General features: G+C 35.9%; 2 protein-coding genes across 2 annotated transcripts; one reads left to right on the forward strand and one right to left on the reverse strand.

Moving 5' to 3' along the window:
- The first annotated feature begins 5,152 nt into the window (after positions 1-5,152).
- Positions 5,153-112,553, forward strand: LOC126765595 (nitric oxide synthase-like). The gene is made up of 6 exons (XM_050483204.1): positions 5,153-5,187; positions 25,051-25,792; positions 34,744-34,880; positions 38,919-39,081; positions 105,253-105,344; positions 112,490-112,553. Exons 2-6 carry the CDS (start codon positions 25,136-25,138, stop codon positions 112,551-112,553), a joined length of 1,113 nt encoding a protein of 370 aa, XP_050339161.1. The 5' UTR covers positions 5,153-5,187; positions 25,051-25,135.
- Positions 112,554-134,215: 21,662 nt separating this feature from the next.
- LOC126765350 (uncharacterized) lies at positions 134,216-142,211 on the reverse strand. Its single transcript, XM_050483076.1, has 2 exons — positions 142,096-142,211; positions 134,216-135,004 (listed from the first exon to the last, which is right to left on the reverse strand). The coding sequence occupies exons 1-2, from the start codon at positions 142,108-142,110 to the stop codon at positions 134,387-134,389; spliced, it is 633 nt and encodes a 210-aa protein (XP_050339033.1). The 5' UTR covers positions 142,111-142,211; the 3' UTR covers positions 134,216-134,386.
- Positions 142,212-144,179: the final 1,968 nt, after the last annotated feature.

The following is a 144,179-nucleotide window of genomic DNA, read 5'->3' on the forward strand; positions in this document are numbered from 1 at the left end:
GAGATAGCCGTTTACGTTTGAGCACAATCCATCGATTTCAGTGCCCGATGTCGTTATCGTGGAAGATATGTTCATTTTGAGAGAAAGAACAATGGCGAAAGTACAAAATTTAAAGACAGAAAATAAAAAAACTTGACGCCGACAATCAAGAGAAAATGAAGAGAGAAGAGGGTAGTTTAAAATTTAATCCTAATTCTAAAATGTAGCAAAAATAATAACACGAAAAACGTGTAGGTTTTTTAAAACTTGTTTTGTTTTAATTCTAATAAATAAATGTACATATGTTGTTGAAAGACGTAACTAAATTTTTGGTTGCTTTATTTCTTTGGTATATTATCATTTTGCTTCCCCCAAACTTGGGGAATGTCAACAATACGTTTGGGGATTTTACCGATAATATAAAAAATTTACCTAAAAGTTGTAAAAGAACACTAGTGTAGTTGATTTCGAAAAAAATTTTGTCAAGGAAATGAAAACAGGGAAATAAAGTAATCTAGTTTCCAATATTTTCTGTCTGATAAATCGGGCAAATAATAACCTCAGCCCCATATACCTAATTGATAAATGAGGAATGCACCGCGACCTTAGGTCTATTGTGCCCTCTCCTAAATCACATGGACTTACTTAGCCCCAGCATATTTATAAAGTCCAATATTCTGCCGGGTGCTAGTGAGGCAATGCGATCCCTATCCGGAAACATGGATCCTAGGGCCTTAAACCTGCGTCTACAGACTGCTGTGCACTTGATTAGCAGGTGTCCAGGTGTTTCAGGCTCCCTGTCGCAGAACCGGAAGTTAGGGCAAGAGGATAGGGCCATGTTATAAAATATACCTAATAGTCACTTTATAGTTGTTCGTAATAATATACATTTGTATATAATTCTATAACATTTAAATTACAACTCAATATCAATCTTTACCGTTTTAACATTTTGATAAATATTTCCTGCAGCTTCACTACTATAATATTACAAAATGTAATATCTATAGACAAGCTAGCCTGTACACATTTAACATGTGTGTAGTATATCTAATTAAATGTCTATTTCCTCATCAGTTTTACTCCTGCCTACCTATTACTGTATATGGGGAAAAGTTATATCTATCAACTGAGTCCTTTTAAATCTTAACTTTCATCCAAAATTTCGAAGTAGATTAAGTATGATGCTATAGAAAAAATTAATAACGGAATATTCTTAGGATAACGTTTTTGAAATTAGTTGAAACCTGGGCTGGTAGGCCTCAGAGTACATTCTCCTCCCGCCTCTCCTCCAACCGTTTGTGTGCTGATCGGTTCTTAACGTACTGATCCCACTCTCGCCTGGGACCATGAAAGGCCACTACCTTTCCGCAAGGTGGATAGCGGCTTTGAGTGGGGAGAATGCTGGACAAAGATTACAAAGGTAAGTGCTGATATTCCCAAATAAGGCATCCTCAATTCTCGTAGCGACACTAAAATACCCATACCCTCTGGTTTCGAGAGGGTGGTTTGTCGGATCCACTCAAAAGATGCCAGAGGGGATACAGTCTCCAAGGGTGATAAGGAAGAACTGACGGACGCAAACTTGAGGAATTCGTTTTGGAGACATCAGACATAAATGTGAGTGACTTTTTTGTGTTATTTGTAGCGAAGTTCGATTTATTTCTGTGATTAAGAGCAGGGAGGACTGAGGAGCCACTCCTCGGAAATAGGTATATTAGCTTTAGTGCGAAGTGCGTCCAGCTGGTTAATCTTAAGGGGTTACATAGTTTTACGGGTTTCAAAAAATCGATTTTTTTTATTGTTTTATTAAATTCTACAACACCTCTTAATATTGTCCTAAATTTTCAAGTTGATCCGAGAAATAGTCTCGGAGATACAGCCTTGAGAACTTGTGCGCTCGAGGCTAGCTAGGCTAAGTGCGCCGTCTTTAAACGCGTTTTTCTCGAAGCTACTTTTCCCGGCACGGTCTGCATGATAACTCATACAGTTTTTAACATTTTTTGATGCGATTTTTTTTTTAAATATTCGAAAATGTTTTCTCTATAGTCTGTCGAGCCGGATTTTCGATATTTTTATTAAAAAATTTTATAAACATAATTAGATTGTGACATTTATGACGTAAAACGCATACTTTTTTTCGAAATTAAAAAATTCATTACATTTTTACCAAGAAAGGAATTTCGAATCCGCTCTAATTTAGGAGATGTGTCAAAAACAGGGTAACCAGAAAGCACTTAAAACTGCATTACATCAGACTGCAGCAAGGAAATATTTTATAATGATCGAAAGTAACCGATTGATTTGAAGTTTGTAATTAACGCTATTAAAAGAAGGCCGATTAAGAAAGTCAACAGCATTCTAGAAGACAAGATAAGAGACATAAATGCTATGCATATGGTACCGCATATATGACTAATCGGGACAAACAGGCTTGGGTGGAGGGCAGTGTGGCGAACACTAATGTCAGAACTTAATCGACGAATTACGTAACTACCCTGCAAGAGGGAGGTAACAGATTGCCAAATACATTGAAGGATATCCAGCTGTTCACCAACACTTACATTTTGTTCAATTTTCGATTGAATGGGAGAAAGCGTAAAGGCCTAACTATAGTATGCATACGCTGTCGTATGTTCTTTTTCTTCTTTATTGGCGTAGACACCGCTTACGCGATTATAGCCGAGTTAGCAACAGCGCGCCAGTCGTTTCTTCTTTTCGCTGGCGCCAATTGGATATTCCAAGCGAAGCCAGGTCCTTCTCCACTTGGTCCTTCCAACGGAGTGTTTTCGTCCATTCGGACAACATGACCTAGCCAGCGTAGCCGCTGTCTCTTAATTCGCTGAACTATGTCAATGTCGTCGAATAACTCATATAGCTCATTGCTCCACCGAATGCGATATTCGCCGTGGCCAACGCGTAAAGGACCATAAATCTTTCGCAGAACTTTTCTCTCGAAAACTCGCAACGTCGACTCATCAATTGTAGTCATCGTCCAAGCCCCTGCACCATATAACAGGACGGGAATCATGAATGACTTATAGAGTTTGGTTTTTGTTCATCAAGATAGGACTTTAGAGGGCTGTTTGTTTAATGACAGTAGATATTTCGTTAGAGATAAAGAGTTGCCCAACTCTCCTGTCACTGGAAATGTGAGAGCCGCTCATCTACCGAACTTTGACAGTTGACTGGATTGGGTAGGTTTTGACGTTTTGCAATCGGAATGACTGGAACAGCCAGATTGAAATTATACCAAAATATATGTGAACGGAAGAATTTGTTTCCGCCGATCAAGATCACTAATAAAAAATGTGAAACAATGAAAATCATAAAAATGCGAAATGTAAATATATTTCATGAAATGTTTTGCAATTTGATGCATAGTAGCACTAATTTTCAGTTACCAATGATTAAAAACATTTAATAATTGAGAACTAACAGGCTTAATTCACCTTATTAAGTATTGAAAGATCAATAGTCAGTTGTTTTATTATTCTATAAAAGCATAAAACAGGACTTAAGTAGTTTCGCCATATATTAAAAGTCCGATATACATATAATAATTTACAATAGTAATAAATGTTAGGTATTTTAATTTAAATTCCCAAAAATTCTTACTTTCTTCGATCTGGCCATAATGTAAAATGTTATAAAAAACGCTTATTTTGAGGCGCTCTCACACTGGAATAAGTTGGGCATCCCATTATCCCTGTATTTCGTCTTGCCTTCGTTCACTACCAGACCCATTTGTTTCCCTGCCTTATCCATTCTGGAGAAAGCAGAACTAACGGCGCGGTTGTTAAGGCCAATGATATCAATATTATCAGCATACGCCAGCAGCTGTATTGCTGCTTTAGTTTTACAACTCGAATAATTTTCCCCAGAAGTAGGTTGAAAAAACCACACGCAAGAAAATCACCTTGTCTAAAACCTCGTTTGGTATCGAACGACTCGGAGAAGTCCTTCCCGATCCTGGCGGAGCTTTTCGTGCTGCACAACGTCAGCTTACACAGCCGTATTAGTTTTGCTGGGATACCTTTTCGTGCTGTCAAAGGCAGCTTTGAAATCGACGAAGAGGTGGTGAGTGTCGATTCTCTTTTCACGGGTCTTTTCCAAGATTTGGCGTATGATGAATATCTGGTCCGTTGTTAGCCGACAAATAAAAAAAAAAAAAAACTTTTATTATAAATATATATTTTAAGTAATCGATTTAAAACTGCATCATAACATAACATCAAAACATAAAACTTCTTGATTTATTATTGAAAATTTGAAAAACAGATGCCAGTGTTGCTTGTTTTTCATTCACAATAGACTGAAATTGGTCATTTTTAACAATGTTGCCAACGAAAATGCAGCTAAAATTTTGAAGATAAAGTGGGATTTAGCAACGGAGTTATCTTCACTCACTCCTGAACTAATCCGGATTAATGCAGTGTTTTTTTTTTATTTATATTATTTAATTCGTAATAAATTCTTGTAAATAAACAATAAGGATTGCGAAAAATTCGAAGAGTTTGAAAGCGTACGCAAAACTGTTTCACGTAAGAACTATCTGGTGTAACTAAATAACAGGGAACGTCGCGTTTTTTACCGGACAGTGTTAACACCGACGCGGCATCCCTGTATAAAGTGGTAACTTTGCGTCAAAGTCTGACTTAAATTCTAAAATTGGTACAAAAGAAATGCAGGCAATTTTACTTTTCAATGCGCTGTTTAAAAAAATTCAAAAAAAACTCAGCGTTGTCGCCGCGTTTATACAGGTATGCGCCATACAAAATCTATAGGCATGAAGAAATATTGAAAGTAATATGCCGCTGCCGCTTTTATATAGGGACGGCGTCTCCTGTTAAGCTCCTTCATTGCTTTGTTAATAATGCCCAACAAAAGTTTCACCTTCCCTTTAAATCCTTAGCTTTTTCCAACCATTTGTTTGGTGGAGGTTGTCATTGTTAAAGCTTTTTAAGTAATCTGGGAATGCTTCCAGTTTTTCACCAACGGGTGACGAGATTGTTGAAACACAAAAGTGATGAGATGTTAGTGGTGGCGCAAGTTGTTTCAGCAGCAACTACGTCGACGCTAACAGCATCCTAAATGTGCACCTGTATGAATATGGCATAATATTTAAGGAAGCTTCCATAAGAGCAATAGCTCAGTTAACGCGCGACGTTTGAACTCGCAGGATCGCAAGTATATTGACGGAATATGGTACCAGTATTTCATTGAAATTAATAACACCACAATAAAAGTAAATTTTAGTGGCAGAAACAAGTGCATACAATTTTATGTGATAAATGAGAATAAACTAGTAAAGTGTGTTGATTAAGAGAGCCTACAAATACAAAAAATAAAAATACAAAATTGAGTGTCTGAGTTACTTGGTGTATTAAAGAGTTGGTCCGCCACTGTACTAATTAAATAAGTTGAAATTGGTTTGTTTACCCTGTGGTATTAACACATTACATATAAATTGGATGTGAATGTTTTAATTTCGTTAGTGCTCGTTTAATGTAAAAAGCTTGTCATCGTACAACAAAAAATGTGCATACATGAATAGAGAAAAATTCTAAACTGATAATTTTAATTAACAAATTAACTAAAGAATTAATATTAGCTTTTAACAGTTGTCATCAACGACATACATACTCGTACGTATGTACATATGACTGGATAATGTAGTTCTTTGAATTTTTACTACTTGTGTAAGATATACAAGTGAAATTGAAATTAGCAGATATTCCTTTCCTGGTATAAGTATGTCAGTATGTCAAAAATGAGGTGAATCTGGTTCATATTTCCCTTAGTCCAAGTATACCTAATAAAATGGTTTTCGAACTTCTGGCTGTCTTTATACCACATATGTATGTATGTATACTGGCCAATATCTTGAGTCATCTTAATTAAATTGAGCGAGCATGTTTCTCTCCTGACGGTACATTTCTATGCCTAAAATGAATAAAATGGGATGTAAAGTAGCCTCAGACCACATATAATGTATTTATTTTGTTGGTATGTGAGGTACCTTAATGAAACTCAGAGAGCGTATGTTTTTGTTATTAAAATGTAGAAATGCCAAAAATAAAATAAATCGGGCCAATACTACACATATCTCTCATAAACCTATGGCAAAAACCTTTATAAACTATGCAAGATATTCTAACTGAACACATAATAGAACATACTTTAGATATTATAAATTCTGAAAATATGTGAAATTATATTATACTACATATATTGCTATTCTAACAAACCTTATTATGTTACTGGTGAAAATGAATGGAGTTAGTCTAGACAAAGGTCTTAAGGGACTATACCAGTATAACCCATAAAATTTGACGATTTTCGTGAATTTTTTTTACAGAAAGTACGGGATCGAATGTTTTGAAGTCTTTTGGACATAATAAGGTTTATTTTCAGCTATATTTTTTTACAAAACTATTGAAAAATAACTGAGTTATGTGTTGTCTTCAGAGGTGTCAAAAAAAGGTCCCCAACTGCTGTCATGATTCCAGTCAAATGAGTAGCTGAAACAAAAGAGGTCAAGAAATTTATTAAAGTTGAAAATATTTCCTATAACTTACGATTTTTTGAAAAATATCAAAAATTAACAAAACGACGAAGTTCTGAAAAAAAGTCGCGTTTTTTAGGTAAAAAATGGTAGTTTTTTAATGCCAAATTTACAATTTTCAACCAATCAATTGTAAGCCATTGCATAGTAAATATATCCAAAAATACCCAGTTTCAATATGAAGTCGATCGGCCAATTTCTCGTTGAGTTATGATGTCAGCAATTTTGAAAAATTTCGCTTCAAGAAAAGCACGCTTAAAGTTAGTCAAGATACGACCTTACCGATTTCATAGAATATTTTTGAAAATATAAACTAAAGAAAAAGCAAAAAAAAAAAGAAAATCGATTTTTTGAAAGTGTCATACTGGTATAGTTCTTTAATCTCATTTTCTAATATCATCAATTCCGAACTTCTAGTTGACGTCTCTTCGGCTAAATTTGTGTTAGATATACTTATATCTCATTTGAGGATGGTTTTAATAATCTTTTCGCTGACGAGAAGTAAAATATAGTTATTAAACTAATTGAGTCTACAACCTTAATATAACATAATAAAATACCAAATTTTAACCAGAATTTTGCCTTCCGTACTGTGATCTATAAATGGATATAATATTTTAGAAAAACTTTTATATAGCTCAAAGAGATTGTCAGCTATTAACGTAAGTGTGTAAGAATTTATTAACTGAGTGTTAGTTTAAATTTTTTTATTTAATAAAAAAAATATAAGAGTGTTAGCCCACGATTGTATGCCTTATTTCCTGATCTAAAAAATAATTTCTTGTTGGACACAATTCAGCACTTAAACTTACCGCTATTAGATTCAGTGTCAATTTTTGAAAAGCTCAAATCGAAGCGGCGTGTAATTGTATAAGCTGCTTTTTAAGTCATAAAATAGCGGCCCCATTCTGTTGATAAGCATCTGAATATAGACCTCAAAACAAAATTTCTATTATCGCCACCTCGCTTTGAAAAGTATTTTGTCACAATGTATTTCTGAGATTGCAATGTTTTCACTTCCTTTAAGGATATGTTTTTGTGTCGATTTGAGTGATTTTCAAAGCCAGCTTATCTTCAACTAACTAAGATGTACAACTTTAATTACCATTTAACAAATAGGCTTCGTGCAAATTCCACGTAATTCTGTAAGCAAACAAAATATGTCATTTAAAACGTGGTGGTTGAATGGAGAATAAAAATATTATATTTCACTCTTGGGGTACTCAAAGGCAGGCAAGCGAGCAAATGCTTGCCATTGTACTTGCTGACATGATGAGGACGTCGCAAGAATATGTTTTAAGTCATTAACTAAAAAGCTGGATGCCTTGCGGTGAAAATAGTCACATCTTCATACTTCATGTTCTATAATTGTTAAAACAATTTTTTTACATTAAATACTGCTACACAAAATGAAAAATTTCTGCTTTAACTCTCTAAATATGAGGTTTGTGTTTTGTGCCTTAAGGTGGGGTTAAGGTTTTTACGAATTTATTTCTTAAATATGGACTGAGTAATTTTATTCGGAACTTTTGCACATTATTGACTATACTTTTTACAATCTAGGGTAATTTTTTCATCCAGAACGTCTTGGGAAAAAACACTTTGTATGTTCACCATAACTCGGCTGGAAATTATCTCCCCCATCGTTCTCTGATCATTTTTTTACATTTAAAAATTTTTGGCGGCTATTTAAAGTGAAAACTGTTATTTTCCACTAAAAAGTTCCGCCATCTTGTGTGTGGAAAACAACCTTAATGTAAAAAAATTTTTACTAAACGATGGGGGAGGTATTTTATAAATGTGTACACAGTTTAAAATGAATCGGTCAAGCAGTTTTGAAGTGAAAGTGAACACGGATTTTGAAAAAGTAGTTTTGAGAAAAACGCGTCTAAAATTTATCAACTAAAAAAGTGCCGAAAAAAATTACCTTAAATTGTCAAAAGTATGCTCAATAATGTGCAAAAGGTTCGAATAAAATTACTCAATCCATATTTAAGAAATAAATTCGCAAAACAGTCATTTTTTTTACCAAGATAAGGTTTTCTCCCTCTATTAATTAGCAATCTGTAACTAAAAAGAAATAAATTGCTAATCTTTGATAAAGTCACAATGTCCGATTCTGCGGAAAACTTGGGTGTGTGGGACTTTTTTACTGTTTAATATGTTTTAAAATCAGTAAAAATTTAATTTGGTGCTGTGGATAGTTCCAGAAATAGAAAAGTCTATAAAGAAGACTCTATAAAAATTTCAGTTAAATGGATTCAGTACAACCTGAGAAATCGTGAGTATCGTTTTGAAAAAGACAGTTTCGAGAAAAAGATGTTTAAAGTTAAAGAAAAATACCTATACCTATATCTCTAAAAATTATTTGAATTTTTGCAAATAACAAAATCTTTAGATAGCTGCCAAGCCTACCTCGGCAAATCTGAGTCGCATAACGCAATTTGTTATTTGTATGTATATCAGTTTAGTAGTGTGAGAAGATATGGAAGGGTATTTGTGATTTTCTGTGCTCAATTAAAAAAACAATATGTCAACTTTTTTTAGTATCTTACATTTCTACTAGTATAGGGTACAAACCTGACTTTTATGGCAGAAATAATTCAATTAGATTAATGTGGACTGTATCACCCATCCTGTCCTTCCGAAAAATCACTGATTTTCGCGGTGTTTTTAATGTTGAAATTAACTAATCATCCGATTTATTTTTATAAATAAATACGTTCATGACGAATACAAAATATTTTTTTGTTTATGTTTATTTACTGGGTGTATAATAGTTAAATAAAATGTTGCAATGACACGTAAAATTATGCCCTGTGCGATGTCCACGATTGTGGCCGCAATTTTGGTATAAAACAAAACTTTCAAAATTATTATTAATCTGTAGGAAAGTTGCTAACTCACTATGGAAGCTGTTTTTTTTTTATTTAAAAAATGGCGGCGATTTGAACTAATAGTATAGAATTTGAGCCTTTTTTCGGCAGTTTTTCGTAGAAAAAAATGGAAATATTAAAAAAAATAATAGCGAATGACGTTAAAAATGTTTTCTCCAAAATGGAATTAGATATTTTCAAAACTCTTCCATTGAGAGTAGAAAGAACACCATTTTGTGAAAAACGCGTTTAAAGATTGGAGTCGTTATGTTCCCCACTCTGTTCCCTTTCTACAAGAAACGCTGTAGCGACCTTAATAATTTGAATTTCGATTCCAAAATTTTAGAGGATGTTTATTATTGATTGATTGATTGATTCAATATGAGGAATGCACCGCGACCTTTGGCCTATTGTGCCCTCTCCTAACTTACATAGACTCACCTAGCCCCAGCGCATTGATGAAGTTCAATAGACTTCCGGGCGCTAGTGAGGCTATGCGATCCCTATCCGGAAACATTGATCCTAGGGCCTTAGTCCTGCGTCTACAGCAGGTAATCAGCAGGTGCTCCGGGGTTTCAGGCTCCAAGTCGCAGAACCGGCAGTTAACGCAAGAGGATAGGCCCATGTTGTACAGGTGCCTATTCAAATTGTATCCTCCCATTAGCAACTTGACATGTCTCATACCGCGCGTTTGGCGCCAATACTCCTCCCTGCCCTGTTTATTATAGTGTATACTATCCGATAATGCAAAAAATCAATTTCACGAAAATTTCACACTGAGACCACTCAGGGAAGTATTGACCCGATTCAACCCATTTTAAACACACAGAGATACTATTATCAGGAGAATATTTTCTCTATATTTTAATTGTACATCCAATACATTAACCGATATATTCGGTCATAAAACCCCTCCGCACGGGTTTGGACAATTTTTTGGTGATAAATTGGCATACCATAAAGGAATTGTTAGTGTAAAGTTTGATCGCGTTATATCAATTTTTACACTCTCAGTAATGGGATTTATCCTGAGTAGATTTGACTTTTGTAGCTTTGGTGGTCTAGGAGATATGTCAGTTTAGCCTATTAGAGGACGGGATGACGCCCAATTTCAAAATTGTTAGCGCACAGTTGTCCCTAGCCACTGCGATTTCCTCTGCCAAATTTGAGTTCTATATTTTATTTTATTGCTTAGTTATGGCATTTAAAACGTTTTTGGTTAATTGCGTTTTGTGGGCGTTGTAGTGGTCCGATACGCCCATTTACGAGCTCCTTCTTCCTTTTTTGTCAAGGAACATGTGTACCAAGTTTTAGCAACATATCTAAATTTTTACTTAAGTTACAACACGGACGAACGGACAGACAGACAGCCACCCATATTTAAATTCGTCTCGTCATCCTGATCATTTATATACAGTGTAAATATACAACCATTAGGTGAACAAAGCTATTTAAAAGCTAAATGTAATTAGTATATTATTGGACTTTATCTTGGAAAAGACCCGCGAAAAGAGAATCGACACATACCACCTTTTCGGCGATTTCAAAGGTGCTTTTGACAGGACGAAAAGGAGCTGTCTTTGTGCCGCGATGTCTGAGTTTGGTATCCGCACAAAACTAATACAGCTGTGTAAACAGACGTTGAGCAGTTTCAACAGCTCCGGATCGGGAAGGTCCTCTTAGAGCCGTTCGATACCAAACGAGGTTTCAGACTCCCTATCATGCGTCTACTTCAATCTGGAGAAAATAATTTGAGCTGCAGGATTTAATCGATCAGGTACAATCTTCTATAAGGGTGTACAACTGCTGGCGTATGCCGATTATACTGATATCATTAGCCTCAACTTCCGCGCCGTTAGTTCTGCTTTCTCCAGACTAGATAAGGAAGCAAAGCAAATAGGTCAGGCAGTGAACGAGGGCAAGACAAAATTTTTCCTGTCGTCGCACTCGCGGCTGGGCTCCCACATCACTGCTGACAGCCATAACGTCGAAGTTGTAGATAATTTCGTCTATCTTGCAAACGCAGAATAACTTTTGCCAACAGGTGCTACTTTGGACTGTGTAGGCAATTGAGAAATAAAGTCCTCTCTCGACAAACAAAAACCGAACTCTATAAGTCACTCATTATTCTCGTCCTGCTATGTGGTGCAGAGGCATGTACGATGACAATATCTGATGAGTCGACGTTAGGAGTTTTTGAGAGAAAGGTTCTACGAAAGATTTACGGTCCTTTGCGCGTTGGCCACGGCGAATATCGCATTCGACGGAACGATGAGCTGTATGGGATATGCGCGACATTGACATAGTTCAGCGAACTAGGAGACAGCGGCTGCGCTAGCTAGGTCATGTCGTACGTATCGACGAAACACTCCAGCTCTGAAAATATTTGACGCAATACCCGCCGGGAGAAGCAGAGGAATAGGGAGACCTTAATATAAACAAGTAAGGAAGGGTTAAGTTCGGGTGTCACCGAACATTTTATACTCTCGCATGATAAAGTGATAATCGAGATTTCATTATACGTCATTTACATATTTTTCAAATACCGTATTTTTGTAAAGTTTTATTCCGCTATCATCATTGGTTCCTAATGTATACAGAGAAGGCATCAGATGGAATTCAAAATAGAGTTATATTGGAAGAAGGCGTGGTTGTGAACCGATTTCACCTATATTTTGTACATGTCATCAGGGTGTTAAGAAAATATTATATACCGAATTTCATTGAAATCGGTCAAGTAGTTCCTGAGATATGGTTTTTGGTCCATAAGTGGGCGAGGCCACGCCCATTTTAAATTTTTAAAAAACGCCTGGGTGCAGCTTCCTTCTGCAATTTCTTCCGTAAAATTTAGTGTTTCTGACGTTTTTTGTTAGTCCGTTAACGCACTTTTAGTGATTTTCAACATAACCTTTGTATGGGAGGTGGGCGTGGTTATTATCCGATTTCTTCCATTTTTGAACTGTATATGGAAATGCCTGAAGAAAACGACTCTGTAGAGTTTGGTTGACATAGCTATAGTAGTTTCCGAGATACGTATAATAAACTTAGTAGGGGGCGGGGCCACGCCCACTTTTCCAAAAAAATTACGTCCAAATATGCCCCTCCCTAATGCGATCCTTTGTGCCAAATTTTACTTTAATATCTTTATTTATGGCTTAGTTATGACCCTTTATAAGTTTTCGGTTTCCGCCATTTTGTGGGCGTGGCAGTGAGCCGATTTTGCCCATCTTCGAACTTAACCTTCTTATGGAGCCAAGAAATACGTGTACCAAGTTTCATCAAGATATCTCAATTTTTACTCAAGTTACAGCTTGCGCGGACGGACGGACAGACAGACATCCGGATTTCAACTCTACTCGTCACCCTGATCACTTTGGTATATATAACCCTATATCTGACTCTTTTAGTTTTAGGACTTACAAACAACCGTTATGTGAACAAAACTATAATACTCTCCTTAGCAACTTTGTTGCGAGAGTATAAAAATAAAAGCATTAACAAGTAACACCACAAAATACAGAAGCATTCAAGATTCACTTACTTATACATAAATAAATATTTCCTAAAATTGTTTTGCACTACAACGCCTTCTCCATAGTATTTCTCTTATTTAATATAAAATAAATATTTCAATCGAAGGATGGAGTCAGGTGTAGAAGTTAACGCAAGTGAGGAAAGTTCTCTGATCGCCATTTACTTGGGAGTGGCCAGAAACGATTCTTTAACATATGACTCAAGCAGCTCACGACTTCCGGTCTTTGACCAAGCATCCTAAGAACATCCGTTTGAAGGCGAGCTAAAGTGAGAAGGCGAAACATTCCCTCCGCAGGGTTGTGCGCTGGATTTGGGACCCGCCACTTAAAAAAACACCCCCAATGAAAGGAAGTAACAAGCCTCGGATGAGAGATCCCCCTTTTGATGACAACTATGGCAAACGAAATAAGGACTACGAACTAAGGGCATGCACCCGGAATATCCGGACCCTTAAGTGGGAAGGTGCCCCTGCCCAGCTGGTTGATGTCCTCGTGAAAATAAAGGCTGACATCACCGCCGTCCAAGAAATGCGATGGACAGGACAAGGACTGAGACGAGTAGGTCCTTGTGGCATTTACTATAGTGGCCATATAAAGGAGCGCAAGTTTGGTGTGGGATTCGTGGTGGGAGAGAGACTCCGTCGCCGAGTACTATCATTCATTCCATTCACCTATGAGAGCTGCCTCGGCCACGATGTCAAAATCGTGCTTGGCGACTTTAACGTCAGGGTGGGCAAAGAAGGTATATTTGGCACTACGGTTGGTAAATTCAGCCTCCACGACGAAACATCCCCAATGGGTTGAGACTGATCGTCTTCGCCGGGGCCCGAAATATGGTTATCTGTAATACTAGATTCCAGCACAATATAATACATCAAGCTACTAGGCTGTCTCCGGATCGAAAAGCAACCAACCAGATCGATCATGTTGTGATAGACGGAAGAAACGTCTCCAGTGTTCTAGACGTGCGTACGCTCCGAGGTCCTAACATCGACTCGGACCACTATCTTGTTGCAGCCAAGATTCGCACTCGCCTCTGTACAGCAAAAAACGACGTCAACAAACCCAAGGAAGGTTCGACGTTGAGAAACTGCAATCACAACAGACAGCCGAACAATTTTCTACTCGGCTTGCACTCCTGCTCTCTGAGAGCACTCGTCAACAACTCGGTATAAGGGAACTGTGGGACGGCATTTCAAACTCCTTACGTACAGCTGCAACCGAAACCATTGGTTTTCGGAAAATGCAAAAGAACAGCTGGTACGGCGAGGAGTCGCAGCGGAGAGAAAACATACTGCCTACCTCGCATCGTTACGATCGACCATAACACGTGCGGGATGGGATAGATACCGAGAGTTGAAGAGGGAAGCGAGACGCATTTGCAGACAGAAAAAGAAAGAGGCCGGAATGTGTGTGTGTGAAGAGCTTGATAAGCTGGTCGACAGGGGTAATGCCCAAAAATTCTATGAAAAAATGCGGCGGCTTACAAAAGGTTTCAAGACCGGAGCATACTCTTGTAGAACCCCCAAAGGTTCCGTTGAAAGGACCAAGTGGAGAAGGACTTGGCTTCGCTTGGAATATCCAATTGGCGCCACGTAGCGAAAAGAAGAAGCGACTGGCGCGCTGTTGTTAACTCGGCTATAATCACGTAAGCGGTGCCTACGCCAATAAAGAAGAAGAAGAAGAATACATCTTTCGAACTAATAAATTATTACGATAGTGTGAAAATAGGCGAATTATTATAATATCCCCTCCACCATATAACGGTTTTGTCAAAAACTACTAAAAAGTGTGAAAAAACAATAACAGAGACATTTTTCATGCAGGAGGTTTTATAAGAGCCGGTGTGAAAATTAGACGACGGTTGTAGCACAGCTCACTTTTTGGTGAATCACATATCTCGGGACAGATTTCAAACAAATTTGGTTTGGTAGGATTAATTTGACATTCCTATATTGCAATGTGATAATGGCCGAGTCCGGACTAAAACCACTTCTACTTTTCGTATAACGCAATTTTAAATCTCATCTGTTCTTTCACTTTTTAGTACACAAACTAAGCACCAATGAATGTATCGGAATAAAAATTTGCACGAATACTGATGTGTGCCAGCTTATGATTAAAAAATATTCAAATCGAACCAAAACTTGTCAAGCCCTCGGCTACTGAATATATGGACCGATTCCCCTGAATCGGATCAATATTAATTCCCTCTGGTACCAACACCTAAAACAATTTTTTCTGATTTTAGACCGGAAAATCCGGTCAATATGCTCTAATTTTCTTAATGAAATTGAAAGAGTGGGTTTTTCTAATAACAATGCATCTTTCTTAATAAAATCTTGTGAAAGCTTCCATATAACTAATATCAAAATTTTTAATATTTGGTTGACTTTACTCGTTATGTATTGGCGTGGTATGTTATACAATGCGGTATCTCATATAGTACCTTAATGAAACTCAGAGAGCATGCTTTTCGGTTATTAATATTTGGTAATGTCAAAAATAAATAAAATTGAGTCAATACTACCTCTACCCCCAAATCACTAATATGAGATTTTCAAACTTCCGGTTGGCGTTATACAGTTCAAATCGGTGAATACATAAGAATTCTTAGTCCAATTATCTTAATGTATAATATTGGGTATTCTATAGGATAATGCCGAAAATAACTGAATATACATACATATATGCTATACTATGTGTAATTATTTTTGTTACTCTAACAAGCTGGTTTTGATTTTTGGAAGTTGCAATGTTCGGTTACACCCGAACTTTGAGCTTCCTTACTTGTTTAAAGTAAAATTTTGGCAGCACCTGAAAGACTTTCCCGGACTTTGATTCTTGCTAGTTCCTTGAGTGTAAAATGGTATCCTATTTCGGTATCCTTGACCTTTCAATCAAGGTAGTATTTAGTTTTCGTATTTGGTTTTTCTCATCTTTAAATACTTCGACATTGCAATTGTTCTACCACTTCTCTCTGATTACTGTCCAACATGGCTAGTGACCAGCTAAAAAGTTTTGTTTTAATCCCGAATACAAATTTTATAGTGCCACTTGTGTTTTTGTTGTTATTTTCCACTGTTATCCTTGGTTTTAGTTAAATGGTGCAAAGGAGAAATATTGTATTTTGCTCCCAAGAGCCAACAAGCGTTGTGACGTAGGGTACTCGTTCCATTCTATGCTAACGCAACTACCGTACCATCGTGAATGAATTTTTTGAATAAAATTTTTCATGGTCAAAAAGCCTTTGCACACATCAATCTGGAAGTGTATAAAGGAGAAAGTTATGCAATCTTTTAATTGCTTTCCGTTTATTTTTCTCTCCAATTTGGTAATGTTTTAGTATAGATAAATAGTGAGAACGCGTTATGGGATTAAATACACAAGCTTTCCGTCTCTTTGTTTGCGTTTAAATGTTATGTACTATGTTGCTATTTGCTTTGCAATATGTATTCTTTTCCCTTCTCAATTAATAATTTCGGAGTCATATTCTAATGCATAGGTATGTAGATAAAATATTTTGCATATCCGTGTGATTTAAACATTCTCCAGCAGAATTAAAAAAATTTAAATTTTGGAGTAAAAGTTGGTTTACTTTATTTGTATAGTCCATTGTTTCTATATGAGGTTGTTTCTCAAAATCAAGTAATCTTTTTTAATTAGGCTTACTGTTAAATTAGCTTTATAATATTGTAAAATGAATTAAGAAATTTGTATTATTATGAATTTAATAATTTTACGTAAGGATGATCTAAAAGTCAATTTTCCAGATTCAAATAAGATATAGTAAAGAAACTTACTGATTTTTGTTTCATTTATTTGACTATATGTAAATAATTCGATGTGGCTTACTTCTATTTGATAAACATACATTTGTATTTACTTTATGATCTATCTTTTAAAATTACGCATTTGATTTAAATAACCGCTTATTAAGATTGTTTACAAAATCTATGTTTGAAATTGAAACACGATTGTTGGGTAGATAATTCAATAAGCACACGCACATTGTATGTGTGTTATACTTACAAATACGGGCGGTATACTAAAGTATATTTCATTTCTTTTTCAACTTAAAATTTTCTTGCGCAAATAAGAATACCAGAAAGCACAGAAGGCAAACAAACATAAAGCAAATGGTTACCAATACGGCGCTTAGCCGCAATCACCGCACGTGGGATGTCCTAAATTATGCAAAGGAATCTGGTTTCATCCCAATGTAGCAACAGCTGGCATTACATTGTGAAATATGTTTAAAAAATCATTTGATATAATTCAACCCGCTTTCTTTTATGGAAATACGATGTAAGAGGAACCCAAATCGGCCAGAAATTTTCCATATACATATATGTAAATACTCAACATAAATTAAGTTCGCATTAAAAATGTTTTATTTATATGCCATAAAATACCATACTCGTACATATGGCAAATTTCAACCCTTTTATCATTCGTTAAATAGACAGGCTACTGGGCTATGTCGTAAATTTAAAAAGTTACAGTATTAAAAAAATACTTTATAAAAATTAACCAAGTTTTCGTACATGAGTATAAATAAGATATGTAAGTATCTAAACATTTATTTAAGGAAACTTACTACTATTATATAAGTTTAGAGTGCGACAAAAAAGTAACCAGAAATTGTAAATAAAACGCAAACTATTTAATTATTGATCATTATTTATTTGGTCGCCTTCAAAGTAATCATCACCAGATGTAATACACTAATGCCAACGATTTTTTCAATCCTCCAGACAGTTTTCATAAGCACTCTTTGGGATGGGCTTCTTACATGCCAAACTCATACACCCATGTCTCATTGGCTGTTATAATGATCTCCATGAATATGGGATCGGGGATCAGAATTGGCACGATCAAGCAAGTCCAAAGAGACCTGTTTACGGTACTCTTTTTGAAAAAAAATCAACTTTATCGGGACGAGTCAAGCAAGAACGCATTTCATACCCAAAATATACACCAAAATCATTAGAGCAGACTCGCGAGAGATGTCGAGTTCTCTTGCCATCTCTCTAACACTTACTTGACAATATTCAAGCACCATATTTTTAACTTTTTTTAATATTTTCATCAGTTGAAGAGGTCGAAGGCATGTCTTCAACGATTTTTCGATCTGTGCCACTCGTAGGCTTGCACCGCACTGCTGAGGTATACCGATTTAAGCAGCTGCTGTAAAGCTGTAAATAAAGTGGTTGCTAAATCGCGCTCATATTTGGTGTAATAATTACGGACAGTCCTACCAATTTAAATATTTAATTATAATTTCTTTCTTTTTTGTCACAATGTATACAATTATATATAAATTACTTTTTCTGCTTTCGATTTACTTAAATTACGCATTTGCAATAATTATTTGAGAGAAGAACTTCCTAATCTGGAATGTACCTCTATGTAATATGTAAAGAAAAATGGAATTGATGAAAACGCATACTTTAATTAAAAAGTCAAGGATTCAATGTAATCTTAGTTGTTATTAAATTTTCATTAAAAATATAACATATAAGTATATAAGCTCATAAATTGCACATTTTAAAAGTTGTTGCTTAAGAATTCAACATTCGTGATTCGACAAAACCATGAATGTAGTCTATGATATCAAGTTACCTTTCTTATTTCGGGATTATAGAACAAAAACAAGTTTGAATCATCGAAAACCGCTCTATTGTTTTTCACAACATTCTCTATAGGAATTTATTCACATACATGCCACTATTTTTGAGGTATCTCCAAAACATGTTCTTTGAACATCTCTTTAGACGTCGAAAAACGTAAATCCACGAAACATTATTTGTCATGATGTCACAGATACATTTCCAAGCAACGCTATCGTACTTTTATTGGCCAATGGGCGCCGGTACCTATGAGGCCCTTCTGTGTCATATGCTTCTGAAATTAACTGCTTCTGACGTATTTAACTATTTAGTGAGTTGTCGCACTTTTAGTAGTTTTCAACATAACCGTTAAATGATTATCACCCGAGCTCACCCATTTTCAAATTATGTGAGGGGGTGCTATACAAACTTTTTCTCAGGAATTTTAGGGGCTTGGGAGATATTCACATTCAATCTATGATTAAATATATTATATTCAATCCTAGGTTTGAACATTTTTTGTTAATTTTGAGCTTAGTTATAACAAAGTAATGATACGAAGTCCCGAATTGAGGTATTAATCTTTATCATTACATTTTGCTAAACCTTTACCTCAAATATTTATAATATAAAGACTTCGAGATATATTATAACAATTGTTTCTGGTACAGTAAACTTCGAAAGGATTAAAATCATTCCTGCTTTATTTTACTATTGCAATTAAGGCATAGGCTGCCAACGCATAAATAGCAAAATATCAAAGGGACTCAGGTGCAACAAATAAGAATATAAGAAAATATACATACATACATATGTATATTTAGAATGCACCAGCTTGTCCCGCTTCTCTCGCATTGAATGCTTGAATATGGTAAATATCAAAGCTTATTAACAATACCAGATAACTAAGTACATAGCATTTACAAAAATCCTATACAGCGATGATCATCTTCATAGTGGCAGTGTTACCCAATTTTGTCTGATTGACGCTTTTAATTTGTTAGATTTTGAAATTATCATAACTTAAATTTTTTCAATTTTTAATTTTTTTTTGGAAACAGAAATTGAATTTGAATTTCTTGATTTGAAATTTATTTTATCGAATGTAATTGCAAAATCGACTATGATTTCTCAAGAAGGAGTCCATTAGGCTCTTCTGCAAGAATAAACGAATAACTATACAAAATTTCAGGACTTTTCGTGCTGTGCTTCGAACGTTCTGCAAGAACATACGAAATAGCGTTTAATTTATATAGATAAGATGTAGGTTTATGCAGATATTTGAACAAAAAATTTGCAAACAATTATGCGAGTTATCTATAATCAGAGTATACTCGGATTTTCTTTATAGGGTACAATTTGAAATTAGTTCGTATCCAACACAAATCTGTAGGTTTCAATTAGTACCAAACTAATATATTTGGGGTATAGCTGGAGGTAATTTACTTGAATATTTCTTTTACATTTCTCTTCAATGCATTCATATACGTACAAGAAATTACAACACCACTCAAGCGCATTTAATTGAATATTCCTCACTACGTGGTTGCCTGCAAGGCAACATTCACATAGCACATGTGTGTTTAATTTTTGGTGTATTTTGCATATCCACAAAGTAACCACATATGCAGATTATATCTAGTCAGTGATGTAGTCAAGTACTTTAACAAATCCTTGGCTTCCGCATTCCGCTTAATGTAATTAAGTGCATAAATTAGGCACCATCGTCTCCATTCAGTGTTGGTAATCATTTTTGAATTGTCTCGTATGCATTGAATATTGAACACATTCGTAACTTCTGATTATAATTAAAACATAAAAAGTATAATCAAAATATAAAACTAATTACATCAAGAGCATAAACAGTTCCTTCAGTGACTTTTAATTGGCTTACAAATTTTATGGAAATTGGTTAACTTGCTTGTGGTTAATCGTGTACAAAATTCACTATCTTCGTTCGATATATGTACAAGTTTGACAGAGGACTCTTCGACAGTTAATTTTACTGTAAAATTTAACAACATCCTGCTGCGTGTGTTACGCTTATTGCAATTAGTGAGAAATTTGCAGTTAGCTTAAGAAAGCGAATTCTCTTACTCAGGCCACGCGCCTACTTTTTGTTGCGGAGGAGCTGTATTTTAAAAGGAATACGTGACATCTGCAAAAAAATAAGCATCGTCTAAATTTCTGAAATAATAATGCTAGATTGGAAAATTTGATAACAAGTGTGCTAAAGTAAATATCCAGACACTCTCGGTTGGAGCGCCATTAATGTCAAGAGGGGAATTATTACTGACATTTATTCTTAATCCTTTGCCTCTGTCACATTGATTTTCACCCTAGCTATCCTCTAAAACTATTCAAGATATACATATAAAAATGATCAGGTTGACGAGACGAGTTGAAATTCGGGTGTCTGTCTATCCTTCCGTGCAAGCTGTAACGTGAATAAAAATTGAGATATTTTGATGAAATTTGCTATGCCTCTTCCTTGGTAAAAAAATAACAACTTCATGGATGGGCGTAATTGGACAACTGCCACGCCCACAAAAAGTTCTCAACCGAAAACGTAAAAAGTACCAAAACTAAGCAGTAAATTAAGATATAACTATTTTACGTTTAATGTACATATCTCCTAAGCTAGAAGAACCTACAAGTAATTCGCTCAGCATAAATACTACAAGTATTTCTGTCAATAGTGTGAAAATGGATTAAATCGATCATAACTCCATATAACTGTACTGCCAAAAACTACTAAAACTGTGATAAATCAATAACTAAATCCACCAGACACATTTAATTTTACCCTCGAAAAGGTATGAGAAGGCTTTAAAAGAGCCCACTTTTGAGTGAAATAACATACTTATCTCGGAGCCCGCTCAATCGATTTCAAACAAATTTCGTGCGTGACATGCTTCTCACTTTTCTACGTTGCAGTGTGAAAATGGGCAAAATCGCGCTGCGGCCAATTTTACTTACCATATAATACAATTTTAAATTCCATTTGAAACTTTCACTTTCCAATATGCTAATCAAGGATCAATTAATATATCAAGATAAATCTTTGCACGAATAGGGTCTTTGACGTGTACCACCTTATGACAAAAAATTGTTTAAATCGAACCAAAACTGATGAAGTACCATCTATAGTTGCTTTTTCCAGAAAGTATCGATCAGTGTGTGAGGTATAAAGAGGAAATTCAGAGAGAATCCTTTCCCGATAGTAATATGTCTGTATGCCACAAATACCTAATATGTATTAAAATTTTCGAACTTCCAGGTAACTTTATACCGCATACATCAGCCAATATGTCAGTTATCTTAATAAAATTGAGGAAGCGTGCCGTGTGTTTCTTATTACGGTGCATATTTGTGGTTAAAGTTAATAAAAACAGGTGCAAAATCGCCATAGATCCCATATAACTAACAAGCTTTATGTACCTGAAGGTGCTTCACTGGCTTTAAGCCAAGTTGTATGAAATTTTCGGATATACCAGACCTTGGCTCTTCCTTACTTCTTGAATTGTTACATCAGTATCTCAATTAGTTTCCATTTCTTGGTCAGGGAATAAATTACATTAATAGTTTCTTATCATTGGTACTTTTAGCGGGGATTTCATTCGAAATATTTGTAATAGTTACTTGAGAACGCCAACAATTTTGAATGCCTTTAATCCTTTAATTAATGTATGTATATCTCTGACCTCCTTTTCGAAGGACCTAAAGTTACTGGTCTGAAGGACCAGAAATTTCGTGAGTGAGTTCAGTGATTTCGATCCCATTGTCTCTTAACTGCATTGAAAGCTTTTTCATAGTCCACAATGCATATATAGTTTCGGAATTAAACTATAGTATACTCAGTATATCCAGTCAATATGGAAATAAATGAACATATAATTTATTTCAATATTGACCCATTTGGACGGTATAAAGCCAACTGAAAGCTTTAAAATTGTATATTAGGTATATGGGAGATAGTGGTAGTATTGTCTCGATTTTGTTTAATTTTGGAATTGTACATATTATTAACTGAAAAATATGCCTTCTAACTTACATTAGCGTACCTCACATAGTTTCACCAATACATAACGGATAAAGTCAACCGAATGTTGAAAATTTGTATATAACTAGGGGGCTAGGGCAAGTTTTCATAAGGTTTTATCCATCTTAAGCACAAAACATCATTATACATTGTTATTAGAAAAATACGCTTTTCATTAAGATAATTTACATATTGACCGATATTTCCGATATAAAGTCAATCAGTAGTTAGAAACATTTTCTATAAGGTATATGGTGTCTGAGAGAATTATTCATTCGATTCAGACCATTTTTGGCACAGGGGCATATTATTATCATATAAGAAGTCTCTCTGAGTTTCTATAATATATCAAATTAATGCTACCTTAATGTGGGCGGTGCCACGCCCAACGTCGAATTTTGACACCAGCTCCTATACAGGCGACGAGTAGAGCTGAAATCCGGATGTCTGTCTGTCCGTCCGTCCGTGCAAGCTGTAACTTGAGTAAAAGTTGAGATATCATGATGAAACTTGGTACACGTATTTCTTGGCTCCATAAGAAGGTTAAGTTCGAATATGGGCAAAATCGGCCAACTGCCACGACCACAAAATGGCAAAAACCGAAAACCTATAAAGTGTCATAACTAAGCCATAAATAAAGATATTAAAGTGAAATTTGGCACAAAGGATCGCATTAGGGTGGGGCATATTTGGACGTAATTTTTTGGGAAAAGTGGGCGTGACCCCGCCCCCTACTAATTTTTTTGTACATATCTCGGAAATTACTAAAGCTATGTCAACCAAACTCTATAGAGTCGTTTCCTTCAGGCATTTCCATATATAGTTCAAAAATGGAAGAAACCGGATAATAACCACGCCCACCTCCCATACAAAGGTTATGTTGAAAATCACTAAAAGTGCGTTAACCGACTAACAAAAAACGTCAGAAACACTAAATTTTACGGAAGAAATTGCAGAAGGAAGCTGCACCCAGGCTTTTTTATACTCTCACAACAAAGTTGCTAAGGAGAGTATTATAGTTTTGTTCACATAACGGTTGTTTGTAAGTCCTAAAACTAAAAGAGTCAGATATAGCGTTATATATACCAAAGTGATCAGGGTGACGTGTAGAGTTGATATCCTGATGTTTGTCTGTCCGTCCGTGCAATCTGTAACTTAAGTAAAAATTGAGGTATCGTGATGAAACTTGGTACATGTATTTATTGGCTTCATAAGAAGGTTAAGTTCGAAGATGGGCAAAATCGGCTCACTGCCACGCCCATAAAATGGCGAAAACCGAAAACCTATAAAGTGTCATAACTAAGCCATAAATAAAGATATTAAAGTGAAATTTGGCAAAAAGGATCGCATGTACGAAATATGGGTGAAATCGGTTCACATCACGCCTTCTTCCAATATAACACTATTTTGAATTCCATCTGATGCCTTCTCTGTATAATACATACATTAGAAACCAATGATGATAGCGGAATAAAACTTTACACAAATACGGTATTTGAAAAATATGTAAATGACGGATAATGAAATCTCGATTATCACTTTATAATGCAAGAGTATAAAATGTTCGGTGACATCGGATGTCACCGAACTTAGCCCTTCCTTACTTGTTTTATATTTTAATTTGCGGCTTAGTTATGGCAAGCAACACGTGTACGAAGTTTCATTACGATATCTCAAATTTTACTCAAGTTACAGTTTGCACAGAAAAACGGACGGACGCACGGACAGACAGACATCCGGATTCCAACTCGACTCGTATACGGTCATATATATATAACCTTAGATCTATATTAATTGATTTTAGGTGATAGAAACAACCGTTAGGTGAACAAAACTATTATATTCCAGTGTCCCCTTGTGGATTGCGTAAGTCGAACAAAAACTGTTCAAGCCCCTAGGGTACTAAATATGTGGACCCATTGGTTATAATTGACTTTTTACCGAAGGTAATGGTCAATGTATGAGATATACGATTGAAATTCAGAGAATTCCTTTCATGATAGTAGTATGTCTGGGAGTTGAATCGTTAAGGGAAGTCCTTACTCCTTACTTATATAATGTTTTCGAACTTCCGGGTGACTTTATACCGCATACATCAGCCAATATGAGAGTTATTTAATAAAGTTGAGAGAGCGTATTTTTCTTATAACGCTGATTAAAATAAATAGAATGGAGTGAAACTCGCCATAGACCCCATGCATCTAACAAGCCTTATGTAACTGAAGGTACTTAACTGTCTTTAAGCCTTGCAAGTTGCAAGAGTATGAAATGTTCAGTTATACTCGAACTTAGCTCTTCCTTACTTGGATCATCTAAATTTAATTTAAAATACATTTGAATATTTTGTTTTTGTGGGTTGAGGCTCGAATATTTTCAAATAACTTGTATCATTACATGAACAATAATAAATGAATTTGATGTTTACAATCGTGTCAATAAGTAAAAACAAAAAAATAAAGGATATAGTAAAAAGACGTGTGTGATTCGGTAACGAAGTGAAAGACTAAGCGAGTAACTGTCCCAAAATGTCGCACTTCAGCGCAATTTTCGAGAATTTACGATTGGTAGCTGCTAAACGTATGCCCAACACTCCCACGCACCAACAAAGCCAACAGCAGCAACAACAAAACAATGCAAAAGCAAACGAAGAAATTCAACCAAACTATCATTCCTCACCACCAACACCGGAAATGTGCAACGAAAAAGAAAATGACAGCAGAAGGTCGCAAATATACATTAAACAGCCACACGAAAAGCTGCAGCAGCAAACTGTATCTCTGACAGCAATGACAATAGCAGGTGGGAGTAAAAGTACCGATTGCACTCCCAACCGACAAAGTTACGCAAAAAGGCAGAGTATATCAGGCCGAGAAGCTGATAATGCTAAAAACTCGACGGTGCATATGGGGCGCAGCTCGGTGGTAGGCAGTGGGTCTGGTGTTATTGTGGAAATCGATGTAAATTGCAACAGTGGGGGAGGCGGGGGCAAAGCTCGCGAGCTCTCACCTACCCCGAAGAATACCGGACAGCGCAAAATGTCGCAGGATTTTCGTGCGCGTGCTGGTAGTTTTATTCACATTGACGAAGAGGGACGCAGTATACTCATACGTAAGCCGGTGCGCCTAAAGAATATCGAAGGTCGTCCAGAGGTTTACGATACTTTGCACTGTAAGGCTAAAGAGGTGAGTAAATATTATTTATACAAAAGTGTTTTGTAAAGTAAATACCACAACATAAATCCATATATTCGATAGATATCAAATTACTTAATGTTATCAGATATCTGAGGTGCCCAGGCGAATGCCCGTAATTTTCAGAGATTATTTTTGACTTTTATTTACTGTGAGAGATGAAGCCACTTCCAAAGGAAACTGTAAGCGTTTGAAAGGGAGGTGTAAGGTATAGGGATTGTGGGTATCAGTATTCTGTTTTTGTCCCCCCAGTAACAATTATAGTGCCGTTGCACAGTCTAGGCGCGTCCAGATTACGCATTAGTATGACAGGCACACCAACTTTGAGTTTCAAATTGTGGGATGGTACCACTGGCAGGTGGAGGGAATTTAAGAACTCTACAGGGTATATATCTAGTTGTGTCGTCAGTTGTCATCACCGTGTCTATTGATATGTAGGTCTTTACTTCAACTGGAACTTGTTTTAATATTCTTTTATAAATTTTTTTGCCGCCATAAGTGTGCGGTTCTGCCACCACTTAGTACTTGTGCCAGCAGCAAGTTAAGCAAGAAAGTTTTGCCTAGTGCGTCCAAGAAAAAAACTGTTATCCGTTAGCAACGCGGTTTGTTACTGAATTTGCTTTTTCTCCGGTAGTAACATAGGTTCTGTTTAGTTGACTTGAAATCCTAAAGCTACAGTGTCATAACCAAGCTCTCTGACCATATCTGTGGTCAACTCATCTGTTCTTTGTGGGGCAGTAATTTTCCAACCATCATAAAAATCCTCAATAATTTTCAGCGCTTCGATAAAAATTACATATGTATGTCATCGTTGGCTATTGTTATCTCTTCGTATCGGCGAGCAATGTCTTCTGACACACAATTGCCGGAGGTTGGGTAGTCCGCAGGTGCTTATAATAATAGTAAAGAGCTCTCTCAACCTAGTCGCTGACTGGCACAACATACTGTCGCCCATCGTTTTGCCCCAGTAATCGTCGTCTTTAAGTAACATCGCCTCACGTGCTTCTCGCAAAGTGCCATGGCGTCGTCCATCGTTTTATCCTGTCACCTTTTAGAGACCCCATCGCCTCACATGTTTTTCGTAAAACGGCCTTTTTTTTGCCCATCAACGACTTTGAACGATTGAAAACTGGTTCTGATTCTAGTCAACAATAGTCGTACACAATAACACTATGTTATGTGTAATTCAATATCGCAGATTTACCTCTGTAAAATACACTCGCTAGCCGTTTGGGAGGTATATATTAAATATATATTTGATAGTCTGGACCGAGCTGCTTCCGTCCTTCATGGAAGGGGCCGTACAGTTCAGTACGCCGCACGGTCCGTGGATCATATTTTTTATGACGGTATCATATAACTTTTTATATTTGTTGGGATCGGGAAACTGTGCAAAAACAACTTAAATGGACATGCAGCAGTCCTCGCTTTTGCCACTAAATAGAGAGCATAAAACACTGTACATAACCGAACACCTGATCTTTGGTGAGGAGATCTCCCAGTTTTTGTATCTTTATACAAAAGACTCGAGCGACGATGTCGTATCGGTCTGTTGGTTTTGGACCGGCCATCAACCCCTTATTTATTTCGGTTCAGGCTGGGCTACATGTCATCGTAATGAATATCTTGAGTAATGGTCGGTTCATCTTCCCGTAAAACAATGGGTACTGTAGGGCATAATAATATCGGTGAGTGTTTGTAATTCTAGCAAGACAGTCATCGTACTCGACGGCCACCGGTGAATTGTAGCGGCTCGGATGCTACTCGTTAAGGAAATGCTGTGCGTGGACTTAAATTCATGGACTAAGATGTTGAATTTGCTCGCTCCTCGCCTTGGATGATTTGATATCGACTATCAGTCTCCGCATCGTCATCTCCAATAAAATACATCTGTAAAAATTGTGGCTGTTCATTATGTGGTGGCAACTGTGATTCTATTTTGTGCTGTAGTTGGCCTTGCACTTTGAAACTAAGGAAAATTCCAGGCATAGCGTGAAATTTGTTTGTTTTTAATTTTTTAATATATTTTTATTTGTATTTTGAAATGTACAAAATTTTTTTTTTTGGTTTTTTAATATATTTTTTTTTAATTAAAATAGTCCCCAACAAAAAAAAGTAGTTCACTGGTCATGGTGATAGCGGATGTTCATGTTGTCTAAAATAAAAAAAATCGAACGGATTATTATTCAGTAGTTCTGCGGCTATCGTCTCTACCAAAAATAATCAATTTCATTAAAAAAAAATGTCGAACTTAAAAAAAGTAACGACAATCATATTTTTTTTTCGTTAAAAATCGTTTTAAAAAAATATGGACATATTTTCGAAAATAAACAATTCTGGTAGGGACGATAACTATAAATGAGTAGAAGAACATGTGTAAATTTTAAGGCAATCGGTTGAATACTTTTCTTTTTAGGACCATGACAGTTTCAGAAAATGAGGATTCGAGAAAAATGCGTTTAGAAATGTAGCAGCTGCAGACTTGTCATGGCGCCTGGTATACAGTCGCTTACGACACACTATGAGCTGTAACTTATCAAATACTATGAATTTCGGTCTGAATTTTTCACAGCATGTTTCCAATAGAATTTACTGTCAAAATATAAAAAAAAAATCGATTTTTCGAAGTGATTACATGAGAATACCCTCTTAAATTAAAAATCGGCTTATAATTAGCTAATATACTATTAGTATGCAAAAGTTAGAAAATCGGTTTTTTAAGTTAATTTCGAGATTTTGGGGGTGTTTGGAAAACAAGACTTACAAGAAAAATAACATCACTTCGCTGGTTTTTCGACTTCATTCCTTTTTCAACTGTGTAATTTATTTGTTACAAATCAAGCAAAATAAAATATGAAGACTTATTGTAACAAGCATCCGCGTGTGGTTGCACCAAATTTTCGACTAACTAAGTAGTATATTATATGTTTTATTCCATGACGCATTTTGTTGAATTAAACGTTAGGGGACCCTTGGTGACATAATTAAGCGTAGCAAGAACCTCATGAATCTCCATGTTTGCGTTTTTGGTCAAATTGTTTTGACAATATAGGAAAATAAAGTTTAAAAAAGGTTGTAATTGGATAAGGATTCAAATGTTTTTATGAACATCCTTAACAACGAATATGAGTAAAGGCTTGATTAGTATATAATCCTAATGACATTTGTCATTACAGTCGAAGATTTTGACAGATTTAAAAGTGAAATTTGAAAAATTAATAAAATTTGTATCGATGTGGAAATGTACATTGACAATGTTTAATTTAAAATATAATATAAGAAAAATATTATCCCTTATACAAAAAAAAAATGGCAGGAAGCATCCCAGCATTTCTGCAAAGTAATTGAAAATAATTGACCAAATGGACAAGTTTTCTTAAAAATGATGTGGCTTATCACTAAATATGAATGTGGTTGCTCTAAACTTTGGTCTCAAATATATAAAAAACTCGACTGGTTGCCGTTTCCACATCAACTAAATATAAAATAATTCTGGATGATTTTAATATAATTTTCGTTGATCCGATTAAAATATATTAATAAAATGAAATGAATACATTTTGTTGTTTCAAGAATTTAAATTTCAAGCAAATAAGCTTAGAGAAATGCAATTATGAAAGGGGTACGTTCGAACAAAACCAAAAACAATCACACAATTTGTGAGAGTATAAAGGAAACAAATATGTATGTATGTGAATTAATTAATAGGCAAAGCCTTGTTGCATTATCTCATTATTTAGAACATTTTGATATACTACATATTGCACTTCATGATTATCTCATTTAGTTTACCTTGTGGCAAATAATACACATGCGACAATATTACTATACTCAGTGCAACATTTTGCGAGACATTCCAGCCACAAGGAGGAATTGCAATGCAATATGAGCGTCAACTTAATTAGCAGTGCAATACAATAGAATTTGCAACCGCCGCAACAACGCTAACGTAGTGTAGTAGCATAAGAAGTTTAAGGTAGCAAACAGGAAGTAATTGCTGATGTTTGTCATGTCTCTCTTTCTCGACTAACCAATTAGAGGCATCAGTGAATAGCTTTAAAGTCAACTTCCGGTCGTATAGTCGGAATGCGTCTTAATTAAAAGCAGCAGAGTCGCTATTGCGTCAATTAGCTGGGTTGAAGTTGACACAATTTGAATTTTAATATCTATATAATACTATTTATCCCATATTGCTACAGAGTATAATAGTTTTGTACATCTAACGGTTATTTGTAATACCTGAAAGTAATGGAGATAAATATAGAGATATGTATATAAAAGTGATGCCGATGACCAGACGAGTTGAGTTCCAGAGACTTTCTGGCGGGACTTCCAATACATGAGCGTATTTTAGTTAGCAAAGAGCCTTTTGCATATTAAGTACCAACGCTCACTTGTATATGCGTACATTTGCATGGCCTTGCGCTGTCATCCCACGTCATTTCAAGTGTGCGCTTTATGCCAAAGTTTGTATTTGTTCTTCACCCGTTTTCCCACCCGGAAGTGCTTTAATGTGCAAAAAATAATTTCTCTCCCACAGTATATTTAACCCTACAAAAATTGTTTGTGAAACTAAAAAGTGTGCAATGCTGATAGTTTTTGTAATTCACATTTATATGTACATATATATTGTATACATTAGGGTGGGAAAAACAAACTTTTTATTATTTTTCCTTAGATACCGTGAACGGGAATTTTGATAGTATAATTTTGTTTGGCACACACATATACTTAAAACAATATTTGATACATTGTGTATGAGCAATGCTTAAAAATTATGCGTGTGCATTTTGCAACATGTTGCTGTAGAGTATAATAGTTTTGCTCGTCTAACGGTTGTTTGTATATATAAAGGATCAGCACAAAGTGACGAGTTCAATTCTGGGTGACTGTATTCGTCCGTCTCTCCGTCCATCTGTGCAAGTTGTAACGTGAGCAAAAATTGAGATATCGTAATGAAACTTGATACACATGTTTCATAGCAATATACCTATTTTTGAGTTGATCCATGCTTCAGAGTATAATAGTTTTGTTCACCTTACGGTTGTATGTATCACCTAAAACTAATCGAGATAGATATAGGGTTATATATACATATGACAGGGATGACGAGACAAGTTCAAATCCGTGTGACTGTCTGTCTGTCTGTACGTCCGCCCGCCTGTTCGTTTATGAACTTGGTATATAAATATGTTCCTTGGCAAAAAAGTAAAGACAAGTTTGTAGATGGACGTAATAGAACCATCGTCAGGCCCATAAAACGCCATTACAGGAAATCGTATAAAGTGCAATAACTTAGCCCTCAATTAAGATATAGAACAGCAATTTGGTACAGAAGATTGTAGTAGTATGGGGCATCTGTACGCTAAAGATTTTGAAAAAGTGAACGTGACCGCTGCCGCGAATGGGAGACATCCGTCTGCAACCAGCGCATACAGTGAAATATCTAGGGCTCATCCTGCTGTAGAGGACAAACAAAATAAATTATAAGTGACTTTCATAAAAACAATGAAGAAAAAAATCAAATTTATTGGCAGCATATTGCATAAGACCACAAATTTAATTACATACATATGTATGTACATATCTAATTTTTTGTAATCTAATATATAAAATTCTCGTGTCCCGGTGTACGTTATTGAACTCCTCATCTATTCAACATCTATTTTTCATCCTCCTTAATGTTAAGGGAAATTGGAAAATTACCAAAAAGTAACAATTTTCCATACACTTTTTTTTTCAATTTTTGTTTGTTTTGTTTTTCAATATTTTTATTTGTCAATATTTGAATCATTCAATTTCGGTCGCATGCTTTTTTTATTCCGGTTATATACATATACATATACATATATAAGAAAGTTGCGTTAGTTACACCATTTATAACTCAAGAACGGCTGAATCGATTTAACTGAAAATTGGTGGAAAGGTAGCTTAGAACCAAGGCAAAGACATAGGATACATTTTATCTCTTTTTGTCAAAATTTAATTCAACTCATATATACAAAGATTATATTTCAAATCATCCTCCTTTCCTTGAATATATGCGCACAATTTTAAACAGATTCTTCCTCAAAACTAATACAATTGCTAATACAATTGCTAAGTGGAAAAGAACTGCAACCAAATACGCAGTGAAATAGATTATAACTGGCTCAGTAATCCAGCCGATTTTTTCGTCTTTCCACGCCTGAAAACCGGTTCACCATGTGCAGTCCACTAGAATGACTGTCGATTGAACTCCAGTGAGAAATGATGGAGCTATGTTTCTATTGTCACACACCGACACAAAAATTCGGTTTTACTTCAAACACTTCTCAGAATCAGTTATTCGTTGTTCTGTTGGATTATGAACTTGCGAGGTAACCACTTTATACAGAGCTTTTTCCTCTTTAGAGCATCATTGTCCTCGGTTCCCCAAAAAGCAATGCTTTATTATTACACGAAATGCTTTATGATCCATTTTTTTGTAAACTAACACAAGTTGCTTCAGAAAAATGCTATATCTTATTAACGAATAGTTATAATGCAACTAATAGAAATCGTATAGATGGTAGTAGTAGTATTATCTATGTATCAGCCACAGCGAAGCGTGGACGGGTCCTCTAGTATAATATAATATAATCGATATTTTTTATACATTTGACTATAGGCATGCTAATCATTTCTGTGTTTAGTTTGTCAGAAATATTTATATTCGAAGGCATATATTAGTTGAAGTTAATGTTTGGTCGTTTCTTACCCTGATCAGGGCATATTAAGTTTCCTAGGAGGAAATGTCGTAGACTACTGTAAGCAGACTGATCGATCAAAATTAAGTACTTATGTATTTGTAGGGAAATCTTTGTTATCTGACGAGGTATCTTCACGACATGTTACTTGGATTATTGTGAAAGACAAAAACAAATTATTATTTAAAATTTCGAGATAGATATATTATTATTTAAAATTTGTTTAGATAAATATATACTAGAGTGATTCAAAAAAAAAAAATTTTTTTCATTTGGTACTCGGAAAAATAGGTTCCTAGACACCTCTAAGAAAGCCTCTCCAAAAATCTATTCATAATGATTTTTTCATTGAGTTATAAAATTCATAAGAAATAAAAAATTTTCCCAAAAATAATCAAACTTCAACCGTTAATATCTTTTAAACGTTTGGGTTTACGAAAAAATCATAGTAGACCTTTTTTGTAGAGCATTCAATTTTTTACAATATCTAAGGAACGAGATATTTTTTCAAGTAGTTGGAAGCAAGATATAAATTTTTCTATCTGATAATAAGAAAAAATAGAAAACAGTATGTAGGAGGACCTTCCCGTTACAATTAACAACTCATGTTTGGAGAGGCTTTCTTAGAGGTGTCTAGGAACCTATTTTTCCGAGTACCAAACGAAAAAAAAAATTTTTTTTTTTTGAATCACTCTAATGTATACATAAGTAGATACTTAAAGCACTGCCTTTCAAACTGACTGATCAACGTCAAGTACTTATGTGAGAAAACTATTTGACAAGATATCTTCGCGAAATTTAGCATGGATTACGAGGTTTGACAATTAAGTAATGAGACTGATTCCATAAAAACCGTATATTTGAAAATTATCCTACAACTCTGCCATCCCCTTCAAAGTAGTCCCCTTGGGCAGCTATACTGCGATTCCAGCGCATTTTCCATTCTTCGCAACATTTCTGGAACGCTTCGACTGGGATGTCCGCGAGTACCCTCGTCACGGCCGCCTGGATGTCCGTAATCGACTCAAAATGGGTTCCTTTGACCACCGATTTTGTTTTAGGAAACAAAAAAAGTCATAGAGTGACATGTCGGGCGAATAAGGCGGCTGTTGCAACACAGCGATCCCTTCAGAGGCCAAATACTGGGACACGCTGAGGCGCGTTGTCGTGATGAAGGATCCAGTTACGAGCGATGTCTGGGCGCACCCTGTTGACTCGTTTTCACAATCTTCCGAGTACTTGGCAATAGTAATTCACAGTTTTCCCCGGTGGAACGAATTCTTTGTGGACGATTCCACGTTTATCAAAAAAGGAAATAATCATCGTTTTCACCTTCGAGTTGCTCATGCGAGTTTTTTCGGGCGGGGGCCGCGCGGAGACAACCATTGTAAAATTTGGCCATCGAAACACCTGGGCACGACTAAGAGCACTATCACCATACACTCTTACAATTTTAGCGTACGTTTCCGAAGCTGTTTCGCCCAATCTGGCGCAAAATTTTATCGCGACGCGTTGCTCTTGATTTCGTTTTTCCATATTCGTGACGAGCACTACAAACACACGTCTACTCAACTTGACGCAGCAGGCGAACTAAACAAGCTAGAGCGATGGTACATATATCAATGGAGAGGGGAGGGATGCCGGAAAAAGAGAAAGGGAATTTCAACGTCACAGGTTTACAATAAAACCAGTCTCATTACTTAATTGTCAAACCTCGTATTGTCCAAGTTATAGTCTTCCAACATATCCGACTACTATAATATGTTCTAACCGACAGACAAAGCCAACGCTAATATCTCTGAAAAATTGTATCCATCAAACCAGTATGTATAAATTTTCACGATAGGACTCAACAAACATGCAAAAGTTTAAAATTCCCGTTATGTTTTGAACATATCACTATACGGGTAAAAATAGAGATAAAGATATTCATAAAATATATTTTTCCTGAGCTTTATTATACACTTCATGTACACTTATGTACATATATTAATATGTATATGTAGGAATGTTATTTATGCTGTTTCCTGAATACCTAAATCTTAATCAAATAAGATTTTCTAGAAAAAAAAAGTAATTTGTGTCTAAAGATTGGAAAATATTATAAAGCTTTTATACTATATGTATATATATTTACGAGCTCTTACAAATAGTGAGAGTATAAGTAATGAATTAATAATAGCATCATAAGCTTTCTAAATATTTTATTTTCAGTCACTATCGTGTTCGAAGGCAACATGTATGAGCAGTGTTATGGCGCTAGGGACGGCGCCAGTTGAAGCAAGAAAGTCTGATATAGTTATGGAACATGCTAAAGACTTTTTGGATCAATACTTTACATCAATAAAAAGGTAGGTGATCAAGATTTTAAACTTTAAAATTAAAATTAAAAAAAAAATATTAAAAATCTGAGTACAGTTCATCCTACAATGTAGGAGAGGTAAAAAGTTTTTTGAGATTTAGGTGATTTGGACAAAGTTATGCCCTTAGGGTTAGATGATAGAGTTTAAAAGTGAGTGAGGTCCGACTACATCCAATTTTAATTCTTATATAAGGCCGTTTTATATGAAATAGATAATTTGAAAATCGGGTTATATCGTGTATAGCCGGCCCCTATTTAATGGTTATGAAGACATCTTTGCTTTCAGTTGAAATCACACCGTATTTATTATTAAACTCAAATATGTAAGGGTCAATGAGTAGCTCTTGAGAATACTCTAGTTTTGTGCCAAAAATTAAAGACATTTTTTCTCATTTTTTCATAGGCCTAGGTCACAATATAAAGATTGTCGATCATCCAGTTGGTTTCATATGTATCGGTAACTGGGTTTGTTATCTCATTGAAGTTTGGTAGATATTTTTTTTAATAAAATGTGAGTATAGTTTAATGACAAAAAACATATTTCAGACCTTCATGCATTATACTATTATACATACTTGAATAAATAAAATAAAGAGAAATAGTTTTGATTTTATATTATTTGCTTTCCTTTGTTTAAACCTTTATTTACATTACAAAAATTAAAAAATATTATCAAAATAGCAAAAATCTTTATAATGTCAGTTTGGTTTTAAAAAAATAAGAGAAAACTGAGAGAAAAATATCGAAAACATAATTATAATAATACTTCAATTAATTAGCGTTGGTTTTTTTTATAATTTTCCAGTTGACATTCTCTTTTTAAGGCCATTTCGTAGACTGAAATTTTATTCATCTCTACGCCTACTCATGGCTGAAAAAAAAACAATTTTTATTGCTAATAAACCTATTGATAACAAGTAAGGAAGGGCTAAGTTCGGGTGTCACCGAACATTTTATACTCTCGCATGATAAAGTGATAATCGAGATACCATTATTAGCAACTTTATTGCGAGAATATAAAAATGATGCCCTCTGAATTACATGAAAATATCTGAGAGATTTATCGATATTTTCGGTGAAAAATTAGGTTAGGTTAGGTTAGGCACTGAATTCTTCGTGTTCGATATCAGGGACCTTGAAAAGTTATAGTCCGATCACGACAATTTTTCCACAAGGGATACCTCAGCTCAAATACCGTATTTATGTAAAGTTTTATTCCGCTATCATCATTGGTTCCTAATGTACATATGTATATATTATACAGAGAAGGCATCAGATGGAATTCAAAATAGCGTTATATTGGAAGAAGTCGTGGTTGTGAACCGATTTCACCATATTTCGTACATGTTATCAGGGTGTTAAGAAAATATTATATACCGAGTTTCATTGAAATCGGTTGAGTAGTTCCTGAGATATGGTTTTTGGTCCATAAGTGGGCGACGCCACGCCCATTTTCAATTTTTAAAAAAAGCCTGGGTGCAGCTTCCTTCTGCCACTTCTTCCGTAAAATTTAGTGTTTCTGACGTTTTTTGTTAGTCGGTTAAAGCACTTTTAGTGATTTTCAACATAACCTTTGTATGGGAGGTGGGCGTGGTTATTATCCGCTTTCCTCCATTTTTGAACTGTATATGGAAATGCCTGAAGAAAACGACTCTGTAGAGTTTGGTTGACATAACTATAGTAGTTTCCGGGATATGTACAAAAAACTTAGTTGGGGGCGGGGCCATGCCCACTTTTCCAAAAAAATTACGTCCAAATATGCCCCTCCGTAATGCGATCCTTTGTACCAAATTTCACTTCAATATCTTTATTTATGGCTTAGTTATGACACTTTATATGTTTTCGGTTTTTGCCATTTTGTGGTCGTGGCAGTTGGCCGATTTTGCCCATATTCGAACTTAACCTTCTTCTGAAATACGTGTACCAAGTTTCATCATGATATCTCAATATTTACTCAAGTTACAGCTTGCACGGACGGACGGACGGACAGACGGACAGACGGACGGACAGACAGACATCCGGATTTCAACTCTACTCGTCACGCTGATCACTTTGGTATATATAACCCTATATCTGACTCTTTCAGTTTTAGGACTTACAAACAACCATTATGTGAACAAAACTATAATACTCTCCTTAGCAACTTTGTTGCGAGAGTATAAAAATATAACATGTACAAAAATCTTAAAAGCAAGAGCGCTTTGAATACTTTAATGAATAAATTCATAATCTTGGCATTTGAATACGTTAAAATTTGCCTCGGATATGGTCAGCAACATTTTTTATTAAAAATAGTTGTTAAAGAAAACAAGTAAGAAAGGGCTAAGTTCGGGTGCAAACGAACATTTTATACTCTTGCAACTTACAAGAACCAAAGCCAGGGAAATACCTTAAGATGTAAAATGCCATATACGCATACTCTATTTAACTCTTACACTGACCGACAAATTCGGCATAAGATTTGTTAGGAAAACGAAAATTATTACCATATACGTATATAGAAGTTGCGGTAGTATCGATCCGATTTTATGAATTAATTATTATTATGCCACAAACTAAAAAAATTTTGCCTGGTTTTCATTAAAATACCTCACATACAATCAGCAATCATATGGAGGAAATTCAGCCGATTGTTCGAACATTTTTTTGTCCAATTTTATATATGTACATATGTATTTAAGGCATAAAGATGCACTGTTATGAGCTAAACATGCTCTGTAGTTTTCGAAAATCTTTATATTAGGTGTATTAGGGCTCAGGGAAGTATTGCCCCGACTCAACCCATTTTTAAAACCATTGTCAGGAAAGGATTCTGTCTAAATTTCCATTGCATATCTCCCACATATTCTATATCGAGGGGCTTGAACAGTTTTGGTTGGATGTGGAGTTATTGATTTGACGCACCTCGATATGGATTGTTAAATGTGTATATACCTAAATATAAGGTTGTGGAATTTTTCCAAATGCACTGCCTTAATGGCTTTATGAAAACTCCAATAACATGAAGAAGGTTAATTGGCTTAAATACTTGTATGTGAAGTACGCACATTAAATTTATTAGAGGGCGGGGCGACACCCACTATTTCAAAAATATTTGCCCACAGGTGCCCTTGGCGATTTTTGGGTGTGGCAGTGGTCCGATTATGCCCACCTACGAATTCGTAGAACCCAGATACGAAGTTTTATCATGATATCTCAATTTTTACTCAAGTTACAGCTTGCATTTCCCGGATTTCAACTTTTCTCGTCATTCCCATAATTTATACATATGTATATACATAACCCTATATGTGTCTCGTTTAGATACTACCGTTAGGTGAAAAAAACTATTTAAAACTTGGTTTTAAAGGCAAAAAAATGATATGTTTGTGTTTTTTTTTTTGCGTCGACATCAGTACTATAATTTTTATTAAATTTAATGACATATTATTGTGCAACTTTTGAAGTATATTAGGAAAAATTTCCAAAGAAAACTATTAATAAATAAGCCTGTGACGGTGAATCTCCAGAAGCGCCTTGAAAAAAACTCGTTATATATAACTCGTTACCGAATCATCTGAAACAAAAAAATTGATATGACTTTTAAAGTTGATGTATTTCTTAAGTTAAAAAAATTGTTTTTTCTATTTTTGCAGCACTTGGAAGTAAAAAGCGCGATTTTAGCTCAAAAAATCGCGGTTAATTTGTTAATAAAAAGTAGAAAAAAATGGAAAAAAACCCCATCTGTGAAACAGTAATGTTCAAACTTTCAAAAAGGATTGGTTCAGTAGATTTTGAGTTCTAATGTTCTCGAACTTCAAAAATAACATTTTCGGGAAAATCGCTTTGAAGTTTTTTATAAATAATTATTTTTATACATTATAAGTCAGGTATCACGGCCGGTCGTTTACAACGCTGTAACTCCGTTAGTTGGACCTAACCCCAGAAACCCTCCCCCCCTTATACGAAATATGCTTGCAGCTTTTAAATTATTTTAAGCATGATGATTCTATTAATCATAAAATTGTTCTCCATTCAACCTTTTTAGAGCTTCAAGCGTCGCTCACGATACTCGTTGGAAACAAGTGCGTCAAAATATCGAATCTAGTGGTTCTTATCAACTTACAGAAACCGAATTGATTTATGGTGCAAAATTGGCTTGGCGGAATTCATCGCGTTGCATTGGACGCATACAATGGTCCAAATTACAGGTGACATATTATATTAGGAAGTCGAAAAAGTATTTTTGTATTTCTAATAAAATTTTTACTTATTTTTTTTATATTTATAATAATAAGTAAATAAACAAATATGTATCATTTTGGTCGACCACTTTTTGCTTTCATCAGTGTAAATGAAAATGTAGAAATTTCCAGAACGGTAGCAAGCGAACCATAGTTGTGCTGCACGAACTGATACAGCATCGTCTGCAACCCTTTTTATACAAAAATTTCGAAATATAGCGAAATTCTCCATTATTTTCACTCACTTTTGCTTCAGCTTCCCCGGATTTTATTTTTTGGTTGAATGAAGCTTAAAATCTCACCTTTCCAACACTATATGGCATGACACAATGTGACTAGTAGCACTGGAGATATACGACTGCAACGACATCTATTGACAAAATACGAAAAGACTACCCAATATATTACGTTATAGCTATTAAATAAATATGAATATACCATATAACATCATTAAGGATTTACGAATGTGTTTATGTGTTGAGGGCCACTGATTTAGTATCAATAAGCTGATATTTCAATAACAAAAGCTGGAGGATGGAGTCATGTATAGAAGTGCAGAATAGAGTCAGTTCACTCAAGTGAGGAAACTTCTCTGATCGCCATTCACTTGGGAGTGGCCAGAAACAATTATTTTACATATGGCTCAAGCAGCTCACGACTTCCGGTCGAGAAGGACGATGTGTCCAAAGATGCCTTCTATGAGCGCTTCGAGCGCACGTATGAGAGCTGGGCAAAGAAGGTATCTTTGGCTCTACGGTCGGTAAATTCAGTCTCCACGACGAAACATCCCCTAAATGGATCGAGGCTGATCGACTTCTAGTTTCCAACATAAGAAAATTCATCAAGCCACCGGTCTGTCTCCGGATCGAAAAACCACCAACTAGATCGATCATGTTGTGATAGACGGAAGACTCGTCTCCAGTGTTTTAGATGTGCGTGCGCTCCGAAGTCCTAACATCGACTTTACTTTCTTGCAGCCAAGATTCGCACCCGCCTCTGTGCAGCAAAAAACGCACGTCAACAAACACAAGGAAAGTTCAACGTCGAGAATCACAACAGACAGCAGAACGATTTTCTACTCGGCTTGCACTCCTGCTCTCTGAGAGCACTCGTCAACAACTCCGTATAAGGGAACTGTTGGACGGCATTTACTTACAACTGCAACCGAAATTTTTTTCGGAAAATGCAAAAGAACATCTGGTATGACGAGAAGTGCCGTGTCGCAGCGGAGAGAAAACAGACTGCCTATCTCGCAACGTTACGATCGACCACAACTCGTACGGGATGGGATAGATACCGAGAGGAAAGAGGCCGAAATGACAAGCTGGCCGATAGGGGTAATGCTCGAAAATTCTACGAAAAGATGCGGCGACTAACATAAGGTTTCAAGACCGGAGCATACACTTGTAGAACCCCCAAAGGTGATCTAGTGATCGATGCCCTAAGTATACTAAAATTATGGAGGGATGACTTCTCCAGCCTACTGAATGGCAGTGAAATTACAACACCAGGAGAAGGCGAACCCGATTCCCCAATCTATGACGATGAACCAGACGGTCCATTGCTTGACTATGAGGAAGTTCGAATCGCAATTAGGCGTCTGAAGAACAACAAAGCGGTGGGGCCGATGGATTGTCAGCCGAGCTATGCAACCACGGCGACAAAGAACTGACAAGGAGTATGCATCAGCTTCTTTGTAAAATATGGTCGGACGAAAGCATGCCCAACGAAGAGAATCTAAGTGTACTCTGCCCAATCTACAAAAAGGGTGACCTCACAATCTGCGCCAACTACCGTGGGATAAGCCGCCTCAATATCGCGTATAAGGTTCTATCTATCAACAAACTGATTGGACCTTATCAGTGTGGCTTTAGACCTGGAAAATCAACAACCGACCAGATATTCACCATGCGCCAAATCTTGGAAACGACCCGTGAAAGGAGAATCGACACACACCACCTCTTCGTCGATTTCAAAGCTGCTTTCGACAGCACGAAAAGGAGCTGCCTTTATGCCGCGATGTCTGAATTTGGTATCCCCGCAAAACTAATACGGCTGTGTAAACTGACGTTGCATTACCAGTACAGTTTTACTGATTACTGGAAAAATTAGCAGTAAAAATATTTTTTTTACTGGTTACTGAAAATAATTTGCAGTAAAAATATTTTTTACAGCTTACTGAAAGAAATTGCAGTAAAAATACTGATAATATCATTTGATTTGCAAAACCAGCAAAATATTTACTGTTTACTGAAAATAGTTACTGGTAGTTAAAAATCAAAAGCCAACCACTAGGTCAATGAAGAATTAAAGAAAATTCGAATATTTTTGTTTTCATTGAAACATTTATTTCAACTTGTTATCCGCCATTAGCTTTTCTTAAAACAAGCATTTCGAAATTTGCATAGCTGAGTTTTTGCCTTCTAGACCGGTTAACAATACCAGCGAAAGAAAACAACCGTTCTACAGGTGCAGATGACGGTAATGGGGTACTATATTTTAGAAAATCGTCTTTAATAGCCTGATGTTTATTTAAACAACTTGTTGTGGCGTCTCGTTCCACCAGGTATAAAAGCGTTTCCTGAAGATAATTGCCTGAGTCAGTGGAACCACTCTGTTTGCTTATATCTATTTAAGTGAATATAAGTATGCATAAATCAAATATTTAATTGAAAGTCAAATGCAAAAATTTTACCATTACTTTCTTCCCCGAAATCAAGGAAGGTTTTTTGAGAAGTTTGAGGCGGAACACGTGTTGCGTCATCTGCTATCTTTCCATACTTCACCGCATAAGTGTTGAACATTTTTTTTACTTCTTCTTCTGTTTGCGTCGTTGCTGCTTCTAAAAGGGCTTTTAAAAATCTTTTAAGCAAAGCTATTTGCATTTTTTCGCTTATTTCGGATAAATACTTAAAGCTTGCAGGCTCCAAACGACGTAGTTTTATTCTCAAAGTCACTATAGTGGGGATAAAGTAACCAAAATACATGGTCTTTTCGCCCTGAAGGAAGTCGATCGCTTCTGCAATAGGCCTCATAAGCTTTGCGTACTCCTCTAAGTACTCAACTTCTTCCCTGAGAATGGTAGGAATTTTTAAACGGTAACGCAATTCTGCTAAATTGGTTTTGTGTTGCAGCAACTTCGTAACGGAATCATAAAGAGAGTTCCACCTTGTTATGCATGGAGTTATTAAATTCGCGTTTATAACTTCATTAACTACTTCTGCAGATTTTGGTCTATTGCATTTATTCCAATGCTGTGTGCATCTACAAAGTTATAGAAAATATGTAAATGTAAAAAGTGTTCAGTTAATCAAATAATTTTTACCTTTGGAAAGATCTTTTGTGAATATCTTTAATATCCCGAATTGATGAATTCAAAATTTTGTTGAAATCGGTTGAAGCCAAAAGATTTAGAGTGTGACTCGCACAAGGAAAGTGTTTTGACAGACGTGGAGTTACAGATCGAAATTGAGGACCTAAAGCAATTATCGAGTCATTTGAATCGGAATCAGAGTCAGATCCGTCATTTATAGGTCCTAAATCAATGAGAATCAATAATTGAATATATTGATTTGGATTAAGTACATACATATGTATATGCGATATACTTCACTTACTTAATTCAACTCCAAATTCTTTAAATGCCTTAACGAAGTTAGATCCATTGTCAGTAATCGTATAAATAATTTTTTCCACGGTTTCGTCACACGATCAAAGGAATGAGTTCCTTTAAACCTTCGACAAGCCAGTGCTGCAGACGTCCGCTCAAAACTGTTAGAAGCTAACCAGTGGCAAGTGTAACCAAAAAATGATTTTTTTCCACCTGACCATACATCTGCAGTTACGCACACGTATTCAATGTTATTCAGCTCAATTACCAGATTTTGAACATATTTAGTGTGGCTCTCGAAAAGTAACCTGATAATTGAACGGCGGCTCGGAAGACTTTTACCAGGAAATAGTATTTTAAAACTTTGGTTACTGATTGTGGACAAGGGAGACGTTGTGTTGCAAATAAAATCCAAAATGTCATGGTTAAAAGAGCTTTTGCGGCTTACGGTCTGCCTTCTTTCATCTTTGATTGACTTGAACTCGCAAAATTTTTGTGGATGTTCCTTTTTCAAATGCTTGATAAAATTGGAACTAATACGAAGCGAACCTTTAATTTTTTTTCCGCACACTTGACAACCACCAATTAAGCCACACATTCTTCTTTGATGAGGAGTTTTGTTCATCTGCATTTTAATGAAATTGTGAAGCTTTAAATAAAAACATATACTTATAACAAATAAAATAGTGCTATTTTGCATCTTTTTAAACACACCGTCTCCACAATTTTGAAAAATTTCTCACTAAAGAGAACCTTATTGACACCAACCAATTCTTCATTTATCAACGAATCTGGTGTACTTGAACTTTCACTTAAATTGTCATATCTCATAATACTGTGACTTATTTGTGAGTTCCGACCGTTTGAATATTTTGTTCACCAACGAAATCTTGGTCATTATTACAATCATCACTATTGAAATTTAATGCATTCATTTAAATATATTTAATTTTTTATTTTTTGCAATGTAGTACTTTAAATTTTTAAAATCACTTAAAATCTCTAGAGTGTATGTTACTCAAACCTATGACCGAATTATTTTAGAATTAACTGTTTTGTTCATTGATTGCGCACATGGACAATAGTAAACAAGTTTTTAGTCAGGCGAACCGACTTATTGATACCCTGTACCAGGTTTGCAAATTATTCATTCTTCTTAATTTGAAGTATAATTCTTATTAAATTAAAATAAACTTTATTTAACAGATGGACGAACGTGGGTAAATCGAATCTGATAAAGCAGCTTATCAGCGAATATAAAACAATTAGCATATAACCACCACTCCTTTTATATTGCATAAATATGTGTAGGGTGCAATAAATATTTATTGGACTATTTTTCTCAATGCTTCTACATATAATTGCATTGCTTGGATTGTACGACAGTAACAGTTATGAGGTGATGATTTTGTTGTATCGCACACTAAACGAAAAGAGTCATAACTCAAGATTTTCATTTGGGATTTTCTGTGTATTTAATGATAGCCTATGTTTAATATGTCAGAGCCAAAATAAAAATTTGATTTAAGATTATATTTTACGCAAGGAGGACTTTCTTTTTTGGTGATCTCAATCCGTTCATAATATTATAAATATTTGCATATAATTTTTGTTTGAATCTTTTTGGTTTTGAGTTCTGACTCTTTTGCATTTAGTGTTTCATGTGTATTTTTTTCTAAGGAAAAGAAGACAGAGCAAAACTAAAAATATTTATTGAGTGCATACGTGATTTAAATTCCCTGATGATAGTGCACAACAATTTCATTACCAGTAACTATTTTCAGTAAACAGTAAATATTTTGCTGGTTATGCAACTCAAATGATATCATCAGTATTTTTACTGCAAATTTTTCCAGTAACCAGTAAACAATTATTTCTACTGCAAATTATTTTCAGTAACCAGTAAAAAAATATTTTTACTGCAAATTATTTTCAGTAACCAGTAAAAAAATATTTTTGCTGCTAATTTTTTCAGTAATCAGTAAAACTGTACTGGTAATGAAAATTTAATTTCATTATCAGTAAAAAAAAAATTTTACTGCATTTTTACTGGTACTGCAAAGTGCCCATCTATGCTTTCGACAGCACGAAAAGAAGCTGCCTTTATGCCGCGATGTCTGAATTTGGTATCCCCGCAAAATTAATATGGCTGTGTAAACTCTCTCAATCTCTCCGAGCGGTTCGACACCAAACGAGGTTTTAGGCAAGGCTACTCCCTATCGTATCCATTGTTGATCATGTCGAGCCGTGCTTTTCTTTCACTCTCTCATATTGATTCCCAATGCTTTTTTATACTCTTGCAACCAGTTGCTACAGTGTATTATAGTTTTGTTCACTTAACGGTTGTACGTATCACAAAAAACTAATCGCGATAGGTATAGGGTTGTACTATCAGGTGATGGATTTTTTTAAGAGCTTGATACTTTTTTTAAAAAAAAACGCTTGCAAAATCTCATCGGTTCTTTATTTGAAACGTTAGATTGGTTCATGACATTTACTTTTTGAAGATAATTTCATTTAAAACTTAGGTTCCAGAATATTTTGGGCAATAATTTATAGCCCGAACCGGAAATGTTGTCTTCCAAAGCTGGAATAGTTGCTGGCTTATTTCTTTCGACTTTTTGTAGACTTTAGACTTGACGTAGCCCCACAAAAAATAGTCTAAAGGCGTTAAATCGCATGATCTTGGTGGCCAACTGCCCATGCATCCCGAAAAATGCACTGTTTGGTGTGGTTTGTACGCTGGTGGAATCATTGGACCGTATTTTTTCAAAGATGCTGTTGGACGCAACGTTACGGTGAATGGCGATCGCTATCGTTCGATGCTAACAAACTTTTTGTTGCCAAAAATGGAAGAACTGAACTTGGTTGACATTTGGTTTCAACAAGATGGCGCTACATGCCACACAGCTCGCGATTCAATGGCCATTTTGAAAACTTCGGAGAACAATTCATCTCAAGAAATGGACCCGTAAGTTGGCCACCAAGATCATGCGATTTAACGCCTTTTAGACTATTTTTTGTGGGGCTACGTCAAGTCTAAAGTTAAGCCGACAACTATTCCAGCTTTGGAAGACAACATATCCGAAGAAATTCGGGCTATTCCGGCCGAAATGCTCGAAAAAGTTGCCCAAAATTGGACTTTCCGAATGGACCACCTAAAAGCCGCGGTCAACATTTAAATGAAATTATCTTCAAAAAGTAAATGTCATGAACCAATCTAACGTTTCAAATAAAGAACCGATGAGATTTTGTGCGTTTTTTTTTTTAAAAAAGTTATCAAGCTCTTAAAAAATCACCCGATATATACAGGCCATTCCATCAATTGGCGACATGGATTTGTACCCGTGGTTCTCCGATTTTTACCAAACTTTAGAATATCATAATATAGACCAGAAGAAGAATATCTGTTAACTTTTTAGTGGTCAAAGTTGCTCCACTGTTTTTTGGCACGCGATTCAAATTCCGCTCAAACAAAATAATTACTATTTCTTTTATTTTTAACGACCTGAAAATTTAGTGAAAAAAATTTTGAAGTTATCCCATTTTATGTAAAAAAATTTCAGCTTTCTGATAAAAATATTTTCAAAATCCAAAAAAATTTTCACAATCAAAAAAAAAACATTTTATTTTCCAAAAATTCCGTTTTTTGTGCTTTTCCACCAAATTTTTTCAGTGTTCAAAAATATGGGACTCTGATCCCATGAACAGCAAAAAAATGCAAAGTTGTCGCTATACGGCGCAGTCTGTTCGCTTAGAAGGTTGTGTCAAGGAGGTAAATATGTAAATTGTATTCTTAGAGTTTAATTAATGAAGAAATCAGTGTTCTTATTCATAAAAATATGATGTTAGTTTATATTGATATAATTTTATGTCTTCATTCATTCTTTGTACTTGGTACGATTTGTTGTTTCAATGAACGGTGCTCTTAAATTTTACCGCTACTCTAAAAGCTGTTTAGTGGAATGAGATACGTGCAGATGGCGTTCAGAGCGAAATAGAGTCTTGTATATACTCGCTGTCACTTTTATTCGTGCATTGTGTAAGTGTTGAAGATTTGTTATTGTTTGCTGTTTAATATGCAACACTTTGCCGGTCTTACCGTTATGTGAATAAATATAAGCACTATTGTGATCGCATAATTGCATCTGTACTATTTGCTATAATGTACATTATTTATTTACTATAATGTACATTGTAAAAAGAAAATTTGTTCTAATCCGTTCAAAAAGCCAGCCTCCCGTAAGTATCGTTTAATTAGATGTATTCCGAGTCTTAACATAAGAAATGACAATGAAAGGCGTTTTTTTTTTAGATTCTAAATCAGGCAGTGATTTACGTCAGTTTCCGAATGACCATTTATGGAAATTTTGCAATGCTGATGAGAATTCTTTACTGTGCACAAAGTGTCGCAAAGAAGTCATAAAATATAATCCTTCTTTAATTACATCGCAACAGGACAATCTCAAAGTCAACATTCTTCGGATGAATCTAGTAGTCAGGGTACAACACATAGAAATTTCGTAATCGAAGACTCAATAGATACAACTTTGGGAGTTTCGCCGGTCAAAAAAAAATTTTATGTATACCTATGTTCGAAACTATTCAAATTCATAACTGCGATTGATAATTTTCCTGCTCAAAAATCTGTGCACTTATTTTCTACAGAAAAATACACTTTTATTCAACAGCGTTTCCACGCCGTCATACCTTCAGCACATCTCGCTTTTTGTTGAAATCGCATTATCTCGGGACCCGACCAAACCGATTTTAACAAAATTCAAGAAGTTTATTCGTTTTACATTCTTATGTCACATTGTGAAAATGGACGAAATCGGACATCAACCAATTTTAAATTCCACTTGATTCGTTCAGTTTGAAGTACACAAATCAAGAAGTAATTAATATAACGAGATAAAACTTTGCACGAAGAATGTCTTTGGTGTGTGCCACCTTATGACCAAAAATTGTTGAAATCCAATAAAAATATTTCAAGACCCTAGGTACCGAATATTTAGACCCCGGTACCTGTAATTGACTTTAATTAAGGGATAATCCTTCTTTTATAATGGTATGTCTGTATGTCTTAGCCCCATATACTTAATATAAAGATTTTCGAACTTCCGGGTGACTTTCTACCGAATATATCGGCCAATATGTGAGTTATCCCAATGAAAATAAGAGAGCGTGTTTTACTCATAACAGTGTATGTTTGTGCCTAAAATAGTTAAGTTTGAGAGAAAACTTGGCCTAGCCTCTATAAAACTAATATCAGGATATTCGAACATCCGACTGATTTTACACTGTATGAGATTTTACACCATAAACTAATTCCCTGTTGTTTTAAATTATAAATTGTTATTACAAATGATATAACAGAGCTATTATATGCTTTTATTTGTAAAATAATGTCAGGTTTGTTAGAGCTTTAAATAATTTTACATTTTACATATTAGTGGCATCACCACTCTACCTCATCTCTCTACTGTCGTCCTACTGCCGCTGGCAAATATAAGAATAAATTGAAGTTAGAGAGAGCGACAACTGTCCGCCTGCAGTCGTGTAGTCGTGCAGCTGTTAAAATAACTGTCCATAAGAACGTGAGGTCTGATCGTATTCTGCGAACAGAGTGAAGAGAGACAGGAACCGTTAGCTACTTTTAGAGCAATAAAGAGAGACGTATATAATTAGGCGCTATGTCCTCGTAGAATCAGTTCAAGAAGTGATCTTGATAGAAGCAGAACGTGCTGTGCTCGTGTAGTGAAAATAAAAAGTGAAGTTATTGAGTTATAGTAAAGTGTAAAAGTGTGAAGTGTAAAGTGATATGGAGTCATCTACAAGCAAATCTTCTACATCAGAAGTGGGATCGGCAAGCCAAGAATCGTGACAGATCCTCGCAGCAATGGAGTGAAAGATCGGTCCAGTATACGATACTTCAAGTGCTGCGAAATGGGACACTTCGCTACTTCATGTCCTAATATCCGGACCAGCGGGAACGAGCAGATTTATGAAAAGCGTGTGGACATTTGTAGCCCCGCCAAAGGGTATAATTCATTTATCAGGTGAGTCCGTTCCATTTTGCTTTCACTCTGGAGCTGAGTGTTCCTTGGTGGAAGAAAGTGTTGCAGACAAATTTAAAGGAAAACGATTTAACAATATTGTAAAATTAATGGCATAGGTAACGACTCCATCTGTAGTTCTTTACAAATTCTTTCTAATATAAACATTGATTGTCTTGTATTGTTTTGAGATTTTATTGCACGTTGTAATGGATAAATACCTAACATATGATGTTTTGATTAGTAGTGAAATATTAGCCAGGGCTTTAGTACATATAACAATATACGCTGAAAAATTCAGTATTTTTAAAAGTAAACGAGTAGATGTGGTAACTTTTACAGATTATGAAAAGTTTGTAGATTCCGATGGCGACCTAAGTAACTCTGATAAGAGGTCCTTAAAAACAATCTTAAACGCTATTCTGATTGGTTTATTGGGGGAATACCACAGACTCGTGTAACAACGGGGCATTTGGAAATGCGGTTAATAGATCCACAAAATACAGTGCAGCGCCGACCATATAGACTTAGTGAAGAGGAGAAAGAGCACGTACGTTATAAAATTGATGAGCTCCTGAGATTTAATATTATTCTTCCCAGCTGTTCACCTTTCGCTAGTCCGATGATGCTTGTTAAAAAAAAAATGGTAGTGATCGACTTTGTGTGGATTACCGTGCTTTGAATGAGAACACAGTCGCAGACAAGTTCCCATTGCCTCTAACTTCTGACCAGATTGCTAAGTTACTTGGGGCTTGTTATTTCTCATGTCTTGATATGGCTAGCGGGTTCTATCAAATACCGGTAGATCCAGATTTAATTGAGCGTACCGCTTTTGTCACTCCTGAAGGTCAATATGAATTTTTGACTATGCTATTTGCTTTAAAAAAATGCTCCGTCTGTATTTCAGCGCCCTATAATTGAAGCATTAGGTAATCTGGCATACACTTATGCTATCGTGTATATTGATAATGTTTTAATTGTGGCCGACACTAAGGATGAGGCTTTAGACCATTTGATTGTGCTAGAAACATTGAGCAAGGCTGGGTTTTCATTCAATGTAACAAAATGTTCATTCCTTAAAACTAGTATAGAATATCTGTGGGAACGAAGAAAGGACAGACTAAAAGTGGGCAAACGTACGGACAGTAACATACAACACTGATCGCAATAGACAACGAGTAGCGACGAAGAAACGAGTAGCCATGAAGAAACAAGTAACGAAGACTTTGAAAACGACAGTGTGTCGACACGCGGACGAGCACGATGCCAGTTGCAAACAGTTTGTGAAACTAAAACTAGAACATTTTTGCAAAACTGTTATAAAATAGGAAAATTTTTTGAAACTAAAATAAGAACATTTTTTGTGAAACAAACACTTTTATAAAATAAACACTTTTATGTAATAAACACGAACCCACCCCACATATCTAGGATTTGAAGTAAGCAATGGATAAATTCGTCCTAATCCATGCAAAATTCAAGCGTTGACAGATTAGCCGCCTCCAAAATCTGTAAGGCAACTGAGACAATTAATAGGGTTAGCTTCTTATTTTCGGCAGTTTGTGTCAAAATTTTCAGAGCTTTAAAACTATTGTATTCGCTTACCTCAAAGAAAAACTCCGATTTCGTTTGGCTGTTAGAGCATGAAAGAATTCGCTCGAAAATAATATCTGTATTAACTCAGGAGCCGGTGCTAACCATATTCGACCCTCAACATTCGATAGAACTTCATACAGATGCCAGCTCAATTGGCTATGGGGCAATATTGTTACATATAATAGACAAAAAGCCCCATGTTGTCGAATATTTTAGTAAATGTACGTCACCTGCTGAATCGAAATATCACTCGTACGTACTTGAGACTTTGGCAGTCGTTAATGCCACTAAGCATTTTCGTCATTATTTACAGGGTCGTAAATTTCTAGTATTTACTGATTGCAATTTACTAAGAGCTAGCCGTATAAAATCGGACTTATCACCGAGGGTGCATCGGTGGTGGGCTTTTCTTCAGTGATTTGTTTTTGATATCCAATATACAAAAGAAGAACGTATGGCACACGTAGATTTTTTATCAAGGAATCCTTTGATTAAAGAATATAAAAGTGTGGAAAAAGTAGTTGAAAAGCTGAGGTAACTCATAATTGGCTAATTTCTGAACAACGTGATTCCGCTAATAATGCCTAATAACTTGCATTAGCTAAGCTAAAAAAATAATCAGTTGACAGAAAATTTAGATCTTAGACCTATGAATTGAGAAAAGGAGTTTTATATAGAAAAATACAAAGAAGCGGTAAAACCAAACGGTTGCCTGTAATCCCAAGACCATTTAGATGGGCAGTGATTAATCACGTCCATGAAGCTATTATGCATTTAGGTTGGGAGAAAACGTTGGATAAAGTCTATGGAATTTATTGGTTTGAAAATATGTATGTCAAAGTATGTTCATAGGGTTGTCGAAAAATTGTATAACTTGTAAATTAGCTAAGCCAGCAGTTGGAACAAATGTAGGCTGAATTTACACTCCAGTAGTCGCGCGAATTATGTGTTTAGTCGCGGTAAACGGGTTTTTAAAAAAAAGTCAAAAAAATCAAATTAGATTGCAACGAGGTGACGTTGTTGGACCTCCAGAACAGATTGCTTTATTTGATAAAATTTACTTAAAATGAAGCTTATTCTAATTACAAATTGCTTATTAATAATATTCACTTATTTTTAACATATTATTGTTGAATAAGCATTCTTTTATTAATTCAAATAATTCTTACGAAATTTACTTATTAAATTAATTTCTTATTACTTTATTTGTTTAAGCAAATTGCAAAAACCGGAAATGGTGTTATGTTGCAATTTGCTTTAACAGTTCGTCGTATTTATCAACTGCTTTGTCCGGTGTTTTACTGTAACTACTCCCCCCTCTATAGTAGAATTCTCCTGAATTCTTTTATTTAATATTATTTTCATATATTTGTGTTTTTTTATAATGACAGTAGCTACTAATATAATTGTAATTATGCTTAATATGTTGCAAATATGAGATATTTTCGTATGTATTTTCAATTTAACAATGTGTTCTATATTTTTTTTATGTTCTTCTACTATTTCGTCAAAAATAATTTTTTTCGTAAAATTCTGACTGTCTTTATATTTTAAAGTTACAATATTTTCTTTTGTATCTTCAACAAAATTTGAAAAATAATAATCATTTGTTGAAAATAAAAACATATGGCAACGCTTATGTATTGCTTGCACATAGAATTAAGTGCTTACACATTGTCCAACATAGGTTATGGGCCCAGAGCCACGTGGATTTTTAGACAAAAAGAATTCGCAAAGACACGTGCAGTTAAAGAATTGCTAAGAGACAAATGAGAGATCGGGGAACTAATCTAATATTTGATTTAAAACGACATATATAATTGCGATATAACTATAGTTAGTGAAAGTGAAAGACTTATTTTGTAAAGACAAAATTCAACATCAAGTAAAATGAGTTCAGCGGCTCTGATGCAAATAGATAAGCTGGATGGCCATAACTACGACAGTTGGTGTACCCAAATGAAGAGCATCCTTATACACACGGAATTGTGGAAAATCGTCAGCGGAAAGTTCGTGCGAAATATAGCTGTTGCAGATAAGTGGGATGAGCTTGACGAGAAGGCTCTAGCTACCATTACACTTGGCGTAAAGACGTCGCAGCTTATGCATATAAGGAAATGCAAATCGTCGTTGGAGGCATGGAAAGCACTGGAGACTTTGTACAAAGCTACTGGTCCCGTACGTAAGGTGTCATTATATAGAAAGCTGATCAACATGAAAATGGAGGAAAATGATGATATTTTGAAGTACCTGAATGATTTTAGCAACGTAGCAGACAAGCTCGCTGAGATGGATATAGCATTACCTGATGAGGTGTTGGTAATTATGTTATTGTCAAATTTGCCTAAAAGTTTTGATAATATCGTAGTAGCTATGGAAACTAGAGACAATTTACCATCATTCAGTTTTGTGAACTCTAAAATCATAGAAGAAGGTGAACGTAAGCGAGGCGAATCAGGCGAGTCAAGCGGTATCCATGTATATGCACAGGTGAATGCAAGCAGAAACAACAACAACAGCAAAGGCAACAGAGAGTTGAAATGTTATGCATGTGGGCGACCAGGGCATTTTGCATCAAAGTGCAAAGCAAAGAAGAAACACGGTGATAGAGAACAGAAATCATATACCATGTTAGCAGCAACAAATATATCGTTCTTCAATTCCTCTGAGTGGTGCGTGGACAGTGGAGCTACAGCGCACATGTGCAGCGATCGTAAGATGTTTACGAAATTCCAGGAGCGCAGAGAGAGAGTTACACTCGCTGGAAGTAATTATATGTATGCTGAAGGAATAGGCGACGTGTTGTTAACGACAAATGAAGGTGATGTATTACTGACCGATGCTTTATATGTACCTGAGCTAGGTGGAAATTTTATATCAGTTAGCAAAATCATACAGCGAGGTTTTGTTGTAAAGTTTGCGCATGAACATGCTATCGTATGCGATAATATCGGAAGAATTATATTAAAAGCGAAACAAAGTGGTGGTTTATTTGTTATTAGTAAAGCGAACAATAAATGCTTTTATATAAATGGAGATAATTGTGAGAAGTGGCATGCAAGATACGGTCACTTGAATTATGGAAGTTTACAAGAACTTGCTTCCAAAAAAATGGTTCATGGTTTGGAAGATGTTAGATTTCCAAAATTTATGAATTGCACAACATGTATGAAGTGTAAAATCTACACACAGCCGTTCCCACAGAAAGTTAGTGAGCGGGCAAAAGGTTTACTTGATGTGATTCACACAGACGTTTGTGGTCCATTTAGAACAACTTCACTAGGCGGTGCGAAATACTATATAAGTTTTATTGATGATAAATCTCGCCGTGTATTTATATACTTTATTAAAAGCAAAGACGAAGCTTTCGATAAATTTGTAACATTTAAGAACCTAGTTGAAAGACAGACAGAAAGAAAAATTAAATGCATGAGAAGTGACAACGGGCTTGAGTTTGTCAATAAGAGGTTTGATAATTTGTTTAAAGAGTGTGGTATAAAGAGACAACTCACTGTTCCGTACTCCCCGCAACAAAACGGAGTAGCGGAGCGCATGAATAGAACGATAGTGGAGATGGCGAGAACGATGATGGCATATGCGAATATTTCTGAAATGCTGTGGGCAGAGGCGATTGCTACAGCTGTGTATATAAGAAATAGATCGCCAACAAAAGCATTAACTGGTATGACTCCCTATGAAGTGTGGACAGGCCGTAAGCCGTCGATTAAACACTTACGCGTATTCGGATCGATAGCGGTGTGTTTAGATAAAACTCAGAGCAATAAATTACAAGCAAAAGGTAAAGAGCTTAAGATGGTTGGTTACTCACTTACCTCAAAGGCATATCGACTTTACGACCCGGATTGCCGAAGGGTTATTGAGGCACGAGATGTTATGTTTTCTGAGATAGTTAAAGGCGAAGAGAATTCTGTTAGAGATTTAGTAAACTATACTCAAAAAAGTTTCATATTTGACCAGTCATTAGATGAACGTGATGCTAAAGAAGACGTTGTAAGCAATCAAAAACGTAATCGTGAAGACGATGATACTGACGATGATTATGTTGGTAATGAAGCCGAGTTTGAGGAGGAGGAGCAGGTGCGTTTCGGTCGTGGCAGACCAAGGTTTGTACGAACTGGTATGCGAGGTAGGCCGAAGAAAGCTCGACATTTATTAAACGTAATTGAAAGCTCAACAAATATTGACATTCCTCAAACGGTTGCAGAAGCATTAAATTGTAGATACGCTAAAGAGTGGGAAAATGCAATCAGAGAAGAGCATGCAGCTTTAATTAAAAATAAAACCTGGAGCCTTGAGAATTTGCCAGAAGGGCAACGCGCGATCGGATGTAGGTGGGTGTTTAGTGTAAAACGCCAAGTTGATGGGGCTATAGAACGGTTTAAATGCAGATTAGTTGCTAAAGGTTGTAATCAGCAATTAGGCGTAAATTATAAAGAAACATTTTCACCTGTAATTCGCTACTCGTCGATTCGTATGGTTTTAGCGTTAGCAGTTGAATAGAAACTATATGTGCACCAAATGGATGTGTGTACTGCTTACCTTAATAGCGATCTACACGACATAGTGTACATGAAACAGCCGGAAGGGTTCATCGACGAGCGACACCCAAATAAAGTATTACGGTTAAATAAAGCGATTTACGGATTGAAGCAGTCAGGCAAAGAGTGGAACGAAAAGTTAGACAATGTGCTGAAATCGATTGGCTATGTTCCATGCGTAAATGAACCATGTTTGTATAAGAGAAATCTAGAAGGTAATATTTCTCTTATTGCTGTATACGTCGATGATATGATTATTGCATGTAAAACGAAAAAAGAGATAGAGAAAGTTAAAGCTCAGATATCGAATATTTTTGACTGCGTTGACAAAGGACAGCTACGGTATTTTTTGGGCATTAAAGTTGAACGTAATGGAGAACTTGGTGCGATACATATTAGCCAATCTCAGTACATAAAAGATATTTTGCAGAGGCATAGTATGACACAATGCAGAACAGCCGCAACACCATTGGATGCAGGCTTTACAATAGGTTGTAAAAATACCACATGCAAAAGAGTCGAAATCAGCGAATATCAGTCTTTAATTGGTGAATTAATGTATTTGTCTGTTTGTACTCGTCCAGATATAATGCATTCGGTGTGTAAGTTGGCGCAGCGCAATGCAGACCCTCATACGGAACATGTAGCTGGTGTAAAACATATTTTAAGATATTTGGCATCCACAGCTGATTTGAAGTTACGTTATAGCGCTTGTGGAAAACCCGTGCAAGGGTTCGTGGATGCAGATTGGGGTAATGATATGATGGATCGAAAATCCTTTTCAGGATATGCGTTCGTTCTCAGTGGCAGTGCAATCACATGGCAGTCGAAAAAACAACAAACTGTGGCCTTGAGCAGCACTGAGGCCGAATATGTTGCTCTTGCGGAGGGAGTTAAAGAAGCGTTGTTCCTACGTAATCTATTAAACGAGATTGGGTGTGAGCAGCAAGAACCAACAATTATCTATGGTGATAACTTAAGTGCGCAGCATTTGTCTGAAAATCAAATGTTTCATGGTAGAAGTAAGCATATCGATATCAAGCACCACTTTATTAGGGATGTAATAAAAGATGGCAAAATTGAAATCAGATATATTCCAACTAATGAAATGGTTGCTGATATTTTGACAAAAAATTTAAGTAAAGAAAAACATACGAAGTTCACAGAGTGTTTAGGCTTAGAATAAAAGTAAGCAAAACATTTGCGTTGAGGAGGAGTGTTGAAAATAAAAACATATGGCAACGCTTATGTATTGCTTGCACATAGAATTAAGTGCTTACACATTGTCCAACATCATTAATTTTAATTGAACAATTATTAAACCTAATTACATAGTTTCCACTTATTAATGGTAGTTCTTGATTACATGTATTATTTATTTTTAAAGTATTTGCATTTTTAATAACAATTGTTTTTATATCTAGTGCTAATATCTCAAATTCGTTATTTTTTATGAGTTTACAATTTTTTCTTAAAATACAGTGGTTACTTGGTTTTAATCCTTTCAATGATTTATTTTCTTCAAATGTAAACGTTTTATTTTCATAAGTAAATATTTCTTCAATTTTTGCTTCTATTTCATTTTGGTCTTTGTTTGGGATTGCAATAATTGTTCTTATTTTTACATGTTCAAAATTTTTAGGTATTTTAATACCGAATATTAAATAAGTATTATTTAAATTTGCTGTTCCCAATTGTATATATTTAAGTTTATTAAAATCAATATTATATTTTAAAATTTCTTCATTTGTTAATATATTAGGATGTAATATCCCATATTTGGCTGATACTATATTGTCTTGTATATGATCTATTTTACTTTTTAATAATTGGATTTTAGTGTATTGGCCTAAGTACAGATTTTGTTTATCATCATCATACATTAACTTATTTATAGAATTAAGTTCTTTTTCGATTTTTATCCTATCACTTTTAATAATTTTCTTAAGATACTCCAGAGCTGAATTAAAATAGTCGTTGACTTCAATTTGATGATTTATTGTTTCATTAGTTCGTAAAAGGTGTGTTTGTATGTTTTGCCTATCGTCTTCGTCCATTGTACCAAAGAGCCATTTCGACATTGTACCTATTGCGTTAACTAAACCTCTTTTATTTCTGTTTTTGTTTGGCATGAGTGTCATTAGCTTATTCCTAACTTCTAGTAACTCCCTTTGTAATATTTCTTTATTTTCTACTTTCATTAAAATTACATTATCTGTCATATCATTAATGATATTTTGTATTTGTTGAAGATCTATCATATGTATAACTATGTCGCTGTCTTTAGGTATTTCTTGATTTCTAATTTCTAAATCTATGAATCCGTTTTGTTCCGTTATTTCTGTCAACTCTATTGTCCCGTCACAATGTTGTGTCATTAAAGCTATTACTGTCCACATTATCCAAATCTGTAAATTTTAAAGGTCTTTTTATATTGCTAGTATGGATTTTTTCTAAGTTTTGTTTTCTATATTTAGGCTGTTCCTTGTGCCTGACTGCTTTATAATTTTTTATAAATCCTTCCGTTCTTTGTTCTGTATAGTCTTCCCTGTTCCTATTTAGTTTGTTGATTGTCTTTTCTTTTTGTTGTTCTAAATTTTTTCTTACTATCTCTTTATCTACTTTATTGTTATGTACCTCGTTGGGTGTGAATTTTATTGTAGAATGAAATCTATCATTATAATTCCTAATAGCTTTTTGAATTAGCTGCTTAATTGATACATTTTTATTTAATTTATATAACATTCTAAATTTTTCAGAAATTGTATTATGAAATCTTTCAATGTCTGCATTACCCGTATGACTGTTGGGTTTGGTTAAATGGAGTTCTATATTTTCATTATTTTAAAATTCCCTAATTCTTGTAGCATTAAATTCATTGTCAGCTACTATTTTCTTTGGTTTTCCTATTTTGGTAAAATAGTCTTCTAATTGTTCGATGAATGTAATGTGATTTCTATCAGTTAAAGGATATGCTACTCCATATTTGGAAAATTTGTCTATAATTGTTAAAAAATGGAATCTTTTTATAACATATGTGTCTATGTGGATTATTTCATTATTCTTCGTAGGCGTTTCTGTATGAAAAAATTTTTGTTTAATAGGTCTCCTATCATATTTTACTTCTTGACATGTTTCGCATTGATTAATTACTATTTGTATTAACTCTCCTAATTTCGGATAATAAATTTTATTTCTAAGTTGATTATATGTTTCTTGTATGCCCGAATGCATACTTTCTCTAACGTGATACAACGAAATTTGCTTAACAGCTTCCACTTCTGTTTCTACATATATCCTGTGCTCTCATTGTGCTCTTTATAAATTCTAATTGTTTATCATTTGAAAACATTTCTATTAGTTTCTCTTGTACTATGTTGTACTGTCGCTCGGATAATTCCGAATAAATTCCTACTTTTCCTTTTGTTATATATTTTTTAAATATTTCACTCAATCTATCGAAATCATACTCTGAAATAAAAATAATTCTTTTTCCATGTATCTGTTTTAGTTCTTCTGTCTTGTTGTTTGTCAAAATAATTTGGGTTTTATATTTATTAACTATCTCCTCCTTGATATAAAAATGATCTTGTAAATTTTCTTCTGCTGAATGTATTGTTTGCATTGATGTATCGTCATCTAAATTGTTAACTATATTTAGGTCGTTCTCTGAAATTTCATCGGTATTTTCATCTTTATTTCCTTTTATCTCATCTTCATTATCTTGTATTCTGCTAAGAAAATCTGCTACTCTGTTTTCCTTTCCTTTAATATATTCGATGTCAAATTGATATTCACCTAATTTTAACAACCATCTTTGATGTTTTGGTGACATGTCTTTCCCTCTATATTTTGAATGTAAATATTTAATTGGTTGGTGATCTGTTACGATCTTAAATTTTCTACCGTATAAATATGGTCTAAAGTAGTTTACGCTCCAAATAATTGCTAAAAATTCCTTATCAGTTGCTGAATAATTTCGTTCATGATTATTTAAGGTTCTTGATGCATAACATATTGGGTGTCCTTCTTGAGATATAAATGCTCCTATTGCATAATTTGATGCATCTGTAGTTAATGTAAATGCTTTTTCAAAATTTGGATACCGTAAAATTGGATGCGAGCTTATTAATCGTTTAAGTTTTTCGAATGCTTCTATATATGAAGGATCTTTTATATTAACTCGGACTCCTTTTTTTAGATATTTTGTAATTGGTTGTGCTACCTTTGCATAGTCCTTAACAAATTTCCTATAATAACCTGTTATACCTAAAAAGCTCTTAATTTGTTTTTCCGTTTTTGGTAATTCTAATTCTTCTATTACTTTGATTTTATTTGGATTGGGCTTGATACCATCTTTTGTTAGAATATGTCCTAAAAATTCTGTTTCTTTTTTCAGAAAATTACATTTATCCATTTGTATTTTTAAATTTTTTGATTCTAATACCTTGAAAATATCTCTAATTGATTGTATATGTTCCTGTAACGTTGTGCTAAAGATTAGTATATCATCTAAGTATACTACGCATGTTTTGTTTATAAAGTCTCGTAAAATTTCGTTCATGAGTCGTTGAAAGGTTGCTGGTGCATTCTTTAACCCGAATGGCATTCTTGTAAATTCATACAAGCCATGAGGTGTTACGAACGCTGTTTTACACCTATCTTCCTCTTTGATTGTAATTTGATGATAACCTTTTGCTAAGTCTAGTGTAGTAAAATATTGGGCTCGTCCCAATTTATCTAAAATTGAATCAATGTTAGGAAGAGGATATTTATCATCTATAGTTACCTCATTTAATTTCCTATAATCGATTACTATCCTGTACTTTCTTTTCCCTGAATTATCCATTTTCTTTGGAATTACTATTAAAGGGCTGGAATATCGAGAATTACTTTTCCTTATAATTCCTTGTTCTTCCATTTCTCTGATTTGTTTTCTAACTTCTTCTTCATGTTGGGGTGGATATCTATATAATTTAGAATTTATTTGCTCTTCTGTAGTAGTTTTTATTTCGTGTTGAATTTCCGTAGTGCTTGTTAATTTTTCTCCTTCTTTAAATAAAAGGTTTTCGAATTTTTTTAATAATTTCGTGATTTCTCTAAACTCTTCTGCATTTAAATGATCTAATTTAATTTCTTTTAATTTCTCATTTGTTGTTTCTAGGGTACATATTTCACTGAAATTGAATGGTTTATTTAAAAATTCTGATTCTTTTTTATTTAGTGAAATTTTTCCATCTATTAGATTTATCATCGTGTTTAAATGATTTAATAAATCAATTCCTATTATGAAATTATATTTCCTATTTTTTAATGATGTTGATCTCCATCTTATATACGCGTTTTCAGGTAAATTGAATTCTTTTGGTGCTTCCGTATGCACTTCATGGGTAATTGTTTCCTTGCTTGTTACTGTTCTTATTGTTATATTATTTTTAAGTGGAATTTTTCGAAATTCGTTCAATTCAGAATCCACTAAACTTATATTCGCTCCCGTATCGATAAGCGCAATATATTTTTTATTTTTAATTGTTATTACTATTCGTGGTAAGCTCTCCGAGGCTTCCTTGTACAAAAAATTGATTCATTAATTTCCCTGTAGTCGTCACTTTCTCTATAGCTTTGCCTAGGTGTTTGCAAGCGATTTTGGCTGCTACTACTGCTAGGGTGTCCTGCTATTCGGGATCTCTCTTGATCTGAATTATTAGTTTCTCTATAATCTTCGAGTTCTCTATAGCTTTGCCTAGGCGTTTGCAAGCGATTTTGGCTGCTCCTGCTGCTAGGGTGTCCTGCCATTTGAGATCTTTCCTGATCGAATTCTATACTATCTACTTCCATAGGCTCTCCTCTATCTAGTTTTACTTGGTTTGAGTTTATATTTCTCCTCTCTCTACCTGAGTTATTATCTTTATATGTTGGGAACCTTTGCCCATATTGGTGAGAATTATTATCTCTATTTCCTTTCTGTTGGAAATTCTGTCTAAATTGATTAGAATTGTTATCCACATTTCCCTTATTTTGGAAAAAATTTGGAACATTTTGCCTAACTTGACCTGGTCTAACGTCTTTGCCTATATATTTCTCATTACTATTATTATAGTATTTTCTATTGTTGCTGTATTGTCCGTGCTGTCCATATGCTAGTTTGGTTTTTTTAAATTCTGGCCTAATACATGTATCCTCATATCTTCTTTTTGTCATTATCTCTATAATATTATAAAGGTCATGTTCCTCGTAAATTTTGTCTAATAATGTTCCCTGTGTCATTTCTTTAATTGTGTTCACTAAAAGACTGTCCACGTTGGTCATGTCTATCCCTACATCGTCCTTATAATATATTCTAAGTTCATCAGCTTTGTATTTGATATTTTGTATAAGTATTGCTAACTCACTCACCGTGTTTGCCTTTATACTGCATATTCTCCTGTATACTTCATGGGGTTCCAGATCAGGTTTATATCTTAACTTCAGCGCTTTCTTGATTTCCGTCCAGTTGTCCGGGTGCGGTAAATTTATTATAACGTCCTTTGCCTCCCCTTGTATCGTCCTATAATATATTGCTCTGGTTGCTTCCTTTTTGACTTCCTCATCTCTTATATTTGACAGTAGATATTCGATGCTGCTCATAAAAGAATTTATTGTTACTTCTCCTTTTCCCGTGAATGTGGGTATGTGTTGAATGTTTTTCATAATTCGTTGTAGGTCATTTTCATTGGTTGCTTGACGATGTTGGAGATCGACATACGCTTGTCGAAGTTGCTCCAACTGCTGCTCTCTTCTGCTCAGTTGCTCGATGAGCTCTACGTTGGGTATTTGAATCTGCTCTTGTTCCATTTTTCTGTTGTTATCGAATATTTGTTGCCTCGATGTTTTGATTTCGATGGTTTTCCTCGTTACCTTCGCTAATTTTGGTGACTCCACGCTTTTGTTTTTCTTTTCGTGTTCACTGCAAAACTTGTTTTTTTCGGATATTTTCGGTGGGTTAACGCCTTTAACTTAAGGTCGTTTTCACTGCGAAAAATTATTTTATTGAATTTTTTCGGATATTTTCGGTGGGTTAACGCCTTTAACTTTAGGTCGTTTTCACTGCGAAAAATTATTTTATTAAATTTTTTCGGATATTTTCGGTGGGTTAACGCCTTTAACTTTAGGTCGTTTTCACTGCGAAAAATTATTTTATTTTATTTTTGTTATATCCTGGAGGGTCTGGTCAACTTCCTGAGTTGGCTACAGATTCGCAGGATTTGTTTGGGTGTTATAGTAACGTTTCACTATCCTTGTAAATTTTTACTAAGGATTACCGACTGCGCCAATTATGTGTTTAGTCGCGGTAAACGGGTTTTTAAAAAAAGTCAAAAAATCAAATTAGATTGCAACGAGGTGACGTTGTTGGACCTCCAGAACAGACTGCTTTATTTGATAAAATTTACTTAAAATGAAGCTTATTCTAATTACAAATTGCTTATTAATAATATTCACTTATTTTTAACATATTATTGTTGAATAAGCATTCTTTTATTAATTCAAATAATTCTTACGAAATTTACTTATTAAATTAATTTTTATTACTTTATTTGTTTAAGCAAATTGCAAAACCGGAAATGGTGTTATGTTGCAATTTGCTTTAACAGTTCGTCGTATTTATCAACTGCTTTGTCAGGTGTTTTTACATACGATGTAAAAAATGGATTTGTCCTGATCATCAGTTTCTTCTTTGTCCAGACTGCACTGAAAATGAAGAATCGGAGTTGTTAGATATAAGCGAATAAAAAATTAGTCATTTTGGATTGGAAGTCAAAATTTTACGTTATTTTTTAGTTATTCGCAAGAAGTCTGATTTTAAGTTCCTAATATGTTTAAAATGAATATTTTTTGGTTGATTTGGTTTTATAATAAACTGTTACTTATTATTATTAAAACATATTTTTTTATTTACGAATATTTCGTTTCAAACCCTTATGTCTAAAATGTTCTACGGCACAAATAGGGGCGCGACCACTGGAGTGTTAAATCCGATTCCAGAGAAAGACATTCTGTGATGCATATAGACATAACGGTGAAGGTTATTGAAAAAAATTACTTATAGGAGTAAGTGATTTGTTTGTTTTTATCACACCTTAAATATTGACACTGAAATTTCTATTATAGTCGTTAAAGCCGCTGTGTGTTTGTTTGGTATGCCTACTCGAATTATAGCGGATCAGGGCCGTAACTTTGCTAGTTCAGGATTCAGTGAATTTTGTTCTTAAACAAAAAATAGAGAGAGTGAGAGCTACATTTAATCGGCTACAGGTGTGAGCAGTGCAGGGTAGAATGTATAATTAGCATGCTAAAGAAGCCTTAACCGAAGTGCAGATGGCAATGAATTTTACGGTCAATCGAGTCACCAACATCTTTAGAAATACTAATCGGTAGAGAAGTTAGACCTTAAGGCCTATTACCTTAGGTGAAGAAGTGATTAATTTATTTGTTAGGGAATCTTTAAGAAAAGCAAAGAAAAATATTGAAGTTAATACTTGTTATGACAAACGTGGTGCTTTATTTAGGCAAAAATAGTAAAATATAATGTAGGAGACCATGTGTTGCTAAAGAAGGAAAAAAATGGTCACCAAACAAAACTCGTAAGTTCAGAGAGAGATATGTTTTAAAATTATTAACAAGCAATACATAAAAAAAATATAAGTATGCGCATGTATTTTTGAAAACAATAGACAAATAAGTAAAGCAGTTGATTTGGACGACTCAAGAGGAGATACGTCTGATTTCCAAGTGTGAAATAAAGATAAAAACAAGAAAAAACGTTAACTTCGGTTGCACCGAAGCTAAATACCCTTCACATATGCTATATGCTATAGTTAACCGATCTGACCAATTTCTTCGGAGATTACATTGTTGCCTTAGAAATTAATATACATATACCAAATTTCGTGAATATATCTTGTCAAATGTGAAAGTTGCCCATACAAGAACTTGATTCCGATCGTTCAGTTTGTATGGCAGCTATATGCTATAGTTAACCGATCTGAACAATTTCTTCGGAGATTACATTGTTGCCTTAGAAAATAATATATACCAAATTTCGTGAATATAAGTATCTTGTCAAATGTGAAAGTTTGATTCCGATCGATTTCGATCGTTCAGTTTGTATGGCAGCTATATGTTATAGTATTCCGATATCGACCGTTCCGACAAATGAGCAGCTTCTTGAAGAAAAAATGACGTTTGCAAAATTTCAAAACGATATCTTAAAAACTGAGGGACTAGTTCGTATAAATACAGACAGACGAACAGACAGACGGACATGGCTAAATCGACTCAGCTCGACATACATATCATTTATATATATACTTTATAGGGTCTCCGACGATTCCTTCTGGGTGTTACAAACTTCGTGACAAACTTAATATACCCAGTTCAGGGTATAAAAATGGCACAGTTGGTGTTCTGAAATCCCAAGAGGGGATGTAATGACCGCACTATAACAGAAGGACTTGTTATGGCGGGGGTCAATAAGTGGGTGTAAAAGGAAATACACCAGGTGGTTAATTTAATTGCATCAATTGTGAAGTATGGTGATGAAGAAAATGTAATGAAAAGAATTTAAGAAATGTTATCAAGAAATCAATTTGCGTATTTGTCTATTGCTTGATTTTGTCTGGAAGCCTCAAACTTTATGAGAAAAAATGTTTGTAAGTGACAAAAATAGTAGCAACTGATGTGTAAGAATATTGTGGTTTGAAGTAAACACATGAGGACGTGTGATTTGTCAGGAAGCCGTGTCGGAGCGGTAGTACTTGTATTTTGGGTGTCAGTGTACATGCGTATGTCGGAGTGCTAATATTTTGTGGTAACTGTACGTGGCAGAGCGTTATTTGAAATAGGCGATGCATAGGCGGCATATATTACGGTACTATAGAATGTAAATGCACAAAAAAGCATAGTAACAGGACTAGAGAAACTGTTACTGAGTGAGGTTGATCGTATTCTGCGAACAGAGTGAAGAGAGACAGGAACCCTTAGCTCAGTGGTCGGCATGAGAGGATCTGCCACTGTGTTGGTGAGCACGAGAAAAAGTAGCCCAGTGAGAACTTGGAATTAAAATTAAGAAAATTTTATAAGCAAAATTATAAAATAAATTATTCTTCTTCTTCTTAATTGGCGTAGACATCGCTTACGCGATTATAGCCGAGTTAACAACAGCGCGCCAGTCGTTTCTCCTTTTCGCTACGTGGCGCCAATTGGATATTCCAAGCGTAGCCAGGTCCTTCTCCACTTGGTCCTTCCAACGGAGTGGAGGTCTTCCTCTTCCTCTGCTTCCCCCGGCGGGTACTGCGTCGAATACTTTCAGAGCTGGAGTGTTTTCGTCCATTCGGACAACATGACCTAGCCAGCGTAGTCGCTGTCTTTTAATTCGCTGAACTATGCCAATGTCGTCGTATATCTCGTACAGCTCATCGTTCCATCGAATGCGATATTCGCCGTGGCCAACGCGCAAAGGACCATAAATCTTTCGCAGAACTTTTCTCTCAAAAACTCGCAACGTCGACTCATCAGTTGTTGACATCGTCCAAGCCTCTGCACCATATAGCAGGACGGGAATTATGAGCGACTTATAGAGTTTGGCTTTTGTTCGTCGAGAGAGGACTTTACTTTTCAATTGCCTACTCAGTCCGAAGTAGCACCTGTTGGCAAGAGCAATCCTGCGTTGGATTTCCAGGCTGACATTGTTGGTGGTGTTAATACTGGTTCCTAAATAGACGAAATTATCTACAACTTCAAAGTTATGACTGTCAACAGTGACGTGAGTGCCAAGTCGCGAGTGCGACGACTGTTTGTTTGACGACAGGAGATATTTCGTCTTGCCCTCGTTCACTGCCAGACCCATTTGTTTTGCTTCCTTGTCTAGTCTGGAGAAAGCAGAACTAACGGCGCGGGTGTTAAGGCCGATGATATCAATATCATCAGCATACGCCAGCAGCTGTACACTCTTATAAAAGATGGTACCTTCTCTGCTAAGTTCTGCAGCTCGAACTATTTTCTCCAGAAGCAGGTTGAAAAAGTCACACGATAGGGAATCGCCTTGTCTGAAACCTCGTTTGGTATCGAACGGCTCGGAGAGGTCCTTCCCGATTCTGACGGAGCTCTTCGTGTTGCTCAGCGTCAGTTTACACAGCCGTATTAGTTTTGCGGGGATACCAAATTCAGACATCGCGGCATAGAGGCAGCTCCTTTTCGTGCTGTCGAAAGCAGCTTTGAAATCGACGAAGAGGTGGTGTGTGTCGATTCTCCTATCACGGGTCTTTTCCAAGATTTGGCGCATGGTGAATATCTGGTCGGTTGTTGATTTTCCAGGTCTAAAGCCACACTGATAAGGTCCAATCAGTTTGTTGACGGTGGGCTTTAATCTTTCACTCAATACGCTCGATAGAACCTTATATGCGATGTTGAGGAGGCTAATCCCACGGTAGTTGGCGCAGATTGTGGGGTCTCCTTTTTTATGGATTGGGCATAGCACACTTAAATTCCAATCGTTGGGCATGCTTTCGTCCGACCATATTTTACAAAGAAGCTGATGCATGCTCCCTATTAGTTCTTCGCCGCCGTGTTTAAATAGCTCGGCCGGTAATCCATCGGCCCCCGCCGCTTTGTTGTTCTTCAGGCGGGTAATTGCTATTCGAACTTCTTCATGGTCGGGCAATGGGACGTCTGCTCCATCGTCATCGATTGGGGAATCGGGTTCTCCTTCTCCTGGCGTTGTGCATTCACTGCCATTCAGCAGGCTGGAGAAGTGTTCCCTCCATAATTTAAGTATGCTCTGGGCATCGGTCACTAGATCACCTTTGGGGGTTCTACAAGAGTATGCTCCGGTCTTGAAACCTTCTGTAAGCCGCCGCATTTTTTCGTAGAATTTTCGAGCATTACCCCTGTCGGCCAGCTTATCAAGCTCTTCATACTCACGCATTTCGGCCTCTTTCTTTTTCTGTCTGCAGATGCGTCTCGCTTCCCTCTTCAATTCTCGGTATCTATCCCATCCCGCACGTGTTGTGGTCGATCGTAATGTTGCGAGGTAGGCAGCCTGTTTTCTCTCCGCTGCGGCGCGGCACTCCTCGTCGTACCAGTTGTTCTTTTGCACTTTCCGAAAACCAAGGGTTTCGGATGCAGCTGTACGTAAGGAGTTTGAAATGCCGTCCCACAGTTCCCTTATACCGAGTTGTTGATGAGTGCTCTCAGAGAGCAGGAGTGCAAGCCGAGTAGAAAATCGTTCGGCAGTCTGTTGTGATTGCAGCTTTTCGACGTGGAACCTTCCTTGTGTTTGTTGGCGTGCGTTTTTCGCTGCACAGAGGCGGGTGCGAATCTTGGCTGCAACAAGATAGTGGTCCGAGTCGATGTTAGGACCTCGGAGCGCACGCACATCTAAAACACTGGAGACGTGTCTTCCGTCTATCACAACATGATCGATCTGGTTGATAGTTTTTCGATCCGGAGACAGCCAGGTAGCTTGATGATTTTTTTTGTGCTGGAATCTAGTACTACAGATAACCATATTTCGGGCCCCGGCGAAGTCGATCAGCCTCAACCCATTTGGGGATGTTTCCTCGTGGAGGCTGAATTTACCGACCATAGTGCCAAAGATACCTTCTTTGCCCACCCTGGCGTTAAAGTCGCCAAGCACGATTTTGACATCGTGGCGGGGGCATCTCTCATAAGTGCGTTCCAAGCACTCATAAAAGGCATCTTTGGTCACATCGTCTTTCTCATCCGTCGGAGCGTGGGCGCAGATCAGCGATATGTTGAAGAACCTCGCTTTGATGCGGATTGTGGCTAGACGTTCATTCACCGGAGTGAATGATAGTACTCGGCGACGGAGTCTCTCTCCCACCACGAATCCCACACCAAACTTGCGCTCCTTTATATGGCCACTGTAGTAAATGTCACAAGGACCTACTCGTCTTTGTCCTTGTCCCGTCCATCGCATTTCTTGGACGGCGGTGATGTCAGCCTTTATTTTCACGAGGACATCAACCAGCTGGGCAGCGGCACCTTCCCAATTAAGGGACCGGACATTCCAGGTGCATGCCCTTAAATCGTAGTCCTTATTTCGTTTGCCGTGGTCGTCATCAAAAGGGGGGTCTCTCATCCGAGGCTGGTTGTTACTGCTCATTGGGGTAGGCTTTTTACGTGGCGGGTCCCAAACCCAGCGCACAACCCTATGCAGGGGATGTTTCGCCTTCTCACTTTAGCTCACCTTCGAACGGATGTTCTTAGGCTAACCAGAGGATACTTGGTCAAAGACCGGAAGTCGTGAGCTACTTGCGTGAACTTCTACACATGACCCCATCCTCCAAAAAAATTATTGTTCAATAAAATTTGGAAAGTAAATATGTTTTCACTACGTTGGAGCAAAAATATATGAAAATATTCAATAAAACTAAAAGCTATATATAAATAAACGATTATTCAAATCTCAGAGCAAATAATAAACAGATAAATAAGAAGTTCTGCAGTTTCTCGAAATGAAGGGAATAATTTATATTTGTATATAATATAAATATAGCTTAAACTAATTGTTTAATGTTATATCTTTAATACATTTATCTACATATATCAATATTTTCATGAAAACTTCTTATTAAAATAATAATTTTTAAATGGGTTGAAGAAACTTTATTGCGTTGTTTAGAACAAATAAATTTTAAATCTGAAAAAATTTGTTCACATATGTAAGTAGAGGGAAAAAATTATAAACATTTAAATGTATTTGATTTCAATTCAGACTTGAATGAATCATCCAAATTTTGCCAGAATTCAATATTTAGAATCATAAAATATTTCTCGCAGGGCATATGTATTTGGTTTTGCGCTATAGTCTTGCGTGATGTTAATTCGTTGCTGGCTCAATGGATAATATGATACGAGACTTTTTGATTCGAGAGTGAGCTGTCAAAACTCGCATTTTTTATAACATTTGCCAATGATGCCACTGCTGAAAATTATTAGATTGAGTATTTAATAAATTATACAAAACACTAAATTAAATACTTTGAAAATGCATACATATATAAATGCTAAAATGCAAAATCATTAATTAATTTACAAAAACATTTATTTTGCCAAAATATGTTCGCACAGTACAATGAAATTTCATTTCACACTAATTTCGTCAAGTAATTATAGCGGTTTACTTTTGGCATCCCGCCTTTTCTGAAATCAGCTGATCGAAATTCCCTGATCTCTAACGCTGTCAAATAATCAGGGAACGCGTTTGAAAGAAAAATGAGAGCCAATGCGAGAGTCTCGTATCATATTATCCATGGTTGGCTCGACAACGACTGAACAATAGAGCGTAAGCATACGTGTGAAGTTAGTTTGTAAAATTTTGCTATGAAATGCCGACCACTGTTTTAGAGCAATGAAGGGGTGCGTATATAATTAGGAGCAGAACTTGCTGTGCTCGTGTAGTGAAAATAAAAGGTGAAGTTATTAAGTTATAGTAAAGTGTAAAGTGTGAAGTGTAAAGTGATATGGAGTCATCTACAAGCAAATCTTCTATTCATGTATTTAATTAGATACGTAAGATTTTCAAAATAGTATAAATTCATAAAAATGCCTTTTTTTACTTTCACAGCGATGTTACTCGCTTTATTCTTTATTGCTTAATGAATTCTAGCATTCCAGTTCGACCTAACCTGACTTGCTTGTTTTGCTCCATGGAGAAACGGTTCTTTATTGTTCTTTCGAGCTGCAGATCTTGGCAGGAAAACAGAGCTATGCGGGAGTTGTTTATTGGTATGCTGGCCAGTCAGCGAACGCCACGCACATACCGCTCTTATTGAGAATTGAGTGCAAGAATAGGTTTAGCTCAGTTTATAGCATTAACCTTTGTGTCAGATTTTATTAACCCTCGTGTTTGACAACAGGTGTACCTTACTCCCCTTGTTAAGCTCGAAGCGTCCGCGTTTCGACAAAGTCATTTTGAATCTTGAAAATCGATGTGATAGTAGGAATTAGGAATAGAATTTTTTTTTACAATTTTAGTATATATATAACTAGGTTTACAAAGTTGTTTTGATGAAATGGTAATAAGTCGATGTGATAATGAGAAAAAAGATATGTATATGTAAATTCTTTTGAGTTTCTTGTTATAATTGTAGTTGCTTAGAACTAGACTTACAAAGTAGTTTTAAAGAAATGGTAATAATTCAAAATCAATAAAAGTATTTTCTTTTAAATCTATTATGTGGCTTAAAGAAATAATATTTTCAATTTTACTGTTTAAATTATTTTGGGAAATAATTAAAGAAAACTATCGCAAATTGCTCTTGTGAATTCTTTTCCCTTCGATCATAACTGCGGTACCGAGATCTCTTTCGACAACTTTTTCTATAAAAATTTTATCAAATGTATTACCCAATCGTTTGTTTCTTCTCAAAAAAACCTTTCTCCAACTTCATATGTTTTAAGAGTTTTACTTGCGTTAAATCTTTTAAGAGTTTTTTCTTGAGCTTCTACTAACCTTCTTTTAACAACATTTAATTTTTCAGCTGAATAATTGTGAAATACGTCAATAGGCTTAGCGTTCATCACAGAGTGAATGCTAGGATTGTATTTGTCGGTTGCTAGTAAAATTAGGTCAGTAGTTTCATATATTTGCTGCTGTTCCTTAATACAACGCGCTATTTTAAGCAAGGTAGAGTGAAACCTTTCCACTTGGCCGTTGCTTTCGCTGTGAAGTGTGGGGATGAAGAATTGGTCGATAGGAAAGTGATCTCTAGTAGTGTTTTTATTAAATTGGAGGTGAAAGCCTTTTCGTTGTTGGATACAACGGTTTTTGTATTGTTGAAAATTAATAAAACTTGTAGAAGAGCATCTTTGACATCAACAGTGGATCTTGATGCGATTGGTTTCACAACGGCAAATTTTGAAAATTTGTCGACGCATGTCAAAAAGTTTTGTTTGGTAGTAATAAAAATATCGAGATGAAGAATTTCAGCTGGAAAATTTGGGATAGGAGTTTTGCCAATGCCAGGGTTTGGTGGCTTGCGCTGGTACTTATTTTCCAAGCAAATCTTACAATTTGCGATTAGATTTTTTAACATTTGTTTTAAATTCGAAAAATATTATTCTCTGGAAATTTGGTGAAAGTTTTCAGATAAACAGCAGTGTGCTCGATTATGTTCAGTAGCGACTGTTTCCAGTTGGTCATCCTTGTTTGTCAAATCAATAACGAGTAATTCGGTGTGAACAAATTTAACGCCTGGAAATTTGGATAATATGGGTCTCCGTATTTCCGCTAAAGTAAAAAGGTCACAATGAAGACCATTTGTTACGTTATAATTTAATGAAGATTTTAAGCAACTTATCAATTTTTCAACAGAATCAAAAAGAATAGTGTGTCGAATAAATTTCTGGAACAAAATTCTAGTGGTTTTATTGCAAGTATTTGATTTAGATAAAATGAGTTGATTTTTGAATTGATTAACGGGTTGCTTTATAGTTTTTATAGTGTTACTAAATGACTCTTCACTGTGAGCGGTTTCGTTTGTTTCAGATTCTTCCAAATTATTAACGTACTGCCTAGAAAGAGCGTCAGCTACCTTATTTTCTTTTCCAGGTTTATAGTGAAAATTTTTCGAAAATTCTTCTATAAATGCGCGCCATCTTTTCATTTTACTATTTGGATTCCGATATTGAAAAAATAAGGGGTTGGTGGTCGGTAAAAATGTTTATATTTTTTACACTGTAAAGGTAATGTCGCAACGTTTTCAAAGCCCATACGATAGCAAGAACCTCTCGTTCATTCGTGGCGTAATTTTGTTTTGTAGCAGAAAGAGTTCTCGATATCATTGTAATGCGGCGGCCATTTTGTCACAAAACTGCATCTAAAGCGGTCAACGAGGCATCTGTTGTCAGATCGAAAGGTTGGGTGTAATTTGGATATTGAAGAAGAACGTCTTCGGAAGCTAACACTCGCTTTACTTTTTCGAAAGCATTCAGCGCCTCACAATTAAGTTCAATTTCAACATTTTTTTTATTTTTTGGCCCTACATGTCCATTCTCGCCATGAAGATATTTGGTTAATGGTTTTACCATCGGCATAATTTTTTACAAAGCGACGATAGTAACCTGATAGACCGAGAAACGATCCCAGTGCGCGCAGTGTTGGTGGAAGTTTATAATTCAAAATTGCGTGAACTTTATCTGGACAAGTTCTTATACCCTTTTCTGAAACCAAAAAACCCAGAAACTCAACTTCGGTTTTGTAAAACTTTGACTTCTCTGTCGATACTCTCATTCCCGCTTTTTCCAACTTGCCTAAGATTCTATCGATGCTACCCAGATGTGAGTTTTATACCGTTTATACCGTCTCTGAGGAGTGTTCTTATTTCTTTATTAATGAACGGCGCAACTGAAACCGGATACGGATAGCTTTTGTTATAAATTGGATCATTTGTTTGAGTACGAATCCTAGCCTTAACATTGGTGTTTAATGGTAGTGCTCTATTTGGGTCAGCAAATGCATTTATGTGTGTGTTAATCACATCCCGAAATAGAGTTTTAATGCGAAATGGAACAGAGTCTTCTTCTATTGTAATCAAATTGCTTTGGTTACATGAGAGATGCTGTAGTTTCTCTTTACCGCTACGGTAAAATAAGTATCCATTTTCAGTATCAACATTTGCCTCAATTTCTCTAAGAAAATCGTATCCAATGATACCATCAAATGTACTTAAGTTGGGAAGTAAGTGAAATGTTGAGGTATGATCGAGAACATTCATCAGGCATTTCTTATTTACTAAATTTGTCCCATTGATAGACTTTAACTTGAAGGGTTTACCGATACTTTTGATGCCATGCAGAAACGAAAAATTTTTAACATAGTTCTTAGAAGTTCCGGTGTCGATTAGAAGGCGTAGCTCCGAACCGCTTTTGGAAGTTTTAGTTATAAACGGCAGGAGCGACTTTAGTTTAAATAATTAATTTCTTCAACTTCTTTCGTATCGCTATCAACTTGATTATAGTTATTAGTATCATCATCAAGGTAACAACTCTCAGCATAATCTCTGAAATTATCGCCTTGAGAATACTCTTCATTATATGCTTCGCAATCAACTTGATCAAAAATTTCTTTTTCAGGCAGAAAGCGGCAAAAGCGCGGACAAAGTCATGACGAATGTGAGTAATTTCAAGCTCTTGAGCTACTGCGAGTGCACAGGAAAGATCCTTTGGCATTGCCGAAAATAGAGTGTCGCATAGTGGACGACGAAGCCCCGAAATGAATACCCGTAAAGCGTTTTCTCTTGCTCGATCGTTAAGAGCTAAAATAATTTCCTTATTACTACTATGGCTCATTATTTGTTTATTAATTATGAGAGTTAATTGTTTGTCAAATTTGTCATAATATTCGGAAATTGACATCCTACCTTGCCTTAACACACTAAGTTCGTTCTCCAGGACATACAATGGTCTTTTGTCGGAGTACGATTGATCCAACCTTGCAATGATTGCTTGAAAATTAAGCACTGTATTGAATGACGAAAGAGTAGAATTAGCAGATTCAGTAATCTTATTGGGAAATATTCCCGTTGCAATGTAGTATTTTTCCGAAACCTCTTTATAATAATTCATTGCAAACTGAGCAGCGGTGCGCCATGCCGGATATGATGACGAATCGCCTTTAAATTCAGGCAACGACTTAATTATGTCCAAGCTAGAATTATTATCTGCAACTAAAGGGTCAATAGATACCGGAGCATAAGTCTGAACGGTGGGAGACGTTAATCGTTTCAATTGTGAGGTTAATTGATCAAGCTGATGGGAAAATGCTTGCCTAGTCCGCTCAGTAGCAGTGCTAACTATTTCTAGAACTTGTTCCCTACTAACGCTCATGTTGATATCTAAAAACTCTTAAATTTTCTTTTTTATAAGCTTCAAATCGTAGTTTGTAGCAAATATAAAGAGAACTACAGTTTTAAGAAAGAAATTTAAATAGAAAAGTGGAGAAAAAGCAAATTATTCAATGTGATATTCGAACAATGAAAGAGACCATTTTACTAAGCAAGATCGAGGATTATGACCTTCTATGCAAATTTGAGATCCGAAAAGTACGTTTAATATTTCTATGAACTACAAACACACATACATATGTGTTATTGATTTTAGTTCTTTTAATTACTTTTATTCAGATAAAAATACTGAACTTATAGAATAAACTGTTCTCGAAGAATTGTATTAATTTTGTTACGTTAATTGTATTTAGCTTTTTCCTCTTTATGATTTTTTGGAAAAGCGGAAACTTTATTATTGAGGTTATTATTTTTATTATTTTTCACACTTTCCGCGAGTTTTTTTTAACAATGGTTTTTGACTCTTAAGTAGTTTTTAAACACAAACCTATTACTTTTTGTGATCTTGAATTATTACTTACATGTTTTCGTCAGAATTTAAATATAATTATTAAATCTGGCCTTTCCGCAAGATAAATGGTCCTCTTTAATATGCTTGAATATGATAGTTCAGGGGTTAGAAATGTTTAAGAAGTCCCTCTTGTTAGGCGCCAATTAATAAAAATTCCTTTTTTTACTTTCACAGCGATGTTACTCGCTCTATTCTTTATTGCTTAATGAATTCTAGCATTCCACTTCGACCTGACCTGACTTGCTTGTTTTGCTCCACGGAGAAACGGTTCTTTATTGTTCTTTCGAGCTGCAGATCTTGGCGGGAAAACAGAGCTATGCGGGAGTTGTTGTTTATTGGTATGCTGGCCTGTCAGCGAACTGCGTGCGTGACATACCGCACATATTGGGAATTGAGTGCAAGAATAGGTTCAGCTCAGATTATAGCATTAACCTTTGTGTCAGATTTTATTAACCCTCGTGTTTGACAACAGGTGTACCTTAACTTATATAAGGCTTACAAATATCAAAATAAAATTAGAATGAAAGATTTCGCAGATCAAATAAGGAATTTATTTTTCCCCACCAGCATTAAGGACTTAAAGATTCTTATTTGAGTTTAACGGTTGATCATACAAATCAAACTTTTTGATAGGTGTAGTCGCTTAAATGTTAAGTCTGTTCGACTTTTAAATTCTTACATGATCTGGGTTCAGACCGGCGTAAGCCAAGTTGGTTCTTATCTTTAATATATTATAATATCTTAGTACGAAAGGATCAGGTATTACAAAAATAATATTTTATATAAGGAATATTATTAATTATTATACTATTTTGGCAGATTGGTGCAATAAATTTAGAATTTATTTATGTAATTTATATCGAGAATAGTACTACTTTTTAATATAACTTATTTTATCAATTATCTCTGGTTGCTTGATTGTGTATTCATTTATTTGTTAAATTATTTTCTTTTAATTTAGGGTTATTTTTTTATGCTGTACTAGTTTGGGAGTGTATAGTGTTATGATTGCTTTCTAATTCTAACTATGCTTTATTGGGGGGCTGCAGGCTGTAGCGCAGACGATTTCTTATGAAATTAAAATGACATTATTTTTATTATGCTATGTTTTTTAATTGGAAGTTATAATATTTTAGACCTTTTTTTGGAAATTTTATCTGAAACTAATCGAACTCCCTTTGATTTTGCAGAAGGTTAATCAGAATTGGTTTCTGGATTTAATATTGAGTATAGAAGAGGAGGATTTGCTTTAATTTTTATGGCTGAAGTATTATTTATGAGTATATTATTTTGTGTAGTTTTTTTAGGTTGTGATGTATTTAATGTTATATTTTACGTTAAGTCATGATAAATTGATATATTTAGCATGAAAGAGTATGTTTTTTACCAATTTCATTAAATTTTGTATTATTTATTACTAGAGGACCCGTCCACGCTTTACTGTGGCTGACACATACATAGAGAATACTACTACTTAGTTAGATTATAACTATTAGTTAATAACATAAATCATACATATTTGTGAAGCAACTTATGTTAATTTACAAAAAAATGGATCATAAAATATTTCGTGTGTTGGGCGGAAAAATACTGTTGAATTTAGACTCTGCACAAGGGAAATGAACCGTTTAAAAGAGGTTTGCTAAGTTGGAAAGAAGCGAAATGAGCACCGAGGACAATGGCGTACTAAATACGCGATGTGCAAAGTTCATAATCTAACAAAAACAACGAATTGCTGATTCTGAGAAGTGAGTTTGAGTGCTCTTTAATCGTAATAAAATTGAATTTTTGCGTCGGTGTGTGACAATAGAAACATGGCTCCATTATTTCACATTGGATTCCAATATACAGTCATTCTAGTGGACTTCACCTGATGAACCGGTTCTCACGAGAGGGGAAAGACGAAAAATTCGGCGGGCATTCATCGACGGTGAATTACTGAGCCAGTTATAATCTATTGCACTGAAGGATCAGTTTGAAATTGTACGCATATATTTCATCGTTTCCGTTTAAATATTCCTCGTAAGAGAGCTCCTATAATAAACACGTCCGATCGCTGCTAAATTCAAAAAGCTATAGGGAGAACCGGGGCCTCCGACCGTTATTTATAGGCACGGTCCCGCCGCTCCGGCCGCCCTGTACCACCGCAAACGCTACGTCTCGCAAATTTTAAATTAGTAATATCATCGAAAATATTCATTTAAATTATAGCAGTAAAGGGCCATACAGATCTACATACATATATTAAATCAATAATGTATTTAAGGTATTTAATTCAATAAGTATTAATGCTGTGTTGATCAAAATCGCATCGAAAATTAGCCATTATTTGTCGTAAAAATTACAGAAAAATGTTATTGTGGGATATCCATAAGAGATAGACATATACCATCGCGGAGTTTCTGTAGACCTTTTTAATGTGTATAACACATACATATGTAGTACATTATTTTGATAAATCTCGTAGGGTTTAGCCTGCGTTTGCAATGTAAGCGGTAAAAATGTAATTATTTACGACATCACATTAGAAACCTCAAATATAACAGTATTTCTCCACTATTTAATGCATGTAAATCTTCCTCTATAATTACTCTATCTATTTAAAAAAAACGCATCATAATACGTTGCGTAGTTTTAAGGATTTAAGCGTACAAAGGGACACAGAGACAGAAAGGCCGACTTTGTTTTGTACTATGTATTGATTTGGTTAAAGCTGTTATTGATTTATTATATGTGGACAATATAATTTAGTAAAGTTAATAGAAATGTTGATTTCTATCTTATGTTTTGAAAACATATGCTTAATCAAGCTCATTGACTAGTTAATTAAATTGTATCATCATTTATTAATAAAAAGGTTAATAATGTAATATTGAATTACAGGGTAACGAGGGGATTGCCAGGAATGAAATTATCCGGTCCTCCTAATAAGTAAGGATTAATTAATGTTAGAAGGATTAATGCTGCAATTGTAATGACAAATCCTCCAATATCCTTGTATGAGAAGTATACGGCGAGGGCTAAATTAATATCTGCAAAGTAATGTAAAGCTAAAAATAATCCTGTCAAGATTTTAATAATTAAAAATAGATATCCGAAATTTCATCATGCCGATATATTAATTGGAGCTGGAAGATCTTAGAGCTTTATTTGCAATTTTAAATAAGGGGTGTTGGGTTCGTAATGGTTTGTTCATTAGTTAATTCGTCGAAGGGGTCCGTGGAATAATTTAATAATTTTTATTCCTGAAATTAGGATAATTAATTAAGAATTTATTAATAGAATAGTGATAAAGGGTAGTTATATAATTTATGTAGATTTAAAAAGTTTTCAGAAACAGTTAAATTAAAACTATATAAAGGTTATATTTCTAAATTTTGAATAAATGGAGATGTTTAGTTTGTGTCTATAAGTAAAGCAATTAGTGTAAGAGTTAATAAAATTGGGATACAAGTAGTTGTTAATTTTATAGACAAAGAATAAATTTTATTTGGTGCTAAAGAAGTTAAATAAAACTAGTATGCCTCCGAGGAAAATTAAAAATAAAAAGTAAGGGAGGGCTTGGTTCAGGTGCAACCGTGCAACATTTTATACTCTTGCAGCTTACAATACTTATATTCGGTACAAAGTCACCCGGAAGTTCGAAAAGCTTTATATTAAGTATATATGGGCTTAAGGAAGTATTGGTCCGATTGAACCCATGTTTGACATACAGATATACCATTGTAAGAGAAGGATTATCCCTTAATTTCAGTTATATATATATCACACATTGACCGACATGTTCGATCAAACGTCAACGATAGGTACCGGTAAAAAGTAAAATATTCGGTACGTCCCCTACGAACAGTTTTATTGGATTGAAACAATTTTTGTCATAAAATGGGCACACACTAAATTTTTTATTCGTGCAAAGTTTTATCCCGTTATATTAATTGTTTCTTGATTTTTGTACTGGAAACTGAACGAATCAAGTGAAATTTAAAATTGTGCTATATAGGAAGTAGGCGTTGTTGTTGACCGATTTTGTTGAAATCGGTTGGACGGGTCCTCAGATATGGAATTTCACCAAGAAGCGGGCGGTGCCACGCCCATCGTCCAATTTTCACACTGGCTCCTATAAATGCTTAGTTATGGCACTTTATATGCTTTGGGTTAACGGCGATTTGTGGTGGTGGTGATTCGATTACGCTCAGCTACTTATTTGTGTGCGCGTGATGTGGAATATAATGATGATGTGGTGTATGTAATGTGTGTGTGGTGTGGGAGTTTTATATTGTGAGGGGGTCTGAGGCTCATTTAGCCATCCCGGCACTATAGGCGAATGATTAACCTAGGAGGCGCTCGAGTTACGGGTTGATACCTTGTTGCGATTAACGTCGCGCATCGCGGTGTGATGTAGCAGCATGTGATGCGGCCTGTTGCAGGTTTGCCACAGACCCATGGACTCACGATGCCCTTCCGAGGTCCGTGATGATCGGTTGCCTGTTGCAGGTGCTGTGCTGTTGCCGATGGTGTTGCCGGTGCTGTTGCCGGGGCTGTTGCAACTCCAACTCGGGGCGTTGGGGTAGGCCCGGTGCGTTGCACGCTTTTAGCCGACCGAACGGTTGGCGTGGCTAACACTGGCGTATCTACGTCCATGGTAATCTATATATAAAGGAGATGGATACAATTTGACATGGGAAATGTGCCAGGATATGTGGCATGAATGGGTCGTCGTATTGATCGACCACTTTTCTTAGTTTTTTTTTGTTACTTTTTGACGGTTTGTTATTTTTAACGGTTAGTATTAGCGTGTTTCTCGTTTTTTGTTGTTGTCATTAAATTAGTTTATTGTATCGCGGTAAAGTCGGTTTGTTGCTTGCGGTTTCGCGATCATCGGAGATTGGCAGAAAGCTTCACGAGCAGTCTGGCTAGCGTTCCGTTCATTAGGGGGTAGACAATCATCATGGATGAGAACACAATCTCCATGTTTTGGCGCTCTGTTCAGGAGTCTTCCAACGATATCTTTTGTATAGATCCTTTATGTATTCTTTTTTCCATCGACGGCTGAAATTATGATGAAGAATTTTTATTCCTTCCACGCCTGGCTCAAGAATAGCCAAAATGGGTGCTCCTTTTAGAAAATGCCCTGGAGTTAAGGCGGTGTAATCTAAGGGGTCTTGCGAGAGTACTGTGAGTGGCCGTGAATTAAGAATGGGTTCATTTCGATTTAATAACGTCGTGAACTCTTCATAATTGAATTTGTAATTTCCAGCTACCCGTTTGAAGAGCGTTCGATTGGAAATAGCACAATTTCGGAATCAGACCCCAGATAAAATTTGCATTTTGTCATGTTTAAATACATTTGCACCATGGCTACTAATTTGGAAGATAGTAGTGCGCCACATAGTTCAAGTCGTGGTAGACTTAGCGTTTAAAGGAGCCACTTTTGCTTTTGCTTCTAAAAAGTGGCTTGTGGTCGTGGTGTCACTTTGCGTGTGCACATACATACATAGATAGAAGTACGCCTTTTCGGAAGCGTCACAGAAGCCATGTAATTCGACCTTGTGTTCGGGGGAGTAGTTTACCCATCGTGAAACTTGTATCTGAGAAATGTCATTCAGATTGTTTGCGAACTGGGACCATTTTTCTAAGCGAAGAGGTTTCACTTATTCGTACCAGTCGATTTCATCCTGCGGGGTCAAAAAGTTTTGCCACCGAGGATAAAATATGTCTTTTTGTTATGGCGGATAATGCGGATATGGACTCAGTCGTGCTTGAGAACTGGTCCAATATCGCATTTCATTGGATGCCTAGAGTTTTTGTTGTACTTTCCTTTTCGAATATAAGGAAATTCTTCTTCTTTACTGGCGTAGACACCGCTTACGCGATTATGGGATTATATGTATGTATATAAAGAAATTAGTATCCAACAGATTTTCGTTTGGTATGTTTTTGAGGATATTTGGGTGATTTGCCGTAATATTTTCTAATGGAAACCCTCCTGATTTGAAGAATTCTATTACTTGTGATAAGACTGTGACTTCCAGGCGGGATATCGTCTACGTAAGTTTGTGTTTTTATCACTTGTGTTGCCAGAGAAAATTCTGATTTTGTGTTCCCTGCCAGTGCGTGGAATGTACGAATGGCTAAGTATGGGATACAGTTAACGCCAAATGTAACTGTTTTTAATTTGAAGTCGCGTATTGGGCAGGTGGGTGATCTTGGCCGTCTTTACGTACGATTATTTACCGATACATTTTCTCAACGTTTCCGTTGAATACGTATTTGAATATACGCCAATTTAATATCAGGAGCATCAAATCTATTTGGAGTGTGGGTCCCGTGAATAGGATGGTTTTTGAGGCGTTAAAGACAACTTGTTTTACTACTGCGTGATGTGGCAGGTAAAAGGAATAGTATTTGCCGTTGACGTTTTTCTCCCCTGGGTTTACTTCCCCCATGTGATCTAAATGGAGGTATTTTTCTAGCACACCATCATATTCTGATTTGAGTTAACCTTTTTTAAGTATTTTTCTTTCCATACTTAGAAACTGCTGTATTGCAGAGGTGCACGAGTGTGTTAGGAAATTGTTGCTTAAGTGGTAGTCGTATGACGTACAGACCATTTTCTGATCTAGTAGTTGTGGCTTTGTAAAAGTCCTCACAATAGTGATCTTCAGCGGTTATGACTGATATTTTTTCAATTGCGAATTGAGGTACTCGTTTGAGTTTTCCTCAACTTGGGTTGTCATTGTCGTGACTGGTTCCACAACTAGTCCACTTAGGATCCTTTCGAAAATGGTATTTTGCGCCAAAAGTGTTTCTGTAATTTTCTGAATACCTTCGAGTATTATTTGTGGTATGAGATCGCTGCCTAATAGAAGATCTATTTGAACGGTGGTGTTGCAGTTTGGAACTGCTAGCTTTAGGTGTGAAACCTTTTGCCAATGCTTGCTATTTATATGATAGCTGGGCAGCATATTTGTTAATTGCGGTAAGACAATAGCTTCTGCTTGTATGCTCTTATCCGCTTTAGGGGAAAAGAGGGTAATGGGGTAGATTTTATTTGAGTTTTGATCTACTCTTCAGCCCATTCCCGTGATTTCAGAATTGGCTAGTTTTGTTGGCAACTGTAGCCTGTTTTGTGCCCTAGACGGTAAAAATGGTCGTTGTGATCCTTGGTCTATTAAGGCCCTGAGTTTAAACAGTTCTCCTCGGTGCTCGATGGAGACGACTGCTAAAAGTAGTATAACTCTACTGTGATTTTCGCTATGTAGCATTTGGGTTTTTAACGCCTTTGAGCAGCAAGGTGTTTCTTGGCAGTTTTCTGAATTTGTTGTTGCAACTAAACCTGTTGCCGTTTTTACATTTGCGCTGTTTGGGGGTGAGCTGGAGTAATTTGTTATATGTAACATTGAATGATGTCTTTTATGGCAGTATACGCAATTAAATTTGCTTTCGCAATCTTTAAGCGTATGCGCATGTGACGAATAGTTGGTACATGGTTTTTTCGTTCTTATGAATTGGTTCGATCGCTAATATTCATTTTTTTTAATTTCTCGCAAGATTTGAGATTTTGACCTCCTCTACAAAATTCGCATGACGTTTGTTTATATTGTTCGGATGTGAACGATTGATTCTTAAAAAAGCTTCTATTTAAATGATTGTTGCTAGTAACTTGGGGTCTATTGAAGCTTCTATTGAGGTCGTTTTGAACGTTTTTCGTTCTGACTAGGTTTTTATCGACCCTTTCTGCAATTTAATATTGAGTAGTAAGAAATTCTTTTGATTGCTGCCACGTTAAGCACTTTCTTCGCGATGAGAGCGATTGCTTCCACAAAAGTAAAGATTTTTCTGGTAATGCAGCTGTGCATTTATTTAATAGAATGGGGCCCCAATTGTCTGTGAGAATATTCTGTGTCGATAGAACTGACAAACAATTTGAAATAGCAGATTGAAGTTTTAAGAATTCTTCACTTGTTTCTTTCTGAATTTTTGGTAAACTCATTAATATCGTCACTCGTTTGTCGACCAATATACTCTCGTTTTCGGAACGTGCTTTAAGAGCTTCCCAAGCAAAGTTGAAATTTTCGTCATTAAGAGCGAACTATTTGACTATTACGACTGCTTGACCTTTGGTTTTGTATCTGAGGTGTTACAATTTCTGCTCTTGTGATAATTTAGGATGGTTTATGTACATCAAAGCATGTCCCGGAAGGATAGCCACTGTTCATAACCACCATGAAATATATCTGTGTCGCATACTGGCACTTTAAGGTGAATGCCTGAACTTGCCTCTTAAGCTTGTCTTTGTGGCAGCTCTACTCTCGGTTGTGGAGTAGGTGCAATTGGTTTGATTTGTTTTTGCGATTGCGTCATATGCTGTTTGGAGACGTGTCCAGAAATTGTCAAAGTTTTCCTTTTTGATTTCCAATACCGATTCAGAATTGTCCTGAATGACGATGAAAATCGAGTGCAGTAACGTATCAGACTTTCACTCTCAGAAATAAATTTGGTGTAAGAAAAATCTTTCATCCTTTTTTGTTTTGTAGCACCTTGCTTCGAGCGTGTAACTTCTGCAGGTGTACACGGACTTTTTTCGTCTGAAATAATTTTCGGAACTTTAAGTGACTGTGTTGCTTTAGATTCTTTTGAATCTGAGCTCATTTAGAAAATGTATTGAAATAATTTAAAATGTCTAAGTGTAAACTAGACTGTAAGAATTTCAAATAAAATTTCGTATAAATGTAAAGAGTATACATGTATAGCTAAACAAGAACTCTTTTAGTTGTATAAGAGCTCTGAATCAAATTGATAAATTTCCGCGTATAATAGTACGTGAAGCCGAAAACCGAAAACTTTTGTAGATGAATAAGAGTTCTTCAAATGAAATACGTAAATTACGCGTATTTAGTATTTAATTTAATTTAGGTTTAATATGTTTTTAATTATTTAGTAATAAACGCAAACCATGTAATAATTGCAAATTTTTTTCCTAAGTGCATAGATATAAATATATATGTATATGTATTTATATATATATATTTTGTATATACATATGTTTATGTATATATATATAAATATTTTATTTTTTATATATGTATATATTTGTGTCCGCAGGTATACCCTACAAGATATTGGGGAAAAATAGTGCAAGTAGGTTCTTGAATTTGTATTGTGTTTGTATTATGTGGGTATATATACACAAATGTAAGACCGTAAGAAAAAGCAGCAATAGTATTTTAGTAATATGATTTGTGTTTTTTGATTGTTTTTTTTTTTGTTTTTTGAATATCGGTTGTTTTGTTTATTCCGTTTCCTCCGTTAAGGTGTTGGAAAAAAAAAGAATACCGATGTGTTTTGCATTCTGTTAACGTGCTGATACCCGTTTTTTGAAACTGACGAGTTTTTCTGGTTTTACCAGTACAAACATACATTCATATAAATGAAAGCGATACACTTACTCGCTTCAAGGGTCTTTTTTATGTTCTTTTGTATTAATAATTTTTTTTCATTGAGTTATAAAATTCATAAGAAATAAAAAATTGTCCCAAAAATAATCAAACTTCAACTGTTAATATTGTTTAAACCTTTTTTTTTTAGACCTTTTTTGTAGAGCATTCAATTTACTACAAAATCTAAGGAACAAGATATTTTTTCAAGTAGTTGGAAGCGAGATATAAATTTTTCTATCTGCTAATAAGATAGAGAAATTTAAAAATAGAAAACTGTATTGTAGGAGGACCTTGAATGCTCCGTTACAATTAAAAACTCATGTTTGGAGAGGCTTTTTTAGAGGTGTCTAGGAACCTATTTCTCCGAGTACCAAACGAAAAACAAATTTTTTTTTTTTGAATCACTCTAATATACACGTATATATATGTTTTTTTTTATTTAATTTTATTTTTTTCACTTCGCTTGCCGATTTTTATATTTTACCCAATGGTGCCGTCTGGTAGGTAGGATTTCGCGGCACTCACCTTGTGCTTGAAAAGTTTAAAAATGCGCAAGGAAATTGTAAAAGAAAGTAGGTCCGGAGAACGCAAGCGATTCGATGTTTACGAGTTCGTATCGATAATAAAAAGGAGGCTGGTGCTCTGTCCGTCGGTACCTTTTGTTCTTTTTTGTAGGGTGTCCTCATGTGTGTTGGATTCGTGATGTGGTGGTATTTGTGTGGGCGTGATGTGGAATGTAATGATGATGTGGTATGTAATGTGTAATGTGTGTGGTGTGGGAGTTTTATATTGTGAGGGGGGTCTGAGACTCATTTAGCCACTGATCATTTATGTATATATAACCCTATATCTATCTCGTTTAGTTTTGGGTGATACGTACAACCGTTATAGCAACTGGTTTCAAGAGTATAAAATGAATGAGAATCAGAATCTTTTAGCTATTAGTCCAGTGATTAAACAATATGAAGTGTTTGGATTAACTCTATAGCTAAAGGGTGATTTATTTGAATAAAAATTTATCTTGAGATTAGTATTGAAGAATATACAAGGAGTTGCATAATTTCAGGAGGTGGTTTATTTAAAATGTTAATTTTGGGAATTAATGATGAAGTTGTTTCTTAAAACTAATGTGAATGAGTCTATATTGAGGGTTATCTTGTTTTCTATTTTGAATAGGAATTTTTGTTTTTGTTTCTAATCGCAAGCATTTATTGTCAATGCTTTTGAGTTTAGAATATGTTGTGTTAAGTTAATTTTTCTTTTTGTTTATTAATTTAAATTTAATAGATTATAAAAAATTTTTTTATCATAATAATTTTAACTTTTAGAGTATGTGAAGGTGCTTTAGGTCTTACTATTTTGGTTTTCATAGTTCGTACACATGGAAATGATTATTTTCAATCGTTTAATGTATTACAATGTTAAAATTGATTTTTATAATACTTTTTATTAGTCCTATTTGTTTTATAAATGGTTTATTTTGAATGGTTCAAAATTTATTTTTTATTGTAACTTTTGCTTTGATTGTTTTAAACTATTGAACTAATTACTGTTTTAATATTTCTTATTTTTGGGAGTTTGACGTTATTTCTAATCGACTTGTTTTGTTTAGATTTTGGATTTGAACTGTAATAACTAGCGCTTGTGAATCTGTTTATAAATATAATAATTATAAAAATTTATTTTTATTTAATGTTTTAAATTTTTTGGAATTTTTAGGATTGACTTTTAGAAGAATGAATTTATTTATGTTTTATAATTTTTTTGAAAGAAGTTTAATACCTACTTTCTTTTTAATTGTGCGTTGAGGGTACAGCCAGAACGTTTTCAAAATAGAGTTTTTTTGTTATTTTATATGCGATTATCTGTTATCACATTTTTTGTAACAAATGAATAACAAGGGGCTCACCTATCCAAATAAAATCTTTCGACTTTTTAGTAGATGGCTTATGTAAAGTTTACACAAAATCGGTTGAGTGGTTCTTCAGTTGTCACATTTTTTGTAACAAATGAATTTAATATGCATAGATGCTATATCTACATATACTTATGTATCGGGTGATTTTTTAAGAGCTTGATAACTTTTTTTAAAAAAAAAACGCATAAAATTTGCAAAATCTCATCGGTTCTTTATTTGAAACGTTAGATTGGTTCATGACATTTACTTTTTGAAGATAATTTCATTTAAATGTTGACCGCGGCTGCGTCTTAGGTGGTCCATTCGGAAAGTCCAATTTTGGGCAACTTTTTCGAGCATTTCGGCCGGAATAGCCCGAATTTCTTCGGAAATGTTGTCTTCCAAAGCTGGAATAGTTGCTGGCTTATTTCTGTAGACTTTAGACTTGACGTAGCCCCACAAAAAATAGTCTAAAGGCGTTAAATCGCATGATCTTGGTGGCCAACTTACGGGTCCATGTCTTGAGATGAATTGTTCTCCGAAGTTTTCCCTCAAAATGGCCATAGAATCGCGAGCTGTGTGGCATGTAGCGCCATCTTGTACGCACTCTGTACGCACTGTACGCATTCGTGTGGTTGGTTTAATGTCCAATAAAGTAAACTGAGTGCGAAACTTGGTCACAATCGCATTAATTGTTTGCTCACTTGGTCGATTATGTAGACCATAAATCGGACGTAAAGCGCGAAACACATTTCGAACCGAACACTGATTTTGGTAATAAAATTCAATGATTTGCAAGCGTTGCTCGTTAGTAAGTCTATTCATGATGAAATGTCAAAGCATACTGAGCATCTTTCTCTTTGACACCATGTCTGAAATCCCACGTGATCTGTCAAATACTAATGCATGAAAATCCTAACCTCAAAAAAATCACCCGATATATAAAGTAATGCCACTTTTCGTTGTAATTTTATAACTTAAAAACGAGCTCACCTAACCAAACCAAATCTTTAGTATTTGTGTCGACTTATTGGTAGATGGCTTGTTTGCAGAAAATCTGTTCAGTGGTTATTGAGTTATCATATTTTTTTGTAACAAATGAATTCAATATGTATAGATGGCATATGTATCTATATACATATATAAAAAGCAATACCACTTTGGTTGGAATTGTATAACTTAACTAAAATCCAGTCTTTGCTTCGACTGAATACCATGAATAATACCACTGAATAATATACCCGTGGTAAGGCATGCCTGTCGTAAGAGGCGACTAAAATCCACATGCACTGTGTCTGACATTTACAGGTCTTGGTTTGAATGTCAGCATGGTCTAAAGTCAGAAAAGTGCTATAATATTCAGCTTGAAGTCACATTCTAAGCTTCATATTATTTCACAATGTAATATAAAGCATTTGCGACAAGCGACAAATGCAACCAGAGATTGAGTTTTTGGGGCTCAGCTGGTAGTAGCAATAGCTACAAAGTCACACCAAAGACTATAACGTGGTACCACGGGGAGCAGTTAGCCCTTGGAGGTAACTTCAATCTGCTCATTGGGTTTGGCCCTTTGTGGAGATTTGTGGTGGCTGTGGTTTAAACCTAAATGCAGGCAGGGCATTTGTCCGGAGTGGAGTCGCATTGCGGCCGGGTGCCGGACCCAGAGTACGGCAGAGGTTTTAGGGCGGCCCGACCAAGGCGGCTAGGGTGTTTCCTTCCACCCGAACCAATTGGAACCAAGGTATAAGTGCAGAATGCATTCATACTTTGATTCTTCAAGGTCTGAGTATGAATGTATGAATACTTTGGGGCGCTGATCAACACATTGTGTTGATCTACGTGCTTCTAGCAATAGAAAGCACCGTGAGGTTAGGGCTTCGCAGGCAGGTACTCACGTAAATCACAAGGGACTCTGTCACCAGTGACGTGGAAGCCAAGTCGCGAGTACAATCACTGTTTTTGTGATGAAATGAGATAATTCGTCTTGCCCTTGTTCACTACTAGACCCATTTGCTTTGCTTCCTCATCCAGTCTGGAGAAAGTAGAACTCCCGGCGGGGATGTTGAAGCCAATGATATCAATATCATCAGCATATGCCAGCAGTTGTACAGTCTTATAGAAGATTGTACCTGCTCGAATAAGCTCTGCAACTAAAATTATTTTCTCCAGCCATGTCTGAAACCTCGTTAGGTATCGAACGGCTCGGAGAGGTTCTTCCCGATCCTGACGGAGCTTTTGGTGTTGTTCAACGTCAGTTTACTCAACCGTATTAGTTTTGCGGCATAGAGGCATACGCTCGATAAAACCTTATATGTGATATTTAGGAGTCTTATCCCACGGTAGTTAGCGCAGATTGTGGGGTCTCCCTATTTGTGGATTGGGCAGAGGACACTTAAATTCCAATCGCCCGGCATGCTTTCGTTCGTTCATATTTTACAAAGAAGTTGATGCATGCTCCTTATCAGTTTTTCGTCGCCGTGTTTGAATAGCTTGGCCGGCAATCCACCTGCCTCCGCTGCTTTGTTGTTCTTTAGGTGGATAATTGCTATTCGAACTTTTTTATGTCCGGCAATGGAACCTATACTCCATCGTCATCGATTGGGGAATCGGGTTCGCCTTCTACTGTCGTTATAATTTCACTGCCATTCAGCAGGCTGGAGAAGGGTTCCCTCCATAATTTTAATATGCTCTGGGCATTGGTTACTAGATTACCTCTAGGGTTGCCTGTCGGCCAGCTTATCAAGCTTTTCATGCTCCCGCGTATCGGCCTCTCTCCTTTTCTCTCGGCAAATGCGTCTTTCACTCATGGTATCTATCCCATCCCGCACGTGTTGTGGTATATCGTAACGTTGCGAATTTGGCAGTCTGTTTTCTCTCAGCTGTGACAAGGCAGTCCTCATCATACCAGCCGTCCACAGTTCCCTTGTACCGAGTTGCTGATGAGTGCTCTCAGAGAGCAGTGAAATAGAAAATCGTTCGGCTGTGTCTGAATTTACCGAACGTAGTGCCAAAGATACCTTTTTTGTCCACTCTGGTGTTAAAGTCGCCAAGCACGATTTTGACATCGGGAAGGGGGCAGCTCTCATAGGTGCGCTCCAAGCGCTCATAAAAGGCATCCTCGGGCCGTGGGAGCAAATCAGCGATATGTTGAAGAACTTCGCTTTGATGAGGATTGTGACTAGACGTTCATCCACCGGGGTGAATGGCAGTATTCGGCGACGGAGTCTCTTTACAACTTTACTGTAGTAAATTATGCGTGCTGCTTTTAATTACAACAGTCAGATTGTTTATAGTATGCACGGATACGTGGGAATGATAGCCGCAATTTGTCCACATCAAGGTGAAACGCCCGAGATGTGTTATGCTAATGGCAAATGTGATTGCCGGCAATAAAATCTCCATTTGAACCATCGTATTCATTAATTGTTTTTAGCCATGTTCAACAATATAATACGACATTTCAAATTACATCTTTTGGTGCTAAAAAAATTATTATACTCTTGCAACCTGTTGCTGTTGGCAGTGAAATAGTTGTTGCCCAATTTGAATTAAGCTACGATCTTAAAATCAAAAGGAGAAGTGTTTTGATGCCGCGATCCTTATAATTCCAACTGATATGCCATTATTATTCAAACCATTACTATTAAGCTTTAAAAAAGCTAACAATTAATAAAATATTGTTAGTTTGAATAAATGAATTTGATGTTAAAAAAAATTCTTTTATTACTTCACTTTGTACGTAGCGAAGCCGCTAGTTTTATATACATACATATAGTATAGTATGTTATGGAATTTTATAATCAACTATTAAGTGAACAATGTATTAAATACAAATTTTAAACAGCGTGCATGAAACCTAGAATGAAGATGTGACTAAAGTCATAACATATTACTCAGGAGTTTTTATTGAATCAATACTTGAAATTATTTTGAAGTGGCCTCTTCACTAAGTTCTACCACTTGACTTGATTTCTTCTTTCATAGGTTTTTTCGTGCATTAAAAGTTTTGCTTTCTCGCGGGGGTAAAGTTTTCGCTGCATTTATTGAAAATAAAGTTTGTACATTTCGGTACTTTCTCCTTTCCTGCACACTTGCTTGTACATACATATTTTAAAATATGTTTGTAGAGTTTTTTGATCATATCAGTACGAACATGGCCACTTACATATGTACATATAGTTGAAGTGATTTCCTTAATTAAGTTTACGCTTGAACTAAACCAAAAGTGTGTGTTATTGTATTGTATTTTGAAGTATTCCCTTGTAGGATTCCACTACAATGCGTTCATTCAAAAGTACAATTTTTTATACAGCCCCTGTAGTGGGTCCAATAGAAAATCATAGCGTGAAATTGAAATTTCGATTTGTAGTATCAGAAATAAGGGTCATTATAAAAAAAATAATTTGGAGTTTGCAGCAAACGTATGGGTTTCGAATTTATATAAGTAAGGTTTATGAAGTCTGTTATTAAATTACATAACAATTTTCAATTTAAATCAAATTGAAGTGTTAATGCTTTAATTTCATTCGAAGTGGGCGTAATTAATTTAGAAGACTATTAACCTCACTTATTGTGAACAAGTCAATCAAAGCATAAACAATTTTGATGGCTACACTTTTCATACTCTTCTAATATATTTTTGAGAAGAGACTTTTTGGCAATAACTAATCCACTTGTAGTTGAATTTATACCTTGTGCTCATATTCTGCTTTGGATTCTATCATAGGAAATGCTCCAAGCGGTGAAATTAGATATTTAATGAGTGAAGTTTTCGTATATACATGTATGTTTGCATGCATGCTAAAGTCTGTTCACATGTTGTGTGTGCATCATCAAAGTATGGCGTACATATTTGCATTGTGCATATCACAATTTATGTTGAATATGCCTAAAGCAAATTTTTTCAACTCGCTCAATTTTTACTAATAAAAAAAATACTGTGCTACAGGAAGAAATTCTACGAAAGAATGATTGTTATTTCAAAAGTTCAATTTTAATAGAGATTGCAAAATTTTTGAACACATTATTTCAGATGTCGCCTTTAAATAGGAGTCCCCAACTTTCACCAGAGTAGGGAGAATCGACGGCAGTAAGATTATGATTATGGTGTATTGGAAGCACGGAACGGATAATTTAGATAAAGGGCTAGTGAAATAAGCGAAATGGCTGAAGGCTAATGCTGTTATTATCTCTGTCTCCTTAAAACCCTGGTCGGTCTTTAAGTACGTTCAATGCACGTCGCCCAAATTTTGGCGTAAAGGTTCAGGACATGTGTCAACTTGCGTGTATAGATAACCAGGGGTCCATATAGGGCAACTGTTACAACGTGCGGAGATAGCGCCTTGAAGCAGAGACCCATTAGGACAAATGAATTTACCGCAACAACAAAGCTCGTACTCCTAAAATAAGAAATTTTCCAGTAGAAAGAACAACAAGAAAACACAACATTACAAATATGCTCAAGTATCAGGGGTGCACGTCACAAACAAAGTTGACTGCCCGCACGTAACATACATACATACCCCAGACAAATAATGATTTTTTTCTTAGGTATCATTATTAAATGAACCAAATATTAAATAACCAAAATTATATTCATATTTTTTTCCTAATTAAAATATTTATATGTACAAAAAATTATTTCAATAAAAGTACTTATTTTCTTATTTATAAACCGGTAAATGTTCAGCAGAGCGGCTTTTCCGAAAACGTGTACGAATTTTCACGGGAAATGTCTTGAAAAATTCGTTTTTAATTCCGATTCACGAATATATATGGCGCGTTATCTATTTTTATGTTTTATTGTAATAAAAACAAAAAGAAATATTATGATTTTGCACGATATTTACGCTATAAATGGCATCACTGTTGAAATTCAATTGGGTACTAGTGATACAAGCAGCGATCGATTTCGAAATATCGATACTCTCGATATTCGAGACTAAACAAGAATAGATAAAAATGAGAATTTTTGATTTCGGGAAATACGATGTTTTTCTATTAAAACAAAGAAAATATTGTCTTTAGAAGCACGCGCCTAACATATTCGTAAAGTAGAACAAAAACGAGTATTTTAAGACATTTCCCGTGAAAATTGGTGCACGTTTTCGGAAAAGCCGCTCTGCTGAACATTTACCTATAAATCAAATAGTATTGAATTAAAAAAAAAAAAAAACTGTATGTATAGTATTTTCACCAATTGGACACGATGAAGATTTGACTACACTATTTATTTTGTTTAGTACGCTCTTATGAATTTTGTCTCCTTCGTCATATTGCTTGAAAGATGCATACATTTTGCCTTAAATAACTCCCCATACATCCTCTTTCAGACTCAAATCTGGACAAGCAGACATTTTTATGACTTTGCTGTAGATATGGGTTCGGTACTCGTTTTTCGTATTTTATGTACATATGTATATATCTTTTCTTACTATTTGATGTACACGTTGTTTAGTTACATCTAGACCAAGTATCTGCTGAATGTGCCGTTTACTCCTGTCATCAATAGTACTTTTACGATCACTACGCTTATTTACACCATAGTTAACTGGGTTTTTCAGAAAATTTTTTATTGTGTTCCTTTGCCTCTTTACCGAAAAAACGATTTGAATAACTAATTTGGATTATTACAGATTGACTCATTCCTTTAATCAATTAACGCTCCTCATCTCATAATTAAGTTCCACGTGGCATTTTTCTACAAATTCAAAAACCTCCATTCTTGTACTTTACTTTACTTTTTGCGAGCATGAATTCTTTAAATGCTAAACCATAAAGTAAATACAAGAAAATAATTATCCCAAGTCGTACCGTTAGCAGAATTCATGTTATAGAGAACAAGTAAGGAAGGGCTAAGTTCGGGTGTCACCGAACATTTAAACTCTCGCATGATAAAGTGATAATCGAGATTTCATTATCCGTCATTTACATATTTTTCAAATACCGTATTTGTGTAAAGTTTTATTCCGATATCATCATTGGTTCCTAATGTTTATACTCGTATTATACAGAGAAGGCATCAGATGGAATTCAAAATAGCGTTATATTGGAAGAAGGCGTGGTTGTTAACCGATTTCATCCATATTTCGTACATGTCATCAGGGTGTTAAGAAAACATTATGTACCGAATTTCATTGAAATCGGTCTAGTAGTTCCCGAGATATGGTTTTAGGTCCATAAGTGGGCGACGCCACGCCTATTTTCAATTTTTAAATAAAGCCTGGGTGCAGCTTCCTTCTGCCATTTCTTCTGTAAAATTCAGTGTTTCTGACGTTTTTTGTTAGTCGGTTAACGCACTTTTAGTGATTTTCAACATAACCTTTGTATGGGAGGTGGGCGTGGTTATTATCAGATTTCTTTCATTTTTGAACTGTATATGCCTGAAGGAAACGATTCTATCGAGTTTGGTTGACATAGCTATAGTAGTTTCCGAGATATGTACAAAAAAGTTAGTAGGGGGCGGGGCCACGCCCACTTTTCCACAAAATTACGTCCAAATATGCCCCTCCCTAATGCGATCCTTTGTGCCAAATTTCACTTTAATATCTTTATTTATGGCTTAGTTATGACACTTTATAAGTTTTCGGTTTTCGCCATTTTGTGGGCGTGGCAGTGAGCCGATTTTGCCCAATTTCGAACTTAACCTTCTTATGGGAAATACGTGTACCAAGTTTCATCATGATATCTCAATTTTTACTCAAGTTACAGCTTGCACGGACGGACGGACATACAGACATCCGGATTTCAACTCTACTCGTCACCCTGATCACTTTGGTATATATAACCCTATATCTGACCCTTTTAGTTTTAGGACTTACAAACAACCGTTATGTGAACAAAACTATAATACTCTCCTTAGCAACTTTGTTGCGAGAGTATAAAAAACAATTTTGCACATACACACGTGACCACGCAAACGTTACCACCTATTTTTTTGCAGTTATTTGCAATTACCGCGATTTAACTAAACCTTTCTAAAAACTGAAATATATACAAAATAGGATATAATACTCAATAAATTAGTAGGTTCGTGAAGAAATAATTTTAATTTTATATTATTTGCTATATGGAAACTATGAAAATATTTATTTTTTATATTTATGTAAGAATTTTTGTTTTGCATTCTAACTTTTTAATATTCAGTAATTCTTGCTGTGTTTTTTTTTCTGATATGATAAATTAATAATTATTTAATAAAGTGGTTCAATATGCAGTTGAACCACATTTGGCGGCTATAATTGCTTGCACCCGGGTAGGCATTGGACCAACGAGGTTTTCAAGGCATTCCTGCTTTTCAGTTCTGCCATTTAGCTTGGCCCGTGTGGAGTTACTTTCTTTTTCATGGCATCAATCGGGTTCAAATTTGCAAACATTTTCTGAACCTGCAAAAAAAAAGAAAATGTAGAAGGATGAAATTTTTCTTTAACATTAACATGAGGATATATCGGTGATTAAATAGCATATACAACTTACCGATTGAGCCCGATTGCACGGTGCGGAGTTGTCCTGGAAGATGGTCTCAAAAGTGTGCTCATATTGTTCTTCTACGATGGGCACGATAAAATTGGATACATACAACTTCTCCATACTTTTGAACGTTTATCATGACATCAATAAAAAGTAAAGAATCCCGGATAAAAAAAAAAGCCTCATTTTTTTTCGTTAAAAGTCGTTTAATATTTGGTTTCCCCGCATTCAAACCATACTCCTGCAACCTCCTTCGTACTGTTTCTGCACTTATTACCACATTGTATTACTCCTCTATCTCAATAGAGTTTTTAAAGTTATCGTTAAAAAGAGACTCTATGGATAACACAACTACTGTAATGCTCAAATTATTTTTAGTAATTTAATTACTGTTGGTTGGCTACATCTTTTTTTTAATCAATTTTCATCACGCGTTAATCACAACAAAAATGTATTCCATTTTGAACATAACCGTCACAATTACAGCTAAATAGCATATTTTTATAAGAAAATCCACTGGTAAGGGTTGTGGGGCTACGAGAGCATGTATAATTATTTGACTGATGCATTTTTGTCATTCCACTAAATTTAGATAGAATTATTAGTAGTGGTAATATTTTAGGTACAAGTTCTGCGGCTATGTACCAAAATTTATATTTCATACCAGGATTAGGATATTTTTGTGTACTTAATTATGGCTCGCATAAAACTCGTTAGACAGAAAGAATATATGTATTTATCATATTGAACAGAGCAGATATGTCAGAGCTAGAGATAATTGTACAACGCATGTATGCTTTACATAACGTCAATCGGGGCGGACACAATTCTCGCTATGCTTGGATTTTCCTCTACGTTCACAGTGTAAGGTCAAGTGTCACATAAGCCAAGTGCCATCACTTAATGAACAGCCAAAATTTTTAAAGGTTTATTTATGGGAGACAACGACGCGGCGACTGACAGATGGTATCAAATCATTCAAGGCGTGGAGCGAGCAACAGTTCTTAAAATTCAACAGATCCCGCATAACCATAACATCTCGGTCCAGGAATTAAAATTCGCCATAGAGAGCGCGTAATCAGCGAGCAGCATCCGAGGCGCTACAAAGCGCCGGCGGCTGTGAGTTATTATTTTGTGGAAGTATGAAGACTGTCTCGCCAGGATTGCAGACACTCACCGATATTCTGAAGCCCTAAACGTTTGCAACCAAGTTCTTGTACAAGTATGTATTATATTTGCTTGTAACATTAGGGTTCTGAAAAAGTCTTTTTGTATTTCTAATCAAACTGCTACTTATTTTTTTATATGTATAATGAACTTTTATGAACCAATATACCATTTTGCTCGACCACTTTTTGCCATTTTTCCGCCAGAGACGTTATTTCATCAATAGTATAAAACTTTTCTGGTTTCTCGGCGAAAAACTTAGACAAGTAATTTTCACAGGCTTCTCTTGAAGCCAACTTTACTCCATTAAAGGAGTTCTACATTGACCGAAACAAATGGTAGTCCGATGGTGAAAGGCCAGGGCTATGTACTGGACGCATCTCCCAGTTTTTGCCGAGTCATGAAATATGTGTGTGGTCTATCATTGTCCTTATGGAATACGAAGCTCTTTCTGTTTGATTGTTTGCTTGAATCAGTTGTTGGCAGTAAAATGTCATCAATCGTTCGACCAGGCTGGAGCAGCTCATAGTGGATGATTCCTTTCCAATCTCACCAAACACTCAGCATAACTTTTTGAGGCGTCATACGACCATTTGTTGAGCTTCACCACGTTTGTTCGCTCCAGAAATGGTCCGATTTCATTTCGCTTCAGCAAAGAATCGCAAAAATTAATTCGGTCGATTAAATTTTTCACAGACAATTCATGTAATATCCATTTTTAATTTTTTTAATTTCTATTTACGTTTTTTCGAATTTTTTCTTCTGTAAGTAGTACTGTTAGTGAAATCTATGCTAAATTTCACGTCAAAATATTCATTAGTATTTGAGATACGCGTCGTTTTGTGAGGCTCTAAAAGTGAATTTTTCTATTTTTACGGTGTCTGAATTTATTGAACAAAGAAGTGCTATAATGCACCATCTCATCTGCATTGGTTATTTGCAACCACCGCATTCGCCTGATTGTAACTTTTGAGGATATAAAAGCTGAATCGTAGAAGGCTCTGATGGCCATCACGACGGAGGATTTTTTCCAAGTGCTATGATGACTGGAGAATTTGTTGGTATAATTGTATTGCAGCGAGAGGGGATTACTTTAAGGAAATGAAATATACAAACCTGGTTTCTCAACGGAGTGGAGGTCTTCCTCTTCCTCTGCTACCTCCAGCGGGTACGTCGAATGCTTTCAGAGCTGAAGTGTTTTCGTCTCTCCGGACAACATGACCTAGCCAGCGCAGCCGCTGTTCCTTAATGCGCTGAACTATGTCAATGTTGTCGTATATCTCATACAGCTCATCGTTCCATCGCTTATGATATTCGCAGTGGCCAACGCGCAAAATACCATAAATCTTCCGCAAAACCTTTCTCTCGAAAACTTGTAACGACGGCTCATCACACGTTATCATCGTCCAAGCCTCTGCACCATATAGTAGACGGAAATAATGAGTGACTTATACAGTTTGGTTACTTAGTCCGAAGTTAATGCTAATTCCAAGATTGACGAAATTATCTACAATTTTAAAGTTATTACTGTCAACGGAGTCTAGTCGCCAGTGCGACGACTATTTGTATGATGACAGGAGATATTTCACCTTGCCCTCGTTTACCACAAGATCCATTTGCTTCGCTGCCTTATCCATTCTGAAGAAAACAGAACTAACGGGGCGCCTGTTGAGGCCAATGATATCAATACCTTCTCTGTTTAGTTCTGCAGCTCAAACTATTTTTCCAGAGGTAGGTTGAAGAAATCTCACGAAAGGGGTAGCTTTGTCTAAAACCCCGTTTGGTATCGAACGATTCGGAGAGGTCCTTCCCGATCCTGACGGAGCTTTTGGTATTGCTCAACGTCAGACATCGCGGCATAAAGGTAGCTCCTTTTCGTGCTGTTGAAAGCAGCTTTGAAATCGACGAAGAGGTCGTGTGTGTCGATTCTTCCTTCACTGGTCGTTTCCAAGATTGGGCGCATGGTGAACATCTGGTCGGTTGTTGTTTTGCCAGGTCACTGATAATGTCCAATCGGTTTGTTGACGGTGGACTTTAATCTTTCATACAATACGCTCGATAGAACTTTATACGCGATGTTGAGGAGGCTTATCCCACGGTTGTTGGCGCAGATTGTGGGATCTCCCTTTTTGGGGATTGGGCATAGCACACTTAAAATCCAATCGTTGGGCATGCTTTCGTCTAGTTTATCAGTACTTCGCCGCCGTGTTTGAATAGCTCGGCCGGCAATCTATCGGTCCCCGCCGCTTTGTTGAAATTCAGGCGGGTAACTGTTATTCAAACTTCTTCATGGTCGGGCAATGGAGCGTCTGCTCCATCGTCATCGATTGGGAAATCAGATTTGCCTTCTCCTAGCGTTGTACGTTCACTGCCATTCAGCAGGCTGGAGAAGTGTTCCCTCCATAATTTTAGTATGCTCTGGGCATCGGTCACTAGATCACGTTTCAGGGTTCTACAAGAGTATGCTCCGGTCTTGAAACCTTCTGTTAGCTGCCGCATTTTTTCTTAGAATTTTCGAGGATTACCCTTTCGGCCAGCTTATCAAGCTCTTCATACTCACATATTTAGGTATCTTTCTTTATCAGTCTGCAAATGCGACTCGCTTCCATCTTCAACTCTCGGTATCTATCGCATCCCGCACATGTTGTGGTCGATTGTAACGTTGCGAGGTAGGCAGCCTGTTTTCTCTCCGCTGCGGCACGGCACTCCTCGTCGTACCAGCTAATCTTTTGCATTTTCCGAAAACCAATGGTTTCCGTTGCAGCTGAACGTAAGGAGCTTGAAATACCGTTCCACAGTTCCCTTGTACCGAGTCGTTGACGAGTGCTCTCAGAGAGCAGGAGTGCAAGTCGAGTAGAAAACCGTTCTGTTGGGATTGCAGCTTCTCGACGTCGAACCTTGTTTGTTGACATATGCTGTTTTCTGCACAGATGCGGGTGAGTATCTTGGCTGCAACAAGATAGTGGTCCGAGTCAATGTTAGGACCCCGGAGCATTCGCACGTCTAAAACACTGAAGACGTCTATCACATCGTAATCGATCTGGTTGGTGGCTTTTCGATCCGGAGAAAGCAAGTTAGCTAGTTAATTTTTTTATGCTGAAATCTTGTGCTACAGATAACCATATTTCGGGCTCCGGCAAATTCGATCAGCCTCAGCCTATTTGGGGAAGTTTCCTCGTAGAGGATTAATTTACCGGAATTTCGTGCTATTCGCTGAAACAGTGAGGTGCTTGAGCCATATGTAAAAGAATCGTTTCAGGCCATTCCCAAAGGAATGGCGATCAGAGAGCTTTCCTAACTTGCGTTAACTTCTGCACATGACTCCATTCTCATCCTGCTATATTTTATCTGACTAGTTTTTTTTTCTGCAATATCTTATTATTTATTGAATCTGCTATTTATTTTAAAAGCCTAACAATAACTTATAAAATCTTAAATCTAGAAAACTAGATAAGCTCAAGCAAATGTTTGAACTGTTTTGCTGATACGTTGCTCCTTAGTACGCAGGCATATATCTTCTTTTAAGGCGTGTTTGATCGCAGGAATGTACCAAAGCATTAGCCAAAGGGTTTGGGTGATCTCGAAGTTTAGATATACATATATTTAATTCTGCTGTCTTCTACTTCTTTCTTTACCATAGAAATACCTAGGTCTTTATGGATATTTTCATTACGCATGTACCATGGTGAACACGCGATTGTTCTAAGCATTTTTGATTAGAACCTTTGTATTATATCAATATTAGTTGCACAGGTCGTACCCCACAGTTGAATGCCATACATCCAAATCGGCTTTATGACCGCATTAAATAAAAGCACTTTGTTGTCTAGATTTTTTATTTAAAAGCCAATTTAAATTTGCAGCTCTTATCTTGATGCAAATTATTTTACTAGATATGTGTTTTCTCCATGTTTTTCTTCTATCTAGATGAATACCAAGATAAGTTACTTCGTTGGCTTGGGGTACTAAAATATTGTTCATTTTTACTGCCGGACACATTTTTGGTCTTAGTGAAAACGTAACATGCTTGCATTTTTGTTCATTCACATTTATACGCCAGTTGGCTAGCCATTCTTCGACAGACCTTAAGTGCTCGGCTAATATTCTTGATGCTATTATGTGGCATTTATTACGGCTCACTAAAGCTGTGTCATCCGCAAAAGTTGAGGTCAATATATTATTAGCTGTAGGAAGATCTGCAGTATATATGATGCATAGAGTTGGGCCTAAAACACTGCCCTGGGGTACACCAGCCCTTATCTGTCGTTCGTCAGATATGAAATCTCCCACTTTTACCATAAATTGTCTATTTTTTAAATAAGACTCCAATGTTTTATACAATTCTAAAGGTAGAATGTTTTTAATCTTATACAAAAGGCCTTCATGCCACACCTTATCAAATGCCTGAGCCACGTCTAGAAATAAAGCTGAACAGTACTCTCTGTGCTCAAATGCTTTTCTTATTTCGTTAGTAATTCTATTTACTTGCTCTATCGTGCTATGTTTTTCACGAAACCCGAATTGGTGCGTTGGTATTATATTATTTTCGTGGAGGAAAGGAGACATCTTTGATAGTAACACTTTTTCAAATATTTTAGAAAGGCTGGGTAGAAGACTGATTGGTCTGTATGAAGACGGCTGTGTTAAGTCTTTCCCAGGTTTATCTATCAAAATAATCTGCGACTTTTTCCATGAATTAGGATAGTATCCAAGATTAAGAATTTCACTGGAGAGCAAAGAGAGCACTTCTACAGCAATACTTGGTAACTCAATTAGAATTTTTGGGGTAATATTATCGTGTCCTGGTGACTTTTTTGGTTTAAGTTCTTTTATTATTCTAATAATTTCAGTAGGTGCAGTCTTAAAAGACTCGAGTGACTCGTTAACTGTGTTTGGTAAGCTGGACAACTCGAAGTTGTTCTTTGGGCAATTTGGTTGAAATACCTTTTCTAGGTGATTTGCAAAACAATTAGCCTTTTCCTCGTCACTTCGAGCCCAATTTCCGCCCATGTCTCGTATAGGCATGTTGGAGTTAGTTGGTGGCTTCAGGAACTTTTGGGCTTTCCAAAGAGAATTTTGCTTGCTTGAATTTGGACACAGCTTCTTTATATACATTTCGGTATTGGATTCTTCCTCACGTTTAAGCGCATTTTTTAATTTACGTACAGCTGATTTCAATTGAAGCTGAGTGGAAGGGGAGCGATTTATCTGCCATTCACGCCTTGCACGCCTTTTTTCGTTTACAAGCTTTTCTATTTCTCTGTTAGTAATTTTTCTGGCACCAAGCGGCTTATAGCTTTTGTTTGGTGTTGCTAAGACAGCTGCTTTAGTTATTATATCATTGAGTTCTTCTATGCTTTCGTCAATATCTCTTCCTGTATTTATTTTGTACTCAACATTAATGTGGCTACTCACGTATTTTTTATATTTTAGCCAATTCGTTTTATAAGAAGTTAATCCCACTATTGGATTAACGAATATGGGTTGTTCACATAACTTTATTAGTACAGGAGAGTGATTAGAAGATAGATCAGTACATGTATTAACTGTTATAAGCGATTTATCTATATTTTTGATTACAGCAAAATCAATTAAATCTGGTATTTTTTTACGATCACTAGGCCAATATGTCGGCTTACCAGGAGATATTACGTCAAGGTTATTGTGCCTATTTATAATAGTGTGATACAGCTGTCGTCCTTTCGGATTAATTAGCCGTGAGCCACAATACGTGTGCTTTGCATTGTAATCTCCACCTGCTATAAATCTATGGCCTAGTATTCCAAAAAAGTCTTTGAATTGGATGTTAGTAATTTTAAACCGAGGTGGACAGTACATGGCTGTCAGATTTAAGTCCCCGCAGCGATTTTTTATAGTTATTGTTGTAGCTTGTAATTGCGCTGTGGCATAAGATTCTGATGTGTGGTGATTTAACCGTTTTCTAACCAACACTGCTGTTCCTCCATGTGCCTTTCAATCTGGGTGGTTTGTAACATAGAGTCTAAATCCCGGTATAAAGAAATTGTTTTTGTTCGTAAGATGAGTTTCTGACAATAGCATTACATCGATACTATTTTCATCCAGAAATCTAATAAGTTCCAATTTATGTTGGTTAACACCGTTAGCATTCCATAAACAAATGTTCAATACACTCATTTTTTACTTAAAAAAGTTTGCAACATTTGGTTTTGTGATTTGATTATCTCTTGAATCATATTTTGCGTTGAAGCCATAAATTGTGTCATACATTGGGTAAGGTTGAAAATCATAGTTTCAACGCTTCCATTTGGTTGGTTTTGGGGCAATTGCATTTGTGCAGTATTGCCTTTCACCACGTTTGCATAGCTTCCTTGTGTAGCATAGTCTTTAGGATTAACTGGTTTTGAAATGTGGACGGGGATTTCAATATTTTCAATAGATGGAATATTCATCATTTGGTTACGACGTGCTTGGATGCCCTGTGACAACTTCGATTTTAAATCTTTGTATACAGGGCAACCCCTGTAGTTAGCAGTGTGGTTTCCTCCACAATTGCTGCAGTTTTTATTTAAATCCTCTCTTTTAAAGAGTACATTTTGAAGTTGGATGTAGATCACCACATACTACACAGACACTTCGTAGAGTGCAATATGCTTTCTTCTTTCCATTTCTCTTGTGTGGTTCCTCAACGGTGATTCTGCGATGGAGAAGATATTTTAAATTGTAAATCGGGTGTATTTCATTTTTCTTTAATTTGTTGGAATCTGGCATCAATTCTATTTTGAACATTGGTTGTGGGACTTTGTTCTTGTTAAAAATATTTACTACTGATTTAATGCTAAAACCACCTTCTTCTAGTGCTTCTCTAACGTCGTTAGAGTCTACCGAAGACTCTATACCTTTTATGACAACAACTAGGCCTTTTGAGCTCTTCAGTAATTCTTGTTATTATTTGATAGGAATTTTACAATTTCCATGAAACTTTTTTCAGTGTATGTTTGAATTTTTGTTTCATCTACATATGTTACCTTTTTTCAAGGGCACAATGTGGAAATTGTTTGTGCCTATTATATTGCTCATTTTTGAAACAAGCGCATTTGAGCTACGCTCACGCAAATAGATTGGAGGGGGTTTGGCATTCACGACCGTGGTGGTACCCTTTGCTTCGTCGTTAAGCTCTTTGCTTAGTAAGGCAAATCTGTTGCGATCAATACCAGTCTGGCCCTTTTTTGCTTGGTACATTCTCACCTTGCATTTTATTTTCCTTCGCTGTCCGGGTGCTTGCTGCATAGTGGCTGCTGTCAGTGGATTTGTTGTTGCCCGATTTCTGTTCACTGCTGCTTCTGCTGACTGCGCTTGCTTAGTCTCTCTTACATCTGATCGCTGCGATGACTCATCATCGCCGTTACATTTGTTTTTGCTAGGAGTTACTTTTGTTGGCTCGACAAAACTGAAGTAGGCATTTAAGGAATGCCTACGGTTTTGCGGTTGAGGCTGCGAAGCACTCATTATTGTTTGTTTTTTGTGTATATATATTTGTTTTGTGCACTATTTGTTAATGTTTATTATTAGAAGTTTGTGTGCACTGTTTTTTATTTGTTTGTTTGTTTTTATTTATTATTATTGTTTGCTTATGAATCACGGAGCGAATTCAAAAAACACGTCCGTACACTTTGAACACTGACGAGGAATTAATTAGGTAGCTTTTAATTCAAGTATCTTCGACGCGAAGCAAAATAGAGTAATGGAAATAAATGTGTCTCTGATCTTTAATGTAGCTTAATAACATTTAAATCTCTAAGGATTTTTTTAAACATTTTGTAAGAAATGTAATATTACACCTGAACCTAGCTCATCCTTACTTGTTTAATACAAAGTTTTTTGTTTGTAATTTGTATATGTAAAATATTTCTCCGGCTTTGAGGCATGCAAAATAAGAGAGTATAAAATGTTCGGTAACGCCCTTAGCCCTTTCTTAGTTGTTTCGGAATCTGAACTTAGGAGAGCACCTTCCCCATCTTATTTACAAATTCAATCACTTGCGACTTTACTTCAATTTAATCAGATAGTTGTTATTACAACTTTACTGACAATATCGTACCGGCTTTTCTTTCTACTTTTGTACATACTACTGTGAGAAAAATTTAGTAAGAACTTTTAATATAAATTTCGCGAGAAAATCCATTCGCTGAAACAGTTTTTTCTGGGTTCGTATGACAATAAGTGAGATCTGTGCCAAATGCACTTCACAATAATCATTAGTTTTTAGAATATGCTTGTCTTTCTGAAGTACATAAATTGTATTCGGCGATTTTTACAAAGAGTGAATTTATTCAACAAAGAACTTGCATTAAATTTTGTGTGCGGAATCTAATTTCTGGGCCGAAACATTCAGAATGCTGGAAAAGGCTTTCGGTAATAATTGTTTTTCGCGAGCAAGTGTTTTTGATTGGTACGAATTATTCAAAGAGGGTCGAGAACGCGTTGACGACGTATCACGTAAAGGACAGCCATCAACATCAACTGATGATCAACAAATCAATAAAATAAAGGAATTGGTGATTGAGAATTAAAGGTTAACAATCAGGGATCTTACTGCCATCGTTTTGAATATCGGAAGGATCAATGAAAACCATTGTAAAAGATCATTTGGGATTAAGAAAAGTGAAAGCACGATTGGATCCAAAATCACTTAAGTTTTTTCGAAAAACAGCGTTGCGTTAACGTCTGTGAAACAATGTTATTCGACTACCAGGATGTCATGAAACGTATTATTACTGGCGATGAGTCTTGGATCAAAGGCAAAGGTGAGCCGAAGCCGAAAAAGCAGGTCAAAAACCAAGCTTATGTTGACAGTTTTCTTCGAATATGGATGTGTCAACAAGGCATACTATTTGAGGTTTAGCGTCGTTTGCACGAAGCTATTCGTAAAAATACATGGTCCACTGCTTGAAGTAGCATGATTACAAACCATCGTGGTCAAGTCTTACGATTTTAAACAGTGTAACACAAAATATCTTTCAAAAGGGAATAAAAGATCAATAATAGACCTAATGTTTGCTAAAGACGCGCTTAGCAGGCATACTCAGTGGAAGGTGTCAGATATGTATACAAATAGCGACAATATGGCTATAATTTCTGAAGTTTCGTTCTTCCAGGAAACGAAACTCTGTCGGAGAAATACCTCTCGAAAACGAAGTTGGCGGCAAAAAGAATTTATACTGGTGTTTTTGAGAGCGTTTGGAGTGCGGCAACGACATCAGGCGAAGATGCCGCCCACTTAGTATCCTCTGTGCGAAAGGAACTAGTTGCAGTATGGCGCTCAACTATGCGCAGGGCAAGATACAATAAAAATTGAAAGCCGGTATACTGGCGGAACGACGAAATTGCCAAGCTGAGGAAGCTCTGTCGCTCAGCTAGACGCCGCTTACAGCGCAACTATGGAGGTGATAACGAAATCAGCCTCAGAGAAGCATTTAAATGCCAAAAAAAGCTCCTGAAGTCAGCGATTATCCGAAGTAGGAGATCTTGTTTCGCTCTGTAAAGAAGCGAACATAGACCCTTGGGGAACGGCATACAAAATTTGTATGTTGGAGTTCAAAAATAAGTCGCAGCAACCTAAGAACGCCAACCAATATCATGCTACAACACCGTATTCGCCTGATTTATCCCCGTGTGACTTCTAGCATTTCACCAAACGACCGCTCCGAGGTAACCGTTTTGAGTCAATTAAAGCCATTAAACGTGAATCGCTGCGCGCATTGAAGGCTATTCCATGTATATTTAATATTCCAAAAATATATTTAAATGGAATTAATTTGAATAAGTGATAGTTAATACTCGTAGTAATTGGTAATAAGTATATTACTTTGAGGTTCCTTTTTTCTTGTGGTGCATTAGCGTTTCGTAGCAATTTCTATTGTATTTTCTTTGTATTTATTTACAGGTTTTCGATTGCCGCTATGTCACCACAACCAGTGGTATGTTTGAAGCTATTTGCAATCACATTAAATATGCAACTAACAAAGGAAATCTCAGGTGAGCTGATTTAATAACAGGATGTTATTATACTTATTATTATCAGTGTTTTGGTTTGCTCGCATTTATTTTGATTCCTTACATTCAATCTAGTTGTAATATAATTTAGTTGTAGTATAAGAGCTTTTGCCGATTTTTTGCGGTTCGCAGAAATTTTGGATCTGACAAATTTTATTTTGAATGATTTGCGGTGGGCTTTAAAAGACGGTAATAAACAACAAGTTCGGGTGTATGCATTGTCCTTCAGTCTTGCGTGGAAAACACCTTCAGAAGTTAGCAGAACTTTATAATAAAAAACTAAGGAAGGCTAGGTTCGAGTGTGACCGCAAGTTTTATACTCTTGCAACTTCAAAGTATCAAAGCCGGGGAAATACTAATATTTATGTGTTGGCAAAACTTTATGTTAAAAGTCACTGGAAGTTTGAAAATTTTTATACTCTTGCAACCAGTTGCTACAGGGTATTACAGATTTGTTCACCCGGTTTTACATATCACCTAAGACTAAGCGAGATAGATATAGGGTTATATATGTATACAAAGTGCTTTCCAAAGTAAACAGGACTTAAAAAAAAACAGAACAAATGTTTTTTTCGGCAAAATCAATTTATTTTATTAAAAATCCTTAAGCTTCAATACAGCTTTTTGCACGGTCCAAAAGCATGTCGAACGAGTGTTTTAGCTCGTTGGCCGTTATGGCCTTTTGAATGGCATCTACCATATCAGGTGAATAGGGGGAGTGGTTAATGGTTCAAATGTAATTTTTGGTCAAATAATCGGTCACAAGCGTCGATCGAATGTTGGATTCTGAGCAATATAGCAATTTTTGGACGTCAGTCAATTTGAGCGGAGCAAACCGTGTACACACCTTTCGTAAATCCAAAAGTTCGGTCAAAATAAGATAAATCGATGTTCTTGAGATGTTCAATTCCACTTCCGTGAATTTTAATGATGATTCCTGCTGATTTTTGATGAATTCACGTACAGTTTCGATGGAATTTCCGGTGATCACGGATTTTGATTGGCCCACATGTTGATCGTCACGACCACTTTGAAAACGTTGAAACCATTCGTGCACTCTGCTACGGGATAGGCAATCGTCGCCATAAATTTGTTTAATCAATTGAAATGTTTTGGAAAAAGTTTTGCCAATTTTAAAACAAAATTTAATGTTGGCTCTTTGTTCGAAGCTAATTTTCGCACCGATAACACAAACATACTGACACTTAAAACGCAATAACTTCACTTCCAATCAATGAAATGTCATGAAATTCTCACTAGACAATCGACAAAGACAGCAGATTCGCACCAATCGACATATAGATGGCGCCACCAGGGTGCGCTAGATTCAAAAAGTCCCGTTTACTTTGGAAAGCACCTTGTACTCGTATATATGTATGTAAATAATCAGCATGACGAGAAAAGTGGAAATCCGACTGTCTATCTGTTCGTTCATGCAAGCTGTAACTGGAGTAAAAATTGTGATATCTCGATGCAACTTGGTAAGTGCCATAACTAAGTATTAAATTAAAATATAAAGCTGTAATTTGGTACAGGGGATACAGTAGCAAGGGGCACCGGTCGGCATAAAACTTTGCTCAAATAATATCTTTAGTGTGTGCCACCTTATGATCAAAATATCTTTAACCCCAATAAAAACTGTTCAAGCCCCTAGACACCAAATATTTAGATCTCGTTACCTACAGTTGACTTTTGATCGAAAATATCGATCAATGTGCATTTATATGTATATAACTGAAATTAAAGGATAATCCTTCTCTTAAAAAGGTATGTCTGGATCATACCAATACTTCCCTTAGACCCCATATACCTAACATAAAAATGTTCGAACTTCCGGGTGACTTTGTACAGCATATATCGGCCAATATGTGTGTTATCCCAATGAAAATAAAAGAGTGCGTTTTTTTTATAACAGTGTATCATTGTTTATAAAATATATACATTTGAGCGAACACTTGGCCTATATAACTAATGTCAGGATTTTCGACCATCTCCATATATGATATCGTGATGGCCATCAGAGCCTTCTTCGATTCAGCTTTTATATCCTTAAATGAGTCAAAACGGTGTCAAACGGGAGCGAGCATGTAAATTTGCTGGATAGCCAAAAGTTACAATCAGGCGAATGCGGTGGTTGCGATATTAGTTGAAAATGCGGCGAAATGATCACGAATAACCAATGCAGTATGAGATGGTGCATTATCGCACTTCTTTGTTCAATAAATTCAGACATAGTAAAAATAGAAAAATTCACTTTTAGAGCCTCACAAAACGACGCGTATCTCAAATACTAATGAATATTTTGACGTGAAATTTAGCATAGATTTCTCTAACAGTACTACCAACTTAGAGAAAAACCAATGCAATTTGATCTCAGTAGCATAATTGACCTTTTAGGGGGCGGGGTCTGCCCACTTTATAAAATTTTCAAACCAAAGGTACACTTTGCTGTTGCAATTCGTGAATGACATTTTTATATAGTTCGGCACTCGAAGTGTAACCAACTTCAGACCGTTCGCGCAGCTGTTGCTCTGGAATCAGCTATTTATACATTTGCTGAATGACAGTTCGGAGTATTGTTCACAAGTGTTCAAAAGAGTTTTGCCAAAAGTGAACGCAAAAAAAGTGATCAGCGATGGAATTTAAACGTAATAATGTGATTGTTTTATAGTATTTATGCAACGTCACGTGAGATGGTTGGGAAAGTGAAGAAGCGACTTGAGCGAAATCTACGACGAAGTGCCAATCAAATGGCTAAAGAACTGAAAAATTCCGACCGCAGCATTCGACGCATATTAAAAAATGAGCTTAAGGTCAAGCCTTACAAGTGCTAAAGTCCCATGATTTCACACCGAAGCAGCATCAAGTAAGACTGGACGAAAAAATTTTTCCAACTGAACAATTCGTAAACTCTCAAAACGATAGGGTTTACTTGACCGACCGTTCATACGAGAATTTAAGTCATCGGTTGGCCACCAGGAGGCAGCACCCGCCACAAATAATAGTGTGGGCCGCTGTCACTGCAAATGGGCGCTCTCCAATTGTTTTCATCGAGCCTGGCGTCAAAGTAAATGCGACATATTATCGGGAAAGTGTTCTGGAGGCTGCTTTGAAGCTGTGGGCAAACAAACATTTCGGTCGCAAACCATGGACGTTTCAACAAGACTCAGCACCGTCTCACAAAGCGCGAGTGCACCAAGAATGGCTGAAAAACAACGGTCCGAACTTCATTACGACCACACAATGTTTCTCGAATTTACCAGATGCGAATCCAATGGATTATTCTCTCTGGAGACACCAGTCTCGAGATGCTGAAGAAAGCCATTGTCCGTTAGTGGGACAAGATACCGGCAAGTCACATTCGGGCAGCTTGCGATTCGTTTTTTGACCGTCTCAAGGCCATATTTAAGTCAAAAGGTGATCATGTCGAGCAAAAGTGAATTGGTCCTGAATTTATGATTATTTTCACACATTTTGTATTTTAAAATAAATAAAAATAATTTTGCAAACCGAATTTATGGCGCACTTCGAGTGCCGGACCCTGTAGGTATATCAATTTATAGGCTATCGTTTAATGCGGTTTTGCGGCCGTGACAGTGGTTCGATTACACTTATCTAAAAACTCATCTTCGCGATTAGACCAATGAACACGTGTACAAATTTCATTATGATATCTCAATTTTTAATCAAGTTGCAGGATGTACTGACAGATATATATTCACCCACCCGATCTTAAGCTCGTCTCTTCATCCTGATCATTTATATATACATAACCCTATACATATATCGATTAGTTTCAGCTGATACAAAAAACCGTTAAGTATACAGAACTAGTATACTACGGAGATTGCAAGAGATAAAAAGGTAGCCAAAGGGTTTTGATTCATTCTTCGACGAAATCGTGAATGGATTGCAATGACATTTGATATCATATTAACTTATTCTGAATGTCATATACTCACTTATTTACTTCCCGTCAGCGAAAATTATACTTAAATCATTCTCAAATAAGATACTTATATGTAATTGATATTGATAGAAAAAAAAGTCAAGCACAGGATCGAAATTCATTATGTTTAGACCAAAACCAATTTCATTTATATTGAGCGCCAAACGAATAATATAATACAAAACCGTGAACATTTAATTTTATTAAAATACAGGACGGGAATGGTTGGTTTTTTTTGTCGAGAGAGGACTTTACTTCTCAAGTGCCTACTTAGTCCGAAGTAGCACCTGTTGGCAAGAGATATTATGTGTTGGATTTCGAAGCTGATATTGTTGGTGGTGTTTACACTGGTTCTCAAATATACGAAACTATCTACAACTTCAAAGTTATGACTGTCAACAGTGACGTGAGTGCCAAGTCGGGAGTGCGACGACTGTTTGTTTGATGACTGGAGATATTTCGTCTTGCCCTCGTTCACTGCCAGACCCATCTGCTTTGCTTCCTTGTCCAGTCTGGAGAAAGCAGAATTAAAGGCGCTGTTATTGAGGCCAATGGTGTCATTATCATCGGCGTACGCCAGCAGCTGTATACTCTTATAGAAGATGGTACTTTCTCTATTTAGTTCTGCAGCTCGAACTATTTTCTCCAAGAGTAGAGTTAACCTTATCTGAAACATCGTTTCTCAACTTTTCTTGTCACCCTGATCATTTATATATGTATGTATATATATATATATATATGCCAAATATGTATCTCGCTTAGTTTTAGGTGCTGCGTACAACCGTTAGGTGAACAAAATTATAATATTCTGTAGCAACAGGATGCAAGATATAAAAAAGAAATGCTGCTGTAATCGTGAATAAACAAAATGGATATACCAATAATTGGACTTTTAGTGGAAATTAAAAAAAAAAAAAGGTCGCGTTAATTTTTGCTGTTGCTATAAAAATTAAAATTGGGGAATTTTCTTTAATAATAAATAGCTCCATATGCTTACTTGTGCTGAGTGTACCCTACAAATTTCAAGTCGGTCAATCCGTTCTTGAAATACGATGGAGGAAAGTGTGAACATTTGTTGAGCTATGTCGTGCCAATTCGATGTTGCGAATGCGCAAATAACCACAAATATTCGGCAGAATCCTTCTCTCGAACACTCCTAAAGCCGACTCGTAAGATGTCTCCGCTCCATATATCTGGACAGAAATGATGAAGGACTTGTAGAGTTTGAGAGGATGTGACTTTTTAATTGTCTACTTAGTACAAAGTACTACCTGTTGGCCAGAATGCCTATGCGTTAGATTTCAAGGCTGATATTTTTGTTGATGTTAATACTGGTTCCAAGATAGACGAAATTATCATTATCTACGACTTAAAGTTCCACAGTGTTGTGTGAGCCAAGTCGAGAATGCGATGACTGTTTGTTTGATGACAGGAGATATTTCGTCTTGTCCTCGTTTATACCCAGATCCTTACGCTTCGTTTCCCTATTTATCTTTGTAGGTCGTACTATTTTCTCTAGCAATATTGAAGAAGTCATACGATAGGGAGTCTTCTTGTCTGAAACCTCGCTTGGTATCGAAAGGTGCGGAGTGATCCTTTCCTATCCTTCATAGCCGTATTAGATTTGGTGGATACCAAGTTAAAATAGCGGCTTGTTTTGTTTGCATATGTGTTCGCTTCGTAATATGGTCGATCGCGACTTTGCGATGTATGCTGTCCGCTTTCTCTCCACTGCGACACGACAGTTCTCGTCGTACCAACAGTTCCCTTTTACCAAGTTGCTGAGGAGTGCTCTCAGAGAGCTGAAATGCAAGTCCGAGTATGATACCGTTTAACTATCGGGTGTGATTGTAGCATGTCAAGGACATTGGAGACACGTAGTATGGTTTGAATTTTGCGATCCGGAGACTAATACTACAGACAATTATATTTTAAGCTCCTGTGAAGTCGATCAGCCACAACCCATTTGGAGAGGATTCGCCAATTCCTACTGTTGTATCAAAGATGTCTTTTCTAACTCTAGCGATGAAAGCGCCAAGCACAATTTTGACATTGTGGCGGGGGCAGTTATAGTAAGCGCGCTCCAGCTGCTCATAAATTGCATCTGTAAATCAGTGACATGTCGACAATTGGGTCTCTGATTCTGACACCGGAGTGAATGCCAAGCCTCGACGACTAAGTTATTCTCCTGTCACGGGTCCAACTCCGAATTTACGTTCCTTTATAAGACCCCTGCCTCCATTCTTTTCCGAGCTGGTCAGCGGCACCTTTCCAATTTAAGAACCAGACATTGCAGGAGTTTGTCTTTAAGTCATAGTCTTTATTACGTTTGGTGAACAGACGCTGCAATTAGATTTCAGTGATCCCTCAAACCGGAGTGACTTCGCTGTTGCTTTTTGTCTTTTAGCCGTGACCCTAGGGTACAAAGAGGTTGGCTACCACATCTTACCCAAGGGCTGCTCACGTTTCAAGAGTAGGAGTTGGGTGCAGCCAGTGTTGCCAGAATATTTTTCCAGGGACCACTAGTGTCGACTTTAAAACCACTAAAAAACCACTAGCGGTCTCTTCAAGCTGAACTAACTAATTTAAATATTTAAACGAAAAGTAAAGAAAAGTCATAAAATTGAAATTTAAAGTATTTTAAATAAATAATTATTATTAATCGCAAACTAATTTAAAAGTTTATACTTTTAAAATGATAAAAATACAATGAAAATATTAAATTATTTTTATCTATTAAACTAATAACAGAGATTAAAATTTTTTTATTTATTATTTTTGTAATTAAAGATTAAAAATGTTTTCTTCTTCTGAAGAACTATCGACAATATTTTCAAGCTCATTTTCTTGAGAACGATAAGCATCTTTAGTTCCAATTTGCCGAATGACTTTATCTGGTATCTCATAATCGTGACAGCATTTTCCAGCTAAAGATGAACCAGCTCGCACCATCAGCAGTGATCTCAACATTGGTAGATAAATCTTATTACGCTTTTTACTTTTGATTATGTTCTAATTACTAAAAAGTCTCTCGACGTCAGCATTAGAGTGAGGTAATATCAAAATTGACATAGCAAAAGAAGCCAATTTTTTGAATCTTCTTTGTCCTTGAGCATCCTTAAAGGCCAAAACTTCGTACCAAAACTTTTTAGTATCTTTAGATTCATTACACTTTAAGGTATGAAATTGATACCATTGGTCGTCTATTTGTGCAATCAAGTCTTCACTCTTATTGTGATTAAAATATTTGATTAAATCAGTAATAGGTTGTTTGTTAGGGTTTAGTGCACTATCAACACTAATTCTTTTGATCGTGATAATATGCCGACATTATTAGGTAATCGAACTATAACTTCATTAATTAAATTCACAATAAATGTTATACATCTTTGACGAATTGCTTTCTCGTCACTCTGCTTTAGTCCCTGTTCTTTTAATTTTGTCATAGGAGTATTAAATCTTTCCCTAAATTACATGTTGGATCAATGAAATCATTTATGTTTTGAGTAAAAAGATTTACTCTTTGGGTAGGCAGTTTGATCTTATTAACAAGTAACTCAATTAAATTCATCAACTCGTCAATTAGTTTTGCTGGATCTGCATCATTCGACTCAAATAATTTATTAACCCTATTTGGTTCAGTCAGTATTGAATAAAGAAAAGCAAGAAACCCAAAGTTAATGTCATCTTTATACATCCCATGCAAGACTTCTGCCGTGTAACATCTTTCGTCTAATTTAGCAATTGAAAAATGAGTTTTTAGCTCCAGCCACTGGTTATATATCCGTGAGACAGCTGATTCAATTGATAACCATCTAGTTTGAGAGGACTGCACAATCTTCAGTGGATCTTTTGCATCATTTATTGCTTTATACAAATCTTTATATTAGCTTGTCTTGACGCAGATCGGGAGAACCAATTGTAAGTTTCACTAATTATATACTCTAGATTTCGTGGTAAAAACTGTTTGGCAGCACTAGAGGCGGCTAATTGTAGTGAATGACATATACAATGGACTAAAATCAAATGAGGGACCTCTCTTTTTAATTTCGCGTAAACACCTCCATTTACACCAGTCATAACTGATGCATTGTCGGTTCCAATACCCATCATATTTATTAATTGTAATTCAAACCACTGAAGAACGTCTTTATTTGCAGAAACAATACTATTAGCATCACAGTCATTTAACGTTACTAAGTCTAAATATGTAGATTAGAGTGATTCAAAAAAAAATTTTTTTTTTCGTTTGGTACTCGGAAAAATAGGTTCCTAGACACCTCTAAGAAAGCCTCTCCAAACATGACTTTTTAATTGTAACGGGAAGGTCCTCCTACATACAGTTTTCTATTTTTTCTTATTATCAGATGTAGGAAATTTACTGCTCTATAAAAATGGTCTCTTATGATTTTTAGATTAAGTTAAGCGTTTACGAGATATTCATCGTCAAACATCAAAATTTTTTATTTCTTATGAATTTTATAACTCAATGAAAAAAAATTATTATGAATGATGAAACTTATAGGCTTTCTTAGAGCTGTCTAGGAACCTATTTTTCCGTTTACCAAATGAAAAAAAAAATTTTTTTGAATCACTCTAATGTAGATACGACCTTCTCGAAACGGTTACTGTAATAGATTATTACAATTCCTAGGTTTTTCATAACAGCAATATCGGTTGATTCATCAATTAGAATACTACTGTAAGGTTGACCTTTCAAATCTTCTTTTAGTAGATCAGAGAAATGTGGTGCCCAAACATTCATGATGATATTTGAACACTATGTTCGATGTAACTTTATTTTATCCTCTTCATTGGTAAAAGAGTGATTAATAGCCTGCCCTAAATGATCAATCACACATACGCTCGTGTGCATGCCTGTAAACAATGATAGCCGAGCCTCTATTGTTTTTGATACTTTAGTATCTTTTGGTTTGAATTGAAGTTTTGGATGTACCGTGATAATCTGCAAATGATGTACTCGTATATAATGTATTATGTATGTAAATAATTGAAACTATAACTTTATTAAAATTGTTATTTAAGGAAAAAGTGAGTAAAAAAAAATAATCTTATTTTGATTTACCTTAGCATTTTCTTGATGTTTTTTGGTCGTTGTATGACTTTTTAAATTTGCATAGTGATTCCGTAACCTTACACCGCATAACCTACACTTAGCTACTTTATTGCCGTCATTATCTTCTACAACTTGTAACCAATCTTTTAAAATAGGGTCTTTGAGCCAGAAATCTCGAAATTTTTGGGAATACTGTCGTTTACTAAACATTTACTAAACAGAAAAGGAGGTGGTGTCTTGTTTGCTGTTCATTCTTCAATTCCATCTGAAGAAGTCGATGTTCCGCATGCAGACTTCATTGAATTTAAGTGCATTCGTATTTGCGCTAATAGTTGCCATATCTACTTAACATTGTATTGTCTTACATACCGCCTCACTCTGACATATCTGTATATATGCAGCATGCTTCATTAATAAGTAATGTTTTCTCAATGGTTAGTGATACTGATTCCATGATTGTTTTGGGAGATTTCAACTTACCGTGCGTATCATGGAAATCTAGTGATGATCACAACATTCCTGTTAGTACTCGTTCATGTTTTAACGAGTTCTTAGATGAAATGTCGGTGTTGGGTCTTAACCAAATTAATTTAATTTCAAACGAGTTTGGTAAGCTCTTAGATCTAGTTTACGTCGATAACGCTTCAATGTTCTCTGTTGTCCGATGTGATCCTTTGGTTCGACCAGAGGACACGTATCATCCTGCTTTGGAAATTAACATCGAAATCATAGCCAACTTTGCTTATAACAATACACAAGTCCTTTGTTTTCGGTTCAACTTAGGGAAAGCTAATTTTAAGAAGATTAATTACGAACTTTCTAAAATAACTTGGCAGATTAGAGTGGCAGTATTGAATTTTGTGCTTCCCACTTTAATGAAACTATTGTAAACTTATTTGAAAAATATGTTTCGAAGTGAGTTGCTACTCAAAAAATTAGTTCTAATTTATGGTTTTCGAAAGAATTATGTAAATTAAAAAATAGAAAATCTCGTGCTTTTAAACTTTTTAAAAAACTGGTTTAGCTGCTAACTATTCAAAATATTCTAAATTGCGTCGACAATTTGCTGAACTTAACAAAATATGTTATAGTAATTATATAAATAAAGTAAAAAATAATATTAGACGTAATCCAAAATTGTTTTATGGTTTCGTCAACTCCAAACGCAGGATTTCTAATTTTCCGTCCGCTATGAAATATAAGTCTAGTATGTCTAGTGACAATCACACCATTTCTAATATGTTCGCTGAATTCTTTAGGTCAAATTACTCTCCAAAATCTCCACAAAATGTTCCGCATCAGCACAAGTTATGTCCGATTTCTGTCATTAATGCACTTACCATTTCCGAAGCAGACGTCTTAAATCAGTTAAATATGTTAGAACAATCATACAATTATGGCCCAGATTTGTTTCCTTCATGCTTTCTTAAGAAATGTGCCAAATATATATACCAACCCCTAACAAAACTATTTAATTCATCTCTTAAACAAGGCTTATTTCCATCCATATGGAAAAAGTCATTTATAATTCCTTTGCATAAGAGTGGATTTAGGTCTTCTCTTGAAAACTATAGGGGAATATCAAAGTTGTCTGCAATACCTAAACTTTTTAAAGCAATTATAACAGACGACATAACCTTCCGGATCTCTCCACTAATTTCTTGTTCTCAGCACGGTTTTCGTAAAGGGAAATCTACCGTAACTAATTTGCGTGAATTTGTGTCACATGTATCAACGAGCTTTTGATAAAGTAAACCATTCAATTCTTTTGAATAAACTTGATCTTCTTGGTTTTCAACCAATATTTCTAAAATGGGTTGCTTCTTATCTTAGTAATAGAATTCAACAAGTCATATTTAAAGATACTTTTTCTGACATAATCAATGTTCCTTCAGGCGTTCTTCAAGGTAGCCATCTTGGTCCAATTCTGTTCTTGTTATTTATTAACGACATATCATCTGTTGTTAAGTTTTCAAAAGTTTTATTATATGCTGACGATGTAAAACTTTTTAAAACGTATACTTCAAACAGAGAAAGATGTCAGTTGCAAACAGACTTAAACAACCTAATTTCTTGGTGTGATAGTAATGACATGCCATTGAACCTTAAAAAATGTAAAACGATGTGCTTTTCACGTAGAGCTGCAGACCCTACCTCATACGCAATACAAAACTTTAGGTTGGAGCAAGTATGCAGTTTTGTTGATCTGGGAGTAACTATGGACCCCAAACTCAATTTTAATCTTCACGCAACTCCCACGGTTTTTAAAGCTAAAGGCGCTCTTAGTTTTGTTAAACGTTGGTCTAAAGAATTTAGAGATCCGCTTACCACAAAAATTCTTTTTACATCTCTTGTGAGGCCTATATTGGAGTATGCTTCTGTGGTTTGGAACCCTAGTTACCAAGTCCATTCTTATAAGTTAGAGTCCGTTCAAAAACAAATTTTACTTTTTGCCTTAAATCATTTGCATTGGGATTCCAGTTTAAATCTTTCCCCTTACATTAACCGTTCAAAACTTATAAGTCTCCCGACACTCGCTAGTCGTAGGGAGATGCTTGGTATAATATTTCTTGTAAAACTCATGAATGGGTCAGTCTGTAGCCCATCTCTCTTATATGATATTAATTTTAACGTTCCCGCTCGCCCTACCAGGCAGCTTACTTTTAAAGTTTTCTAGAACAAATTTTGAGTTAAATGAACCATTCCGCCGTATATGTCATGATTTCAGTTTTCATTCCAGCACATTTGATCTAACAGACTCACTCTTTACCATTAAAAAAATTATTTTATCTACTCTTAACAAGTAACTTTTAAAAATTATAAACTTTAATCTAATTCTTAATTTCGGCTGTTGAAATTTTTGTTTTTGTAGCTGAGCAGCTTAAGATCGCAACGCTTAAAACTCTCTTGCCTTCTATGACTCGGCTAATTCCCCTCGTTCGCGGATTGCGCCCCTCGCGTCGGTTGGGCGGGAGGAGGGAAATCGTTGGGTATTATTATTGTTATATGAGTATATTAATGATGGAGTACATTACAAGTAAATTTTCACTTTAAAAGATTTAAAAAATGAAGATTTATTCTGTTACGAAGAAAGAAAGAGCGAACAAGATAAAAGAGAACGTATGAGTATATCAAACAATTGAGTATAGTGGAATGTAGTTGTTAAAAAGGGTGCCCCCTTGAGATATAACAGACTATCTTTATTTGTCTTATTCGTAGCTCTTTAAAAGCTTAAAATATAACTAAAATATCTTATGGGGGAAGCAATTGTGAAGAATATATACAATATATATTATTAATTTTTTGTATTTACCGTCAGAGGGTATTTACCATTAAAAAAAAACCACCAGCCGCTAAAAAAAAGTGTTTTGCCCACTAGAGGGAAAGTAAAACCACTAGTTTTAGTGGTAAAACCACTGAGTTGGCAACATTGGGTGCAGCCTTACAACTGTATTTGCTTACCCAAAAGCATGACTACATCTCATCACACCACATACCTCTTAATACCACAAAACACAGTGTAGGGAAGAACTGATTTTGAGTTCCTAGACCGCACCTATCTTTAAAACGACTTCAAATAAAAAAAAAAAAACACTTTACTACCTTATTCTAGACATGTTAAGAAAGATATTTATTTAAAAAAATCGATTATTTAATCTCTCACATGGGACGCACGTCAGTTAATAAAATACCAAATTTCTTTATAATCCACTTACGGTTTATTTAGTTACTTAAGTCTATGAACATGAATTCTTACAGACTTATAGAAAATTAAAAAATATTCAATTAGAATTCTAAAATAACAAAATTAAAATTATTTAAATAGATAACTTAAACTAAAAAAACAGAATTAATGAAGGAACCCCTAGAGTGAGAAAAATAAAGAAAAACTTTCTCGGGTTGAACTCACGCATTGCACGCTTGAGAGGAACATAATACGCAAATTTGGTATTCTCTTTTTTAAAATAAAATGGGGAAATAGGAGTATTGAAATTAATTTTTCCTAATAAATAGTCCAGTGGTTTAAAATGTAAAAACGAGATTAATACGATGGTATGGGGTCAACAAACTTTAAGGAGCGGAGGGCAAATTTAGGAAAAATCTTTTGAATGCGTTCAATCCTATTAATCGGCGATAGGCAATATGATCTCCAAATGAACACTGTATACTCCAAGATAGACTGAACAAAATATGTATACAATAATTTTAACGTATAGGGGTCGAAAAAATTGGGAGCGAGATTTGAGAACATTTACCTAAGTAGATTCTGAAAAAGCTTCGATTTCAGGCACCAATCATAAAAACTATCAATCACATTGAAGTTTAATTACATCTGCGGAGTTTTTAATTGCGAAAATTTTTAGGTCATCTGCTTATAGCAAAAGTTAGCAAAATAGAAGCAACAGAAAATGTCACTGATAAACAGCGTTTGTGCTGAAGAGGACATTTAACGCTTCCTTGTGGCACTCCCGAAGACGCAATGAATGAATCGGATGTCACCCCATCGACACTAACAACTATGTTTTGTGCAAATATGACTGCAAGAAATTTGTGTAAATGCTATCTACTTAAAATCCAGCGGAGAAGCCAGAGATGAAATAATCGCTAAAAACCGCTAAATTTTACACAGTGTAGCGACCAGAGACAAACTCATCTGATTTTATCTATTCATATATTTTATTTATCATCTATTTCTAACAGAACACTCAACAATTTTGTAAATAGTAGCAAGGTTAGAAATAGGTCTTTAATTGGAGACTACATGCTTTCTACCACTTTTACGTATAGGGGTAATGGATATCAATTTCCAGTCTGAAATAAAATTCCCAGAGGACAGAGACTTATTGGAGAGAAACAAGAGAGGGTATACCAAGTCAGGAAAATTTTTTATAATTACAGGCGGCAGCCCATCCAGATCCAATTAGAAAGAAGGCTTAATATCTAAAATAGCCTTGGCGATATCATCCTGTGGAAGACACAGTGTGCCAAAATTTCCAAAAAGTCGAAGTAGTTTCAGGCTCATCGTGTACATTTGAAGAATTCAGCAAACAAGGTGGAAATTTCGCCAGGAGTGCATGTCGACTTATCACCCCAGCGTAAAGCCGACGGAATGGCCGAACACGATCTTCTAGATTTTACAAAGTTCCAAAAAGACTTAGCGTTCTACTTAATGTTAGAGTCCGTGCTGTCAATAAACCTTTTATAGAGAAATTTATCCAAATCATTAAACAGTTATGTGTAGTGCTGAAATTGAACAAAGGAAACGTGAGATTTAGTTGAAGAGAATGGTAGCTGGAGTAATTGAAGATAATCCATCAAGGAAGCTAAAGTTTAAATTATCGCTAATATCGCTTATATTATTTGCATGCAACTTATACAACTCTAGAGGACTATTAGGAGGAATGTATGAAACTACAATGAACAGAGTGTCATGAATTTGAATTTGCGCTGAACTAATAAGAGAACACTACCCCCTCTAAGACAGCCAGTTTTTTCGAGATCTCTATCCTTACGGAAGACATAATAGAAATATTCACTGTCACAGTAACTAGTATTAAGCCAGGTCTCAACAATACTTATAATATCAAAATCCAATTCTGAAGAAAAATTGCGAATAATATTTGATTTAGACTTAATACCCGATAAATTTTGATAGTACACCTTAAGACAAGAGCCATTAGGGGAAAGTGCAGAACACAGATGAGTAAAGTTATGATTAAAATGCGCATCAACTAGTCCGCAGTGTTGCTCCCCTCTCTTTAGAAAAAACTTAAAAGGGGCGGAACTTAAAGCCAGAAGGCCATACTGAAGAAGAAAAAACGGCATTAAAATAGATGGGGATACACCTAACTTAACCCTTTACCTGGCCATGTGACAGAAATGTTACAAACCCAATTTTTGACTGTTATTTTACCATTCTTATTTAATATAGTCATATTGGTTTTTGTAACACAACTGGTACAAACTGTGAATGGTATAAAAGTAATAAGATAGAGCGAGACATCCCTATTGTAACGTATTTTTGTGCCAAAAGTGTAGTTTGGTGATTTCACAACAAGTGCTGAAATTGGTGACGAAAAGCGGTTTTTGTGAATGTGAAAAACGTGTTTGTTTGTTTAAATACATTGGGTGAGCATGTCATTTAGTGATTTTACTAAGTGCATTTGAAAAAAAATTTCATTCGTCTTTTCTATATTGTATTTATTGTTTGTTGCATATGTATATGTCGCATTGCCTTACAGCGCGAATATATTTTTAGCAGAATGTCTAAAACTTTGAGCAAGGGTGAAATTCGAGACATTATTGAGGAGAGTGAAGATGGACTCGATTTTGATGATGATGATGATGTGGATGATCCTAATTATAATGAAGAGTTGGTACATGCTGATTTTGATGAAGTGGTTGAGAATATATTAGAAGATATTGAAAATGAAAATATGGAATTGTGTGCAGATCCGTCTAACGATGTTCCGCCCATTTTGGCAGAGAGAGCACAAAAACAAAAAAAAACGTTACAATGACATTCTCTGGAAAAAAAGAATTAAGTTTTGGAAGAGCACCAATTGCGTTTTACAGGCAATACATCATTGCCCGATGATATAAAGATTATCGAAGCGCCAATTGAATATTTCTTGTACTTATTTCCAAAAGAATTGATAAAGTTTATTGCCAATAAAACAAATTTGTATGTTGTCCAAAAGGACGTTAATGATCCATTTCGTGTATCAGAAATGGATATTCAGCAATTTATTGGAGTAGTTTATATATGTCTTTAGCACAACTTCCTAATGTACCTAGTCACTGGCGCAAAATTGGTACATCCATGATACAAGAAGCGATGCCGCTGAAAAAATTTGAAAATTTACGACGTCGCATACACTTTAACGACAACAGCAAAAATTTGCAGTCGACTGATAAAAATGTTGACAGAATGAACAAAATACGCCCGATCCTGGATGAGTTAAATAAGAATTTTGCAAAAGTGCCTCTTGAACAACATCTATGAGTCGATGAACAAATATGTTCCACAAAAGCCCGAACCTTTTGAAACGCTACCTGCCAAACAATCCTCATAAATGGGGCTACAAAATATTTGTTCTCTGCGGGACAACTGGATTTGCTTACAAAATTGAACCGAAAACTGGCAAAGAAAATATCGTTGGGGATAACGAGCCGGATTTGGAAGCCTCTTCCAATGTAGTCATGAGACTGTCACGTATGATTCCATGAAACCAAAATTTCAAACTTTATTTCGACAATTATTTTACTTCAATTCCACTGCTCGTATACTTGGCAAATGAAGGTATGTATATTCAGTGTGGGAACAATTCGGAGGAATAGAATTCCCAATTGTAAGCTAACAAGCGAAAAAGAAATGATGAAAAAAGAGAGAGGATCTGGCATAGAGTACGTGTGTCAGGCTGAAGGAATCGACATTTCAACAGTTTCGTGGAAAGATAGTAAGTTTGTAAATCTCGCATCGACTTTCCTTGGTGAAATACCAAAACGTAAAGTAAAAAGGTACGATAAAATTCAAAAGAAATACGTTGAAATTGATCATCCGTCTATTGTTGGTGAATACAACGCGCATATGGGTGGTGTAGACCTTATTTATTCCATCATGGGAAGATATAAAATAAAACTTCGAAGTACAAAATGGCAAGTTCGAGTATTTTACCACCTATTAGATTTAGTGATGGCAAACGCTTGGCTTCTATATAAAAAAAATTGATCCAATAAGACAGAAAAGTTGTTGCCTGCAGCAGAGTTTCGCTTACACATCGCGGAAACACTTTTAAAATACGGACAAAAAATCAACGTCAAGAACACTAGATCCCTCGAGCCTCAAATACAAGCGAAAAAACGCAAAGGACCAGCGCAGCACGCCCCTCCACAAGATTTACGACTTGATCAAGTTGGTCATTGGCCAATATGGACGGAAAAGAGGATAAGATGCAAGATGCCTAATTGCCAAGGAGTTACCCAAACAATGTGTGAAAAATGCGGAATTGCATTGTGCTACAACAAGCATAATAACTGTTACCGTGCATACCATTTGGAGGATGGAGTCATGTGTAGAAGTTCACGCAAGTGAGGAAAGTTCTCTGATCGCCATTCACTTGGGAGTGGCCAGAAACGATTCTTTTACACATGGCTCAAGCAGCTCACTACTTCCGGTCTTTGACCAAGTATCCTCTGGGTAGCCTAAGAACATCCGTTCGAAGGCGAGCTAAAGTGAGAAGGCGAAACATTCCCTACAAGGGTTGTGCGCTGGGCTTGGGACCCGCCACGTAAAAAAACAATACCAATGAAAACGTTAAAACAGCCTCGGATGAGAGACCCCCCTTTTGATACCATCTTCTATAAGAGTGTACAGCTGTTGGCGTATGCCGACGATATTGATATCATCGGCCTCAACACCCGCGCCGTTAGTTCTGCTTTCTCTAGGCTGGACAAGGAAGCACAGAAAATGGGTCTGGTAGTGAACGAGGGCAAAACGAAATATCTCCTGTCATCAAACAAACAGTCGTCGCACTCGTGACTTGGCTCTCACGTCACTGTTGACAGTCATAACTTTGAAGTTGTAGATAATTTCGTCTATTTAGGAACCAGCATTACACCACTAATAATGTCAGCCTGGAAATCCAACGCAGGATTGCTCTTGCCAACAGGTGCTACTTCGGACTGAGTAGGCAATTGAAAAGTAAAGTCCTCTCTCGACGAACAAAAGCAAAACTCTATAAGTCGCTCATAATTCCCGTCCTGCTATATGGTGCAGAGGCTTGGGCGATGACAGCAACCGATGAGTCGACGTTACGAGCTTTCGAGAGAAAAATTCTGCGAAAGATTTATGGTCCTTTGCGCATTGGCCACGGCGAATATCGCATCCGATGGAACGATGAGCTGTACGAGATATATGACGACATTGACATAGTTCAGCGAATTAAAAGACAGCGGCTACTCTGGCTAGGTCATGTTGTCCGGATGGATGAAAACACTCCAGCTCTGAAAGTATTCGACGCAGTACCCGCCGGGGGAAGCAGAGGAAGAGGAAGACCTCCACTCCGTTGGAAGGACCAAGTGGAGAAGGACCTGGCTTCGCTTGGAATATCCAATTGGCGCCACGCAGCGAAAAGAAGAAACGACTGGCGCGCTGTTGTTAACTCGGCTATAATCGCGTAAGCGGTGTCTACGCCAATTAAGAAGAAGAAGTGCATACCATTTGACATAAATTTAATTTTCCCTTGCCAGGCAATGTAACATATCTGTCACTAAAGATATTTTCTTAAATAAATAGTAAAAAAAAATTAAAAAATAAAATCTAAGAAAATTGTTTTTTTTTTTATTTTGACTGACGCTACCGAAAAACAAAAAAATATTCAAAATTTGTGACCTTGCCCGATTAAGGGTTAAAGTTTCCCTCTTAAAATCATTAATATTAGTTTCGTTCTTAATTAATTTATAACATAAAATATGTTGTCTATCAACATTAGCATATTTAACAACAAAAGATATAAAAATAATAATAATCTTAAAAACAGACAAGTGAATCCATTTCTTAGGTATGACGACATCGAGATCACAATTGGGATTTGAAATGCAATTGAAGCAGTTGGGGATTTTTTGTTCCTAGTGCTCACTTTTAACTTCAAATTTACACTAGCATTAATTGAAGTAGAAGAGTTCGGATTAGCAGAATCATCAGAGGCATCTGTTTGAGCAGCATTACCAGGGATATTGGGGCGATCTGGTTTGGTAGCAACTACTGGATGGTTTTTGGCAGGGTCCTCATTTACTACTCCGTAGCAGCAAAATTTCTAGAATTATTGCTATACTATCGCTATCGCTCTCATTTTGTCGGGGGCCACAGCATAGTCTTAGCATAACAATGTGAAAGTATCTGCTCTACTCTGCTCCGAATTTTGTTAGGTAAAAAACTATAGCTGTAGCGAGAGCAAAAAATTAAATGCTGCGCTATGCTCTGGCGTAGCGGTAGCAAAAAATTGGGAGCGGTAGCAGAGCGGAGCTAATGAAAATTTTCATGTGCTACAGCTCCCGCATGTGTTTGTTGTTTTTTCTTTTTTGCTATTTTCTGCAACCGAACATTTTATACTCTTGTAACTTGCTAGAAGCAAAGTCAGGAAAATACTTTAAGGTGTAAAACCAATCAAATAGAGTCAGCCGGATTTTCGAAAATCCCGGTATTAGTTATATAGGGACTAGGTCAAGTTTTCTCTCAAATTTATCTATTTTAGGCACAAAGATATACTGTCATGAGCAAAACACGCTCTCTTGATTTCATTGGGATAACTCACGAGTTCGATAATATTTATAATAAGTGTAGGGGGCTAAGAGAAGTATTGGTCCGATTCTACCAATTTTTTTTTGCATACAGACATACCATTGTCAGAGAAGGATTATCCCTTAACTTCGATATCGTAATCCAGAGCATTTATATATTTGATGAGTTTTAGGTGATACGTACAACCGATAGGTGACAAAACTATAATACTCTGTAGCAACAGGTTGCAAGAGTATAAAAAACTCACATGATTGTAAATTAATAACGTATTTATAAGATTTAAGGCACTTTAAGGACAAATCATTATATAAAATATATTGAAACATTTAGCAATTCTTTTTTTTTAATTATTTTTTTGTTTTAATTTGGTGGCAGCTTCAGAAATATGTAAATTATATATTCAGGCAGCATTATAAATCTGTAAATATAATATGTATCTAATTATAAATAAAAAGAGGGTGGCAGCAACATATGCGGTTATGTTGTGGGCAAAGTAAGACGAGTGCGTAATCATTTAAATGGCGTCCATGATAATAAAATTGTTTAAAATTTCATCTCAAATATTAGCGTCAACTATAGTTGTATTAGCGTCAGCTATAATTTTTAATGTTACTTATGTTAACTCCTCCGCCGCAAGTTCACGTTCCCGTTTGTTCGCTGCATTTGAACTGTCAGAGTTATTGACCCTTCTAATGTAGGTATGTATTTCGGATGTTTTTATTTCTTTATGATCGTTCATATTAATATTTACGTGGTAATTTGATAATTCTGTTATATTTGCTTTGCATTTATTTCTCTTTGAATCACAATGGTGATAATTGCAATTATGCTCATCATGCAGATAACTATGAGCGAAAAATTGGTAACTAAAGCTGTTCCTTCATCATTTCCAAACTTAGAAATTCTTCTTCTTGAAACGATGGTTTATTCGATGTAAAATTGCAGCCAGAGGTTTGCTGCTAAAGTTTTCATTAAATGAGTAGGTTTGGTTTTCTGTCCACAACGTGGAATTATGGTAGTCTACAGCATATGATCCGGAAAGATTTATGTTTTGGCTGTCAATTCTTATCATACCGTTATATTGGTTTAGTAATATAATGCCAGGTGATACATTTTCTACAGATGGCATGTTTTGATCTTATTTATATTCCTTTTTATTATTATTGGTTTTATCATAATAGTTTCACAAAGGACGATATTGGATAATGGTATTCCAATAATGTATAACAACAATAAATTTAATTTCTCATTTGACAAAATATAAGAATTAACTATGCCGGCTTTTGCCCAATGTATTGCATATTCTATATTGATTATCTCTTCTTTTAATTTATTCAATATATACATATTTTATTTCAGTAGCAAGATTTTGTTGTACTACTTCATTTGTTTGTACTTCTTTCAAAATTTTGTTTGATGTTGCAGAAATATTATTAATTCTGTCGAAAATTACTTTAATAATTGTTATTTGTTCGTTATTATTTTCAATTCTATTATTAATTTGATTATATAGTGTTATAAGGTCGTCGTGGTCAGAATTTCCCGCAATCCATTTCCACACTGTTCCTCTTTCGTTTATTGATTTCCTAAATCTTTTTGGCATTAGTCTATTTAAGTAGGTCTGTGTCAGTTTTGGTTCATTAAAGAGGATAGGAAGGAGTGGATTCTCTTCTTTAATTTTTGTTTTAATCGTATTACTTAAATCATTTAGTGCTTTCTGATATTCCTCTATGTCCACTTTGTGTATCACTCGAACTGTTCCTGTTTGAATTTTGACTGGTCCTGTACTAAATGTTGCTAGTTGTGAATTCGTATAGTCTATTATTCTAAAGTCAGCGTACACCAAATGTACGAAAAATCTGTAAAATTAATATAAAGAAAGATATGTAGCTAGGTCTTGATGCTACTTTTGTGTACTGTTCTTCCTTTTTCTGTTATTACGATACTAGATTTGTCTTATTTTACAATTTCAATTTCTTTTTTCTATCTTGCTGTTAGAGCCAGTTCGTTTATTTATTTTATCATATATTATTTTAGGCGTAGGTTTTTATTGGATTTCTAGTTTTATTATGAATTTCTAAGTCCTTTATTTGTTGTTTTCTTAATGGCTCGATGTTTTCTCGTCTTGAGTTTTGGTATTGCTGTGGGTCTATTGAAACGCGTCTTCCAAAAAAGGTTTCTATTGGTCTTTTCCCGGTTGTAGAGTGTATTGAGTAATTATATTCGTAAGTGCAACGATCTAAAAGTTCTTGAAATCGGTGGGTGCGTTCGGTTTGAAGACAACGCATAATTTCAGAAAGTGTGGAATGAAATCTCTCGACTTGTCCATTGACTTTGTTAGCATATGGGGGTGTTTTGAAAATGTTAATACCAAGTTGGTCTTCGACAATAAATTGTATTGAAGCTGAGTTTAGGAAGTTTTCATTACCTCTAACTATGGTTTTCGGTACAAAAACGAAAAAAGTATTTGTCGCAAGGGTTCTCTGATTTCCTCTAATGTTTTTGATTTTGGGCGAATTTCGAAAATTTGTCTACCGCGGTGAGTACAAGATTTTTCTCTGTGCTGTATATATCTATACGAACTATATCACCAGGGTTTTGTGGAATGGGGTTTTCAAGTATGGTTTATTTTGACGATCGGATTTATTTTCTTTACAGATTTTGCATTGTTTAATTATAGCTTCTATTTTTGCTTTCATTTTGGAAAATAACATTTTTGTATGAGCTGTTTTGTATTTTCGTCTCCATTTCTGTGTGCGCGTTTATGTTATTTTAATATTGTTTCGTTTTGAATGTTCTCGTTCGTAATCTCATCAACTTTTCTTTAAGTATATCGAATTTTATAATTAGAAAAATGAATTCAGTATATGTATTTGTTGAATTATTCCCATTATTTCTTCGGAAGTAAATATGCCATTTATCACCGAAGGGTTTAAGTAACGTTTAAAAAGTGAAATTAGGTTTTCTGAGAAAAATGTTTCTTTAATTATTACATGTCTATGGTATGTAGGAAATGATATTTTAAATTGGTAACTTTCTTTGTCTCCTAAAGAGACCCAAAGTTGGTTTTTGAACACATTTATGGGTACTTCTACGGCAGGAATTAGGTTGTGCGATGAGCTGTCACCTGGATGTGTGGCTACTCATAAAGAATTAATTTAAAATGGTCTTGAGAGAGTATCTGCTACTATGTTGGCTTTACCAGGTATATATCTTAATTCGTAATTATACTCTTCGAGTATGGTTCCACCGTTTTAATTTAGAATTATTGTTTTTATTGTTTAAGGCGTATGTAAGAGGTTGATGGTCTGTATGGATTATTACGTACTTTTGCCGTTCCATAGAGATAATTTTTAAAAGTGTTTAATGCCCAAATAATGGCAAGCATTTCTTTCTCGTTGACTACATAATTTTCTTCAGTTTTACTTAATGTTCTAGATATGAAGGTTATGGGTTCTCCATTCTGGTCTAAGAGAGCGCCTATGGCATAATTGGAAGCATCTGTTGTTAAATCGAATTCTTTTTTATACTCTCGCAACAAAGTTGCTGAGGAGAGTATTATAGTTTTGTTCACATAACGGTTGTTTGCAAGTCCTAAAACAAAAAGAGTCAGATATAGGGTTATATATACCAAAGTGATCAGAGTGACGAGTAGAGTTGAAATCCGGATGTCTGTCTGTCCGTCCGTCCGTGCAAGCTGTAACTTGAGTAAAAATTGAGATATCATGATGAAAATTGGTACACGTATTTCTTGGCTCCATAGGAAGGTTAAGTTTGAAGATGGGCAAAATTGGCTCACTGCCACGCCCACAAAATGGCGGAAAATGAAAACCTATAAAGTGTCATAACTAAGCCATAAATAAAGATATTAAAGTGAAATTTGGCACAAAGGATCGCATTAGGAAGGAGCATATTCGGACGTAATTTTTTTGGAAAAGTGGGCGTGGCCCCACCCCCTACTATGTTTTTTGTACATATCTCGGAAACTACTATAGCTATGTCAACCAAACTCTATAAAGTCGTTTCCTTCAGGCATTTCCAAATACAGTTCAAAAATGGAAGAAATCGAATAATAACCACGCCCACCTCCCACACAAAGGTTATGTTGAGAATCACTAAAAGTGTGTAAACCGACTAACAAAAAACGTCAGAAACACTAAATTTTACGGAAGAAGTGGCAGAAGGAAGCTGCACCCAGGCTTTTTTTTTAAATTGAAAATGGGCGTGGCCTCTCCCACTTATGGACCAAAAACCATATCTCAGGAACTACTATATCGATTTCAATGAAATTCGGTACATAATATTTTCTTAACACCCTGATGACATGTACGAAATATGGGTGAAATCGGTTCACAACCACGCCTTCTGCCAATATAACGCTATTTTGAATTCCATCTGATGCCTTCTCTGTATAATATATACATTAGGAAATGAAAATACAATTCAATACTCAAAGTACACAAATTGATCTAATCTAATTAATTTTACAGCAAAATAAAAAAAATATGTAAATTATTATCACTTTATCATGCAAGAGTATAAAATGTTCGGTGACACCCGAACTTAGCCCTTCGATGTCTTTCGATGTCAATATGGATTTTATTTTATTAAATGCAGCTTTAGCATCATTGTTTAATTGGATTTAGATTTTTTTGGAAACATTTTTTGACGTTCTACCTTCTTCGCCACGAAGTAGAATTGTGATTGGTTTTGCTAATTTCGCGTAATCTTTTATGAAACGTCTATGGTATCCTGAAAGTCCTAAAAATGATCTAAGGTCTTTAAGTGTTTTGCGGCATGGAAAATCTACAATGGTTTTTATTTTAGATGGGTTTGTGGAAATGCCAGCAGAAGAAATAAAATAATGAATCCTAAAAATTGTACTTGATTTTTAAAGAATTAGCATTTGTCTGCTTGTACTTTCATATTAGCTTTACATACACTCCGTATCAAAAATTTTGTCGATATACTTTGAATGAGATTTTTCGTCTTTGCTAAATATTATTATGTCGTCTATATAGACATAGCATATTTTTTTTATATATTGTCCCAAAATGTTGTCTAATGTACGTTGAAATATGGATGGGGCGTCCTTCAGTCCAAAAGGTAGTCTTGTGAACTCCTTAAGAGGAATTTGATGGAAACCGCTTTTTAAGTCGATTACTAAAAATATTCGGTTTTCTCCTAATTTTGATAATACTTCATTTATCTGTAGTATTGGATATCTGTCAGCAGTTGTAACTGTGTTTAGCTTTCTGTAATCAATAACTAATATGAAATTTGTATCGCCTGATTGATCATCTGTTTTGGGCACAACCCATTGATTTTCTGATAATATCGTCCTCAAATAGTTTATTTATTTGTTTTTATACTCTCGCAACAATGTTGCTAACGAGAGTATTATAGTTTTGTTCACATAACGGTTGTTTGTAAGTCCTAAAACTAAAAGAGTCAGATATAGGGTTATACATATATACCAAAGTGATCAGGGCGACGAGTAGAGTCGAAATCCGGATGTCTGTCTGTCCGTCCGTCCGTCCGTGCAAGCTGTAACTTGAGTAAAAATTGAGATATCATGATGAAACTTGGTACACGTATTCCTTGGCTCCATAAGAAGGTTAAGTTCGAAGATGGGCAAAATCGGCCCACTGCCACGCCCACAAAATGGCGGAAACCGAAAACCTATAAAGTGTCATAACTAAGCCATAAATAAAGATATTAAAGTGAAATTTGGCACAAAGGATCGCATTAGGGAGGGGCATATTTGGACCCAATTGTTTTGGAAAAGTGGGCGTGGCCCCGCCCCCTACTAAGTTTTTTGTACATATCTCGGAAACTACTATAGCTATGTCAACCAAAGTCTACAGAGTCGTTTTCTTCAGGTATTTCCATATACAGTTCAAAAATGGAAGAAATCGGATAATAACCACGCCCACCTCCTATACAAAGGTTATGTTCAAAATCACTAAAAGTGCGTTAACCGACTAACAAAAAACGTCAGAAACACTAAATTTTACGGAAGAAGTGGCAGAAGGAAGCTGCACCCAGGCTTTTTTTTAAAATTGAAAATGGGCGTGGCGCCGCCCACTTATGGACCAAGAACCATATCTCAGGAGCTACTAGACCGATTTCAATGAAATTCGGTATATAATATTTTCTTAACACCCTGATGACATGTACGAAATATGGGTGAAATCGGTTCACAACCACGCCTTCTTCCAATATAAAGCTATTTTGAATTCCATCTGATGCCTTCTCTGTATAATACGAGTATAAACATTAGGAACCAATGATGACAGCGGAATAAAACTTTACAAAAATACGGTATTTGAAAAATATGTAAATGACGTATTATGAAATCTCGATTATCGAGAGTATAAAATGTTCGGTGACACCCGAACTTAGCCCTTCCTTACTTGTTCTATTTCTTGTTTTAAACTGTCATGATATGTGTATGATTTTGAGTATATACTAGGTGTATCTGAATTTGCTCTAATTACCGGTATTACTTTTGTTGTGTACGTTAGTTTTTCGTTAGGTTCTGAAAATAAATTTCGGTGTTTTTGTACAAGTTGTTTAATTTCGTTTTTTCCTGAAGTATTCATATGTTCGTCACGGATTTGAATGGAATGAACATCTTGCGCCCTATATTGATGGAGTTGAATTTTAAGCTTGTTTGCTACAATCATGAAATTTTCTTCAGTACGTATTATTGCTGATAATTCCTTTAAACTATCATTTTCAAGAATTGCGTGCAAATTTGTAAGAGTGGGTAGCAAAAAAAATTTTTAATTAGCATTCATCGATATTAAAAAGATTTAAAAAAGTGTGATGGGTAATGTGTATTTTCCTACCGATTGAATTTGCGTAAAAATGGTTATTGTTTTCTTTGAGATTTGGAACTAAATTTGATTGCATATAATTTTTATTGGAACCTGTATCAACTAGAATTTTTAAAATTTCATCACTCTTCGTTTTGCAGTTAAAATAACGAAACGAAGAGCTGTTTAATCTAAAAAATGGACATCTGTCAGGTTTAGCGATTGTTCGTTTTCGTCAGTTTCTGTTGTATCGGAAAAGTCTTAGTTGTGTTCGTTGTTTTGGGAATCATTGCTGTATTGGTAATTTTGTTCACTGTAAGGTTCAAAGTTTGGTTTGAGGAAATTGTTGGCTAAAAGTTGGAAGAAATTTCTGTTGTCGATATTGTTGTCTAGGGTATTGATATCGGTAATTAGTATGTTCATGCTGATTGTTTGCGTGTTTTGATCTGAAGGTTTGATTTTCTAATTTCAGGCAAAGGTGAAGAGCTTCTGGTAGGTTTTTTGGTTCTCTGATTCCGAGAAATCTAGAAAGATCCCCAGAAAATCCTCTGATAAATGTCTCAGCATAGTAGCTTTCAGTTAAAAGGTGAATTGCTTCTTCTCCTACTTCCATACAACCAATTTTGTTAAGGATTAGGGATAGGTGCGAATAGACCTTTTGGTAAAAATCATTAATTGTTAGTCTTCCCTGTATGAGACAAGTTATCAAATGACTAAATGACTCTAAAGTATCAATATCTCTTTTGTCTGCGTAATGGGTAGTTAAAAACCGAGATATTGCTGTCCAATCTAAATGCGTGTTATACGACTCTAGTGCTATGTCTGCTTTCCCTATAATTTTATTTCGAATTACATTTAATATGGTTTAATAGGGTTCATACATCCTCAGAATCCGCTCAACACTTTTCTTCCAGGAGATAAACTCCGAAGCGTTTCCTGAAAATTCTCGTAGTGATCGCACTACGTCCGGAATTTTGTCTATTTGGTTCATGTTGTCCCTATATCTATCGTCTATTGTTTGGTCAGTAATATTGTGGTTCGTGCAATTTTTTAGAATATTTTTCATTATGGTTTGTCCGTCCGTCTGTAACATCTGAGTTACAACGTTTTTAACTAAATGTAGAAATGGAAGGTCATGCTGGTGCAGCAGGAGCTGTATTCCCCTGCACTGGTGGCCTTATCAAATTATTTGGGTTAGACATATTTTTTATCTAGATTTTGGTTTATTTTCTTTAGAATATATTTTTTCCTTTTGTTTTATTTATGTTATTAATCTCTGGAGGGTCCCTTTTACAGAAAAGTCGCAGATTTATTTTACTGTTATAAGAACCGGAGGGTCCCCCGTTAGGTGGTGAATCGCGGCCCTTTTAAATATTAAAAGTTATTGGCTGTACAAGCCCTTTTTTATTTAGCTTTGTGTTTTATAATTCTCTGGAGGGTCCCTTTGATGGTGAATCGCAGAGAACTTTGTATGTTATAAGCTGGAGGGTCCCCCCGAAGGTGGTGAATCTCAGCTTTTATATTATTATTTATTATTGGCTGTACGTTATTATGTGTACTATTCCTTTGAATTTTCTCTAAAAAATTTGTTCCTCTAACTAAACTGATTGAGTTTTTCTTTTCTTAACTTTTCGTGCTTTTCTTATTTTCTTATACGAGTATATTATACTAAATTAATAATTTTTTGTGTTTCTCTCTTTCTTTTTTTCTTAAATCTTTAATTTTGAAAAATAAAATGTTTTTATTTTTCTATATTTCTCGTTATCAAGCTTTTTCTCACTTTTCTTGTTATCGGGCTTCTCTTCGCTCGGTTTCGGGCTTCACTTTGCTTGGGCGCCAGTTATCGGGCCTTTTACTTCGGCATTGTTTTTTTTAAGGTCCGTATGACCTTCTTTATTCAAAAAATAAATTGCAACTAATTTTTCATTTTATACTTACGCTAAAAAGTAACCTTATTCTACCTGCCCCGTATATTATAATTCTTAGGAATTGTAGCTTTAGCGGTTCGTGGCGGATGTTACTTCTTTTTGAGAAATATTAGCTTCAGCTGTAATTGTCAGCGTCAGCTATATTACTTATGTTAACTCAAATATTAGCGTCAGCTATAATTTTGAATGTTACTTATGCTAACTTATACACTCAGCAGGATGAACCGCAATGAACATACAACATTACTGACCATCATTACATTTAGTACTTACTTCTGCTACCCACTCCTTTGAGAACGAAATATATATTATTTTTTTTTCACTTCAAGATGTATCGCAATTTTATTGGAAATATTGAAAACGTTATAATAAAGATCTCCTGGTCGGTCGGATACCAGTGGAATTTGTGGCTTGGTCGGATAATGGAATATAAAATGAATGCAACAAAATGTATTAAAATTTGTGGACTCCCTGGTCGGATACCAATGGAAGTTTTACGGGTGGTTCATAGAATTCCACAGAAGAACACTATTAATTAATTGGTGGGTTCCGCTGCTGCGCACTGAGGATCTCCAGATGCTGGAACGGTGGTTGAGTTGCGCGCCGAAGATGACAAAATAGTTGAACGTTGCCGAAAAAAAAAGCAAGAAACGAAAACGTCCGCCGATGATCACTGCTCGAGATTCGTAGTCGAAAAGTGTCGGTTCGCTTCCAGGACGAAGCTTTTTGCTCGTTGGGCGAGTGGTGGATTGAGCAGCTGCGTGTATTGTGTGTGTGTGGTGTTTTTTGCTGTTTCCAATGAATGTGTGGTGTGTGGGGAAACTGCTGTCTTCAGGTGTGGTGTATGTGCCAGTGTTGCTTGTGAGTGGTGTGTTGTGTGGTGTAGTAGTGTATGGGGGCGGAACGTTTAACTCATTTAGCCATCCCGGCCCCCCTAGGCGAATGTTCAGCCTAGCAATCGCTGGAGTTGTTGCAACGTTGCCACAACGTTGCTAAGTCCGGACGTGCGCCGGTAGTGTGGCCTTTGACGATGGCGCCTGATGGGTACTGCGTTTCGCGGACGCCATAGACGGGACTCAGGTGGTGGTGGCGGTCTTCGGCGTCGTGGCACACGGCTGGATTGCTGCGGTCTGCGAGTGGCAGGTGGCCGACCAACCTCACGTCTTGGGGTGCGGTGGAGCAGCGTGTGATGCTGCCTGCCACACATTTGGCACAATGCCCCAGAGTCACAGTCCTCAGTCGCGTGCGTGTGTGCCAGACAATTGTTGCAGTGCCCATGCGCCTGTGCTACCTGCTGCCGCTGGATGGGTGACATGCCCTTGAAGAGCCCACAATGTTGCAGTCGATGGGGGCGGCGACAAAGAGGGCATCGTATGCGATGAGGCTCCGCTGGTGGTGCCGGTGTGGTTACAGCTGCTCGTGTGTCATGACGAGCTGCAGTTGACGGTGCTGATGCGGGGATTGTACGGGGTGCCGCTGTTGGGACAACCCCAGGACGGGGAACACTGATGGCCGATCGCAGTGTTGGTGTTGGAGTTGACATGCTTTCTGAGTCCATGTTTGCCTGTATGGAGAAAAGGTCGTGTTTAGTTGCAACTCATTTCTATCTATTATGAAATTGTGCGATTTGTAACCAACTTTATTTGGTTTGTCAGAGTTTACTAATCTACCCATTATTTTTTAGTATCTTTATGATTTATCATATGTGCGATTTTAGTTATTAACGGATTTTTCAATTTCTGCGAGTCGGTATTATTTTACGGATTGTTTATTATGTGCATTTTCGTTATTATCTGCGGTTGGTAAGAAGCATAGTTTAACGAGCGGCCTCGTTAGAGTTCCGTTTTGAGTACGGAGGTCAACTACTCGTATGTGACCGTCGGAGCCGTGATGTAGCTTCTCTATGCGACCAAGCCGCCATTCTGTAGGGGGGAGACAGTCGTCATGTATTAGGACCAAATCTCCAAGCTTTGGCGCCTTTTCGGGAGTTTTCCAGCGGTACCTTTTGTGAAGGTCCTTTATATACTCCTCCTTCCATCGGCGGCTGAAATCATGATGGAGAATTTTAATTCTTTCCCATCTATTTAGTAACGAAAGCGACTCCACGCCTGGCTCAGGTATGGCCAGAATGGGTGCTCCTTTGAGAAAGTGCCCTGGTGTAAGAGCTGTTAGATCTGAGGGATCTTGCGAGAGTGTCGTCAATGGCCGTGAATTGAGAACGGCTTCAATACGAATTAATAATGTTGTGAATTCTTCAAAGTTAAATTTGTAGTTTCCAGCTACTTTTTTAAAGTGGGATTTGAAGCTTTTTACCGCTGATTCCCATAAACCACCCATATGAGGAGCGCTTGGAGGGATGAACTGCCAGTTAATGCCTTGGGGAGCGTACTTTTGTACAATCTCAGGTGAAACTTGTTTGATAAAGTCCACAAACTGTTTTTCGGTGGCTCTTTGAGCACCTATAAATGTCTTGCCGTTGTCGCTCATGAGCTTTGACGGAAAACCACGTCGCCCGACGAAGCGAGCAAATGCCGCTCGTAAAACAGACAAAGACAGCCACGTAGCCTTTCATCATTGTGGGAGACCTTAGCATGGACGCCTTTATTTGAAAAGGCCCAGCAAAATCGACACCTGTGATAGTGAAGGGCAGAGCAAAGTTGCAGCGTTCCGGTGGAAGTGCTGCCATAATCTGTGTTCGCATCTTTTGTTTATGCATAGTGCAAATCTTGCACGAAAAAATGCATTTCTTTATCTTTGGCTTGAGTCTTGGGATATAAAACTCTTGGCGGACTATTTGTTGCATGAGGCGGTGTTCTGCATGTAATAATAGTACGTGGACATAATTGAGATATAATGTGGCAAGTTGCGATCTCTCTGGTATAACAATGGGATGACGTTCGTTATACGTTAGGCTTGAATTGACAAGCCGACCATTTGCACGAAGTAGACCCTTCGTATCTATGAATGGGTTTAGTACTAAGAGTGAGCTCTTTTTGTCAATCGGCTTCGATTCTCTTAGTAACGATATCTCTTGGCTGAAGTAGCGCGCTTGAGTAGATGCGATAAGAGCGACCTTTGCTTTTTGTAAGTCTAGGTGCGTCACTGTATCGCCTTGGGAATATGCTGTGCGTATTCCCTTAATTCTAAGTTTGAGTCGCTCGATGAATTTGAACATGTAAGCGATTACCCTGAGGGCTCGGGGGTAAGATGAAAATCTCTCAAGGATGTCAGTATCATCCAATGTTGTGTGAAAGGAGTCGATCTTTCGACTTTCTGGGGCAATAATGTTGCGCATGGGCGATTGTGGCCAAGAATCGGGAGATTCTGTCAACCATCGGGGGCCATTCCACCAGAGGGTGGTGGTGGCAAGGTGCAGAGGTTTGCACCCTCTTGTACCTAGATCAGCAGGATTGTCAGCACTGGCTACGTGTCGCCAAGTGGCTGATCCCACTAGGTCAAGAATTTGAGACGTTCGATTGGAGATATACGTCTTCCATGCATGTGGTGGTTTTTCCAACCAGGCTAATACAATCTCGGAATCGGACCAGAGATATAATTTATTTTTTGCCATATTCAGTTGCGTTTGCACTATGGATGCTAGTTTGGCAAGTAGTAGTGCACCACATAGTTCTAGTCGTGGTAGACTTATGGTTTTTAGAGGAGCCACCTTTGCTTTTGCAACTAGTAAGTGGCTTGTGGTCGCCTTGTCGCTTTGTGTGCGAACATATATAGTGGCGCAATACGCCTTTTCAGAGGCGTCACAAAAGCCGTGTAGTTCGACTTTGTGCTCTGGGATATAATTAACCCATCTTGGGATTTGTATTTGTGTGATATCTTTTAGATTGCTCGCGAACTGGGACCACTTTTCTAAACGAAGTGGTTTTACTTGCTCGTCCCAGTCGGTACCATCTAGCCATAATTCTTGTATCAGGATTTTGGCTTGTATCATAATTGGCGATAGCCATCCTGCGGGGTCAAAAAGTTTTGCCACAGAGGAGAGAATTTGGCGTTTTGTAATGGCGGATAGTGCGGATATGGACTCAGTTGTGTATGAAAACTGGTCCGATATCGCATTCCATTGGATGCCCAGAGTTTTTGTTGTACTTTCCTTTTCGAAAATAAGGAAATTAGTATCCAACAAATTTTCTTTTGGTATATTCTTTAATATAATTGGGTGATTTGCCGTAATCTTTTTTAATGGAAACCCTGCGGATTTGAGGGCTTGGATTACTTGTGATAGTGATTCGTATGCTTGTGGAAGACTGTGACTTCCAGACAGAATATCGTCTACATACGTTTGTGATTTTAACACCTGTGTTGCCAGAGGAAATTCTGACTTGGTGTTTTCAGCCAATTCATGGAGTGTTCGAATGGCTAAGTATGGGGCACAGTTAACGCCAAAGGTCACTGTTTTTAGCTTGAAGTCGCGTAGTGGACTATTGGGTGATTTTCGGAAAATAATTCGCTGAAAATCTTGATCGTCTTTATGTACGGCTATTTGTCTATACATTTTTTCGACGTCCCCGTTAAATACGTATTTGAATATACGCCAGTTTAGAATGAGCAGCATTAAATCAGGTTGGAGCGTGGGTCCCGTAAACAGGATATCGTTTAGGGAATTCCCCGAGCTAGTGGATCTTGAGGCGTTGAAGACAACTCTTACTTTAGTTGTTTTTTTATCTGGCTTTACTACTGCGTGATGTGGCAAGTAAAATGAGTAGTATTTGCCATTGATGATTTTTTCGCATGGGCTTCCTTCCTCCATGTGATCTAAATGGAGGTATTCTTCCAACACACCATCATATTCTGGTTTTAGTTCACCTTTTTTAAGTAGGTTTCTTTCCATACTTTGAAACTGCTGTATTGCAGAGGTGCGAGAGTGACCTAAGGCGATTGTGTTGGGAAATTGTTGTTTTAGTGGTAGTCGTACGACATACCGACCATTATCTGATCTAGTAGTTGTGGCTTTGTAAAAGTCTTCACAATACTGATCTTCTGGCGTTGTACTTGAAATGGGGGGGAGTTCTTCAAACTCCCAAAATTTTCTCAATTGTGAATTGAGGTACTCATTTGAGATTTCCTCAACTTGAGTTGTCATTGTTGTGACTGGTTCCGTAACTAGTCCACTTAGGATCCAACCGAAAATGGTCTTTTGTGCCAAAAGTGTGTTTGAAATTTTCTCAATACCATCGAGTATTATCTGTGGTATGAGATCGCTGCCTAATAGAAGGTCTATTTGAGCGGGGGTGTTGCAGTTGGGATCTGCTAACTTAAGGTGTGAAACCTTTTCCCAATGCTTGCTATTTATATGATAGCTTGGTAACATATTGGTTAATTGCGGTAAGACTATAGCTTCTGCTTGTATTCTTATATCCGCTTGGGGGGAAAATAGGGTAATGGGGCAGATTTTATTAGAGTTTTGAACTACTCTTCCGCCCATTCCCGTAATTTCAAAGTTGGCTTGTCTTGTTGGCAGATTTAGCCTATTTTGTGCCCTAGACGCTATGAAAGATCGTTGTGATCCTTGGTCTATTAGGGCTCTGAGCTTAAACAGTTCTCCTCGATGTTCGATGGAGACGACTGCTGTGGGTAGTAGTACCCTACTTTGATTTTCGCTGTGTAGCGTTTGAGTTTTTAATGCCTTTGAGCAGCATGGTGCTTCTTGGCAATTTTGTGAATTTGGCACTTCGGGATTTGTTGTTGCAACTAAACCCGTGGCTCTTTTGATATTTGCGCTGTTTGGGGGTAAGCTGGAAAAATTATTTATATGAAGCATCGAATGGTGTCGTTTATGACAATAGACGCAGTTAAATTTGCTTTCGCATTCTTTGAGTGTATGCGCATGTGACAGACAGTTTGTACAAAGTCTTTTAGTTTTTACGAAATTGTTGCGGTCGATAATATTCAATTTTTTAAATCTCTCGCAAGATTTGAGCTTATGCCCTCCTGTACATAGTTCGCATGATCTATATTTATTCTGTTCAGATGAGAACGATTGCGTTTTGAAGAAGCTTCTATTCAAATTGTTGTTGCTATTGGCTTGGGGCTTGTGGAAGCTTCTATTGAAGTCTTGCTGAATACCTTTTGGTTTACTTGTATTTATTTTTTTGTCTACCCTTTCTGCGATTTCGTACTGGGTAGTGAGAAAATCTTTCATTTGTTGCCACGTTGGGCATTTTTTACGAGATGAGAGCGATTGCTCCCACAATAATAAAGACTTTTCTGGTAATGCTGCTGTGCATATATTTACCAGTATAGGATCCCAGTTGTCTGTGGGAATGTTTTGTGTCGATAAAATCGACAAACAATTGGAAACCGTGGATTGAAGTTTGATAAATTCTTCACTGGTTTCCTTTTGAATTTTTGGCAAGTTCATTAAGATTGTTATCTGCTTATCGACCAATATTCGTTCATTCTCGTATCTTGATTTTAAAGCTTCCCAAGCCATATTAAAATTGTCGTCATTTAATGCGAACTGTTTTACTATGACGCCAGCTTGACCTTTCGTTTTGTATCGGAGGTGATACAATTTTTGTGCATTAGATAATTTTGGGTGGTTTATGTAAACGGCTGTGAACATGTCCCGGAAGGACGGCCATTGTTCATAACCCCCATGAAAAATTTCTGTGTCACATGCGGGCACCTTGAGGTGGATGCCTGAACTTGCCTCTTGACTTTGTACTTGTGGCATCTCTACTCGCGGAAGTGGAGTAGGTGCAATTGCTTTAATTAATTTCAATTGATCAGTAATCATTGCTTTCGTTTCTTCAAATTGGTCTAAGCAATTTTCATATTTGGCGTAAGCCGAGGATTTGAAATTTTCTGGTAGATCTGAGTCATCAGATTCTACTATTGCGTCATAAGAAGCTTGGAGACGTATCCAAAAATTGTCCAGATTTTCTTTTTTGATTTCTAATGCCGATTCAGAATTATCTTGAATCGGCGAAGATGAAAATCGAGTGCAGTATTTTATAAAACTGTCACTCTCAGAAATGAATTTACTGTATATAATGTCTTTCCCCCTTTTTTGTTTTGTAACACCTTGCTTTGAGCGTGTAGCTTCTGCAGGTGTACATGGACTTTTTTCGTCCGAAATCATTTTTGGAACTTTCAGTAGTTGTGAAGATTTAGATTCTTTGGAATCTGCGTTCATTTAGAACAAATAAATTAACGAAATATATATATATTTTTTTCAATATAACTGATTGACTTTAGATATTGACTTTTAATTGCTGATTGCCAAGCGAAGTCTTTTTTGTAAATATAATTGATAAAATTGTAAAATGTTTTGTTTTATTTTATTTTGTTGATCGGATTATATTAAATAACGCGTTTCGTTTTAATTAATCTCGAATAAAGTATAAAAGTATTACCGAATTTATTTATTATTATTTTATTGTTAATATATGCAATATTTATTTTATTAAATTGTTTTGTGTTTGTATGTCTTATAGGGTATACCTATAGACGAAACCGTTTGTATGTACTTGCGACTGAGTGCTCGTATAAGAGATCAGTGCTTTTTGTAGATATGTACATATGTATATACGCAATCCTGCTTGTTTTTGCTTATCAAAGAACAAGGGGTATTGCCGAAAATGTGCCAATTTGGACTTTGAACATGTAATTAAAATTGTTCGTAATATTTAATTATTATTTTATTTATCTATGGAAATATATTGTAATACTTTATACTTGTTCTACCGAACCGTTTAAAAGTATGTAATATTTTGAGGTACCCTCGTATGGGGTAATCAACTTTCCGTATATAATTATGTACAAGTGTATATGCAAGCGTGCATATATTGTTTCTCAGTGGAGCGAGCGCGCATAAACGGAATTGAGAAATGAAATAATCGTGTGTGCACTTTGATTCGTAAATGTGCACTCTTTGTATATTCTGTAAATATGTATGTACGTATGTATGTGAGTACGGTCTCTTGGCCTGTACTCCAATGTTCTCAAATAGTTGAGTTTACAATAAATATATAAATATACGTATGTATTTTCAATGTGTAAATATCAACGCATGTGTATCAAATTGGTGCATACATGTACATCTGTAATTTTTTCTTTTATTCGGTTTTTCTTGACCTTTTCTCTTTTATTCCTTTATATATATATATATATATATATATAATTGTTTTTTGTTTTTGCCTTAACTTTTGATTACTTATTTAAGGCAATCCTGCTTATTGCTTGATCAAGCATAAAGGGTATCACCGGACATATGTGCAAGTGAAATACTTGAATTTTTTTTTTTTTTTTATGTTTGTGGATAATTTGTGTTTTGATACACGAAGGTAAGCATTAGTGGCCAATAAACAATCTTTATATATTTGGATATATATACATAGTACATAAATATATATGTATATAAATATATATGTATATACATATATATTGTCTGTTGTGCCTAACAGTTTTATTTTCGGTATTTCCGTTTTAACCGAAAGTTACTTGTGACCGCTTGGCAATCGGTGTTTTTTGCAAAAACAATAAAATAAAATGAGAATAACTGGATGAGCTATTCTATGCAAATAAATTAAATTTGGCGCAAAAATGATATACATATGTATGTATGTATGTAGTATGTACATGTTTGCAAAATTGAAACGAAAAAATGCAGTACTAAAAGGAATCGATACGACTAACTTTGTTATCCGTCATGGGATTTTGGGTATTACGGTAGGCCAATGTGTCTGATAGTTCCTATGAGGTGTTCCAAATCCTGCCCTGGAATGCTGCGGTGAGTTCCTAGTGGTTTTTGGTTTTTTGTTGTTTTTACTCCGCGCCCGTTTTATATTAATATGTATTAGTTACAAACATATATGGTTTTAAATTCGCGCCCGCTGTTTTTTGTTTTAATGTTTTGTATTTTTTAATTAGGTGGTTTTTTTCGCGCCCGTTTGTTTTTGTTTTTGGTAACTGCTTATTATTATTATTATTTTTTTTTTCGCACTGATAAGTATATATGTATGTGTATTCTTATTTGATATTAATTTCTTTATTTTCCTGTTTTTTGTCACTACCCAAACTTTGTTATTGGGCTTTTTGCGGGCACATGAATTTTTGCTTCTTGTATTGTATATTTACATATGTATACATATACAAGCAAATTTTTGTTATCTATTGGTAAGTATGTATGCAGAATTATACTTTTTTTCTTCTTTTTATATTCTATTTTTTCAGTTTCGGGCACTGTATTTTTCATATATTTATAATTTCACTGCACACATTATTTGCACTTGCGCTCTTTTTAATTTTTATTTTCTCTCTTTTTTTTCCTTTGTCACTATGTTTGTATGTTTGTATGTATCTACATATGTAATTTCAATTTCACTGCACATGCACTTGCCTTTGCACCTGCGCACTTATCCACTGTCGTTTGTCGCCACTTAATATTTTAAGATTTTTTCGCTTTACAATCTTGTTTCACAATTTCCTTATTTTATTCTTATAAAAAAATTATTTTTTTTTCTTTTCACAATAGTGCCATTCAGTATGCGCTCGAACTGTCGTTTGGACAATATATAATTTAAACTTATTTTATTCTTATAAAAAAATTTCACAATAAAGCCATTCAGTATGGCTCGAAGGACAATATATAATTTAGTACTTACTTCTGCTACCCACTCCTTTGAGAACGTAATATACATTCTTTTTTTTCACTTCAAGATGTATCGCAATTTTATTGGAGGATAAAAAACGTTATAATAAAGATGTCCCTGGTCGGATACTAGTGGAAGCGTGACAATAATATAAAATGAATGTCACAAAATGTATTAAAATTTGTGGACTCCCTGGTCGGATACCAATGGAAGTTTTACGGGTGTATTTATAGAATTCCACAGAAGAACACTCGCAATTAATTAGTGGGTTCCGCTGCTGCGCACTGAGGATCTCCAGATGCTGGAACGGTGGTTGAGTTGCGCGCCCAAGATGACAAAATAGTTGAAAGTTGCCGAAAAAAAAGCAAGAAACGAAAACGTCCGTCGATGATCACTGCTCGAGATTCGTGGTCGAAAGTGGGCGGCTTCTTCCTTGACAAGGGTTTTTGCTCGTTGGGCTGTGGAGAGTTATGGTGGGTTGAGGTACGGCGTGCATTGGTGTGTGTGTGGGTGTAGACTTCTGAGTGTTGTCTCCAAGTGTGGTGAGTGGGCCAGTGTTGCTTTGTGAGTGGTGTGTTGTGTGGTGTAGTAGTGCATGGGGGCGGAACGCTTAACTCATTTAGCCACGTGGATTCCAATAAATATGGTGCAATTACGCCCTTTGCATCAACAAAGATTTTTTACTTTACCTTAATCCATTACATGAATAAATAACATAACTAATATGAAGGACAGTTTTCTTCATTATAAATATTAATGGGCTCTGCATTTGAAGGAAATGAAATTGATAATAACAAAACTAAACAAATTGACAAAAATTGATGTTGTTACGACTTAAAAAATCTGCTACACGTGAAAAAGAATCAATAGTTGCCATGCTAAGAAAACGTAAACAAATATTACTCCCATGAAATAACAGCAGGACCCGCTGTACAAGTATACTGGTACGATTACACATTAACATAATTTACTATCTATTTCACTTTGCATAAAATGTGAGTATACCTTCATAAAATGACAGTCTTCATCCGCATTACGCATTCGCATTTGCTCATCTGTATACGTATCAGCGCTCTTTTTGTTGTCGTTTATTTGCTCTCTGTGCCATCAAAAAGATTCAAATTATTT

The sequence above is a fragment of the Bactrocera neohumeralis genome, unplaced genomic scaffold (genome assembly GCF_024586455.1).
Source record: "Bactrocera neohumeralis isolate Rockhampton unplaced genomic scaffold, APGP_CSIRO_Bneo_wtdbg2-racon-allhic-juicebox.fasta_v2 cluster10, whole genome shotgun sequence".
NCBI lineage: Eukaryota > Metazoa > Arthropoda > Insecta > Diptera > Tephritidae > Bactrocera > Bactrocera neohumeralis.

Coding starts and splice junctions, on each gene's coding strand:
- LOC126765595 (XM_050483204.1), top strand. CDS start 25,136: ATGTCGCACTTCAGCGCAATTTTCGAGAATTTACGATTGGTAGCTGCT. Junction 34,881..38,918: donor TACTTTACATCAATAAAAAG/GTAGGTGATCAA, acceptor CAACCTTTTTAG/AGCTTCAAGCGTCGCTCACG. Junction 105,345..112,489: donor ACTAACAAAGGAAATCTCAG/GTGAGCTGATTT, acceptor TTACACTTTAAG/GTATGAAATTGATACCATTG.